At 42.2% G+C, this 129,225-nt stretch overlaps 9 protein-coding genes and 2 pseudogenes across 11 annotated transcripts in view; 7 read left to right on the top strand and 4 right to left on the bottom strand.

The window, feature by feature from the left end:
- Window positions 1-5,492, top strand: part of LOC120480998 (uncharacterized) — a 12,784-nt gene extending 7,292 nt beyond the window's left edge. For 2 of the 3 annotated variants that reach the window (XM_039674429.2, XM_039674421.2), the window contains exons 2-3: window positions 3,739-3,973; window positions 4,218-5,492. In XM_039674429.2, coding sequence (XP_039530363.1) covers window positions 3,889-3,973; window positions 4,218-5,410 — 1,278 coding nt within the window. In that variant the 5' untranslated portion in view covers window positions 3,739-3,888 and the 3' untranslated portion in view covers window positions 5,411-5,492. Of the gene's footprint in view, window positions 1-3,535; window positions 3,974-4,217 lie in introns of all 3 variants that reach the window. The other variant, XM_039674415.1, reaches the window with a different exon arrangement.
- Window positions 5,493-13,238: 7,746 nt separating this feature from the next.
- LOC148973457 (uncharacterized) lies at window positions 13,239-27,148 on the top strand. The gene is made up of 5 exons (XM_089120281.1): window positions 13,239-13,259; window positions 13,600-14,198; window positions 17,142-17,302; window positions 22,405-22,501; window positions 26,899-27,148. The coding sequence occupies exons 1-5, from the start codon at window positions 13,239-13,241 to the stop codon at window positions 27,146-27,148; spliced, it is 1,128 nt and encodes a 375-aa protein (XP_088976407.1).
- Window positions 22,202-35,045, top strand: LOC120486927 (uncharacterized). Its single transcript, XM_039683087.2, is given in 4 exon segments — window positions 22,202-22,367; window positions 32,987-33,221; window positions 33,480-34,234; window positions 34,236-35,045. Coding segments are annotated over 3 exon segments (1,218 nt in total). The 5' UTR covers window positions 22,202-22,367; window positions 32,987-33,136; the 3' UTR covers window positions 34,614-35,045.
- On the bottom strand, window positions 27,157-29,057 carry LOC120486928 (uncharacterized). Its single transcript, XM_039683088.2, has 4 exons — window positions 28,985-29,057; window positions 28,657-28,889; window positions 28,461-28,565; window positions 27,157-28,293 (listed from the first exon to the last, which is right to left on the bottom strand). Exons 1-4 carry the CDS (start codon window positions 29,055-29,057, stop codon window positions 27,232-27,234), a joined length of 1,473 nt encoding a protein of 490 aa, XP_039539022.2. The 3' UTR covers window positions 27,157-27,231.
- An 8,234-nt stretch (window positions 35,046-43,279) lies between the features above and the next one.
- LOC148973456 (uncharacterized) lies at window positions 43,280-44,467 on the bottom strand. The gene is made up of 2 exons (XM_089120046.1): window positions 43,879-44,467; window positions 43,280-43,786 (listed from the first exon to the last, which is right to left on the bottom strand). The coding sequence occupies exons 1-2, from the start codon at window positions 44,108-44,110 to the stop codon at window positions 43,281-43,283; spliced, it is 738 nt and encodes a 245-aa protein (XP_088976172.1). The 5' UTR covers window positions 44,111-44,467; the 3' UTR covers window position 43,280.
- LOC148973455 (uncharacterized) lies at window positions 44,350-46,882 on the top strand (the record flags this gene model as incomplete). Its single annotated transcript, XM_089120280.1, has 1 exon — window positions 44,350-46,882. A coding segment is annotated over one exon (681 nt), but the record flags the coding sequence as incomplete, so codon positions are not given.
- A 1,599-nt stretch (window positions 46,883-48,481) lies between these two features.
- Window positions 48,482-55,453, top strand: LOC148973454 (uncharacterized; annotated as a pseudogene).
- Window positions 55,454-60,567: 5,114 nt separating this feature from the next.
- LOC120486922 (uncharacterized) lies at window positions 60,568-64,952 on the top strand. Its single transcript, XM_089120047.1, has 5 exons — window positions 60,568-63,284; window positions 63,391-63,622; window positions 63,767-63,892; window positions 63,973-64,028; window positions 64,130-64,952. Exons 1-5 carry the CDS (start codon window positions 63,190-63,192, stop codon window positions 64,140-64,142), a joined length of 522 nt encoding a protein of 173 aa, XP_088976173.1. The 5' UTR covers window positions 60,568-63,189; the 3' UTR covers window positions 64,143-64,952.
- A 1,636-nt stretch (window positions 64,953-66,588) lies between these two features.
- LOC148973453 (uncharacterized) lies at window positions 66,589-76,935 on the bottom strand (annotated as a pseudogene).
- A 3,631-nt stretch (window positions 76,936-80,566) lies between these two features.
- On the top strand, window positions 80,567-91,172 carry LOC120486932 (uncharacterized). The gene is made up of 3 exons (XM_089120045.1): window positions 80,567-80,764; window positions 88,590-88,824; window positions 89,083-91,172. Exons 2-3 carry the CDS (start codon window positions 88,740-88,742, stop codon window positions 90,213-90,215), a joined length of 1,218 nt encoding a protein of 405 aa, XP_088976171.1. The 5' UTR covers window positions 80,567-80,764; window positions 88,590-88,739; the 3' UTR covers window positions 90,216-91,172.
- A 31,264-nt stretch (window positions 91,173-122,436) lies between these two features.
- On the bottom strand, window positions 122,437-124,271 carry LOC148973452 (E3 SUMO-protein ligase ZBED1-like). The gene is made up of 2 exons (XM_089120275.1): window positions 123,174-124,271; window positions 122,437-122,937 (listed from the first exon to the last, which is right to left on the bottom strand). Exons 1-2 carry the CDS (start codon window positions 124,269-124,271, stop codon window positions 122,437-122,439), a joined length of 1,599 nt encoding a protein of 532 aa, XP_088976401.1.
- Window positions 124,272-129,225: the final 4,954 nt, after the last annotated feature.

Below are 129,225 nucleotides of genomic sequence, written 5' to 3'. Positions count from 1 at the left end.
GTAGTGAAGTTTTAGAGATGATTATGCAGTCTGACCCCTCCAGCGAGCTGCAGGAGGTATTGTCTTCTCACTCTGACCGCAGACTCAGGACAGTCAGATCCTGGTTTGGATGTGGCACCCTCATCATCATCTCAAGCTTCCACTGAAGGCGAGGAGGATTCAGATGATCCTGGATCTGGATGGACTGGGAGAATCTTGAGAGGGACATGGTGGCTCTGAAAATCGCATGACCACTGCGATCATCCCACAGGCAACGTGTGGACTCCCCTCTGGATCTGTAGACGCTGGCCAAAATCAGTAGCCCCATGTAGGCACAGAGATCTGTGGAGTCCACCCCAGTCCAGTTTCTCATTGTGCGGTGCCCATGGAGGTTGGTCATGCTGACAATGAGGTCAGTCGTCTCCTCCGTAAAAAACAGATTGAACACAGAATCCATGTTCTGAACCATTGCGATAGCATTGCGTGTCGGCCCTCGACTCACGCCTCTTGCAGGCTGAAGAAAGGGAATTGTCTCCGCATTGGTGGAAAACCATACTTCACCATTTCTCCCAATCCCCCCAGATCCAGGATCCACAGAATCCTCCTGCTTTCAGTGGAAGCTAGAGCTCCACTGAAGGCGAGGAGGATTCAGAGGATCCTGGATCTGTGGACTCCACAGATCTCTCTGCATGGGGCTACTGATTTTGGCCAGCGTCTACAGATCCAGAGGGGAGTCCACACGTTGCCTGTGGGATGATCGCAGTGGTCATGCAATTTTCAGAGCCACCATGTCCCTCTGAAGATTCTCCCAGTCCATCCAGATCCAGGATCATCTGAATCCTCCTCGCCTTCAGTGGAAGCTTGAGATGATGATGAGGGTGCCACATCCAAACCAGGATCTGACTGTCCTGAGTCTGCGGTCAGAGTGAGAAGACAATACCTCCTGCAGCTCGCTGGAGGGGTCAGACTGCATAATCATCTCTAAAACTTCACTACAAGTCAAGCCCTCTCTCATGTTGCTTGCTGCTCTTCTCACCATCAAATGACAAGCGTTTATATCCACTTGCTTTGTTTTTGTTTAGTCTGCATTTCTCACCATCAAAAGGCAGCAGATGCATAAATACACTTACTTTGTTTTTGTTTACTCCATGTAGTTTTGAGAGCTGAAGTGTATATTTTTATTTTCTCAGACGCATCAAGGTGAGTTCTCACACTCTCTCACACACTCACGCACACCCACACACACATATACACACTGTAATATGCTATTATACTCCATATAACTGCATGTAAAAGCCAGAAACTAAGCTTTTTTTTGCACAGGCCTGTCTAAAGGGTTAAATGGTTCCACCTGGTTATCAACAGTAAAAATTACAAATTTTACCTCTTCCCAACAGGGAAAACCATCAACAATCAAAAATGCATGATTTTATGGTGTCATGGCTTTGCAATCAAAAAATGTGGTTATAATGGAAGTCAATGGGGCAAAAACAGCCACGAACAGTAAATGAGGGAGAAAAAGTTAAAATCTGATGCTACACAAAAACTAACAATGCATCAAAACCAATGTTGTTTCTAATCTTTGACATGTCCAAGACTGTGATAAAAGGTAAAAAAAAATCCAGTCCACAATCATATTTTATATTGAAAATAAGTCATTTTGTGTTTTTTTTCCCCCCAAATCAGTGACATCATTTATGAATTTGGCAATTAAAGAGTTAAAATCCTGAATTTTTTTAAAAAATTTACTAGTTTTGATCAGGACTGAGGTCGGTTAATAGATTTATGCAAAAAAATTTGAAAAAAATATTTATCTGATACATTTTTACAGCAGTTTAAAGTAGTGGCTTTTTTCAGCCACGAACATAACGAAAGGGTAGTGAATTTGAACAATGCACAAGGGTTAACGGTTAATGAAAAACTTGAAAACGTGCAGCCCTATTTATTAGACTACTGCCCCTTTAAGACCGAGTGCAGATCTAATAGATGACTGATGCACCTTCATTTTCTCCCAACTATTTACGTCCATTTAAGACATAAATTGTGTTTAAATGAATCTCAGAGCAGGTCATTTTATATTTTATGTATATTTGATAGTTTAGATGCGCACATGAAGACCAAAATGAAGTAGGCTATAGCCTACTTTTCTTGTCTCGTTGCAGTGCATTTCAGCGTCTCTTGCGCAGATTTTTGTGCTTTTAATAGCTCTTTTAATCATTAAATGCGTCCGCAATTTAGCAGCAATACAGAGTGCATTTTACAACAATCACCGATTGTGCTGATTCTGACGGTATGTTTGGGTTTTAAGCCCAAGAACACACCAAGCCGACGCCAACAAACTAGCGCTGATTAAAGCCGACTGTGTTGTCGTCTCTCGTCGAGGTAAAAAGCTGCCCTTGAACAGACCGAGAGAACTGCAGCCGACTGTCAGCTAGAATGTGCGTTCTGCGCCTGCGTTTAATGAGCCAACTGTCTATTTCTGCAGATATTTTAGTCTATATTCGTCTCGATAAAAAATAGTCTCGATAATCGAGCCCCGAACGCCGTTCAGAAGTTCGCTGAACTTCATACAGTTCAGATCACTCAGCACGACGTTCGTGGTTTGACTTATCGAGACTATTTTTTAAGATGGCTCCTGTCTGTATACACGAAGTGAACTGTCTTCATAAAGTATCTTCTTATTAAACGGTCTGTACACTTACAAAGTTCACAATGCTTCGTTTTGCATGTATGGAGCCTCATAATGTTACTGCGTTAGTGTGGGGCTATTTTGAGCCTTGTTAGTGGTATAAAATAGCGATTTCTTTTTACTTAGTCAATGTCCCCATTACTAGCATTATACGCTAAACAGTTTTTAGAGATAAAACTCTTTACATTCGATTATCATGAAAACAAATCTCAGAGAACGGTTGACTATGTACCGATGTTTTATTAGACCAAAGGTTCATTGTTCGCCGGAGTTCTCCTTTAACATCACTGCAAAAAGACATCGAATATAAAATCTATATTTACTCATCTAGTAGGCTATAATAATAAGTATAGAGTACGTTTTCTGATGAAAATCAGGTCTGCTTTCCTGCAACAGAGCAATAGCCAGGTGTTCACCCTCGGCGCGAATGTTTTGGAATGTTCAAGCTCTGAACGTCGCAAATTCGCGTCGCGGCTGATGTGAATGGTTTTTTGACGCGAACTTTTCTAAGGCGAACTATTCGCTTTTTCGTTTCGCTTTTCCGTTACGCGTCTGGTGTGAAAGGGCCTTTAGGAAGAAATGACAGCGCAACGCTGTAAAGGGAAGGAAGTTGCGCTAGACGGAATCCGTCTGTAATGGTTTCATCTCGAATATCTCTTTTTTTTAATAATCTTTGAAAGCGGAAATCTAAAATAAAATTAGAATAATATCCAGTATCTAAAGTGTAACAACGTTTGAATGTTTAGTTCTGTCCTTATTGTCACTCATTAAGCAAGGGCTGTCGTGCAGGTGAGAGATTAATCAAGCATTTAAGCAAGCATTTTTTGACTACTTTGTTTTTTTTTTTGTTTTTTTGTTTTTTTAAAGGGTGTGCGCCCATGAGCACCCACGGAGGAAAACATAAATCGGCACCTATGCTCGAGGATATATCATTTCAAAAACTAAAGCAGATGGCAGCGATCAGCCCACCGTCTGTATAATGAATGATCTAAAAACAGGGAACTTTTGGAGACAAAGAGGTTTTTCAGCTGCTCAGTTTAACATGATGATCCTGTACTTTGTAAATGCAGATTGGATAAAAACACAGTGATCACAGTTCACACCTGCAGTGAAGCCCCTCCCACAACAATTCACCAATAAATACTGGGATTATTCCCATCATCCTACAAGAGAAGGACAAACTCCAGGAGTAGCAGCTGAAATCTGTGTGACTGTTAAAGATGGAGTTTATTAAAGAGGAGATTGAAGACATGAGTGATCCAGAACCATCCAGAATAAAACATGAAGATACTGAGGAACAAATAGGTTGGTGTCCATTCTTGATTCTTCATTGTTGATAGTTTGGTAGATGTGAATTAATAAGCAGTATATGAATGATAAATGTTAGAGAAATACATCTAAATGATCATAACCTTGTAGCAGTTTGCAAACATATTTTTACTATATTAACAATGAATGACAGGAAAAAAAGTGAAAGATATTTGTTGTTTTCTGCTATTAAATAAGGGTTCACTTGAACTGATTCGAACTGTATTTCTGTGTATTTTAGACCAGGTGAGAGTGAAAGAGCAAAGACAAGAACTGAATGAAGTGAAGGAGGAACATCGTAACTTTACAATTCAAAGAACAAAAGCCAAAAAGATGCACACCTGCACTCAGTGTGGAAAGAGTTTCACATGGGAAGGACAACTTAACAGACACATGAGAATTCACACTGGAGAGAAACCGTTTACATGCACTCAGTGTGGAAAGAGTTTTTCTTATTCATCAACTCTCAGTGTTCATCTGCTCATTCACTCTGAAGAAAAAACATTTAACTGTGATCAGTGTGGTAAAGATTTTATTTCATCAGCAAATCTAAAATCACATCTGAAAGTTCATTCAGATGAGAATGTGCCTTATGTGTGTTCTCTCTGTGGAAAGAGTTTTTCACGTCTGAACTGTTTGAAACTGCACCAGAAAACACACAATGAAGTGAGAGATTATATTTGCTGTCACTGTGGGAAGAGCTTTACTTCATCTCATGGTCTGAAACTGCATCAAAGAATTCATACTGGAGAAAAACCTTACAAGTGCTCATATTGTGACAAGAGTTTCACTCGGTCTGGAAACCTGAAATCACATGAGCGAGTTCATACTGGAGAGAAGCCATACGACTGTACTCAGTGTGGAAAGAGTTTCTCATGGAAACAAGCCCTTAACACACACATGACAATTCACACTGGAGAGAAACCGTATACATGCACTCAGTGTGGAAAGAGTTTTTCTCGAGCATCACATCTCAGTGGTCATCTGCTCATTCACTCTGGAGAAAAAACATTTAACTGTGATCAGTGTGGTAAAAATTTTATTTCATCATCAAATCTAAAATCACACCTAAAAGTTCATTCAGATGAGAAGCCTTATGTGTGTTCTCTCTGTGGAAAGAGTTTTTCAAGGATGAACAATTTTAAACTGCACCAGAAAACACACAATGAAGTGAGAGATTATATTTGCTGTGACTGTGGGAAGAGCTTTACTACATCTCGTGATCTGAAACGGCATCAAAGAATTCATACTGGAGAAAAACCTTACAAGTGCTCATATTGCGACAAGAGTTTCACTCGGTCTGGACACCTGAAATCACACGAGCGAGTTCATACTGGAGAGAAGCCGTACGACTGTACTCAGTGTGGAAAGAGTTTCACCCAATCAAGTAATCTAGTGACTCATATTAGAAAGCATTGTTCTGCGTCACAGTGAGCAACTGTTTTGTTAGATTCACATAAAGTAAATGTGTAGTTAGTTAACTAATAAACTAGTGTTGCTGTGAAATGCCTCAAGATTTGTGTTTTATATGTTGGAGAACAAGAAAATGATTTAATTAATTTTAATTGAACACTTACTCAAAGAAAATAAAAAATACCAAAATGAAAAGAGACTGGAAAGAAATGTTCATCAGGTATATGTTCATAAATTTAAAAAAAAAAAAATGAATTTGATTTCTGAATTCATTTTTAAATTATAACATTTGCAAATTTGTTAACTATCATTAAACCTGAAAATTATTGGCTGAAATTTCTCTTTCTATTTTTTTTTAGTGTAAAGAAAAAAGGCAGAAAAATGACACCCCACAATGTGTATCGTATGTAATTACAATTAATTATAGTTATTTTTATAATTAATTAAAAAAAAAAAACAACCTTTTTAAGCTTTTTCAGTTAATTGGACTCTTTAAAGGGACAATTCACCAATTTGCATTAAAGGTGCCATCTACCATAAAAAATCAAATCATAATCCATTTTCCATACCAGATGGGGGCAGTATACCTCCAGAAAGTGAGTCGTGCTTCAAACAACATGAGCGAGCGCTGTTTTGCTCTCTCTCCCTAGTGCATATAAATCAAATCATTTGACACGATAGTAAAATGTTGGAAGACTGCAGTTTCACGTAGCATTTGGAGATTTTTAGAGATCAGAGACTAAAAGAACAACATCTCAACTCTAAATTATAAAGGCCGTCTCATAGACGCCTGTATAAAATATAAGCCGGTGCATTTCGACGATATGGGAAAATAAAAGCCCAGGCTATTATTTGTAGTTTTACGGTATTTGTTTTGTTCATATTACATTTTTATTGTTAGTATTAATTAATTTGACAGAGAGCATTCGCTGATGTTGACCAGGCTAGCGCCATTCAGAGCTGCATTCGCAGCCTGACTCATATGAGTATTCAATGTGCGGCGGCTTGCTGACAGCAACGGCTGGCTGATTTGATTGGGACGACCCGGTTACTGTGAACGGGGGGCGCTTTATGAACATTCTGTGACGCGAGAGCAGCGCCGGGGACAGTGTGTCTGTTAAAGGGTTAGTTCACCCAAAAATGAAAATTCTGTCAGTATTTACTCACCCTCATGTTGTTCCAATCCCGTAAGACCTTCGTTCATCTTCGGAACACAAATTAAGATATTTAAGATATTAAGATCGCTCCTGCATACTAGACCATAGGCTTCTTGAGGGAATGACTCTTACTGGCATCGAAAAGTCATCAAAGACATCGTTAAAATTGTCCAAGTGACTTAAGTTTATCAAACGACGAGAATACTTTTTGTGCGCAAAAACAAACAAAAATAACGAATTTATTTCAAATTTTTACTTCCTTCTCTATGGGCCTGCAGTCAGTTAACGTAGTGTGATAGCGTAAAGCTACGTCACACGTAGGCTCACTTTTGGCCGACGCTGGTCATGTGTGTGATGCGTGTGACGTACAATAACAGAAGCTTACGCTATTAAACTAGTAACCTGACTCGCGCAGAGGGAGAAATAAACGAATAGTTGAAATAAAGTCGTTATTTTTGTTGTTTTTTTTGCGCACAAAAGTGTTCTCGTCGTTTGATAAACTTAAGATTGAGCCCCTGTAGTCACTTGGACTATTTTAACGATGTCTTTAATTACTTTTAGAGGACAGCAAGTCATTCCCTCAAGAAGCCTATGGACTGTATGCAGGAGTGATCTTAATATCTTAAATATCTTAATTTGTGTTCTGAAGATGAACGAAGGTTTTACGGGGTTGGAACAACATGAGGGTGAGTAAATACTGACAGAATTTTCATTTTTGGGTGAACTATCCCTTTAAGAGTGAGCGCTCGTGAGTGGGAGACACACATAACCTGATTTATACGAGGTTGAACTGGCCGTGTGACGAAGTGGGCATAAGATGGACACGAGCGCGAGTTCGCGGGCGAATTTAATAACGCGGAGCGTTGTTAACTAATTGATCCATATATAAAGCGCTCCGGATTATAAGGCGCATTGTCGTTTTTTGAGAAGATTAAAGGCTTTTAAGTGCGCCTTATAGTGCGGAAAATACGGGGTAGTTATGATATATAAAAAATCTTAGCTCTCAGATTCTGTCAACTTTATTACGCAATTCAAACAATACATACACTATTGGTGCTTGTAAATGTTACACGACATATCCTTAGCGCACGTGAACCGAACACGAACACTGTTGAAAGATACAGTATGTTACAACTTACCAGAATGTATTCCTCATGCATAATGTCGACCAATCATTTTTTGAACTCTTCCCTGAACTGAAATGTAGTAGTGGGCTGTACTTTCCATACGATTGTCATCAGGTTCAAGGACACCCACAAGCCGTGTGTTACTCGTGTATTTCAGTTCGGGTGGTGGTATATGTTACCTGCTCGATACCGCCTCCCATGGCCCAAACTGGTATTATGACAACTGCCGGGCCGGGGCTAGTAATTTAGCATGCTAATTCAGGTTAATATATCGGCAGCACTATAACTTGTCATTGTTTTAATGACATCATCGACCTTATTTCTTCTCATTCTTTTGATGTGTGTAGTTCATTTTTTGGATATTTTATCTTCAATTATTACAGATGGCACCTTTAAGCTTTGTATCTTTAGAAACTCAGTCATATTTTTGAATGGTCATGGTTTATTCACTTATTTTCCCCTGAGATGGGAGAAATAAGGATTTAAGTGTTTTACTTCCTGCTTATTATGACGTAAAAATCGTCACTTTGCACCATAATAAGCAGGAAGTAACATTTCATTAAAAAGTGTAGAGACTAAAAACTTTAGCTCATTATTATTCAAGGGTGTGGGACCCACTCACCTTACACTCGCCCTCATCGTGCTGCTCGCCACAGCCAACTAACTAGAAATTGTGTGTGAAATGAATTTCAAACTCTGGTGACGGCTAACGTTAGCCTTGTAGACGGAAAAGAGTGATTTTACTCTAATGTGTACACAGTTCCAGATTAGTGGGTGTGGCTTGCGGAGCTGTGCAATGTGGTGCATTATGGGAGTGGTTGTCTTAAGCCCGGAACACACCAAGCCGACGGTCGGCCGTCTGGCAGATTTTGTGCATCGGCCTACTAAGTTTCCTCGGTGTGATATGCACGGTTCTGTGCCGTTGGCTGAAAATAGTCCTCGTCGGCTTTGTTTCGCCCGATTCGACGTTGAATCGACGCCGGGCAGTTGGGGAAAGAGAGAACTCTGATTGGCTGTTCAGCTTAGTGAAAGAGTCAGCGCACGAGAATAACAGCAAAACAGCGAGCAAAGAAGTTAAAACGGTAAAGATAGAAGGCTGTTCTTATGTTACGTCTTCTTACCTGCGTGTTCCTTAGCGAATATTCAATATTAACATGAGCGGAGTGGAATAAAGAAAGTGTTTAGCAGGACTGATATTCAAAACGGTAAGCACACGCTGCTTTGTTTACGGTATGTGTATCTCCAGCCGGCAGCGTCGGTTTTCCTTTTTGAATGACGAATATAGACTAATATATCTGCAGAAATAGACAGTTGGCTCATTAAACGCAGGCGCAGAACGCATTATAGCTGACGGTCGGCTGCAGTTCTCTCGGTCTGTTCAAGTGCAGCTTTTTACCTCGACGAGAGCGGACGAGAGACGACAACACAGTCGGCTTTAATCAGCGCTAGTTTGGTGGCGTCGGCTTGGTGTGGGCTTAACATACAAATGCACCCCTCGGGTATTTTCTGTCTGCATGATAATACATTTTTAACTAGCAGAATAATAATGCATCACGATACACATAGTTGACTGTTTGTATGTTGTGAGAAATGTGTGTGATCTGTGTTATGTACTTGTACACATGCTCTAATTGCACCTTGTGAGATTAATAAAGTTGATAAAAAAGTAAAGTAAATAGTCTCACTTTTAGTTACATCTTAACTATTTTAATATTTCGGAGGGCAAAAACATGAACTTTAACCATTGGCTTTACTTTTTCAATCAGTTGTCACTTTAGCCCAAGGGCAGTAGCATAGCATTAGCACCTCAGCTCCACCCACGTTCCGCCTCTTTGTCCATTTTAATTGATCCGGTAGTGACGAGAGGTGACGCACTGCCAGGATGGCGACGGCCGGCCCCGCCCACTTTAGGCTTCAAAAATGCTCTCCAGAAACCTACGGGTGACGTCATGGATACTACGTCCATATTTATTTGCAGTCTATGGTGCGAATATGCTTACTTTTCTACAATAGACCTTTTTACTGTTTGTACACAATGATGAAGTAGCAACGTATGCGCTCACATTTTGGCAACGGAAGTATGGCGAGAATTAGCAGTATGTCAACACAGAGAAAATTACTTTAAAAAGTTGACTTTGTCAAATGGTATCCGGCTACCAAATCCGTGTTCTATAGTGGAGTGGATAGAAGACGTTAGTAGATGGCCAGATATATATACGTATTTAGTTGAGAAACCGAGCGTGTACACCCGAGAGAAATTACGAGCATATAAATCACTGGATGCTTATGAATACGTTGTCTGCGTTGTCATGTACAGAACGTCAAATACCATGACATAGACTCAGAGTTTTGTGTGTTAAAATCTGAAATTCTCCTAGTCAAAGATAAGGACACAAGACAACGATGTATGAGGCTTGGGTTATAATCAACCAACGAGAGAACTACGTCCTCACGAACTGCACCTGCATGGCGGGGTAAGTAGGCTATAATTTGTTTTGCGCTTGTAGTTGACATACAAGATGAATTATGCTTCAGTGTTACTGTCATTTGAGGTTTAACTTAGGCCTACCCTACTCTCCTTTACATATTCTCATATGTTCTCATAACCAGGGTTTGAAACTACAATTTTGTCAGCAACAGCCAGCCAATATCATTCAGTTACATTCAAAACCTGTTAGGCTTATGTCGTATACATGCATAGTAAGTCAGATGTTTACTTAATTCATAGTCCGAAACGAAATTTGGCTGAATCAAATGTTACTTTCAAGCCCTGTTCATAACATTATTGATCAGCCAGTAAGTTTATGTTGTTTTTGTGAAATTTCAGGCTTGAGTCATGCTGCAGTCATGCAGTTGCAATATTATTCAAAGTTGAGCTCAATGTTAGGATGGGAAGGACTGAGAAAGCAGCAGTTACATCTGGAGTGTGCATGTGGAAAGACATCAGCAGGAAAGAAGTCAGACCAGCTCTATTGAGGGAAATCAGCTTCCACAAACCAAAGAGGCTAGACAGGCAGCTTCAAGCACCTTTAATATCTGTTATCACACCCAGAGGCATGTAATAGTTGACAGCCTAGATTAGCTTCCTATTACCATAGTGTTTTGACACCATAATGTAGCATGAGAAAGGTGTAACTTGGTGTTCCAGAGATGAAAATGCCTTCAGATAGTTTAATGTTTATCACTATAACTTATGTTAGTTTGTGTTAGAATAGGTCTGCGGTTACTTGCTTTTTAGTAATTACATTTGTTTGTTCTATATTGTACACCTGTGTGTTTAAAGCTATAATGTGAACATTATGCAGCACAGTAACTGTCATTTTGTTGCTATTATCAGTGTTGAAAGATGATGACATCCGGGAACTGCGGGTTGTGGACCCTTGTGCTGACAAGCCTGGAAAATAGTGACACAGACACTGCATCATCCGACACTGATTCTGAGGAGCATCCTGACTTACCTGAGCCATTGACTGCTTTATTTGATGTAACACTCAGGCCCCGTCCACACTACTGCGTTTTCGTTTAAAAACTGAGAACTTTTGCTACGTTTGCACCTCCCGTCCACACTAAAACGGGAAAAACGAAGACCTAAAACGGAGAAGTTTAGAAACACTGCAGCTCCGTTTTGCGTTTTGAATCTCCGGAGGGCGTTTTAGTAAGGACGGGACGAAACGGAGGAGTTTAGAAACGATGACGCAGAGACTCCCACTCAGCTCTATGATTGGGTGTCATCACTCATGACGTGTCCTTCCCTGATTCATCTGTCACCCATCACGTGTCCCGTCCCCGGAAGGAAACAAACAAAAACATCCTGGACTACGTAGCTAATGTTAGTGACTGCAACATGGATAACGAATTTCAAGCGTTACTGACTTTAATGTCTTTGTTAGCAGCTGTTGTGCAAGCAAATTCTGCATTTTACAATGCTATAACTGCCTACATGCGCTGGAGGCAAACTATTATTCGAGCGATCTACGACAATTCCCGTGTGCAGAGGCGGTATCAACCGTACATGGAGCGTCGGTTTTGGGTTAAGCCGGGAAGAACCAGCGCATGGTGGGATAATTTTAAAAATCAAGTTGTGGTCCCTAAGGAATGGTGCGAAAACTTTCGAATGTCCAGAGCGGCACTTATCAACCTCAGTGAAAGACTACGTCCGCACGTGGAAGGAGCAACAACAAAAATGAGGATACCCATGGATGTATTAACAAAAGTAGCGTGCATATTGTATTATCTGAGTGACGAGGGGACACTTCGGAAAATCGCAAATGCATTTGGACAATCCCGACAAGTTGTGTCAGTAATCATCCGACAGGTATGTAAGGCCATCGTCATTTTCATGGGTCCAGACTACATTAAAACACCGAGCACCGAGGCCGAGGTGAAGGATCTTGTTGTGAACTTCTATCGGACACACGGGATGGCACAATGCCTGTGGGCAATTGACTGTACACATCGAAATCAAACAACCCTTAGCCAACTCAACAGACTACATAAACAGAAAAGGAAAACATTCTTTGAATGTACAAGCTTTGTGTGACCACCAGTATCGTTTTATAATGGCCGTTGTATCGTTGTAAAATGGCCGGGGAGTGTGCACGACGCGCGCATATTTGCTAACTCGAAACTCTGTGCTGACCTAAAAGATGGGACAATACCCTCCTGCCCTAGAGAGTTAGTGGAAGGTGAAGATGCTGTCCCCGTGTTCCTTCTGGGGGATCCAGCTTATGCCGTACCTCATGAAGGAGTACCCCAATGGCGGAGTTACTCCACAGGAGCAGTATTTCGGCCTATCTCTTTGCAAGGCTCGCATGGTTATCGAATGTTCATTCGAACGTTTGAAGGCACGGTTTGCGGCTTTGAGAAGGCCGATGGACATAAACATGGAGGACCTTCCTTATGTGATATATGGAACAGAATTCGTTGTCTGTTGCCTCAAGTCTGTTAAGGAGCTGTCTCTTTATGTCCAGGTCTTCCTGTGCAACGGAATTTGCGGAGAGTTTTCTCTTCAATCGTTCTCTCCTGTGGCCACACAGGGTAGCGGTGAGTCTCTGGCGTCGATTCACCGTCATCTCGGGAGACAGCACTCTCTTGAAACTGGGCCGCAGATGACCCAGAACCAGCTGGGCTGGAGAACTCCGTGGCCTCCGCCGCCACGTTGCCGGTCTCGATACCCCCCTGAATCGTATGCGTTGCAGGAGAGCCTCCCCAAATTGACTCGCAGAGCTCAAAATAGAGCAAAACTACTCGCCCATGGCCACTTCGACGACCAGCATCTACCGCTCGCCTGTAGCTGATTCGTACAGCCTTGAGTTTTGTTGTCAATTGCCCTGTGAACAAGAAACAGTTTAACGTTAGCTGCTAATATAACTAGCATCGTTATACGTTATAACTTAGTTAAAGTTTAGCCAACTATACATACCTTTAGTGATTTCGTCCTTATTGTTGAGGTACACCTTTCCCATTGTTGTGGCTTCCTCTGGCGATGGATAATGCTCCCGGTACTTTTCCAATATGTCGCAGTATTTGGTTTGCGACGACTCCCAGTCTGTGTTTTCTGCCTCCATGGCTGTTTTATATTCCATTGTAACTTTAAGTAAAAGTTCCACCTCGTCGTCGGTCCATGTAAAGAAATCTCTAGTCTTCATCGACATTTTCTAATCTTTGCAGAGGTAGCTAACGTTACTTGCTGCTTCATCAATCTGAGGAATAGTCCATCCGTTTCCTGTTTACACCGGCACGCGCATGCCCAGTGTTGGTGAATGGTCACATGATCCGCGTTTTCAGTCGTTTTAGTGTGGACGGAGATAAATTCTAATACGCAGGTAAAACGCTAGTGTGGACGGAGATCGTTTTCGTTTTAATTCTCCGTTTTTAAACGAAAACGCAGTAGTGTGGACGAGGCCTCAGGGACCTCTTACCACAGGACGTGCAGGTGAAATGTGAGGATACATTTCACAGACATAAAACTACACTACAACCTCATCAATGTGAGAAACTGGAATTTGTGACATGGCAACAGTCAAAGTCAAAGGACTGGTACACCTACAGGGCTGGTCGAATCACAAGCACTAAATTACACCAATCGACCACGACTGACAAGATCAGCAAAACACATCCAAATGATATAATGCAGTATAAAAGAACAGAATTAAATGTCCCATCTGTGCTCTGGGGTGAGAACATGGAGGAAACGGCAAGACAAGCTTACACTGCATGTATGTCCCAAAGCCATCCAGATTTCAGCGTCAGCTCATGTGGCTTAGTAGTGAAACCTTCTGAGCCACACCTTGGATCATCACCTGATGGGTTAGCAAGATGTACCTGCTGTGGCAAAGGGGTGGTAGAGATCAAGTGTCCCTACAAATACAGCGTTAGCCTTCAAGGATGTACAAAAGATGAGCAGTTTTGTCTGGATAAGTCATTCGCATTGAAGAATTCACACACATACTACTATCAATGTCAACTTCACGTCTTTGTGTGTGATGTTAAATATTGTGACTTTGTGCTGTGGTCCAAGAAGGAGTTCATTGTTTCGCCTGTGACAGTTGCCTGTGACAGTTTTAGACTGGGTGTCTATGGGCTAGGGGTTTCACAACTACTGATTTTTGCTAGTCGACTAGTTTTGCATAACAGTCGACGACTAGTCGTTGAATGGTTTATTCTAGAGGTGTGCGATATCACGAATAGTAAATGTCTCCACGATCTGCTTTTGAAGAAATATGGTAGTATCGTGTTACAGTGCATTCTATCAGTTCTGGTGCCTCTGTCTCAACTGTACAACGCGACGTAGCCTACACATCACATGTTAAGGAATAGGTACGGGACACTGCAATTCACAAAAGTTCATTATTTGCATAAGCCTTGCGAGTTAAACATTTAATTCACGCGCTGTTCTAACGTGCGTTTTCCTGAGCGCGTGGCATACCGCCGACACTCACAGGTACTAGAAGCTTGTCAAACAGCGCCTGAATACTGGACTAAGTTATCTTTCGAGTCTTATTATGCTAATACTGTTAAATAAACAGAATTGGCTATGTCTAAAGTGAAAGCAAACATTTGAGAGAAAATCTGGTGTAATATGCGTCTATATTAAACACGTCAGGTGCTGGTCTAAAAGCAAAAGTAGTACTAGTATTATCCGCACTATAAAGCGCACTTAAAAGCCTTTAATTTTCTCAACGCGGCTTTTCTCAAGCCTTATAATCCGGAGCGCATTATATATGGATCAATTGCTCATGCTCGTGTCCATCTTATGCCCGCTTTGTCACACGGGCAGTTCAACCTCGTATAGACGGTTTCAACGGCAACAACATAAACAAACGTTACTGCGCGTGCGCACTTTTGTGGCCCAAACTTAAAGGGTTAGTTCACCCAAAAATGAAAATTAAGTCATTAATTACTCACCCCCATGCTGTACCAACCCCGTAAGACCTTCGTTCATCTTCGGAACACAAATAAAGATATTTTTGATTGAATCTGAGAGCTAGATCAGTCCTAGATAGAATGCCTAAGGGACTGGCTCTTGACGGCCCATAAAGTCATTAAAGAAAAGGTTTAAATATTCCATGTGCCTACAGCGGCTCAATTATAAGTTTATCAAGCGACCAGACTACTTTTTGTGCGAAAAAAACATAAATAACGACTCTATTCGACTATTCTATTACTTCCTTATGGGCGCATGCGCGAGAACTGAGACGAGGACGTTCTCCTTCTACTACTTTTTTTTTACCGGCTGCTCCGCTTAGGAGTATTACTGCCCCCTACCGTATAAGATGATGATATAGCTGGAAGCGCAAAACTTTCTGTTTACAAGCAGAGGAAGATGCGCGCTGTACATACGCTTTTCAATTTGCGTATTTTCCGCACTATAAGGTGCACTTAAAAGCCTTTAATCTTCTCAATAAACGACAGTGTTCCTTATAATCCGGAGCGCCTTATATATGGATCATCATTTTATACGGTAGGGGGCGGTAAAACTCCTAAGCGGAGCAGCCCGTAACAAAAAGTAGTAGAAGGAGAACGTCCTCGTCTCAGTTCTCGCGCATGCGCCCATAAGGAAGTAATAGATTAGTAGAATAAAGTCGTTATTTATGTTTTTTTCGCACAAAAAGTAGTCTCGTCGCTTGATAAACTTATAATTGAGCCGCTGTAGGCACATGGAATATTTAAACCTTTTCTTTAATGACTTTATAGGCCGTCAAGAGCCAGTCCCTTAGGCATTCTATCTAGGACTGATCTAGCTCTCAGATTCAATCAAAAATATCTTTATTTGTGTTCCGAAGATGAACGAAGGTCTTACGGGGTTGGTACAGCATGGGGGTGAGTAATTAATGACTTAATTTTCATTTTTGGGTGAACTAACCCTTTAACTTCCGGTAGAATCAATAACAACAGTTCATATGAAGAAACAAGCAAATTATGTCTAGCCAGTATTATTTAGGACTACCAATAGAAGAAAAGAGCCGTTACTTGGCCAAACTTAAATGTGACAACGTTACACTACCAGACCCGTTCAACAAAGTTTTGAGGGAAACATTTTTTTTCTACAGACCTGTCTGATTTACCGGAGGTCAGTCAGGTAAATATCTTTGAATACTTAGTCGAGAAGGAGTGTGTGTCATTCTGTGTCATTAGAAGTCATTCTAATATGCTGATTTTATGCTCAAAAAACATAAATTATTATTTTCAATGTTGAAAACAGTCGTGTACCATTTTTCCCCCCAAAATTTTATGAAGAATAGAAAGTTAAAAAGAACAGCATTTATTTAAAATATAATCTTTTCTAACATTATAAATGTCTTTACTGTAACTTTTGATCAATTTAACTCATCTTTGATGAATAAAAGTATTTTCTAATTTCTTTCCTCCAAAAATAAAAAATAAATTCTTACTGACCCCAAACTTTTGAATGGTAGTGATTAATGTTACAAAAGCTTTCCATTTCAGATCAATTCTTTTCTTTGGAACTTTCTATTCATCAAAGAATCCTGAAATAAAAATGTAAAAAACTAAAAAACTGTTTTCAACATGGATAATGATCATACATGTTTCTTGAACATCATATTATGATAATTTCTGTAGGATCATGTGACACTGAAAACTGGAGTAATGATGCTGTAAATTCAGCTTTGATCACAGGAATAAATTACACTTCACTATATATTCACATTGAAAACCGCTGTTTTAAAGTGTAATAATATTTCACAATATTACTTTTTTTGTTGTTGTATTTTTATCAAATAATTGCAGCCTTGGTGAGCAGAAGAGACTTCTTTTAAAAACATAAAAAATCTTACCGATCTATAACTTTTGACCGGTAGTGTATCTCTAACAAATCAACTAGTCTAATGTAAAAGATTACTATTTATATACACATATATATATGGCAGTGTAGGTAAGGTCTTTTCACCATTTATTTTAGGAAGTTGTGCCAGACTGTGCTCTCTTTTCTGTCATGTGTGACAGCAGTGAGACAGACACAGCCTCTGAGTCAGGTAGTCAGGATTTCACCAGCAGTCAGGGAGACCAGGATGCTCAGGGAGAGGAACTCAGCATCTTCAGCAGCTTAACCGGGTCGTCTCATTCAAAACAGCTAGCTGTTGCTGTCAGCGAGTCAGGCTGTGAATGTAAGTTACGTGCCCGCCCCAGCGCGCTCACACTTACTAAATAAACGCCTCACCTCCGACGCCGCGCACTCCCTGCATTCCCTTTAGCACATCTAGTGGATGCATAACGCAAACCCAGTCAAACGTTTGAAAAATTTTCTAAAATAGGTAATTGAAGGTGCGCCTTATAGTGCTTATAGTATATAGTACTGCCACTTGTAATTAAAGGGATAGTTCACAAAAAAATGGGCTGTTTTCGACTAAGGATTTTCATAGTCAAATCTGATTCGTTAGATTTTGCCGTAGTCGACTGATAGTCAAACCTTTTTTTTTTTTACATAGGACTAGCAGATAAATTTTTTTCATTTCAAACAAAAGAGATGGATGTATGCGCATTAGGCTATTCGTTCTATGTTTTTTTTTCTAAACAGTTGGGCTATGTTTAGGTAGTATTTTTCATGTTTTTATCACGCAATAATGTTTTTGATGCGGTGGTGAGTGAGCTCCAGTGGCACCCCGCATAACGCACGCTCCATCATAAGTTTGAGCTATTAATTTTGTCTTGTCTTTGAGTGGGATCAATTCACTCATCCTTTCCAAAAGTGATTGAGCGATGTTTTCAGCATTCGCGTTTTCAATCTGAATGAACTCTAAAAAGCTCTCTTGAATGACATTGTAGCGGTCGATGTAGCGAAGTACAAGGGCAAGTTGGTATTGGACAGACAGGTCAGATGTTTCATCGGCTTAAATGGCAACATAATCAGCTGCAGTCACCTAGTCGTGAATGTACTCCTTAACAACAGTCAGCATACAGTCCAGCAGCTCATTCTTAATCATTTTAGACGTACCTCTGAACACAGTAGCTCCCTCCAAGTTCTCCTTCAGAGCAGCGTCCAACGACGAGGCGAAATTTACAAGGCCCCTATAAATGCCAGGGTTCTCAGCGGCTTCAGTCTCGTCGTGGCTACGCAGAGCTAATTCAAAGGCACCACAAACTTTTACACAGTCAATCAGTTTAGAAAGAATATATCGATTCTTGTCCACTTCCTCATTGTGCCTGCTTATACAAAGTCGATGGCCATCATCCAACTGAGTAGCAATGTTCGCCTTCCCCAGCAACGCAAATCTCAGGCAGTTGTCCATATGCATCTTTGTGTGTTCGTGTTTTTTTATTTTTTCCAAAAAATGTTTCATATCCTGAACCCCGTTTTCACACCAGGCTCGATCGTTCGCTGCAGTTTTAAAAAGCAAACAAGGGAAGCAAAACAGTTAGCTATTCCACAGCCGGTTAGCCACGGCTTCCTATTGTACCACGTCCGAGAAAAGCCTATACTATACGACGCTTCTTTGTCTTTCACCTGTTGTCTGATTTTAATGTGTGGCTGGTCCGGTCCCATTTCTTTTATTTTTTAGTTTTTCAGCCAGTGGTTTTCTTTCAAACAGATTTTAAAGAAGAGATATCACAGTCTCTTTCTCGCGAACAGCCAGCGCCGCCATTGTCAACTTGTCAAGAAAGACGTGCTTCGCCCGCCGAATCTAATTACGTGACCACACCCAAGTACCTAAAAACTCCATGTTATTTTAGAATTATTATTGCGCGTCACTGATTGGTTGAATTGATCACATTTAGGCCCCGTCCACACTACTGCGTTTTCGTTGAAAAACGGAGAATTAAAACGAATACGATCTCCGTCCACACTAGCGTTTTACCTGCGTATTAGAAACGATCTCCGTCCACATTAAAACGACTGAAAACGCAGATTACGTGACCATTCACCAACACTGGGCATGCGCGTGCCGGTGTAAACAGTGAATGACGAATCAGAGAAGGATGCGTCATGACTGATAACACCCAATCATAGAGCCAAGCGTCAGCCTCTGCGTCAGCGTTTCTAAAGTTCTCCGTTTTGTATGGTTTTGTCTCGTCCACACTAAAACGCACTCCGGAGATTCAAAACGCAAAACGCAGCTGCAGCGTTTCTAAACCTCTCCGTTTTAGGTCTTCGTTTTTCCCGTGTGGACGAGAGGTGCAAACGTAGCAAAAGGTCTCCGTTTTTAAACGAAAACGCAGTAGTGTGGACGGGGCCTTAGTGATGTTTTAATAGCATATCAGAGCTCCATTGGTTAGATAGTGAGGCCCCTCTTCCGCAGCATAAAACGACAGATTAATGTTATTGATATGTGGGACACAATGAAGCTGGCAGACAAAAAGACCCCCCTCCCCCTTCCTTCTAGCGTGTTAACCACATACACCAAAACAGAAGAACTTTATTTTTTAAAATTCTTAAAACTTTATTTAAAATAAATAAATAAATAAATTGGTAGGAGGGGTGGCGCCCCAGCGCCCATAATAGACCAGCCGCCTCTGCTTTCCATTAAACTCAAGGTTACATAGATAAACTTACCTGATATGAAGTGAGCACTGCAGACGCAAGCATTTTTTATTATGTCCTAGCTCCAGTCAACACGTTTAATCGCTTTCAGCCACAGGCGCCGCCGGTTCTTCTTAAGTGGTCGTGATCCTGTCGGAATCGTATAAAACTTAAGTCCTTTGGTGGAATATCGATTGGTGCAACCGTAAACGCAACAACCAGATATTTTGATGCTGGGAAACCCATTTAGATAAACATTCAGAGTTGCTAATAAGTTAGAGCCAGTGGGAAACACCACCACTTCCGTTGCCAAAATGCGCGCACAACTATTTGATCACGTGGGCTGTAAAAGGGTCTATATACCAGAGCCCATCTAACGGAGAGCCTTGGCACTTCCTATTAGCCCCATTGTGTATCATCTTGGTTGCAGTTCCATTAGAATTCCACTGGAGGTGATCGCGGGCGAGTGCAGAATGAATAGGAGTCTATGGAGCTAAATGGCTAAATGTGTCTCTTTCTCCTGCTTGTCGTTGAATCAACATAGATTTTATTGTTGATTCTGCAAGTTCAATATAGATTATAGGCCAAAAGTTGAATGAACGAGTACTTATGTCCTTTCGATTTCTTACAGGTTAGGCCGTTGTTGGCCGGAACACGCTAGCATTCTGCTATTATGTGACGTCATCACATTTTTGAACTGATTTTTAGAACAGATAAGTGAACTTGAAAATGCAATTTTCAGCTGAGTGTATTATCTTAGCCCTCCCTTTTGAATGCAACTTTCAAATTACTTGACAAAAAATGACATCCTGAGAAAAGTGGATTTCTGGGGGTGAAACCCCATAGACTCCCATTCATTTTTTTTCTAGCTTTGAGATTTGAGTTTTTCCGCGAGAAATATCATTGCTTGCAAATGAGCGAAGCATGTTGCTTAGTGTTCGGATGTACAAATGAACACAAAAGTATTTTTTAGTTCCTTCATCCACACCTCTGAAGAAACAATGGGTTCCTTTTATTTTCTCTGGAAATGCGCCGACTCAACTCCCAAAGTTTTGTATGGGTAGGAGACAGGTAAGTTAATCTTTCTCTCAAAATCATTCGATACCGTTTATGCATCAGTAAGTCAAGCCAGAATATTGTCAACTTCACATCGTTTCTTTGAGTAGGATGAAAATAATCTTATTTAAAGAAAGTGTTTAGCAGGATTTATTGATATTCGTAAGCACGCGCTGCTTTGTTTAACGTTATGTTATCTGCAGCCGGCAGCGTCGGTTTTCCTTTTTGAATGACGAATATAGACTAATATATCTGCAGAAATAGGCTCATTAAATGCAGGCGCAGAACGCAGATTCTAGCTGTCAGTCGGCAGTTCTCTCGGTGAGTTCAAGTGCAGCTTTTTACCTCGACGAGAGCGGACGAGTTTCGGGCTTTAGAGAGAACAAACTGCGTTACACTGCACAACGAAGCTCTTGCTGTACATCGTGTCTGCATTGGTGAAAGCAGAGAGTGCAGAAACTGCATGATTATTCAATAAGATCTTCATTCTCGCGATCGACAGACTGTCATCTGCTGCTCAATACTCATCATCACAGCAATATTTTATGTGATGAGAATCTAATACTTCTCGATATCTGTAATAGATTACTGAATTTGTCCTTTATTTATTTCTAAAGAAACACGACAATGTATAAAATGCTCCATTACCTTGTAGCTTATGTTATGTTTGTAGCTGAGTAAGTACTTATTGAAATGAAGTACCTACTCATTGAGTATGCGGTTTGGAACGCAGCCACTCTCTCTATGGGCTGTGCACAAGCGTAGTTTCGAACTTCCGCTTTTGTCAGAAGTCGGCGTGTCAGTTTCCGGTCTACGACTGGTCATCCGCATCCACTAATAAACAAACAAGATGAGTGCTGCTGTTGTACGAAAAAAAGTTCTTAAACACATCTAAGTTTCTAAGAACTGTGGTGGATCTAACGTCCGTTTCACACCCGTTTTCAGTGTGTGTTGCGGTGCAGGAGCGTGTTCACATATTATGATGCGTTTGCAGTGAATAACTGATCCGCCACGGCTGTTCAACAAACACATACTTAATATTTTTATTATTTTTTGTGCGTCTCCCAAATGTCTGTTTTGTGCAGCCACTGCGCACGAAGGTTGGTGTTTATCAGGAAGCAATAGAAGCTCAAATGGCTGTTAGCAACTTGAAGCTGAGCAAAGTGCCACACAGCAGTCTCCTACGCACCATGTAAACAGGTTAGAGCTTTCACTTTTCACTGGTGTGGTAACTGTTACGTATAACAGCAGAACAGCGATCGTTTCCACACCGAATCTATTTCTGCTGTGCTGCAAACGCAGGTGGTCAAAATGATAAAGATTGACCTGAAAATTGACCTTCCTTTGTTAGATTTCTTTATTGTTTATTGTAATAAGAAAAAGTTCAATTAAAAAAAAATAATAATAAAATAAAGTCCCTATTTACTTCATATACTCCTGTCCAGTTGGTGGCGGTAAATGCACCTTTTAGCTGGTTTGCCAACCCCCACAAAACTCCGATGAAGAAGAAGATCCTCATTCATATGGGAAGTTTTTGTGCTGCTCTGGTGAACGAACATCGCTGAGCGTTTCTTCCTGTGGTTTTGTCTTCTCATGGATTACTCTTCGTGATTCTTTGCTGCATGTCCTGGATTGGTTTATACCGTGGACTGTTTTATGTAAGTTTGCTGCCTGACTTTATGCCTGTATTTTCAGATTACGAGTTGCTTTGTTTACTGTTGTGTTTGCTGGTGATCGACCCTGATATTACGACCAAGATTAATAATGAATCCTCCCTGAAGCCTCAATACAAGTGAAGTTTTGACTTATAATTACCATGGAAGTGCTATAAAACCTAAATAAGGTTATGTGTGAGTTTTTCTGCCAACAGTTTGATGTATTTTTGTGACTTGTATCACCACGTGTTAAAAAAAAAATCTCCACACATATCATTTTGGTGAGTTGAGTTTGTGGGTTTAGGTTTTATTTTGATGTTAATGTATGTTTTTAGCCATATAGTTATGTGGCAAAAAAAAAAATCAATACTAGAAAATTAATATATAATCATTACCATATGATAGATAATAAGAATACCTTAAAATGGTTTTTAAATGATTAAAATCTGATAATATTTAAGAAAGTTATGGAATTTTTAAATTTCGAAATTAGGGGTCATTTTTTTTACCTAATTAAAACAATGAAAAACTGACCTCTTCCGCTTGAACAAACACTTCAAAATATCATAACGTCCTCATTTCTTGGTCTATTTGTATAATTCAAACACCACAGTGTAGGTAATTAAAAGCCCAACAAGATTAAGATTACCTATTTTTAAAAGGAATAGATACACATTTATTATTTCTATTAACCACTTCCTCTGATGAAACCGAGAGCATCAATCCACACATATCTTTCCATATGAAATCAAAATCCTCGCAAATAAAATCTGTATTCACATATTTATTGTATTAAACAGGCGATTGGCATTGACACATGAATTTCATTGTTTCATTAGTAGGCCATTTCTTGACTTAATGCTGGCAAGCAATTTAAATGGTAAAATATTATTAATTCAGTTTAATCTACAAATACAAAGCAATTTTACTTCTGCTTAAATATGTTAGAGATTATTTTACATCACTAGAGCTAAAAAGACAGGGTTTTCATCAAAAAATTGTGAAGTTTTGGAAGCCAATATGATCGAATGGCTGATTCTGCTTTTGACTACAACGTCACTTCGTAAAAAAATCGTAAAAAAAACACATGCGAATGTTAATCGCAAACTTCGCCTAATTCAAGTTAAATTGATAATCTTTCAAAAGTATTGGGTTTGAAACAAAAAAATTCTCCCCTACATAGAGGATTTTGATGCCAAACACAAGAGATGTTGCTTTGCTTATAACTTTCTTCTTACTACAGCCATCTTGGAAATTTGAACGTCAGAATCAACGTGATGACGTAATTTACGTCACTATTATATGGGCTTTAGAGGTATTCACAAAGCAAAAATACAACAGATTTCCTTAGTCACCAACGCGTATTGCGCTGACTACCTGCTGGGAACATAGCCGTGGGAACCAAGCGCTTGCGCGTATATAGGTCAGTTTGTCACATACCTAAGCCATATCTGTGACGTGTATTAGATTGCAGTGAATGTTAGGGAGGACGGTAGTTAATGTGTCTTTTCTCATGCATCCTTCAGCAGAAAGACCATTAATCTGAATACTGTTCTCGCTGAGGTGTATAAATGTGGTAAAAACCACATTCTGGTTGATTACCTACTGTATGATTTGGAGCATTCTGTCCCAAAACTGGCTGTCAGCCAATGTCATACTAGACGGTGGGCCGAACGTGTTTTCCATGTTGTTGATCGATCTCCATCGGTAGAGTATACTCTTCTTTTATGTATGATATAAAGTCATTATATGTAGTCAAATAATTTTTTTTGGCAATTCTGGTTTGGTCATATATTTTTTCACAAACATGTTTTATTTGTCAATAGTCTTACTACTACTAATAGTCTTTAGTAGCTGAACCAATCGGTTTGTAGTTTTTAACTGATTAAAAATACTAACCAATCGCAGACGGCCAGACTAGGACCCCGAAATGGGCGTGAGTGACATAGCGGTAATGTTATTTTAGGCCTATATATCTAACATAAATAAGACACTTTATCTTCAATGGAGTGTTGTGTGTTACTAACTGTACATCAACAAACATACCCTTTTCCTTAACAAGTTGGATCAAATTTGTTGAATGTTTTTTAGAGTGGGTGAATTTAAATACAAAAGAAAGCCAAATCGCCCAAAAAGCTGTGGGAAAATATGTTTAGTTTTTGATGTATTTTGATGTTGTGCCCACCTCTGTAAAGAGTTTAGTAAAATTATTGCTACATGGTCTAATAAATGAGGATTAACATTTATGAAGCACTTAAAAAAAAGAAGTCTAACTAGATGAGCCCAGATTAAAATGCATAGAGTCAACATGGCATCATGACTTTTGCGTAAGCATAAACGCCACTTTCATCAAGTCAAGTGGCGTTTTATCTTTACACATTTTGAACTATTCATGTGTATCCTCGGCCGCGTACATCTACGCCGTTATATGTCCGCGTGTATGTACACGCCATTAAATGTCAGAGTGAAACGAAGCAAAATGTAGACATCTGGGAGTGATATTTTTCTTGCTAGGATGGTAGGGGAAGATAGCGCGTCATACACCATTTCATGAGATCAGTCTGATGCAGTAATCCCACTTTGTGTGATTAAAAACATACCATTAGAGTTTAGCAGTAACTTGAGGTGGTTATCCTACTTGCTATTAGCTTGTAGTAGATGAAACTGAAAATAAGGTTGACATTACATTTGTTGTTGTTAGATGATAAAATGTATAACATTTAAGGATACATATAATGTTATTTAATATATGGTATTAGGGCTGGGCGATATGGGAAAAAAATGTTATCACGATATTTTTTTCCATATTGATCGATCTCGATTCTTATCACGATATGTAGTTTTTGCAGATGTTGCCAGTGTAAGGGATATCCTGAAGCTTGAAGAAATAAGAGATTCACTGAAACTTTCGAATAAAGTTTAATAACATGAAAATTTAAACAATATACCTTCCAAAAATGAGCACAAAATATTTTTGTCAAGGTCTTCATGCAGACAAAGGATTCACATTACACTCCCACATTGTATGAAGAGAGCAGCAGGGCCCACAACTGGCAAAATAAAATTCAGAGCAGCGCTCGTTCGCTCATACAGAGTTTTATATGCTTTCAAACAAGTGCAAACAAGTAAGTGACTGGTCAGTGGTCACTTTTCAATATATTTTACATTTTTTGATTTTGTAAAGGGAGCTCGTACATGGGGTCTAACACTTGGATCAGTTTTCTGAAGCCATCTTTTTCAACTGTACTCAGGGGCATCATATCTTTAGCGAGGCAATAAGTAATAGCGCTCGTTATATTTTTGCTCGTCTGTTTTTTTTTCATACGGGGCAATGGCTGCAAAGCACGACTGAATTGGATTGTTGTCTCCCGCTAGCAATGCTAACAGGCGACGTAATGGTTCTGCTTGGCTGTGTGTGAGGTGTCATGCCAGCAAGAGCACGCAGATTAACACTCTCAGAGTAATTATTGTGGTGGTGCCGTCTCAAGTGATGGAAAAGATTGGTTGTATTCCCCGTCCTGGCTGGTACCAACCACCGGCACATTTTGCAGACTGGCTTCGCCTGTTCCTGGTCGTTTTATCCAAACTACGTCCACCCAATTGACGTCGTGTTACCTTTTTTTTTTCAACAATGTCTTCGGTCTCGAATGATGTAGTGATGTCGCCTTTACATTCGGCATTATTTTCGCTGTCTTCAACCTCAGTTTCGCTAATTTTTTTCTCCTTTTTCCAAACTTTTCTCCCTCTCTCTCAAGTCTCCTTCTACTGCTCGCTGAGAAGTGGGTGTATCCTAATGGCATACGGCAGACTCTGATACTGTTGTGCTTACTTTTTCACGTGATATTGAATAATATGTCCCAAGCTTATTATCGAAATCGTTCAAAATTTTATAGCGATCCTGTATCGAGATCGAATTATCGCCCAGCCCTATGTGGTATCTCTTCCATGACTAAGCTATTAGGATATCTGCTGTTGATGTAAACTTAGTTAATACTTGTTATCTCTTCCATACCTAGCTAGTAACGTTAGAATGTGTAGTTGACGTAATCGTATGTAGCTAGCTAATAACGTTACATGTTATCTCTTCCATGACTAGATGTAAACTAATAAGATAAATGTTATCTTTTCCACTTTAATCTCTGTCTAGTAATCCTCTTTTACATCCTAATTTACAGTGCTACAGCCTAATAGAATAACTAATAGAATAACAATAGGTTACTGTCGTAACCCCGGTTCTCTGAAACATCGAGTGGAGAGATCCACCTATGGGAAGGGCATCCGTACCTGACCTCTGCAGAAGCATCCAATTGCACCAAGTCTGGCTAGACAGACATAAACGCGCGGCCAGTGCCCGATGAGGCCACAACCCTCACCCACGGGCATATAACATCTGGGCGCGCTGCTATTCCTCAGTAAGTATATTCGCTTCTCGTGCGGCAAGCGGGGCAAAGCTGGTGGATCTCTCCACTCGATGTTTCAGAGAACCGGGGTTACGAAGTAACCTATTGTTCTCTTTCATCATCTCGTGTTCGAGATCCACCTATGGGAGAGACATGGACAGCTCCCCGATTGCCCAATACACTCACAGTGAGGTTCTGAAGCCAGAGAAGGACGGTCACCTCAGGGAGGCGGTGCCTGACACGTCCCTTAATCATGAGCCTGCGATGGTGAAACCACACCTATCTAATGTGGACAAGCAGGACATGAAATACGCATGGGACACATGCGAGATAGTAACCCCAACCCACCAAGACATAATCTATACCCGAAAGGGGAAAAAATGATAGGTGACAGGAATGAACATGGCCAGTCAGCCCATTCACTCTTAATGGTATATATATCCCAACAGGGTTACAGCAGGGAGGGGCTAAGACGACCCGACCCCTAGAACCGAATGTGCTACCGAGGTACTGGTGACATCCAGCCGGTAGTAGCGCACGAAGGTATGAGGAGAAGCCCAACTGGCAGCGGAGCAGATGTCCTGCAGTGACACTCCCCTAAACAGAGCCCAAGAGGTGGCTAAACCTCTTGTGGAATGAGCTCTGATGCCCCTAGGGGGCTGCACTCCCTTTGCTTTGTAAGCCATGGTAATAGCATCCACAACCCAATGTGAGAGGCGTTGCTTCAAAATTGGACTCCCTAAGTGAGGGGGAGCCCATGAAACAAAGAGCTGGTCGCTCTTCCGGAAAGCATTCGTCCTGGTCATATATGCCTGTAAGGCACGGACTGGACACAGAGCGTTCAGCCTCTGATCCTCTAGAAAGGTAAAAGGTGGAGGGTGAAAAGCGGACAGCTCCAACACCTCCGAAGTGAACGCAGGGAAGCACTTCGGCATGAAGGCCGGGTTAGGCTTAAGGAAGACCTTATCTCCACTAAGAGAGAACTTAGAGCACGAGGGATGAACCGAGAGTGCATGTAGTTCACTGACACGTTTAGCAGATGCCAAGGCCAAAAGCAAAGCTGTCTTGAGAGACAGCAGCTTAAGGGATATACTATCCAAAGGCTCAAAAGGGTGTTGAGACAGAGCTTCCAGCACCATGGAGAGGTCACACTCCGGGACAGTTCTCCTGACGACTGGCAAAGAGCGGCGTGCACCCTTCATAAATCTGCGGATTAGAGGGTGCTGACCGACGGTCGAGCCCTCAAAACCCACATGACAGGCTGAAATAGCAGCCAAGTGGACCTTAATGGTGGAAAAGGACCTGCCTTTATCCATGAGGTCTTGAAGGAAACACAAAATATCAGGAACTGAACACTGATAAGATGTGATACCGCGCCCATCACACCACCCCTTGAACACTTGCCACTTACAGCCATATAAGGGCCGTGTAGAGACGGCCCTGGCATTCTGAATAGTGATAACCACACGTGGCGAAAGCCCAAGTGCGTTCAGGTTCGTCCTCTCACGGGCCAGGCCCAGAGAGCCAACCTGTCCGGGTGGGGGTGGTAAATCTCACCGTTGGCTTGGGATAATAGATCCGTGCGAACGGGAAGGCACAATGGCTCGGCGTATAACAAAGGGATTATCTCCGCCAGCCACGGTGCTTTGGGCCATCTGGGTGCTATCAGAATGAGAGACGGGACCTGCTCTCTCACCCTGGCCAATGTGGGAATATCAGGCACAGGGGAGGAAAAGCATACAGGAGCACTCTCGGCCATGGGTGGGCCAGTGCGTCTACCCCGAGGGGCGCGTCCATGTCCCTTAGAGAGAAGAACATAGGACAATGGCAGTTTCCGCGCGAGGCGAATAGATCTACGCTCGCCCGTCCGAATCTCATCCATAGCATTTCACTATCTGCGGATGAAGACGCCAATCCCGTAGATTGGGTTTCCCCTTGACAGCAGATATGCGCCGACGTTCAAAATGCCTGGGACGTGAGTCGCGCGTAGCGACAAGAAAACCCGTCTGCTCCACACCAAGAGCTTGTGAGCTAGGAGGTGAAGTTTTGACGAGCGCAAGCTGTCCTGACGGTTGATATATGCCACAGCCGTGGTATTGTCGCACCGTACCAGCACATGATGTCCCTGCAGGCGAGGCGGAAAATGATTCAGAGCTTTCCAATTGGTAAAAAGCTCTAAATAATTTATATGTGCTGAACGTAGTCTGTTTGGCCACAGACCGTTCACCGTTTTGCCCTCCTGGGTGGCACCCCAGCCTGTTAAGGATGCATCTGTCGTCACCACTTTCCGCATCGTAACCGCCCCGAGAGGGGTTCCCCGTGCGTTCTTCCAATGGCGCAGGGCTGCAGTGCACGCGCGCGCGTCACTGTAACCGAGCGGCAAAGGTCGCGAATCGGGCTGAAATGTAGTGACAAAACCCATTTCATGAACGCCCTCATCTTAAGGAGTCCTAATGGCACAACTTGGGTGGATGAAGCCATGAGACCCTGCATCCTGAGACATGTGCGATATTGCACTTTCGCCCCTTCTCTGAACTGTGACAGACAGCTCATAGAGAGCGAACGCGCTCTAGAGAGAGAGACGCGCTCGCATGGCAACCGAGTTCAACTCCAAACCCAGGAAATTGACATTCTGACTGGGCGTGAGATTGCTCTTGCCCACGTTCACTTGGAACCCGAGCGATGTGATGTGCGCGAGCACACGGCCGGTGTCCTGCAACACCTTCTCCTACGATTCGGCTATGATGAGCCAATCGTCTATGTAAGTCAGGATTCTCAGACCTGTTATTCTCAGAGGCGTTAAGCCCGCCTCCAAGCACAGACAGAAAGACCGGGGACTCAAACTGAGTCCAAACGGAAGAACTGTGAATTCGCAACATATGCCCTGGTAGGCAAAACGAAGAAAATTCCTGTGCGGAGGATAAATGCTTATGTGAAAGAAAGCATCTTTCAGATCGACTGATGTGAACCAGTCGTTCTGTTTTATGGCACGGGCGAGTGCGCCCTGTGTCAGCATTCTGAAGGTGTATTTCCTCAAATGTTTGTTCAACACTCGAAGGTCCAAGATAGGGCGGAGAGAGCCGCCTTTCTTTGGAACCAGAAAATACCGGGAATAAAAACCCTGGTTCATCAGATTGGGGGGTACCACCTGAATCGCTCCCTTGTTTAAGAGAGATGAATTTTCCTCTTCCAGAATGTGAGAAGCTTTCTCTTCCGTGTGAGAAAAGAGAATGCCGTTGAAATGAGGGGGTTTTACTGCGAATTGCAATCTGTAACCCTGCATTATTGTACGCATAACCCACTCGGGAGCCGAAACGGTTCGCCAAGCCGCTTCGTGACTCGCGAGTGTCCCCGCTCGGGACAGAGCAGAGCTGTGTCTTGAGACCAACAGAATTATTTGTGATGCAATGGCGCCATCTCGTGGGCACACTAGAGGCGACATGCGGGGGTTCGGAGGGGTTTCCTCTCTCTGCAGTGAGAAAGGTTCTCTCTGCGGAAAGAGGTTTTCCCTCCGAAACGAATTTGTTAGATTCGTTATTATTTGTGTTTTGTGTGTTTTGTGTTGGGCAAACACTGCGTGAACTGGGCAAACATAGTGTGGTGTACACTGTGCTAAACTTTCACCCACAAGGAGCCCCCTGAAACTGGGGGGAAAACACACATCTCCTGAACACATGAACTGGGCAGTCTCAAGTGCAGGCAGAAAATACTATCCATTTTTAAGGATATATAAGAATAGTTTGTTTAAACGTGTATTTAGTTATGTGTTGGGAAACACAATGACCAAAGCCTTCCACACACACAACGTGCACTAGAAACACATGGCTTGCAGCCGCAACTGAGCTGTGCGAGCCCAGCTGGTTGATTTGTGAGGCAATGGCGCCATCTTGAGGGTGGACTCGGGGCGACATGCAAGGGATCAGAGAGATTTGCTCTCTATGTTGACGCAGATATAAAAATCTGCACGAATTCATTTGATTCGTTTAATAATAGTTTGTGTTTTGTGTTGGGAAACACTGGGGCAAGCCTTTAATAACTGGGTGAGGGAACCAAGTGTGTGCGGTGTGGTAACACTGCTTATGTACTTTCCCTCAAAACAGCCCCCCTGTGGCTTGGTAGCCACGAGACGGGATTACCCGACCGTCCGACGGAGACCCCGTGTCTTTCGGACAAGGGTTCCGGGACCGGGAGAATACGGAGGGCTCGTGGCCCGTGAACGCGGGCTGGAGGCTCCCATGGTGGAACTCCCAGGCGGGCTGCTAGCGTTCAGGGCCGCCTTCCTACTCATCAAGGCCCGTGAGACAGTGTTAACAGTCTAGCGGGAGGCTCTAGGCGCGCTTGAGAGCTTCGCGAACACTGGAAAAAACGTTGAAGAGTTGTTTCCTCAGGCTGGGCGGTGGTACCCGCGTTTACCCGTCGTAAATATTCCTATCCTGGTCGGTGGCGCTCTATGGAGCTGGCCACACAATGTTGAGACGAACGGCCGCTCGCTCACAAACTTCCAGGAGGATCGACTGAGGCAAAACCGCGTGAGCGCTAGCTTAGGGTAACGTTAGAAAGACCGCGTCATCCTCGTCGCCGGAACCGACCGGTTCGTCAACGAGAGTGAGGTTTTCCCGCGAAGATGTCCTCTTCAGGGAATGCGGATTGGGCTGAATACCGCTCAAATATTTTATCTGTGGCGCTCCGGGAGTCCCCCGGTAGCGCGTCATCATCATCGCGTCCCCCATCCGAGTAAGAAATGCCAAGCACGGTGCGCTGGATAGTGCAACTAAAGCCGGCTTTGTAAAAAGCTACATGGGCAGCAATTACAATGACCGCAATTCTCCGGGTTCTCCAAAGCTTCTTGAGCGTGCTAAGCCCAAGCGGACCGCGCAGAACGAGAGGGTCCTTAGCGGCGATGAGAGCACCACACGCGGCCGGGCAGGCTCGTCGTGATGGACTGTTCCCCAGGGGAAGCGGCTGTTTAGACGGTCACATAGCCATGGGTGGGCCAGCGGTGAAGAACTCGGAAAATCCGTGGCGGGCAGCCATGTAAGGAGGAGCAGGTGAAGGACAGTGAGAGCTCGGCGGCTCCGGATGCAAAATACACAGCGGATAGGCTGAAGAAAAACGACTGTCACTCACGTCTGGCGGAGGCTGATCTGGCGATATGTCCTCCTGTAGACTCGAAAGTGGACAGCGTAACGTTAATCCAACCGAACTGTGTCAGTGCAGAGGTCGCGAGAAGCGAATGTCAACTGAGGAATAGCAGCGCGCCCAGATGTTATATGCCCGTGGGTGAGGGGTGTGGCCTCATCGGGCACTGGCCGCACGCTTCTGTCTGTCTAGCCAGACTTGGTGCAATTGGATGCTTCTGCAGAGGTCAGGTACGGATGCCCTTCCCATAGGTGGATCTCGAACACGAGATGATGAAAGAGAACTGTTTACGTTAACATGCACTGTTAAAATTACATCTAGCTAACGTTTACATGCTAACACATTATCTCGTCAAAACAAATGTTTTCTTCTCTGTGACTGTATGTCATTTCTAACAAGAGTAACTTTAACTATACAAACATAAAACAGAATAATGTTATATGTTAACGGTTTAGAGTTCATGCACAAAGCTAACATTATTAGCTAACGTTATAGGACGGGTATAAACAGCAGCACTTATCAGAGCCATAATTTACGTTACACCTGGAATCATGGATGCCACTGTTAATGTTTCTCGACTTCGGATAGGATTCCTGCTGGAAAATGTTTGATTGTGTAGATTTCGTCAGAGAAGATTTTATGTCATGAACTCATGGTTATTGCTGTGGCTGGCTAGCTAGAGAACACATGTGCTAAGTTACAGTCGTGGTAATATATTTTTAACGAAAACTATTGGCACACATTAGTCACGTGACAATAGAATTCGTTGTTTGATTGGTTAGAGGTATAGTACTCCATCGAGTTTGCCGAATCCGTTTATTAAACGTAAATTAAGTTTTCAAAAAAATATGATCGACTTGATACTGCCAACAAACGGATACGTGTTCCTGAAAAAATTTTATAGTATGTGAAAAAAGCAGCTATTCTATCCTCAAGGATCTATCATTTCAAAAACTAAAGCAGATAGCAGCGATCGGCCCACCGTCTACATAATGAATGATCTGAAAACAGGGAACTTTTGGAGACAAAGAGGTTTTTCAGCTGCTCAGTTTAACATGATGATCCTGTACTTTTTAAATGCAGATTGGATAAAAACACACTGATCACAGTTCAGACCTGCAGTGAAGCCCCTCCCACAACAATTCACCAATAAATACTGGGATTATTCCCATCATCCTACAAGAGAAGGACAAACTCCAGGAGTAGCAGCTGAAATCTGTGTGACTGTTAAAGATGGAGTTTATTAAAGAGGAGATTGAAGACATGAGTGATCCAGAACCATCCAGGATAAAACATGAAGATACTGAGGAACAAATAGGTTGGTGTCCATTCCTGATTCTTCATTGTTGATACTTTGGTAGATGTGAATTAATAAGCAGTATATGGATGATAAATGTTAGAGAAATACATCTAAATGATCATAACCTTTTATAGCAGTTGTCAAACTAATTTTAACTATGACTAATTTTAACTAACAAGTGAATGACAGAATAACAAAGGAAAGATCTTTGTTGTTTTCTGCTATTAAATAAGGGTTCACTTGAACTGATTCTAACTGTATTTCTGTGTATTTCAGACCAGGCGAGAGTGAAAGAGCAAAGACAAGAACTGAATGAAGTGAAGGAGGAACATCGTCACTTTACAATTGAAAGAACAAAAGCCAAGAAGACGCACACCTGCACTCAGTGTGGAAAGAGTTTCACATGGGAAGGACAACTTGACAGACACATGAGAATTCACACTGGAGAGAAACCGTTTACATGCACTCAGTGTGGAAAGAGTTTTTCTCAAGCATCAACTCTCAGTTATCATCTGCTCATTCACTCTGGAGAAAAGCCATTTAACTGTGATCAGTGTGGTAAAGATTTTATTTCATCATCAAATCTAAAATCACATCTGAAAGTTCATTCAGATGAGAAGCCTTATGTGTGTTCTCTCTGTGGAAAGAGTTTTTCATGGCTGGAAAATTTTAAACGGCACCAGAAAACACACAATGAAGTGAGAGAGTATATGTGCTTTGACTGTGGGAAGAGCTTTACTACATCTCATGATCTGAAATTGCACCAAAGAATTCATACTGGAGAAAAACCTTACAAGTGCTCATATTGTGACAAGAGTTTCCATCGGTCTGGAAACCTGAAATCACACGAGCGAGTTCATACTGGAGAGAAGCCGTACGACTGTACTCAGTGTGAAAAGAGTTTCACAAAGAAAGGAACCCTTGACACACACATGAGAATTCACACTGGAGAGAAACCGTATATATGCTCTCAGTGTGGAAAGAGTTTTTCTCAATCATCAACTCTCAGTTATCATCTGCTCATTCACTCTAGAGAAAAAAACGTTTAACTGTGATCAGTGTGGTAAAGATTTTATTTCATCAGCAAATCTAAAAAAACACCTGTCAGTCCATTCAGATGAGAAGCCTTATGTGTGTTCTCTCTGTGGAAAGAGTTTTTCACGTCTGAACTGTTTTTATCTGCACCAGAAAACACACAATGAAGTGAGAGATTATATGTGCTGTGACTGTGGGAAGAGCTTTACTACATCTTGTGATCTGAAACTGCATCAAAGAATTCATACTGGAGAAAAACCTTACAAGTGCTCATATTGTGACAAGAGTTTCACTCGGTCTGGAAACCTGAAAAAACATGAGCGAGTTCATACTGGAGAGAAGCCGTACGACTGTACTCAGTGTGGAAAGAGTTAGTATGTTTTTTAGATCAAAAATAGTCAAAAATCACTACTGCCAAAAATAAAATGCATTTTTCCTAGCCTGATTTTAGCCTCTGCTTTGAACACTCTGTTTGAAGGGGCGTGTCTGCTGTGTGTAACCGGCCTCTGCTGTGATTTCTAAAAACAACCTTTTAAGCTTTTTCAGTTAATTGGACTCTTTTTAAAGGGACACTTTACCCACTTGCATTAAGCTTTGTATCTTTAGAAACTCAGTCATATTTTTGAATGGTCATGGTTTATTCCCTTATTTTCCTATGAGATGGGAGAAATAAGGATTTAAAGGTGCCCTATACTGGTTTTATAAATTATTTTATAATGTTTCCTGGGTTGCCCTTATAATGTTAGTATGTTTTTTAGATCAAAAATAGTCATAATTTAGAAATAAAAGGCATTTTTCCTAGCCTGATTTTAGCCTCTGCTTTGAACACTCTGTTTGACGGGGCGTGTCTGCTGTATGTAACCGGCCTCTGCTGTGATTGGCTGACATGCTTGCATATGAAATAGCTATGTATGACATGTGAAACTCTCTCGAATAATTTTACTACAGCTATTATAGGTAGGGATGCACCGATATGAACATTTTGGCCGATACCGATAACCGATAATTCTCTATATTTGAAAGCCGATAACCGATATATCGGCCGATAAATCTAAATCCAATTTTTATATAATTTTTGAAAGCCTGATTGCAAAAACAAAAGTCTCACAATTAAAATCTGTCCCCTAACACAATTATAATGTTCTCATTATAATTTCATGTAGCCGATATGACGGGACATTTTGCACTTAACTATATTTTCCTTTTTGATTCCAATCATAGTTCAAGCAATTAAGATCAATAATATTGAACAGTGTGCATCTTAAGTGTCTCAGGTGTCAAGTGTTGAAGGAAATAATTCATTATTTATCAGCTTTAATATATCAGCCAAATTTTATTATCGGGCCGATAACGATAACATAACAATGAGCAAATATCGGCCGATACCGATATGAATATGGCCGATATATCGTGCACCCCTAAGAATAATAATAGTAATAATAACAACATTTAAAATAAAACGAATACCATCATTTAAAATAACACCGGATACTACGGATAGCTGAGTACTCAAGTACTTGGAAGTGACAGCAAACATGAAAAGGTGACGCTTTTGAAATTGCGTCTACATCCGACGCACATGGCACCCTTTACCGTCAATATGAAACGCAGATACATACGGCCAGAAGGTGCCTCCTAGTGGTCTAACCCTAACACTACCCCAGACCTAAACCTACCATAACCGAAGCGTGTTGTATTGACGCTAAAGAGTGCCACGTGCGTCGGATTAGGCGCAATATATGACACCCTGGGATGAGTTTGCGTTGAAAACAGCTATGTGGTCCGACTCACCAGCCATTGTGTGTCTCAACACACACTTTGACTTCAGGGGAGGAACAACTCAACTCTATCTGGAGTGGATTAGAGGACGACACATCGGACGTGTTCCTCCTTATAGAGACTACATAGTGTGTGTGTGTTGGGTTTTTTTTTTTACCCACCTCACACAAACCATGTGCAACAAGCACAAGACACCCATCTTAAATAATGGTGCAAATGGACCCACTGCCCCCGAAGTAAAGTTAATTTATCGGTTGAGTACTTACTCAAGTAGATAAGATGACTAAAATATCCATCACTAGAAAATAGGTTTTTACTATTACAGCTATCGAGATTAACGAATCGTGAGATGTTTTTGAAGTATTTAGATCTATTCCCATCACATAAAGTGTTGCTGTGATTGAGCAAGCAAAGGACAGTGAGTGTGTCGATCTCGAGAATGAAGATCTTATCATTGCAATGCAGTCTCTCTAACGTTACTCTCTAATGCAGCAGACACGATGATGTAAATACAGTTAACGTTAGAGCTTAGTTGTGCAGTGTAACGTGCGTCATTGAATTCATAACGAGTTTGGCAAGTGTGTTCTTTGATCGCTTTCTTTCTGTATATAATTCACAATTTAAATAAGATTTTTTTTTCATCCTACTTAAATAAACGATGTGAAGTTGATTTTTAATCACTGGCCTGACTTACTGATACGATTTTAAAGTGAAAGATTACCTGTCTTAACCTGAACAACAACAACACATCAGCTCGATCCGAGGCCAGCTCTTGGCAAGCTGAGGAAACAAGTCGTTGGTGAAATGGTTGAAAATTTCCAGAGAAAATAACGAAGGAACTAAAATATCCTTTTGTATTCGTGTGTAGATCCGAAAAACACTGATCAACTGCCATGCTTCGACTGCGCAGCTCCGTCTCGTCTGTCACTGAACATGGGCTGGCATTATGCAAATATTTTGGGTCATACATATTAATGATCCCGACTTTTACGTCAGAGTCGGTATTATGTGGAGATTCGCCCGTTTTTCAGGGGTGTTTTTCAAAAACGAGATTTAAGTAAGAAGGAGAAAACAATGATGTTTGAGACTCACTGTATGTCATGTCCATGTACTGAACTCTTGTTATTTAACTATGCCAACATAAATTCAATTTCACATTATAGGGCAGCTTTAAGTGTTTTACTCCCTACTTATTATGACGTAAAAATCGTCATTTTGCATCATAATAAGCAGGAAGTAACATTTCATTAAAAAGTGTAGAGACTACAAACATTAGCTCATTATTATTCAAGGGTGTGGGACCCACTCACCTTGCACTCGCCCTCATCGTGCTGCTCGCCACAGCCAACTAACAAGGAACATTGATTTCTCTGCGCTCTTCCAGATTGCGGAGCTGTGAAATGTGGTGCATTGTGGGAGTGGTTGTCTTATATACAAAATGCACCCCTTCTGTCTTTTCTTGGTCAAGAGGCCACCAAATTCAAAAATTCTTTTAAATTTCGATTACAAAAATTGATCCACTTTCAATAAAGATTAACGTTGAAATGGGTGAAATGCTCCTTTGGATGAGTTGGGATGGGTCCAGGCACAGGTCCACCATAGAGGGTCCTCTGGATGAACAGAGACACTAATATTAGCGTAGACGGCATCATTCTTACGATATACCAAGTACATCAGGATGTACGGGACATGTTCCTGGTTTCAAGAGGATGGACTCTCTACCACCCTGGAGTTGCCCATGCGGCGGCGGGCTGGTGTGGGTTTGATTATAGCCTCCATGAGATCAGCCGGCATGTGTTGGAGTTTACCCCGGTGAATGAGAGGGTCTCTTCCCTGCGCCTTTGGATTGGGGATAGGTCTCTAACATGATTCCATGTTCTTCCTATCAAGAGTGGAAAATCTATATGTGCGCAAGATATTTTGGATGAAATAAATCAATTAATTTTAGATTAACTCTATCAAAACTGTACGTCCAGTTTACCTGGGTTCCAGCGCATGTGGGTATTGAGGGACATTAGCAAAAGAAGCCCTGAAGGCAGAGAATATAAACTTAGCAAATTAGAATTCATGAATTCAAGTTATTATTAAAAGATATTATAAATAAAATGTGGCAGGATACATGGATGGATCAGGAAGAGAAATGAAGACATTTATAAAGCATCCAGAAAGAAGTGATGGTTAAAAAGAACAGTATAAGAAGACAGGAGGACACTATGCTAGGTTGAGAATAGGGCACACAAGATTAATAATAAACTGCCTGAAGTTTATAGGAAAACACCGGATTAGCTGACTGCAAAAGCGAGTCAAATCTGTATCTCCCCCAAGTTAAAAGGCCTAACTTCACAGCAGAAAAAAAACATGTTTACAGCATTGTGGCAAATAGTTGTTTTGGTCTATGTCGCTAATTTTGCGCTTCATGACGACTGTGAGTTGGGTGAATTTTTTTACAAGTCATCTGTTTAAATTATATTTAAGCCTTAAAGTTCTGCATAATTAAGGGTGTGGTCACTTGAGTGACAGGTAAATTGCTGCTGCTTTCACTGCTAGTCATTTGTCAAACTGTGTCTGTGCTTTTTCCAGGATTATTTCATACAATTTAATACACGTATTATACAAGGGGGTAATCCATCGACCGGAAGTTGAAGCCTCGCGGGAGCTGACATCTTATAGCAGAACTTCACTTGCGTTAGCATTCCCATTGACTCCCATTCATTTTGGCGTCACTTTGACAGTGAATAACTTTACATCTGAGGCGTTTGAAGACCCCATTTGTCCTTTATTTATTTCTAAAGAAACACGACAATGTATAAAATGCTCCATTACCTTGTAGCTTATGTTATGGCCCCGTAGAAGCAGTTTTAGTGAAAGTAGGCTAACGATTGCGTCATACCCACGCGACTCTCTGTTGCACAGTAGAGAGTTGAGATTACTGTATGGACAGGAGGAGAAACTCGCGCGCAATCGGGGAAACTTGGAGGTAAAATGACAAAATAATTAATCAGAACACCTAGCAAAATTGTCTCCTCCTAGCTCATGGACAGCTCCTACTCACACTCTCCGCCTCTGCATGTTTCGGAAGGGAATGATTCGGGTTTCTCATGCCACATCACTAGAAGACAGACGGGTTGCTCTCATCACATCTACGTTATCAAGGTCTGTTTGAGTCTGCGCGTCAGGGACGGAAGTGCTAAAAAAATCGCCAAAACGGGCTTCAATCGTCTCAATGGAGTTCCAATGAGATAGCTCTGTCCATTTCTTTTACGGTCTATGGTATTACACCTTCGCCCGTGAACACCGTTGGATTCCGTCGTTGTGGAGTATGGAGAAAACGACCAGTGCTGTATTTCCAGTTGTCTCCCTCACATGGATGTCTGATGATTTCATTGCTTTCTATCCATCCATGCAATAGATGCACACCCTTGAATGAGCGCGGATTTCTAGTTCATTTACTTGAACTTCTGAATTAATATCTTTGGTTTGACCCATCTGAGAAACTGAGAGGCGGCCAAAATCAGATTGTAAAATGGACTGAATTAAAGCTCTTTATGAACTTGACGTGAGATGGCGACTGACTGACATATGTGCTTGAATTACTGTCACATGCACAAGCTTAGAGAAATATTGTAAGTTACTGTCTGCATGATAATACATTTTTAACTAGCAGAATAATAATGCATCACGATACACATAGTTGACTGTTTGTATGTTGTGAGAAATGTGTGTGATCTGTGTTATGTACTTGTACACATGCTCTAATTGCCCCTTGTGAGATTAATAAAGTTGATAAAAAAGTAAAGTAAATAGTCTCACTTTTAGTTACGTCTTAACTATTTTAATATTTCGAAGGGCAAAAACATGAACCTTAACCATTGGCTTTACTTTTTCAATCAGTTGTCACTTTAGCCCGAGGGCAGTAGCATAGCATTAGCACCTCAGCTCCACCCACGTTCCGCCTCTTTGTCCATTTTAATTGATTCGGTAGTGACGAGAGGTGACGCACTGCCAAGATTGCGACAGCCGGCCCCGCCCACTTTAGGCTTCAAAAATGCTCTTCAGAAACCTACGGGTGACGTCATGGATACTACGTCCATATTTATTTGCAGTCTATGGTTCGAATATGCTTACTTTTCTACAATAGACCTTTTTACTGTTTGTACACAATGATGAAGTAGCAACGTATGCGCGCATTTTGGCAACGGAAGTATGGCGAGAATTAGCAGTATGTCAACACAGACAGAGAAAATTACTTTAAAAAGTTGACTTTGTCAAATGGTATCCGGCTACCAAATCCGTGTTCTATAGTGGAGTGGATAGAAGACGTCAGTAGATGGCCAGATATATATATACGTATTTAGTTGAGAAACCGAGCGTGTACACCCGAGAGAAATTACGAGCATATAAATCACTGGATGCTTATGAATATGTTGTCTGCGTTGTCATGTACAGAACGTCAAATACCATGACATAGACTCAGAGTTTTGTGTGTTAAAATCAGAAATTCTCCTCGTCAAAGATAAGGACACAAGACAACGATGTATGAGGCTTGGGTTATAATCAACCAACGAGAGAACTACGTCCTCACGGCGAACTGCACCTGCATGGCGGGGTAAGTAGGCTATAATTTGTTTTGGGCTTGTAGTTGACATACAAGATGAAATATGCTTCAGTGTTACTGTCATTTCAGGTTTAACTTAGGCCTACCCTACTCTCCTTTACATATTCTCATATGTTCTCATAACCAGGGTTTGAAACTACAATTTTGTCAGCAACAGCCAGCCAATATCGTTCAGTTACATTCAAAACCTGTTAGGCTTATGTCGTATACATGCATAGTAAGTCAGATGTTTACTTAATTCATAGTCCGAAACGAAATTTGGCTGAATCAAATGTTACTTTCAAGCCCTCCAGACAGCAAACTGACATTGAATCAACGTGGAAACGACGTCTCTCATGACATTGAAACAACGTTGATTTTGCTCATCGAATTAACGTTGAACCAACGTCAGATGCGGCATTCTTCAAAGCTAAATGAAAATCGAAAATTGGTTTGCTTTCATAACGTTGAAACAACGCGTTGATTTCAAGTTGATTTTCCGTTAGTTTTGAAAGAATGACGCGTCTGACGTTGGTTCAACGTTAATTCGATGAGCAAAACAATGTCGTTGTTTCGATGTCATATTTCCACGTTGATTCAATGTCAGTTTGCTATCTGGGCCTGTTCATAACATTATTGATCAGCCAGTAAGTTTATGTTGTTTTTGTGAAATTTCAGGCTTGAGTCATGCTGCAGTCATGCAGTTGCAATATTATTCAAAGTTGAGCTCAATGTTAGGATGGGAAGGACTGAGAAAGCAGCAGTTACATCTGGAGTGTGCATGTGGAAAGACATCAGCAGGAAAGAAGTCAGACCAGCTCTATTGAGGGAAATCAGCTTCCACAAACCAAAGAGGCTAGACAGGCAGCTTCAAGCACCATTAACATCTGTTATCACACCCAGAGGCATGTAATAGTTGACAGTCTAGATAAGCTTCCTATTACCATAGTGTTTTGACACCATAATGTAGCATGAGAAAGGTGTAACTTGGTGTTCCAGAGATGAAAATGCCTTCAGATAGTTTAATGTTTATCACTATAACTTATGTTAGTTTGTGTTAGAGTAGGTCTGCGGTTACTTACTTTTTAGAAATTACATTTGTTTGTTGTATATTGTACACCTGTGTGTTTAAAGCTATAATGTGAACATTATGCAGCACAGTAACTGTCATTTTGTTGCTATTATCAGTGTTGAAAGATGATGACATCCGGGAACTGCGGGTTGTGGACCCTTGTGCTGACAAGCCTGGAAAATAGTGACACAGACACTGCATCATCCGACACTGATTCTGAGGAGCATCCTGACTTACCTGAGCCATTGACTGCTTTATTTGATGTAACACTCAGGCCCCGTCCACACTACTGCGTTTTCGTTTAAAAACTGAGAACTTTTGCTACGTTTGCACCTCCCGTCCATACTAAAACGGGAAAAACGAAGACCTAAAACGGAGAAGTTTAGAAACGCTGCAGCTCCGTTTTGCGTTTTGAATCTCCGGAGGGCGTTTTAGTAAGGACGGGACGAAACGGAGGAGTTTAGAAACGATGACGCAGAGACTCCCGCTCAGCTCTATGATTGGGTGTCATCACTCATGACGTGTCCTTCCCTGATTCATCTGTCACCCATCACGTGTCCCGTCCCCGGAAGGAAACAAACAAAAACATCCTGGACTACGTAGCTAATGTTAGTGACTGCAACATGGATAACGAATTACAAGCGTTACTGACTTTAATGTCTTTGTTAGCAGCTGTTGTGCAAGCAAATTCTGCATTTTACAATGCTATAACTGCCTACATGCGCTGGAGGCAAACTATTATTCGAGCGATCTACGACAATTCCCGTGTGCAGAGGCGGTATCAACCGTACATGGAGCGTCGGTTTTGGGTTAAGCCGGGAAGAACCAGCGCATGGTGGGATAATTTTAAAAATCAAGTTGTGGTCCCTAAGGAATGGTGCGAAAACTTTCGAATGTCCAGAGCGGCACTTATCAACCTCAGTGAAAGACTACGTCCGCACGTGGAAGGAGCAACAACAAAAATGAGGATACCCATGGATGTATTAATAAAAGTAGCGTGCATATTGTATTATCTGAGTGACGAGGGGACACTTCGGAAAATCGCAAATGCATTTGGACAATCCCGACAAGTTGTGTCAGTAATCATCCGACAGGTATGTAAGGCCATCGTCATTTTCATGGCTCCAGACTACATTAAAACACCGAGCACCGAGGCCGAGGTGAAGGATCTTGTTGTGAACTTCTATCGGACACGGGATGCCACAATGCCTGGGGGCAATTGACTGTACACACATCGAAATCAAACAACCCTTAGCCAACTCAACAGACTACATAAACAGAAAAGGAAAACATTCTTTGAATGTACAAGCTTTGTGTGACCACCAGTATCGTTTCATGGATGTTGTTGTAAAATGGCCGGGGAGTGTGCACGATGCGCGCATATTTGCTAACTCGAAACTCTGTGCTGACCTAAAAGATGGGACAATACCCTCCTGCCCTAGAGAGTTAGTGGAAGGTGAAGATGCTGTCCCCGTGTTCCTTCTGGGGGATCCAGCTTATGCCGTACCTCATAAAGGAGTACCCCAATGGCGGAGTTACTCCACAGGAGCAGTATTTCGGCCTATCTCTTTGCAAGGCTCGCATGGTTATCGAATGTTCATTCGAACGTTTGAAGGCACGGTTTGCGGCTTTGAGAAGGCCGATGGACATAAACATGGAGGACCTTCCTTATGTGATATATGGAACAGAATTCGTTGTCTGTTGCCTCAAGTCTGTTAAGGAGCTGTCTCTTTATGTCCAGGTCTTCCTGTGCAACGGAATTTGCGGAGAGTTTTCTCTTCAATCGTTCTCTCCTGTGGCCACACAGGGTAGCGGTGAGTCTCTGGCGTCGATTCACCGTCATCTCTGGAGACACAGCACTCTCTTGAAACTGGGCCGCAGATGACCCAGAACCAGCTGGGCTGGAGAACTCCGTGGCCTCCGCCGCCACGTTGCCGGTCTCGATACCCCTCTGAATCGCATGCGTTGCAGGAGAGCCTCCCCAAATTGACTCGCAGAGCTCAAAATAGAGCAAAACTACTCGCCCATGGCCACTTCGACGACCAGCATCTACCGCTCGCCTGTAGCTGATTCGTACAGCCTTGAGTTTTGTTGTCAATTGCCCTGTGAACAAGAAACAGTTTAACGTTAGCTGCTAATATAACTAGCATCGTTATACGTTATAACTTAGTTAAAGTTTAGCCAACTATACATACCTTTAGTGATTTCGTCCTTATTGTTGGGGTACACCTTTCCCATTGTTGTGGCTTCCTCTGGCGATGGATAATGCTCCCGGTACTTTTCCAATATGTCGCCGTATTTGGTTTGCGACAACTCCCAGTCTGTGTTTTCTGCCGCCATGGCTGTTATATATTCCATTGTAACTTTAAGTAAAAGTTCCACCTCATCGTCGGTCCATGAAAAGAAATCTCTAGTCTTTGTCGACATTTTCTAATCTTTGCAGAGGTAGCTAACGTTACTTGCTGCTTCATCAATCTGAGGAATAGTCCATCCGTTTCCTGTTTACACCGGCACGCGCATGCCTAGTGTTGGTGAATGGTCACGTGATCCGCGTTTTCAGTCGTTTTAGTGTGGACGGAGATAAATTTTAATACGCAGGTAAAACGCTAGTGTGGACGGAGATCGTTTTCGTTTTAATTCTCCGTTTTTAAACGAAAACGCAGTAGTGTGGACAAGACCTCAGGGACCTCTCACCACAGGACGTGCAGGTGAAATGTGAGGATATATTTCACAGACATAAAACTACACTACAACCTCATCAATGTGAGAAACTGGAATTTGTGATATGGCAACAGTCAAAGTCAAAGGACTGGTACACCTACAGGGCTGGTCGAATCACAAGCACTAAATTACACCAATCGACCACGACTGACAAGATCAGCAAAACACATCCAAATGATATAATGCAGTATAAAAGAACAGAATTAAATGTCCCATCTGTGCTCTGGGGTGAGAACATGGAGGAAACGGCAAGACAAGCTTACACTGCATGTATGTCCCAAAGCCATCCAGATTTCAGCGTCAGCTCATGTGGCTTAGTAGTGAAACCTTCTGAGCCACACCTTGGATCATCACCTGATGGGTTAGCAAGATGTACCTGTTGTGGCAAAGGGGTGGTAGAGATCAAGTGTCCCTACAAATACAGCGTTAGCCTTCAAGGATGTACAAAAGATGAGCAGTTTTGTCTGGATAAGTCATTCGCATTGAAGCATTCACACACATACTACTATCAATGTCAACTTCACGTCTTTGTGTGTGATATTAAATATTGTGACTTTGTGCTGTGGTCCAAGAAGGAGTTCATTGTTTCGCCTGTGACAGTTTTAGACTGGGTGTCTATGGGCTAGGGGTTTTACAACTACTGATTTTAACTAGTCGACTAGTTTTGCATAACAGTCGACGACTAGTCGTTGAATGGTTTATTCTAGAGGTGTGCGATATCACTAATAGTAAATGTCTCCACGATCTGCTTTTGAAGAAATATGGTAGTATCGTGTTACAGTGCATTCTATCAGTTCTGGTGCCTCTGTCTCAACTGTACAACGCGACGTAGCCTACACATCACACGTTAAGGAATAGGTACGGGACACTGCAATTCACAAAAGTTCATTATTTGCATAAGCCTTTCCTGTTAAACATTTAATTCACACGCTGTTCTAACGTGCGTTCTCTTTCATCATCTCGTGTTCGAGATCCACCTATGGGAAGGGCATCCGTACCTGACCTCTGCAGAAGCATCCAATTGCACCAAGTCTGGCTAGACAGACAGAAGCGCGCGGCCAGTGCCCGATGAGGCCACACCCCTCACCCACGGGCATATAACATCTGGGCGCGCTGCTATTCCTCAGTTGACATTCGCTTCTCGCGACCTCTGCACTGACACAGTTCGGTTGGATTAACGTTACGCTGTCCACTTTCGAGTCTACAGGAGGACATATCGCCAGATCAGCCTCCGCCAGACGTGAGTGACAGTCGTTTTTCTTCAGCCTATCCGCTGTGTATTTTGCATCCGGAGCCGCCGAGCTCTCACTGTCCTTCACCTGCTCCTCCTTACATGGCTGCCCGCCACGTATTTTCCGAGTTCTTCACCGCTGGCCCACCCATGGCTATGTGACCGTCTAAACAGCCGCTTCCCCCGGGGAACAGTCCATCACGACGAGCCTGCCCGGCCGCGTGTGGTGCTCTCATCGCCGCTAAGGACCCTCTCGTTCTGCGCGGTCCGCTTGGGCTTAGCACGCTCAAGAAGCTTTGGAGAACCCAGAGAATTGCGGTCATTGTAATTGCTGCCCATGTAGCTTTTTACAAAGCCGGCTTTAGTTGCACTATCCAGCGCACCGTGCTTGGCATTTCTTACTCGGATGGGGGACGCGGTGATGATGACGCGCTACCGGGGGACTCCCGGAGCGCCACAGATAAAATATTTGAGCGGTATTCAGCCCAATCCGCATTCCCTGAAGAGGACATCTTCGCGGGAAAACCTCACTCTCGTTGACGAACCGGTACGGTTCCGGCGACGAGGATGACGCGTCTTTCTAACGTTACCCTAAGCTAGCGCTCACGCGGTTTTGCCTCAGTCGATCCTCCTGGAAGTTTGTGAGCGAGCGGCCGTTCGTCTCAACATTGTGTGGCCAGCTCCATAGAGCGCCACCGACCAGGATAGGAATATTTACGACGGGTAACGCGGGTACCACCGCCCAGCCTGAGGAAACAACTCTTCAACGTTTTTTCCAGTGTTCGCGAAGCTCTCAAGCACGCCTAGAGCCTCCCGCTAGACTGTTAACACTGTCTCACGGGCCTTGATGAGTAGGAAGGCGGCCCTGAACGCTAGCAGCCCGCCTGCTGTTCCACCATGGGAGCCTCCAGCCCGCGTTCACGGGCCACGAGCCCTCCGTATTCTCCCGGTCCCGGAACCCTTGTCCGAAAGACACGGGGTCTCCCTCGGACGGTCGGGTAATCCCGTCTCGTGGCTACCAAGCCACAGGGGGGCTGTTGTGAGGGAAAGTACATAAGCAGTGTTACCACACCGCACACACTTGGTTCCCTCACCCAGTTATTAAAGGCTTGCCCCAGTGTTTCCCAACACAAAACACAAACTATTATTAAACGAATCAAATGAATTCGTGCAGATTTTTATATCTGTGTCAACATAGAGAGCAAATCTCTCTGATCCCTTGCATGTCGCCCCGAGTCTACCCTCAAGATGGCGCCATTGCCTCACAAATCAACCAGCTGGGCTCGCACAGCTCAGTTGCGGCTGCAAGCCATGTGTTTCTAGTGCACGTTGTGTGTGTGGAAGGCTTGGTCATTGTGTTTCCCAACACATAACTAAATACACGTTTAAACAAACTATTCTTATATATCCTTAAAAATGGATAGTATTTTCTGCTTGCACTTGAGACTGCCCAGTTCATGTGTTCAGGAGATGTGTGTTTTTCCCCCCAATTTCAAGGGGCTCCTTGTGGGTAAAGTTTAGCACAGTGTACACCACACTATGTTTGCCCAGTTCACGCAGTGTTTGCCCAACACAAAACACACAAACACAAATAATAACGAATCTAACAAATTCGTTTCGGAGGGAAAACCTCTTTCCGCAGAGAGAACCTTCTCACTGCAGAGAGAGGAAACCCCTCCGAACCCCCGCATGTCGCCTCTAGTGTGCCCACGAGATGGCGCCATTGCATCACAAATAATTCTGTTGGTCTCAAGACACAGCTCTGCTCTGTCCCGAGCTGGGACACTCGCGAGTCACGAAGCGGCTTGGCGAACCGTTTCGGCTCCCGAGTGGGTTATGCGTACAATAATGCAGGGTTACAGATTGCAATTCGCAGTAAAACCCTCTCATTTCAACGGCATTCTCTTTTCTCACACGGAAGAGAAAGCTTCTCACATTCTGGAAGAGGAAAATTCATCTCTCTTAAACAAGGGAGCGATTCAGGTGGTACCCCCCAATCTGATGAACCAGGGTTTTTATTCCCGGTATTTTCTGGTTCCAAAGAAAGGCGGCTCTCTCCGCCCTATCTTGGACCTTCGAGTGTTGAACAAACATTTGAGGAAATACACCTTCAGAATGCTGACACAGGGCGCTCTCGCCCGTGCCATAAAACAGAACGACTGGTTCACATCAGTCGATCTGAAAGATGCTTTCTTTCACATAAGCATTTATCCTCCGCACAGGAATTTTCTTCGTTTTGCCTACCAGGGCATATGTTGCGAATTCACAGTTCTTCCGTTTGGACTCAGTTTGAGTCCCCGGACTTTCTGTCTGTGCGCGGAGGCGGGCTTAACGCCTCTGAGAATAACAGGTCTGAGAATCCTGACTTACATAGACGATTGGCTCATCATAGCCGAATCGAAGGAGAAGGTGTTGCAGACACCGGCCGTGTGCTCGCGCACATCACATCGCTCGGGTTCCAAGTGAACGTGGGCAAGAGCAATCTCACGCCCAGTCAGAATGTCAATTTCCTGGGTTGGAGTTGAACTCGGTTGCCATGCGAGCGCGTCTCTCTCTAGAGCGCGTTCGCTCTCTATTAGCTGTCTGTCACAGTTCAGAGAAGGGGCGAAAGTGCAATATCGCACATGTCTCAGGATGCAGGGTCTCATGGCTTCATCCACCCAAGTTGTGCCATTAGGACTCCTTAAGATGAGGGCGTTCATGAAATGGGTTTTGTCGCTACATTTCAGCCCGATTCGCGACCTTTGCCGTTCGGTTACAGTGACGCGCGCGCGTGCACTGCAGCCCTGCGCCATTGGAAGAACGCAGACTTTTACGCACGGGGAACCCCTCTCGGGGCGGTTACGATGCGGAAAGTGGTGACGACAGATGCATCCTTAACAGGCTGGGGTGCCACCCAGGAGGGCAAAACGGTGAACGGTCTGTGGCCAAACAGACTACGTTCAGCACATATAAATTATTTAGAGCTTTTTTACCAATTGTAAAGCTCTGAATCATTTTCTGCCTCGCCTGCAGGGACATCATGTGCTGGTACGGTGCTACAATACCACGGCTGTGGCATATATCAACCGTCAGGACAGCTTGCGCTCGTCGAAACTTCACCTCCTAGCTCACAAGCTCTTGGTGTGGAGCAGACGGGTTTTCTTGACGGGCATTCTGAACGTCGGCGCATATCTGCTGTCAAGGGGAAACCCAATCTACGGGATTGGCGTCTTCATCCGCAGATGAAGGAAATGCTATGGATGAGATTCGGACGGGCGAGCGTAGATCTATTCGCCTCGCGCGAAAACTGCCATTGTCCTATGTTCTTCTCTCTAAGGGACGTGGACGCGCCCCTCGGGGTAGACGCACTGGCCCACCCATGGCCGAGAGTGCTCCTGTATGCTTTTCCTTCCCTGTGCCTGATATTCCCACATTGGCCAGGGTGAGAGAGCAGGGCCTGTCTCTCATTCTGATAGCACCCAGATGGCCCAAAGCACCGTGGCTGGCGGAGATAATCCCTCTGTTATACGCCGAGCCATTGTGCCTTCCCGTTCGCACGGATCTATTATCCCAAGCCAACGGTGAGATTTACCACCCCCACCCGGACAGGTTGGCTCTCTGGGCCTGGCCCGTGAGAGTACGAACCTGAACGCACCTGGGCTTTCGCCGCGTGTGGTCACCACTATTCAGAATGCCAGGGCCGTCTCTACACGGCCCTTATATGGCTGTAAGTGGCAAGTGTTCGAGGGGTGGTGCGATGGGCGCGGTTTCACATCTTATCAGTGTTCAGTTCCTGATATTTTGTGTTTCCTTCAAGACCTCATGGATAAAGGCAGGTCCTTTTCCACCATTAAGGTCCACTTGGCTGCTATTTCAGCCTGTCATGTGGGTTTTGAGGGCTCAACCGTCGGTCAGCACCCTCTAATCCGCAGATTTATGAAGGGTGCACGCCGCTCTTTGCCAGTCGTCAGGAGAACTGTCCCGGAGTGGGACCTCTCCATGGTGCTGGAAGCTCTGTCTCAACACCCTTTTAAGCCTTTGGATAGTATATCCCTTAAGCTGCTGTCTCTCAAGACAGCTTTGCTTTTGGCCTTGGCATCTGCTAAACGTGTCAGTTAGCTACATGCACTCTCGGTTCATCCCTCGTGCTCTAGTTCTCTCTTAGTGGAGATAAGGTCTTCCTTAAGCCTAACCCGGCCTTCATGCCGAAGTGCTTCCTTGCGTTCACTTCGGAGGTGTTGGAGCTGTCCGCTTTTCACCCTCCACCTTTTACCTCTCTAGAGGATCAGAGGCTGAACGCTCTGTGTCCAGTCCGTGCCTTACAGGCATATATGACCAGGACGAATGCTTTTCGGAAGAGCGACCAGCTCTTTGTTTCATGGGCTCCCCCTCACTTAGGGAGTCCAATTTCGAAGCAACGCCTCTCACATTGGGTTGTGGATGCTATTACCATGGCTTACAAAGCAAAGCGAGTGCAGCCCCCTAGGGGCATCAGAGCTCATTCCACAAGAGGTTTAGCCACCTCTTGGGCTCTGTTTAGGGGAGTGTCACTGCAGGACTTCTGCTCCGCTGCCAGTTGGGCTTCTCCTCATACCTTCGTGCGCTACTACCGGCTGGATGTCACCAGTACCTCGGTAGCACATTCGGTTCTAGGGGTCGGGTCGTCTTAGCCCCTCCCTGCTGTAACCCTGTTGGGATATATATACCATTAAGAGTGAATGGGCTGACTGGCCATGTTCATTCCTGTCACCTATCATTTCTTCCCCTTTCGGGTATAGATTATGTCTTGGTGGGTTGGGGTTACTATCTCGCATGTGTCCCATGCGTATTTCATGTCCTGCTTGTCCACATTAGTTAGGTGTGGTTTTCACCATCGCAGGCTCATGATTAAGGGACGTGTCAGGCACCGCCTCCCTGAGGTGACCGTCCTTCTCTGGCTTCAGAACCTCACTGTGAGTGTATTGGGCAATCGGGGAGCTGTCCATGTCTCTCCCATAGGTGGATCTCGAACACGAGATGATGAAAGAGAACAATAGGTTACTGTCGTAACCCCGGTTCTCTGAAACATCGAGTGGAGAGATCCACCAGCTTTGCCCCGCTTGCCGCACGAGAAGCGAATATACTTACTGAGGAATAGCAGCGCGCCCAGATGTTATATGCCCGTGGGTGAGGGGTGTGGCCTCATCGGGCACTGGCCGCGCGCTTCTGTCTGTCTAGCCAGACTTGGTGCAATTGGATGCTTCTGCAGAGGTCAGGTACGGATGCCCTTCCCATAGGTGGATCTCTCCACTCGATGTTTCAGAGAACCGGGGTTACGACAGTAACCTATTGTTTTCCTGAGCGCGCGGCATACCCCCGACACTCACAGGTACTAGAAGCTTGTCAAACAGCGCCTAAATACTGGACTAAGTTATCTTTCGAGTCTTATTATGCTAATACTGTTAAATAAACAGAATTGGCTATGTCTAAAGTGAAAGCAAACATTTGAGAGAAAATCTGGTGTAATATGCGTCTATATTAAACACGTCAGGTGCTGGTCTAAAAGCGAGAGTAGTACTCGTATTATCCGCACTATAAAGCGCACTTAAAAGCCTTTAATTTTCTCAATGCGGCTTTTCTCAAGCCTTATAATTCGGAGCGCATTATATATGGATCAATTGCTCATGCTCGTGTCCATCTTATGCCCGCTTTGTCACACGGGCAGTTCAACCTCGTATAGACGGTTTCAACGGCAACAACATAAACAAACGTTACTGCGCGTGCGCACTTTTGTGGCCCAAACTTAACTTCCGGTAGAATCAATAACAACAGTTCATATGAAGAAACAAGCAAATTATGTCTAGCCAGTATTATTTAGGACTACCAATAGAAGAAAAGAGCCGTTACTTGGCCAAACTTAAATGTGGCAACGTTACACTACCAGACCCGTTCAACAAAGTTTTGAGGCAAACATTTTTTTCTACAGACCTGTCTGATTTACCGGAGGTCAGTCAGGTAAATATCTTTGAATACTTAGTCGAGAAGGAGTGTGTGTCATTCTGTGTCATTAGAAGTCATTCTAATATGCTGATTTTATGCTCAAAAAACATAAATTATTATTTTCAATGTTGAAAACAGTCGTGTACCATTTCCCCCCCCAAAATGTTATGAAAAATAGAAAGTTAAAAAGAACAGCATTTATTTAAAATATAATCTTTTCTAACATTATAAATGTCTTTACTGTAACTTTTGATCAATTTAACTCACCCTTGATGAATAAAAGTATTTTCTAATTTCTTTCCCCCAAAAATAAAAAATAAATTCTTACTGACCCCAAACTTTTGAATGGTAGTGATTAATGTTACAAAAGCTTTCCATTTCAGATCAATTCTGTTCTTTGGAACTTTCTATTCATCAAAGAATCCTGAAATAAAAATGTAAAAAACAAAAAAACTGTTTTCAACATGGATAATGATCATACATGTTTCTTGAGCATCATATTATGATAATTTCTGTAGGATCATGTGACACTGAAAACTGGAGTAATGATGCTGTAAATTCAGCTTTGATCACAGGAATAAATTACACTTCACTATATATTCACATTGAAAACCGCTGTTTTAAAAGTGTATGACCTCACGCCGCAGAACAGAGGAAGGAGGGGGGACGAACTGGGGGCTGAGGGCGTGGCCAGGGCGGAGCAGGCTGAGGGCGTGGCCAGGGCGGAGCAGGCTGAGGGCGAGGCCAGGGCGGAGCAGGCTGAGGGCGTGGCCAGGGCAGAGCAGGCTGAGGGCGTGGCCAGGGCGGAGCAGGCTGAGGGCTAGGCCAGGGCGAAGCAGGCTGAGGGCGTGGCCAGGGCGGAGCAGGCTGAGGGCGTGGCCAGGGCGGAGCAGGCTGAGGGCGAGACCAGGGCGGAGCAGATGGAGGGAGGACCCCTGGTGGAGCCGATGGAACTGGGGCTGACGACACCAGGGGGCCGACTGACAGGGGCGGAGCAGATGGGAGAGGAGACCAGGGTGAAGCTGAGGGACAGACGACATTGGGTGCTGAGGAGGGACCGAGGGACCATGGGGACACCGCAGGCTCTGGTGACTGAAGTGATGACAGGGGTACAGAGGGACATGGTGAGGTCAGAGGGAGTGAGGGCTGACGGATGACTGGAGGGAGTGAGGAGTCCAACTGAACCGGAGGGGTGACATAACGGGGCGGAGCCAGAGGAAGGAAGTCCATAGGTGAGGGGAGGATGACGAGGGAGTGAAGGGAATCCGGAGGACAGAAGGAGCCTGGCCGAGCCGGTGGACTGAGGGGCCATGGAGGAGCTGAGGGAGGTAGAAGCCACGGGGGAGCCGATGGGACCGGGGGCCGAGGAAGTGTCTCTGTGGAGGAGGTGGGAGGCGAAAACCGGGCATACACAGACCAGGCTGGTTTCGGGGAGCTGAAGGGCAGGAGAGCAGAGGGAGGACAGATGAGAGGTGGGTGGGATCCTGGTCTCTGGGGCAGGCTGGACGATCTCTGGCGCAGGCTGGACGGTCTCTGGCGCAGGCTGGACGGTCTCGGGCGCTGGCTGGACGGTCTCGGGCGCTGGCTGGACGGTCTCGGGCGCTGGCTGGACGGAACCAGCGGAGAAGAGAGCTCGGGCTCGGAAAGGCTGAACGGAACCAGCGGGGAGGAGAGCTCGAGCTCGGCGGGGCTGGACGGAACCAGCGGAGAGGGGAGCTCGAGCTTTGCAGGGCTGACGGTGAGCGTAGGCTTTGCAGGGCTGACGGTGAGCGCAGGCTCGGCAGGGCTGGACTCGGGCTGGACTGGTGTGACCGTAAGGGACGAACCACAGACCCAAAGAGCCCTGTCCAAAAACTCGGAAAACGGCAGATGGAGGTCATCGAGCAGTAGAATTTGGGCTAATGGGTCGTCCAAACCTCTCCAGAACCGTAGTTTCAGGAAATCTTCCTCCCAGTATATGTCCTGGTGTAGGTGAAGATAAACCTCTACGAATTCCTCCAAAGAGGCCCCATTCTGCTCAAAGAGGAAAGCCTCCATCTGGTCGTCCATCTTTGTTGGTTTGAGGTCGGTCAATCTGTCACGGGGTGTGGAGCAGGCAGAAGGAACTGGAGGACTCCAGAGTCACAATGAAGATATATAATTTAATTCAAAGATACAGGCAGGAAGACGGGGTACACCGGGTAACATTCAACATTGACCGACAAGGACAGAATGAAACAGAGGGAACTAAATACATGGAAGAATCAAACATAATGAGGTGAAGACAGGTGAAACAGATGAACAGGACGCTGAACGGGAGGCTGATGAGGGAGTGAGTTCAGGTGTGCAGACAAGAGGATCATGGGAAGTGTAGTGCTGGAGACCCAGACAGGATGGTGCAGACGAAGGACTGTGACAGTGTAATAATATTTCACAATATTACTTTTTTTGTTGTTGTATTTTTATCAAATAATTGCAGCCTTGGTGAGCAGAAGAGACTTCTTTTAAAAACATAAAAAATCTTACCGATCTATAACTTTTGACCGGTAGTGTATCTCTAACAAATCAACTAGTCTAATGTAAAAGATTACTATTTATATACACATGTTACGTTCCCCAGCCCGCTGTGTATTTTTACACGTGTTTGAGAGTCTGAGTTTTTCCGTGCTCTTAATTGCAGATGATCTACACCTGTGCTGCAGCCGCATCCTCGCGCTACAAAAGCTTTCTGGAACCACACCTGTGGGCGCACACAGAGCCTGAGAGAGCAGTTGACTGCCGTGCTGTTTGGAGTTTGCTGTCCACCCGGGAATCCGAAGCGTTCCGTCTTAGAAAATAACCTGCCTGTGTTTGTAGAGCTATCCGGCATCTGTTGACCAGCCTACTAAATAAAACACCCCTATTTTTGACACGAGCTAACCTGTGTGCGTCTCCCCTCTATGTTAAGGGTGGTGTCCGTCCGCCCGTAACATATTGGAGGCTCGTCCGAGATAAATACTTTTAAATCGGACTTTAGTGTATAAGTTAGTGTTACTTGCGGAACTTTTGAAAGCTACAACGTTTTGGTGAGTGTTCTGGTATGCAATTATGATTGTCTGTTTATTTGATTAGTCGGCTGTTTTTTTTTTTTTTTTGGTGGATATCTCAGGAGGGGGCTCGGTGGGAAGCCTCGAGCTGAGTACGCCACTGAAGATTCGTAGATATTTAGGATTTTTTTTGTTGTTTTGTATGTAGTTAGTTAGAGTAGCTGGACAACATTTTTGCTTATCAGAATACTCTTTAGTTAAGTTGTATAGCTTGTGTTACCTATTGGCATATCGCCTATTTGAGTGAGCGCTGTGTAGCCTATTAAGGTTGTACTAGCGTATTGATTAGTAAATTTAGGGGTGGACATTACAATTTGTGGTCGTTTGTAGCCTGTATTGTGCTTTTTGTTTGACCACTTTAGACAACTACTACACTGTAGTTTAGTCGCAGTTTAACCTGCTTTGGTGAGTTATTTATTTATTTATTGCTACATTTTGTTTTGATTTAAGTGCCTTTTCGTGTTTAGAATGGCAACAGAGGAAGCATTTGTTAAGGAACCCTCTACGGAGTTACTTCTAAAATTTTCTAAAGAGCAGTTGCTAAATTTGGCTGCAACTTATGAGGTTGAGCTCACGTCTGCTGAGAAACGTAACAAAGAGACCGTTAGAACCGCTTTACAAACTGCTTTGCAAAGTAAGGGCATTTTTCCTACAGAGAAACCATCTCTCGTGGTGGTGGAAACGTTACAGCTGCAGCTTCGTTTGAGGGAGTTGGATATTAAGGAGAAAGAAATTGAGTACGAGCGTGAGCGCATGCAAGCACAAGTCCGTGAGCATGAACTTGAAAATCGATTAGCATTAAGGAAGTTAGAACTTGAGGCCCAGAGGGAAGGTGTCGCTCCATCTGACCCTAATTCTTTTGATATTGCTCGCCACATCCGTCTTGTGCCACCTTTTGTGGAAAGAGATGTGGAAAAATATTTTCCGCACTTTGAGCGTGTCGCGACCAACTTAAACTGGCCTAGAACTGCGTGGGCATTCCTCCTGCAATGCGTTTTCGTGGGAAAGGCGCAGGAAGCATACTCGTCGTTAACAGTAGAACAAAGCAGTGACTACGATGTAGTGAAAGCGTCAGTTCTGAGGTGCTATCAGCTGATCCCTGAAGCATACCGACAAAAGTTCAGGAACTTAAAAAAAACTGAGCGTCAAACTTTTGTTGAATTTGGTCGAGATAAAGAGGCCCTCTTTGATCGTTGGTGCTCATCGCAACAGGCTGATAGTCGGGAGAAGTTACGGGAATTAATTCTTTTGGAAGAATTTAAGAACTGCCTGCCAACCGCAGTCGCCACTTATCTAACTGAGCAGAAGGCGGAGTCGATATCTGAAGCTGCTATCCTTGCGGATGAATACGTTTTGACGCATAACGTTGGCAGAGAACGTTTTCGCTTAAAAGTTAATTCCCCTGTGACCTCCTCTGAAATAGACATGAAAAAGAGTGCAATAAAACAAGAGGATAGACACTGTTTTTATTGTAAAAAACCTGGGCATATCATCGCAGACTGTTTAGTATTAAAGAAAAAACAAGCCACAAAGCCAATGGGTCTTGTTAACTCCTCTCCGAAGGTGTCATCTGTCCTCCATGAGTTAAAATCAGAGAAAGCCCAGTCCATGTACGACCCCTTTCTGACGAATGGAACCGTATCTGTGCCTGGCGAGGGAGCTGTCGCTGTACGCATCTTGCGGGATACGGGCGCTGCGCAGTCGCTCCTCCTCCGTGGTTTGTTGCCGTTATCTGAGAAGACTGCAACAGGTAGTAGTGTCCTGGTTCGAGGGATCGAGATGGGTTTTCTCGATGTTCCTTTGCATCACGTACATCTTGATTCCGATTTGGTGTCCGGTGATGTGGTTGTTGGCGTTCAAGACTTTTTGCCAATCCCCGGTGTCACGTTTCGCCTTGGCAACATTTCGCAATGTTCCTCCTGAGGTTGTGTCTGTGCCGCTCAGTCAAGAGTGTCCCGATGAGTGCGCACAAAAATTTCCTAAGGTTTTTTCCGCCAGTGTTGTCACTAGGTCGCAGACTCGAGGGATGAGGGATGCGGTACCTCCTCTTGACGTCGACATAAGTGACAGTTTCGTTGCTCACCCAGGGGAGTGTGAGAGGCTCTTGGAACTCACGTCCAGCCCGTCGTGCAGTAGTCCTGTACATGTGAGGAAGAATAAGGGAAAATTAGTGGAACCAGAGATATCGTTGTCTTTAGAGAAACTTATTAGTGCTCAACAAAAAGACCCTACTCTTGTTTCATGTTATAATGCAATTAAATCTGTTTCAGACCGTGCCGGAGAGAGTGCAGTGTTTTTTGTTCGAGACGGCTTGCTTATGCGGAGGTGGGTGCCTCACAAAGGTAATGAATGGAATAACACTGAGCAAATCGTTATGCCGACTGAAAATAGACGGGAAATTTTGAGTATCGCGCATGATGGTGTTTCTGGTCATTTAGGTGTGACTAAAACATTCAACCGCATTCTTCGTCATTTCTTTTGGCCGGGGCTAAAGCGTGATGTGCGGCAGTATTGCAAAACGTGCCATGTCTGCCAGGTTACTGGTAAACCAAATCAGATAATTCCACCTGCACCGTTGTACCCAATACCTGCCGTGGGTGAGCCTTTTGAGAGAATAATCATTGACTGTGTTGGTCCTCTTCCACGGTCGAAAAGTGGATATCAGTATCTATTAACAATAATGTGTACTGCTACTCGCTTCCCAGAGGCGGTGCCTCTGAGGAAAATCACTGCTAGAATTGTGTCCAGGGCTCTATTAAAATTCTTTGCATTCGTGGGGTTACCAAAAATCGTTCAAACGGACCAAGGAACAAATTTTACTTCGCGTGTCTTCTCCCGGGTCCTAAAGTCTCTCCAGGTTAAGCACAGTATTTCTAGCGCGTACCATCCGGAGAGTCAGGGGGCTTTCGAGCGCTACCATCAAACACTTAAATCAATGCTGCGTGCATATTGTTTGGAGGTGGGTACTAACTGGGAAGATGCGATTCCTTGGATGCTAATGGCCTCCAGAGAAGTCGTGCAAGAGTCGCTTGGTTTCAGCCCTGCAGAACTAGTGTTTGCTCATGATGTTCGTACGCCTTTAAGCGTCCTTAAAGATCAATGGATGAGCAAGCCTTCCTCTCGTAGCGCAGTACAATTTATCAGTGACGTTCGCTCCCGTCTACACAGAGCGCGTGAACTGGCTCGAGAGAATTTAGGGAAAAATCAATCTAGCATGAAAACGTGGTATGATCGTAAGGCCAGAGCCCGGTCGTTTAAACCTGGAGACCGAGTGTTGGTTCTCTTACCCGTGCCCGGTTCTGTGTTTCAGGCGCGATTCAATGGACCATATACTGTTGAAAAAAAATTATCAGATCTGAACTATGTAATTGCAACCCCAGACAGGCGAAGTCTGTCTCGCGTCTGTCATGTAAATATGCTTACACCGTATTTTACACGTCAGGGGGTTAAAACTAGCTTGTGTGACCTTAACGTACCTGGTCCAGTCGAGGTCCCCGTATTGCCGTCTTCACTGGTAGACGATGATGATGAGGTGATTCCTCCGTCGCGATGCGTGGTTGAAGGTCGATTGAAAAACTCCACTATGTTGGCCGCTATTGTAAATCATTTGCCACATTTAACACCCTCTCAAGCAGCTGATGTATCGTGTGTGATGGGTGATTTTCCTGAATTATTTGGAGATGTTCCTACTGTGACCACCGTTCTCGAACACGACATAGACGTGGGTGCCAAGGGCCCGATTAAACAGCACCCGTATAGAGTAAATCCAGAAAAGCGAGCTATCCTGAAACGTGAAGTTGAGTACATGATAAAGAGTAACATTGCTGAACCTAGCTCTAGTCCGTGGAGTTCCCCGTGCCTTTTAGTTGGAAAACCCGATGGCACTTATAGGTTTTGCACGGACTACCGGCGTGTTAATGCCATCACTGTACCAGACTGCTATCCATTACCGCGGATGGATGACTGTGTGGACCGTGTTGGCTCGGCTACATTTGTCACTAAAATCGACCTCCTAAAAGGTTACTGGCAGGTACCCCTCACACCAAGAGCAAAACAGATCTCAGCCTTTGTGACTCCCGATGCGTTTATGGACTATAAGGTTATGGCTTTCGGAATGCGGAATGCACCTGCCACATTCCAGCGTTTGGTAAATATTGTTTTAGCTGGAATGTCGAATTGCGAGGCGTACCTGGACGACATAGTCCTATATAGTACACATTGGTCCGAACACATGACACAACTTCGAGAGCTTTTCCGTAGACTGTCCAATGCGAAGCTCACAATTAACTTAGCCAAATGTGAATTCGGAAAAGCCACTGTCACTTACTTAGGGCGTGTAGTTGGTAGAGGACATGTTTTGCCAGTAATGGCTAAGGTAGCCGCTATCCAGGAGCAGTGGTGGAATGTAACGAAGTACAAATACTTTGTTACTTTACTTAAGTACATTTTTCACGTATCTTTACTTTACTTAAGTAGAATAAATAGTGCATACTTTTTACTTTTACTTCGTTACATTTTGCAGCAATTATTTTACTTTCTACTCCACTACATTTGTACAACTTCTGTTACATTTTCATTACATTTTCTGATCAGTTTTTCCCCTGCCAAAACGTAATCTGACCATCCGTTCGTTGCACGTTTGTCTCACCAGTGACGTTTGGTTGCCATAGATACATCAACCCGGTCACACTAAATAAAATGCGTCTCGCACGCAGTGTGTTTATCGTACAATTTATACCCGAAAATTTGTTTTTACGTGCATAGGAAACGCACCGTGTGTAATATACGTTTGGTTAGGATTATGGCAAGCCAAGAGGTTCAGAATTACACCATAAATTAATCGCGTTTAATGCCAAAAAATAGTTATTAACATATAGTAAGGATAAGCATGATGTGTATATTGCCTAATTGCAAGCTTGTTTGAGAAATGATGACAACAATTTTTTTCCATAATTATTGAACATCATTATAGGAGTGTTAGGATGAATGAGTTAGAATTAAATGTTTTATTAATCATTAGAAAATAGACATTAAGAGAATAAATTGTTATGCAAGTACTTTTACTTTTAATACTTAAAGTACATTTAAAATTAGGTACTTTTTACTTTTTACTTGCGTATGGTTGTCATTGTGTTACTTCTACTTTTACTAAAGTAAATATTTATCTGGTTATTTGTACTTTTACTTAAGTACTGAGATTCAGTACTTCCTCCACCACTGTCCAGGAGTTCCCGGTGCCCTGCGACCGGCGTGCGCTACGGCGATTTTTAGGGATGGTAGGCTACTATCGCAGTTTTTGTAAGAACTTTTCGACTGTGGTTTGTCCTCTCACTAACCTATTGAGCCCCAAAACTAGGTTTGAATGGACGGAGTCCTGTAACCGAGCGTTCGAAAACGTCAAAACTCTCTTACTGACTACTCCCGTGCTCGCTGCGCCAGATTTTAATAGACCGTTTCAGCTTGCTGTGGACGCTAGCAGCGTAGGCGCCGGTGCCGTACTGTTGCAGACAGGTGCAGACCATGTAAACCATCCCGTGAGTTTCTTCTCTAAGAAATTTAATCCTGCCCAGCGAAGGTACTCCACTATCGAACAGGAGACCTTGGCCTTAGTATTAGCTATTCAACACTTCGAAGTGTACTTGAGTTCTACCGTACATCCAGTTAAGGTCTATACTGACCATGATCCACTCAAGTTCCTCAGTCGCATGTACAATTCCAACCGTCGGTTAATGCGCTGGAGTCTGTTGCTTCAACCGTTTAACCTCCAAATTGTGCATATCCGTGGAGTAGACAATATTATCGCAGATGCGTTGTCTAGGGTGAATACTTAAGAGTGATAATAAAAATAAAAGAAAAATGTAAATATATATATATATATATATTCGTATATATAAAACCGTTGTTTTCAGATTTAATTTAATTTATTGAGTTTGCTAATCTAACATAAATGAAACGTATAAAGTTTTTTTTTTTTTGTCCTCTCTTACACATAATTGTGTATTGCTTATGAGTTGACCATACACACCAAAGTACATTCCTGTGTAATCTTTGTTCTCTTCTTTTATAGGCCTATACAGATACCTGGAAGCTGAACATAGAAGGCTCGAGTAGAAATAAATAGTTCTCATGTTTAGAGTATGGCGACAAGTCACCATTTCGGGGTGGGGGTGTTACGTTCCCCAGCCCGCTGTGTATTTTTACACGTGTTTGAGAGTCTGAGTTTTTCCGTGCTCTTAATTGCAGATGATCTACACCTGTGCTGCAGCCGCATCCTCGCGCTACAAAAGCTTTCTGGAACCACACCTGTGGGCGCACACAGAGCCTGAGAGAGCAGTTGACTGCCGTGCTGTTTGGAGTTTGCTGTCCACCCGGGAATCCGAAGCGTTCCGTCTTAGAAACTAACCTGCCTGTGTTTGTAGAGCTATCCGGCATCTGTTGACCAGCCTACTAAATAAAACACCCCTATTTTTGACACGAGCTAACCTGTGTGCGTCTCCCCTCTATGTTAAGGGTGGTGTCCATCCGCCCGTAACAACACATATATATATGGCAGTGTAGGTAAGGTCTTTTCACCATTTATTTTAGGAAGTTGTGCCAGACTGTGCTCTCTTTTCTGTCATGTGTGACAACAGTGAGACAGACACAGCCTCTGAGTCAGGTAGTCAGGATTTCACCAGCAGTCAGGGAGACCAGGATGCTCAGGGAGAAGAACTCAGCATCTTCAGCAGCTTAGCTCAGCCCCACAGTGAGCATGGTTGTATTCTGAGCTGTCCAAAGTGCACAACATTTTATGATGCCTTCATTAAACTGAACCCAGATCAAGTGGTGGAACTAGAGAGAAACACTAGAAAAACAGAGCATAGAACCACTCTGGCATGATGCGCGCAAGCTACGCATAACTGCAAGCACAGCCAGCAAGGTGCCTCAGCATGAGACAACTGACCCGGCTAAGTTTCTCACTGAACACCTCTACCGAAAAGTTTCAAGGGAATTTGGCCACAAGGTATGGGAAGGAAAGCGAGGGACTTGTTAAGGAGCAGATTAGGGAGAGGGGCTGCAAAGTGATGGACAAAGGGTTGGTGGTGTGTAGGGATGGGAATCGAAAACCGGTTCTTCTTCAGAACCGGTGCCCAATTCCTTGGAACCGTTAGTATGCCTGCTTAATGATTCCGCTTATCGGTTCCGCTCGTTGTAAACGCGTCATGACGTCACACAAACGCTGCGTTGTTTTGATTCAGCACGCGGAAAAATGGCATCAAGGCAGAAGCGCTCTATGCGAAGGGACGACAATACTGTCACTTGCAACACCTGTAAGTTTCAATTTCTTCAAAGGGGGGAAATACCTCAAACATGCAGAAACATTTGGCCACACAGCATGGAATTCATTTGCAGGACTGTCGCGTTTTTGATACACTACTTAGCGACACAACAAGTGAGTCAAGCAGATGCAGCAGCGGAGCAATTGGGACGCCATCTGTTATTAATGCCGAAGGTAACTCTCCAGGCAGGACAGGCCCTGTCTACTTAGTTAATGGAAGCGCCATTTCATTGTGTACTTTTACTATCCGGATTATTTCCATTGTCAGATGATGTTGATGACGGCCAGAGTCTGGCTGGCTCAGAGGCTGCAGCAAGTATCTCTCGTGCACGTCTAGCAACTCCGTTTACTGAGGCAGGGAAGAATAAAATGACAGAGGCGAGGATTAACGAATGTCACCGAGCAGTGGTAAAGTTTGTGGTAAAGGGTTTGCACCCGTTTGCCACAGTGGATGCCTCTGCATTTCGGTAGGTTAATTTGCTGTATTTTGTCCAGCATGTCTTTTCACATGAAAGTAACAAATGCATGTCCAAAATTTGCATGTTTTTATTTATTTCAGTAAAGTTCTGTTTTATTAATTCCTAGTCCTACCATATCTTTTCTGTAGCGAGATGATAAAGACTCTCAACCCAAAATACAATGCCCCAAACAGAGACAGTTTAACAAATCATCTGATTCCTGCTTGGTGTGGGGTTGAAAAGAGCAATCTGATCACAGAACTGAAACATGTCAAACATGCAGCCATCACAGCAGATGGTTGGACTAGTTTCAGTCAAGACCACTACCTCACTGTAACATTGCACTATGTCAGGGAAGGTCAGAGTAAAGATAAAGTCCTCCAAACCAGAGCAGTGTACAAAGCTCAAACAGGGATAGCTGTGGCCGAGGAGATTGAGGGGATCCTGGAGGAGTTTGGAGTGAAAGAGAAGGTGGTGGCAGCAACTATGGATAACGCAGCAAATATAAATGTAGCTGTGAAAACGCTAAATATCATCAAGTTTCCATGTTTTGCACACACACTTAACCTTGGAGCTCAAAAGCTGTACAACTGCAATACAGTTTCCAACTGGGCAGCAAGGATTCGTTCTGTGATCGTATGGATGAAGAGAAAAGCAACCACTCCTCAGTAAGTAGTAATATGCCTACTGTTTAAATACTGTACTTTAATTGCAAGCTAACAACTTACAAATTGTTAAAAATTAAGTATGAGATGGAACTCTCTGTTTTGAGATTTTGTGAACAGTTTGCTGCTATTCAAGCTGCAGCTATAGACCAATGGCTTAGAAATCCCATGGAGAAGGATAAGTAATGTTTGAAAAAAAAAATTACTTATATAAAAATTGGTTGACTATAGCCATTAAAAGGGTTTTGTTTGGCAAATATATATTTGTTTATTTTGTTTATGTTGCAGACTGGCCAGAATGGGCAATGAGGACCTGAGGAAAGCAGAGGAGTTTGTGCTGCTGATGAGGATGCATTACACATCCACACTTGCTGTCTCCAGCGAAAAAAGTCCAACCTGTGGCCAGATATTGCCCATACTTCAGAAACTGCGCAAACATTACACAGTGCAGGCAGATGACTCTGCATTCGTCAGGAGCGTCAAGGAGAACATCTGGAATGATCTTTCCAAACGTTACCAGGTACAGTCACTGACATGTAATGATTAATTAATTACTATATGATAATTAATCATATACACTAATGGTTATTTATTGTCATTCACATTTTCTTGTAAATTTGTGTGGTTTGTCCTCTATTTTTAACTTAATAATGATGATATCCAGGCATTCCTGGAGGAAGCCACTGTGTTAGATCCCAGATTTAAATCTAAAATGGACAGGGATGAAATCTGGGAGAGGGTCAGGGCATCAGCAGTGGCACTGGCATCAAACACAGAGGCAGTTGAGAAGGTATTTGAATTTGACAATGCCTTTAGCATATACATTTTCTTCTTGCTCTGTTGTTCTTACACTGTACATTTCTTCTCAAGCTGTCAGAGCCAAGAGAGACAAAGAAGAAGAGAATGGAGAAAAAGAGGAGGACTACGTAAGTTTATTGTAGCTAATTGTGATGAATGTTGATAGATTGCAGGGATTATTACACTATTTCATTTAAAACTAAAGCTTGTGGTTATGTGATTATATCAGACGCCACCTGTAAAGCAGAAAAAGGACAGCCCTAGAGGAACTTTTCGAAGAAGAGGACAGCAAGCTGCTTTCCACGCAGCAGCAGCCCCCTGTCTCCACAGCCCAGAGAGTGGATCAAGAAATCCAGCTTTATAGAAGCCTTCCTCCCATTCCAACCAAAGACAGTGCCAGTTTCTGGTGGTGGAAGAAGAGTGACACATTGCCAATGTTGTCAACTCTAGCTGAGAAGTATCTCTGTGTCCAAGCGTCCTCCACCCCTTCTGAAAGGGTGTTCTCCACTGCTGGAGACACCCTTAGTCCAGAAAGATCTCGTATCCTTCCTGAGAGGGCAAACATGATCATTTTTCTGCACAAAAATTGTTAATTTGCCAATTTTTAATTTGTTAATTGTTAATTTATTTTAGTAAAGTTGATAGTTGTGGTCTTTACAGAAGACTTTGTATTTTGGATGTCAGTTGAATTTTGTTTCAGATTGAATCCAAATGAGCACTGTTAATATTCCAAAAGGCACAAGCTCATCCTTGACTGTTTTCAGTCTGTGTTTTTAGTTTTTATGGCACATAAATGGCCAGTTTTATTTATTTTTTTGTCTGGACCAATGAATGTGAAAATGAGCAATTTCCTAATCCTAAGGCAATCTTCTTGAAAATATTTCAAAGCACACACTAGAATGCCATGACACACTGGTTGAGAAACACTGTAGGCTGTGGTTCCCTGAATTTTACTTTAAGAAGTAGCTCACCTACTTTAAGGTTTGTTCTGAGGTTGCTACACATAATTTGTGTATACTACTCTGTGCTTCTGATCAGATATTAAAGCGAGTTCAAACAAACAAATTTGTGCTTATTCCTTCACCCAAAGAGAATCGATAAGGAATCGGATCGATAAGCAATATCGATAATGGAATCGGAATCGTTAAATTCTTATCAATTCCCATCCCTAGTGGTGTGTGCAGAAGACCCATGGCTGGCAGCAAGCCCTGATGGTATCATTGATGACAAGCTGCTAGAAGTAAAATGCCCTATTACACTCAGTGCTTGCACATCCCTTAATGATGCACTCACTGCCACAAACCAAGACATCAGAGTGGAGGGCGGACAGTATATTGTGAACCCAAAAGGCCCCAGAGGTTACTACAGGCAGATACAGTTAGGGATGCACAGTCTTGGGCTGAAAACATCCTGCCTTGTTATTTGGACCCCAGTACAGCACCTGGAACTTGATGTGCCTTATGACAGTGGTTTTGTCTCCACATATATCCAAAGGCTACGTAGCTTTTACTTTAACCACATGCTGCCAAAAGTTGTAGATGCATTTGTCGAGGGAAGACTGCAGTTGAGTGACAGCTACATGAAAATTGTCTCAAAAGCAGCTTAATAGCTAAGTAGTAAAAATGGTTGTTTTTTCTTAAGTCATGGGTTGTTCCTGGCTTTTTGAGCACAAAGCTTTTTCACTTTTTACATCAAATACATAATTAAAAACGGAAATCGTAGTCTACAGTACTTTATTCATCAGTCAATAAATCAGTTAATCAATAGTTGTTGGTGTTCATTACTGAATAAATCATTTCATTTTATAATTACAATCAATGTGAAACATTGTGATACAAGTGCAACACTACAAACATCATAATACATGTGTTTGGTATTTTAATATATTTAATTTAAAAAAAAAGTAATCCTGTAGGTAAAAGTATCAAATTAAGATGATAGATGTTCCGAAGATGAACAAAGGTCTTGCATGTTTGGAACGACATGGGTTTTTTTTTTTTTTTTTTTTTGGTGAACTATCATTGTAAGTTGTGGTTGAGTCCTGCTTTATTTTGGTACAAGTGGTTTCCCCAGATTTGAAAGTGCTGCACAAACAATTACAATTTTATATATTGTGCAAAGACTGTTATCATTTCTCCGTTTGACCATACTGACTGGCAGGGTATTCCGCAGAATTCTGAATGACTTCAGTTTTCCTATGGCTCTTTCCACGTGGATTCTCACTCGGGACATTTTTCTAGAGTGAGTCACCTCTAATCCTGTCAATTGTTTTCTTCCCTTTGTAGATGCTGGTACATGAAGACGAACACATTTGGTGGCAAAATATTCAGGAAGATTGAAGCCTCGATCAGCCATTACATGGTCTCCTTGTTCAAGAAGTTCAATTAACCCTGAATTTTTTGTTATTACCTTGTCACTAGCACGACCACCCCAGACTTTTGATAAAAATGTAATAGCTCCTGTTGGACTAATACCAACAAGGAACTTTGCAGTATTATGTGATTTATAGTGGGAGTATGTGACTGCCCGTGTTTGCAAACTAGTTGGCCTCTCAATGAACACTTCAGTACAGTCTATTATACATCCAACTTGTTGGAAAGCTGTAGTCTTGAAGAGGGTGGGGAGATTTCTTTCCTGGATGGCCACCGGACAAGGCATTGCAACTCTTTAGCCATTACATCGAGCCATTCATGAAAGATGTTTGAGACAGTTCCACAACTCACTCTGAAGAGAAAAGCGAGGTCTTGATGAGTTAAGCCTAGACGAAGCTTCATCAGGACCACAAGAAACTGCTCGGGAAGGGTAAGTAAGGTTGATGATGCATTCCATATTTTTGTCAAGTAAGTGAAGAGGGTGAAAAACACAGAAGCAGATGGTAGACCAGTGTTTTTCTTGAGATTCCAGTTTCATCTCCAGTGAAGCCATTTTTCTTTTTAATTCAATGTTTTCATTTTGTAGCTGGTCAATCTCTGCCATTGACAGATCTGTACCCACAGCAGTGCATCCTGACCTCTAAGGAAGAATTTATAGACTCAACCACTGATGGTCTCCTCTGGTATCGCTCCAACTTCTGTGAACCATCAATGGTCTTTTTATGAGCGAAAATTGATGGAACATAATCTGGATGGCATGGGTCCACTGAGGGCGCACCTAAAATAAAGACAGAAACAGTTTGTGTTGACAGTATTGCACCTTGCTGAGAATAATACATACATGCTTTGCATAATAAATAACTGTCCTGGTTTCATGTGCATTTCTATGACATTGATTAAAACTTATATATAAAAAAAAAAAAAAAAAAAAAACATTAGTAGCCTAAGTACTAATACAATGAAATTGTCACGGGTCAGGAAAAAGAAGGCAGACGAAGATCGAAGTAGAAAAATACTTTCTTTAATGTAGCGAAACTCAGGAACAGGAAGACAGATGCGACAGCGTGTTAAACACAAACAATACCGGACAAGGGAGTGAAGACAGGCAACATATGGAAAAAATGAACCATGAACTAGTTTATTTTTGAAATATGAACTGAACTAGTTCATTTTAAAATTTGTGAACTGAACTTTGAACTAGTTCATGTAATGAACTTGGTCCAACAGGTTGATAAGAAGGTTTGATTTGATATGTGCAAAGTCAGTAATTTGCCTGAGATTGCCTGTATTTCAAAAGCAGTAATTGTTTTTCTAAGTATAATAAAAGGAAATGTGCCTTTCGAAAAAAAAAAAAAAACATTCAATAATATTGAATGTTTTTTTTGTTTTTTTTTCGAAAGGCACATTTCCGAAAGGCACATTTGAATCAATATAATAGTGTTGTATAAAGAAAATAAAAAGCAAATCGCATATCGTTACAGCCCCAATGTTAAGTTCTACTTCTGTATTATTTTGGTGAAAGTAACTCAAAAGTAATACATGAGTAATGTAACGCATTACAATTCTGAGACAGTAATATTGTAAGGTAATGAATTACTTTTAAATAAGAGTAACAAGTAATACCTAATGTATTACAGTTGGGAAGTAACTTGCACAACACTGGTGAGCTCCAGTGGCACCCCGCATAACGCTCGCTCCATCATAAGTTTGAGCTATTAATTTTGTCTTGTCTTTGAGTGGGATCAATTCACTCATCCTTTCCAAAAGTGATTGAGCGATGTTTTCAGCATTCACGTTTTCAATCTGAATGAACTCTAAAAAGCTCTCTTGAATGACATTGTAGCGGTCGATGTAGCAAAGTACAAGGGCAAGTTGGCATTGGACAGACACGTCAGATGTTTCATCGGCTTAAATGTCAAGTCAAGTCAAGTCACATTTATTTATATAGCGCTTTTCACAATACAGATTGTATCAAAGCAGCTTCACAGTGATAACATGAAAGTAGCACAACACAGATCAACAACATTGCTAAACACTAAATAACCCCAACTGAGCAAGCTCAAAGCAAGCCAAAAGCAAGGCGACAGTGGCAAGGAACCAAACTCCATCAGATTGGATGGAGAAAAAACCTTGGGAGAACCCAGGCTCAGTCGGGGGCCAGTTCTCCTCTGGCTTACATTCATATTGTTTAAATATAAATATTGTTTATGAATCAAACGGCGCCATAACATATCACAGGCGTTGAGTCGTCTCTTCACAGGCGTTGATGGCAACATAATCAGCTGCAGTCACCTAGTCGTGAATGTACTCCTTAACAACAGTCAGCATACAGTCCAGCAGCTCATTCTGAATCATTTTAGACGTACCTCTGAACACAGTAGCTCCCTCCAAGTTCTCCTTCAGAGCAGCGTCCAACGGTGAGGCGAAATTTACAAGGCCCCTATAAATGCCAGGGTTCTCAGAGGCTTCAGTCTCGTCGTGGCCACCCAGAGCTAATTCAAAGGCACCACAAAATTTTACACAGTCAATCAGTTTAGAAAGAATATATCGATTCTTGTCCACTTCCTCATTGTGCCTGCTTATACAAAGTCGATGGCCATCATCCAACTGAGTAGCAATGTTCGCCTTCCCCAGCAACGCAAATTTCAGGCAGTTGTCCATGTGCATCTTTGTGTGTTCGTGTTTTTTTTATTTTTTCCAAAAAATGTTTCATATCATGAACCCCGTTTTCACACCAGGCTCGATTGTTCGCTACAGTTTTAAAAAGCAAACAAGGGAAGCAAAACAGTTAGCTATTCCACAGCCGGTTAGCCACGGCTTCCTATTGTACCACGTCCGAGAAAAGCCTATACTATACGACGCTTCTTTGTCTTTCACCTGTTGTCTGATTTTAATGTGTGGCTGGTCCGGTCCCATTTCTTTTATTTTTAGTTTTTCAGCCAGTGGTTTTCTTTCAAACGGATTTTGAAGAAGAGATATCACAGTTTCTTTCTCGCGAACAGCCAGCGCCGCCATTGTCAACTTGTCAAGAAAGACGTGCTTCGCCCGCCGAATCTAATTACGTGACCACACCCAAGTACCTCAAAACTCCATGTTATTTTAGAATTGTTATTGCGCGTCACTGATTGGTTGAATTGATCACATTTAGTGATGTTTTAATAGCATATCAGAGCTCCATTGGTTAGATAGTGAGGGCCCTATTCCTCAGCATAAAACGACAGATTAATGTTATTGATATGTGGGACACAATGAAGCTGGCAGACAAAAAGACCCCCCTCCCCCTCCTTCTAGTGTGTAAACCACATACACCAAAACAGAAGAACTTTATTTTTAAAATTCTTAAAACTTTATTTAAAATAAATAAATAAATAAATTGGTAGGAGGGGTGGCGCCCCAGCGCCCATAATAGACCAGCCGCCTCTGCTTTCCATTAAACTCAAGGTTACATAGATAAACTTACCTGATATGAAGTGAGCACTGCAGACGCAAGCATTTTTTATTATGTCCTAGCTCCAGTCAACACGTTTAATCGCTTGCAGCCACAGGCGCCGCCGGTTCTTCTTAAATGGTCGTGATCCTGTCGGAATCGTATAAAACTTAAGTCCTTTGGTGGAATATCGATTGGTGCAACCGTAAACGCAACAACCAGATATTTTGATGCTGGGAAACCCATTTAGATAAACATTCAGTGTTGCTAATAAGTTAGAGCCAGTGGGAAACACCACCACGTCCGTTGCCAAAATGCGCGCACAACTATTTGATCACTTGGGCTGTAAAAGGGTCTATATACCAGAGCCCGTCTAACGGAGAGCCTTGGCACTTCCTATTAGCCCCATTGTGTATCATCTTGGTTGCAGTTCCATTAGAATTCCACTGGAGGTGATCGCGGGCGAGTGCAGAATGAATAGGAGTCTATGGAGCTAAATGGCTAAATGTGTCTCTTACTCCTGCTTGTCGTTGAATCAACATAGATTTTATTGTTGATTCTGCAAGTTCATTATAGATTATAGGCCAAAAGTCGAATGAACGAGTACTTATGTCCTTTTGATTTCTTACAGGTTAGGCCATTGTTGGCCGGAACACGCTAGCATTCTAGTCATCACATTTTTGAACGGATTTTTAGAACAGATAAGTGAACTTGAAAATGCAATTTTCAGCTGAGTGTATTATCTTAGCCCTCCCTTTTGAATGCAACTTTCAAATTATTTGACAAAAAATTACATCCTGAGAAAAGTGGATTTCTGGGGGTGAAACCCCATAGACTCCCATTCATTTTATTTTCTAGCTTTGAGTTTTTCCGCGAGAAATATCATTGCTTGCAAACGAGCGAAGCATGGCAGTTGCTTAGTGTTCGGATGTACAAATGAACACAAAAGTATTTTTTAGTTCCTTCATCCGCACCTCTGAAGAAACAATGGGTTCATTTTATTTTCTCTGGAAATGCGCCGACTCAACTCCCAAAGTTTTGTATGGCTAGGAGACAGGTAAGTTAATCTTTCTCTCAAAATCATTCGATACCGTTTATGCATCAGTAAGTCAAGCCAGAATATTGTCAACTTCACATCGTATCTTTGAGTAGGATGAAAATAATCTTATTTAAAGAAAGTGTTTAGCAGGATTTATTGATTCGTAAGCACGCGCTGCTTTGTTTAACGTTATGTTATCTGCAGCCGGCAGCGTCGGTTTTCCTTTTTGAATGACGAATATAGACTAATATATCTGCAGAAATAGGCTCATTAAATGCAGGCGCAGAACGCAGATTCTAGCTGTCAGTCGGCAGTTCTCTCGGTGAGTTCAAGTGCAGCTTTTTACCTCGACGAGAGCGGACGAGTTTCGGGCTTTAGAGAGAACAAACTGCGTTACACTGCACAACGAAGCTCTTGCTGTACATCATCGTGTCTGCATTGGTGAAAGCAGAGAGTGCAGAAACTGCATGATTATTCAATAAGATCTTCATTCTCGCGATCGACAGACTGTCATCTGCTGCTCAATACTCATCATCACAGCAATATTTTATGTGATGAGAATCTAATACTTCTCGATATCTGTAATAGATTACTGAATTTGTCCTTTATTTATTTCTAAAGAAACACGACAAAATGCTCCATTACCTTGTAGCTTATGTTATGTTTGTAGCTGAGTAAGTACTTATTGAAATGAAGTACCTACTCATTGAGTACGCGGTTTGGAACGCAGCCACTCTCTCTATGGGCTGTGCACAAGCGTAGTTTCGAACTTCCGCTTTTGTCAGAAGTCGGCGGTCAGTCGGTTATCAGTTTCCGGTCTACGACTGGTCATCCGCATCCACTAATAAACAAACAAGTTGAGTGCTGCTGTTGTACGAAAAAAAAAGAGTTCTTAAACACATCTAAGTTTCTAAGAACTGTAGTGGATCGAACGTCCGTTTCACACCCGTTTGCAGTGTGTGTTGAACTTGAACTTGAAGCTGAGCAAAGTGCCGCACAGCAGTCTCCTACGCACCATGTAAACAGGTTAGGGCTTTCACTTTTCACTGGTGTGGTAACTGTTACGTATAACAGCAGAACAGCGATCGTTTCCACACCGAATCTATTTCTGCTGTGCTGCAAACGCAGGTGGTCAAAATGATAAAGATTGACCTGAAAATGTAGTAATTTCACCATAAATGAGCTTAATTAAATAAAACGTTGTATCTCACCATAAATGCACATTTAATCAAGGAAAACTACAATTTACTTCAACCAGGCGACAGAATGAACAACACTCGTCTCAATCGTGGAGGTGGAAAAATAAGTTTTGTGACATGCAAGACCCATTGTTTTAAAATTAAAATGCAAAAGAAAAGGCAAGTCGGCTGCTTTTGTCAATTTCAAGTTTTAATTTAAATTATTTGCAATTTTAATATAGTAAATATTTGACCAATTGCTTGAGCAACTTGTAATGCATGGAGTAATAGCCCTAACTTACATTGTTTAAATTGTGTTTAAATGTGCATACAAAGAATCTCAATGCTGACACAACTTTTTGTTTTTAAAAATAAGTTGCAGCATAACATCTGGACTTTAAATAAAAATATTAGGCTAAGTATGTGTTTGTTGTACAGCCGCGGATCAGTTATTCACTGCAAACGCATCATAATATGTGAACGCACTAACAGCACACTCCTGCACCGCAACACACACTGCAAACGGGTGTGAAACGGACGTTAGATCCACTGCAGTTCTTAGAAACTTACATGTGTTTAAGAACTCTTTTTTCTTACAACAGCAGCACTCATCTTGTTTGTTTATTAGTGGATGCGGATGACCAGTCGTAGACCGGAAACTGATATGCCGACTTCTGACAAAAGCGGAAGTTCGAAACTACGCTTGGGCACATAGCCTGCTAAGAAATTGTATAATCGTTCGGATGAGTTGAGTCCCTCTGTTTTTTTTTTTTGGTTTTTTTTTTCTTATTATTTTTTTTTTATTTTAGTGTTTTGAGCTCCTTCAGTCTATTTGTTCTCCCTTCTTATGCGGACAGTGCAGTGGATGTCTTTTTGTATAATGTGCGGGAGGTGTGAATCTTGGTTTGTAGTGCAATGAGATTTGTGTTGTGCATTTTGAGATTGTCATACGTTCTTCCTTTGTTAGATTTCTTTATTGTTTATTGTAATAAGAAAAAGTTCAATTTAAAAAAAATAATAATAATAATAAAATAAACTCCCTATTTACTTCATATACTCCTGTCCAGTTGGTGGCGGTAAATGCACCTTTTAGCTGGTTTGCCAACCCCCATAAAACTCCGATGAAGAAGAAGATTCTCATTTAAAAAGCTCTTAGAGTGTGTAGTGGGGCATTTCATACAACTCCAGTACCTGCATTATTAATAGAAACAGGGGAGATGCCATTAGAAATAAGAAGACGTAAACTTGGTTTGAAATATTTAATGAAACTAAAAGGACAGACTGGAAAATTACCAACAAAAAACCTGTTGAATCAGCATTGGGAGTTTGGGGGAACAACAAGAGTGGTTAAAACAAACTTTATAGAAACAATCAAATCCGTGGCAGGTGAAATTGGTATTTTGAATTTGAATGTATGTCCACCGGTATGTCGGTCAGAAGTACCTTTGTGGTTGATTCCAGATCCCAATGTTGATTTATATTTTTTGAAAACAAGTAAAAGAAAGATGTCAGAGGTTGTAGTGGAGGAGATCCCGGCAATGTCAAATATGGGGAGACCACCTACAAATTTACACTGATGGGTCAAAGGATCCTGAGAGTGGGAAAGTGGCCTTTGGTATAAGTATACCCAAATTAGGTTATAAAAAAGGATATAGGATCCCTGATTATTTGTCAGTGTTTACTGCAGAGTTGATGGCAGTTCTATGGGCAGTAAGGTGGGTAGAAGATAACAAAAGGGAGTATTCTGTCATATGTAGTGATTCTGCTGCAACCCTAAATACAATTAAAAATATGAAAACTAAGGCTAGACCTGACTTACTTGTGGAAATTTTGCAGGTGTTGTATAGAATTCATAAAGCAGGGAATGAGGTGGGGTTTTTGTGGGTTCCGGCACACATGGGTGTGGAGGGTAATGAGGAGGCAGATGAGGTGGCGAAGAAAGCAGGGCAAGAGGAAAGAGTTCAACTTGATTTGCAGCATGGGTTACCAGATTACACAGAAATAATAAATAGGTCAGTAAAAGAAATGTGGCAAAGGTCGTGGGATTGTGAAAGGAATGGGAGAGCGTATTATTCAGTACAAAAAATGGTAGAGAAAGACGGATGTAATTATAGATGTCAGAGAAGAGATGCAGTAGTGTTATCTAGATTGAGGTTTGGGCATTGTGGGCTGAGAGGTGGGCTGGCTCTGATTGGTAAACATCCTGATGGACAGTGTGAATGTGGAGAAAAGGAAACAGTGGTGCATGTATTAATGCAGTGCAGGAGGTACTCTCAGCAAAGGAAGAAATTGTTCAGGGAACTGGGAGCAACAGGAGAAACTGTTTTTAATTTATGCTCTTTATTGAATTTGGACAGTTGGGAAAAATTAAAGAAATTGATGGAGTATTTGCGAAATATTGGAGTATATAAAAAGATTTTTTTTTTTTTTTTGAAGCAGTTTTAAGATTGTAAATAGCGATTAGAAAACAGAGGAGGGCAGCAATACGCCATAGCTGCGTCTAGCCTGCCGGAAGTACAAGAAGAAGAAGATTCTCATTTAGGAAGGTGTGTTAATTAAAATTCGAAGGCTTGGAATAGATGGGAAAATGTATTTTTGGATTAAGGACTTTTTAAGCAATAGACAAATTCAGGTGAAGATAAACAGTAGCTTCTCTGATTGCGTATTTGTGGAAAATGGGGTACCCCAAGGAAGTGTTATTTCACCAATTCTGTTCTCTATTATGATAAATGATATATATGATACACTTGATTATAGTATAGGCAAATCATTGTTTGCAGATGACGGCGCTCTCTGGAAAAGAGGTAAAAATGTTAAATTCATTGTTAAACATTTGCAAAAAGCTATTGACTTGGTTGAAGAATGGGCTGGAAAATGGGGACTCAGGTTTTCTGTTGAGAAAACTAAGGTAGTATTTTTCTCTTTTAAAAAAATTGAAGAAAGGTTTAAATTTCGAATGTATGATAGAGAGTTAGAAAGAGTAAATTGTATGAGATTTTTAGGTATGTATTTTGATTCTAAACTTACCTGGCATAATCATATTGAAAAGGTTGTTGACAAATGTAAGAAAGTCATTAATGTAATTAGATGCTTGTGCAGGACTGGGGAGCAGATATGACTTCAATGAAAAGGTTATATGTTGGATTAATTAGGTCTATTGTTGACTTCGGGTGCATAGCTTATGGGTCTGCGGCAAAATCTGAATTAAAGAAGCTTGATGTTGTTCAGGGGTTGTAGTCCAGGCAAAATAGCCCATTTTGGAGCAAAAAATAGAACTAATTGTAAAAGAATTTTTTTCAGCATAGATCATTTCTATGAGGTGTCCAGAACAACATACTAAAAGTCCTAAGAAATCCTAGTTGAGGAAATATGTTTAATTCGCATCAATCCGAGATGTGTGCCAGTAAGGCCAGACAACAATACACTCCAATGGGGCTATTTTTTTCCTCTGCTCCTATCAAAATAAAACTTTATACAATGAAAGTACCCATGAAAAGTAACAAATTTTGTATTACAATACATATAAAACTCACAATTAAACTTCACAGAACAATGACAGTGAAAGTATACATGAAAAGTAACCTTTTTGTTTTACAAGTTATCTTGTAAAACAAAAATGTATGTAGTTAGCAGAGCCGGACAGTATCAGAGTACATTTACTTTAGTACAGTACTTAAGTACAATTTTGAGGGATCTGTACTTTACTCGAGGATCATTTTTTGGGGAGTACTCTTGACTTTACTCAAGTACAATTGAGAGGGAAATATTGTACTATTTACTCCACTACATTTCTACCCATAACCGTGAGCACCCATTACTACTTCTAAAAAAAAATGAAAATAAGAAAAATCTCGGAAACCCTCAATTTGTTGTTTCCCTCTCAAACGTGATTGGATTGTGCAAGCGCCTAGGCTGGGTTTCCCCATGCTGTCTTGCCACAGCGCGATTTTATTCACGCTGCTAGGCAGCCTGGACACCATGAACAAAATTTCCGCCTGAGCTACGGAACCAATCACAGAACGGGGAGGGAGCGGCAAGACGATGACGATGTCTATGCAACACCGCAGCAGTTTGTGTATCTCTATGGATCCATCTTGGCAGTGGACGCGAAGTTACCTTTTGATACAGTCTTTGTGTATACATACATACTGTAAAACTTAAAATAATAGCCTGGGCTCTTATTTTCCCAAATCATCGAACTGCACCGGCTTGTATTTGAGACAGGCATCTATATGGAACCGGCCTTTATAATTTAGTGTTGAGATGTTGTTCAATGAGTCTATAATCTCTAAAAATCTCCAAATGCTCCACCTGAAACTGCGATCTTCCAACCTTTTAGTATCGTGTCAATTGATTTGATTATGCGCGAAGGAGAGAGAGCAAGACAGCGCTCGTGTTGTTTGAAGACGTGAGAGTGCGCGCGTGTGTCCGGTGAGCTCTCTCTGCTCCTTATGTGTCCTATCAAGTGCAGCAGTTTCTATTCTACATTACTCACCGATCATGGCGGGACAAAAATTTGCTTTGGCAGACGCCCGAAACTAAAAAACAGACCTGGCCTCTATTTGAGACCGGCTTTTATTTACCCAAACCTGCAGCCACACTAGGCGTGTAAAAGAGACAGACTATTTGGGACTCGCTATTATTTGAAATTTACTTTAAATCTCCTAAATCTCTGACCCATCGTCTTTTTCCTCGTCTAATTTTCTGCCGTTCTACATACGTCATCTGGTATCATTGAACCGATTGGCTATGAGCTACGTACAGACGCATTTGATAGACATTCGTAGCACCCAATAATATGGCTCCGGGCATTCATAAACCACCCCTCAAACACGAGAAAATGAACATGTGGTTTCTAGACAATGTTTCATTCTCAATGAGACGTGGTCTGATATCAGCAATTACCTTCAGCTTTCCGCCAAAGTCAACTCCATGGTCAGATTTAGATAAGAGACCAAACCATGGACGAAACAATGGATGGAGACGCAGCCGGCCCATCCCGGGAATGTGCCGACCCATGGCCCCACCTAGATTCTGAATAGTGACTGAAAAGTCACCCCGAACTCATCTCCAGAGCAACCTCAAACTCTCCCTCCAACGTCAACATCTGCAAAGTTCCAGTCTTCGGGTCTTTAAACAAATGATGGTGTGGAAAGGGGGAAGTGAACGTACGGACCCAAAAGACGGGGGGTGGCATGTTTTGGATGGGGGAGTTTTGCCAATAATGACCGATCAGCCTGCGGCACCAACAGAAATACTAGATGTAGTCCACTGTAGTTGCAAGAAAGACTGTGGCACAAAGAGAAGAACATGCAAAAAACATGGACTCCCTTGCACTGCCATTTGCAGGGAATGTCGTGGTACTAGCTGCACAAACTCACAGTTGCCTGATTTATCTGATGAATATGACCCAGAGGGGAAGAACTAAGCAAAGAACAAACCGGGAACTGATTTGGGTATGCCAGAACCAAGAGCCACAGAGAAGGGGTCGAGGATAAAATAAAATGAGAGAAAACAAAAATTAAAAAACACCCAACCCTCCCCTGAGGCTTGTGTCCCTCTGTGACCCTGAAGACTATACCGGCGGGGGTTATACACTTGGCAGGTACTACCAAGCCAGGCAGTTTTCAGGTTAGAGGCCAGTCTAAAAACAGCATTGCCATCACCCATTGGCAGTAGGATGATTGGATGAAGATTGGGCCGATTTGTCATACATATGAAGGGTGTTTCTGCCTATATGCAAATTATGACATATTCAATAAGTGTAGAGCTCATGTGCATATTCAAATTAATTTCAAAAGAAACTTGTAATACAAAATAAGTTACTTTTCCTGTATACTTTTACTTTGTAAAGTTTTATTGTGGTAGGAATAAAGCAAAAAAATTAAGCCCATTAGGGTGTATTTTGGGCATATTCGATTAGTGTATTGCTCATTTGCATAATAAAATTCATTTTCAAAGAAACTTTTAATACAAAATGTTTTACTTTTCTTGTAGACTTTCTTTGTGTAAAGTTTTATTGTGGTAGGAGTAAGGAAAAAAATTAAGCCTATTTGGGTGTATTTTGGGCATATTCGATTAGTGTATAGCTCATTTGCATAATAAAATTCATTTTCAAAGAAACTTGTAATACAAAATTTGTTACTTTTCATGGGTACTTTCATTGTATAAAGTTTTATTTTGATAGGAGCAGAGGAAAAAAATAGCCCCATTGGGGTGTATTGTTGTCTGGCCTTACTGGCACACATCTCGGATTGATGCGAATTAAACATATTTCCTCAACTAGGATTTCTTAGGACTTTTAGTATGTTGTTCTGGACACCTCATAGAAATGATCTATGCTGAAAAAAATTCTTTTACAATTAGTCTGTCGTAAAACGCTACTTTGCCTGGACTATTGGCCCAGTGTTGTAGTCGAGACCACCTCACTCGAGTCCGAGTCGACACCGAGACCAGAGAGAGTCGAGTCCGAGTCAAGACCGAGTCCATAGAGAGTCGAGTCCAAGACCAGAGACGGTCGAGTCCGAGTCGAGACCGAGACCAGTGTGGGTTGATTACCTAATTTACTTTTAATTACTTACTAAAAAAGAAATCCTTTTTTTTTTTTTTTTTTTTTTACTGAATTTACTTGAAGTTTAAAAAATATGATCAGTTTAGGGTAAAAAGGCCACATAGTAGGTGGTGTTAAAAGTAATTTTATTACAATTTGTCATGTGCAGTTGTGCACTAGAAAATCACCAATCACTGGGCATGTCAATCAATTTAAAGAAATATTTTATTAATATACATTAATAATCATGAAAAATATTTTTAATTGAACTCGAGTGGACTCTGGAATAATTCCGAGTCCTAAAAAAAAAAAATGTTCGAGTACGAGTCAATTCCGAGTCCAAATGGACACGAGTCCATGACAAGACCAAGACCATTAAAATATGGTCTCGAGACCGAGTCCGACTCTCGAGTACAACACTGGGTTGGCCCTTAGGCTGTGTTTAGGAGCAATGAGAACTTCCCCTATTTCAGCGCTTCAGGTTGAAGTAGGTGAAGTGCCTTTTGAGTTGAGACGACTACAAATGTCATTATCATATTATGTTAATTTAAAGGGGCATATGGAAGATCATCCAACTAGAAGTGTCCTTATTTCAACATGGGAGCAGGAAAAAAGTAAGAGAGAGTCATTTAGTGTAGTCTATCCACCGCACCCACTGTGGATGATAATGCTTCCAGATGTTGATATAACTTTACATGAAAATATTAAAAATTATAGGGGGGATAGTGGTCAAATGGCTATGAGATATGTGGATAATTATTATGGATATGTGCAGATCTTTACTGATGGGTCAAAACAACCAGAAATAGGAAAAGTGGCAATTGCATATGTGATACCAGAGTTTGATATTCATTTTCATGCAAGAGTTTCAGATCATTTGTCAGTGTACTCAGCAGAACTAATAGCAATTGTGATGGCGTTGCAGTGGGTAGAACAAATTAAACCACTGAGAGTAGTTGTGTGTTCAGATTCGTTGTCAGCTTTAGAAAATTTTAAATTAGGTAATTCGAGTGAGAGGCATGATATTGTGTGTGAGATATTGACTTTGCTTCATAGTATTCAAAATGGGGGGACACATATAAAGTTTGTTTGGGTTCCGGCCCATGTAGGTATGGTTGGTTAATGAGATGGCAGACAAGTTTGCTAAACAAGCTTTGAAAGCGACAAATGTGTCTATTATATGTAAATTATCAAGGTCAGAAGCTAAGTCAATAATTAAAAAACATGTTAAAAAGCTTTGGCAAGATAAATGGGATAGGGGAGATAAAGGGAGGGGGTTTTACATGATAAATCCTGAGGTTGGTCAAGGTCGTCTGGTTGTAAGATGTCGAAGAGAAGAACAAATTTTTACAAGAATGAGAATGGGCTATATGCACGCATAAGTTCCGCATTTGACGTAAGGATGCTCGTCCATTTCCGGTTGTGTAGATTAAAGCGGAGGAAAACCGGAGAAAACGGGATTATGGCAGAGTCTTCAATATTTACTGTCCTCCCGTCTTTGAAACGAAACGTACATACGTTTAGATGTAATTTTATATATAGTTATGTTTATTTAATATAATTTTAAAAAGAAGCATAAACACAACGAGGGGTGTCTGTTTTATCTGTTTTTGTGACTAACGTTTCATTAGTATAACCATGGAGTATAAAATTCAATATAAATTCTCGGTATTGCATTGGACTCTATGATCGGCGGAAGTTATCGAGCATCCTTAATCCTTCACCGGAAATAACGCCGTGCATAGAGCCCATAGGGCACACTGGACTAAACAAAACATTACAGCTAATAGGAAAACATGAGTCAGGAAATTGTGAGATATGTAATATGCCAGAAACAGTGGAACATGTTTTTATGATGTATAAGAAATTTAAGAGAGAAAGGATTTTAATGAAAAGGAAAATAGAGAGGTTTATCTTTAGAGATATTTTGTCTTAAGCTTCCGACCATAGAATAATAAAATATGTGTTTGAATTTTTAGGATCATTGAGCGAGTGTAGGGTTTTTTTTTTTTTTGCGCTATAGTGATCATCAAGCACAACATATGGAGGGTGGCGGTAGTGCGCTAAGTAAGTCCGCATCCGCCGTTAAGCAGTCAAAGAAGAAGAAGAAGAAGAAGAAGAAGAAGAAGAAGAAGAAGAAGAAGAAGAAGAATTCTCATTCATATGGGAAGTTTTTGTGCTGCTCTGGTGAACGAACATCGCTGAGCGTTTCTTCCTGTGGTTTTGTCTTCCCATGGATTACTCTTCGTGATTCTTTGCTGCATGTCCTGGACTGGTTTATACTGTGGACTGATTTATGTAAGTTTGCTGCCTGACTTTATGCCTTTATTTTCAGATTACGAGTTGCTTTGTTTACTGTTGTGTTTGCTGGTGATCGACCCTGATATTACGACCAAGATTAATAATGAATCCTCCCTGAAGCCTCAATACAAGTGAAGTTTTGACTTATAAATATACCATGGAAGTGCTATAAAAGCGGAATAATGTTATGTATGAGTTTTTCTGCCAACAGTTTGATGTATTTTTGTGACTTGTATCACCACGTGTTAAAAAAAAATCTCCACACATATCATTTTGGTGAGTTGAGTTTGTGGGTTTAGCTTTTATTTTGATGTTAATGTATGTTTTTAGCCATATAGTAATGTGGCAAAAAAAAAAAAAATCAATACTAGAAAATTCATATATAATCATTACCATATGATAGATAATAAGAATACAAATGGTTTTTAAATGATTAAAATCTGATAATATTTAAGAAAGTTATGGAATTTTTAAATTTGGAAATTAGGGGTAATTTTTTTACCTAATTGAAACAATGAAAAACTGACCTCTTCCGCTTGAACAAACACTTCAAAATATCATAACTTCCTAATTTCTTGGTCAATTTGTATAATTCAAACACCACAGTGTAGGTAATTAAAAGCCCAACAAGATTAAGATTACCTATTTTTAAAAGAATAGATACACATTTATTATTTCTATTAACCACTTCCTCTGATGAAACCGAGAGCATCAATCCACACATATCTTTCCATATGAAATCAAAATCCTCGCAAATAAAATCTGTATTCACATTTATTGTATTAAACAGGCGATTGGCATTGACACATGAATTTCATTGTTTCATTAGTAGGCCATTTCTTGACTTAATGCTGGCAAGCAATTTAAATGGTAAAATATTATTAATTCATTTTAATCTACAACTACAAAGCAATTTTACTTCTGCTTACATATGTTAGATAGAGATTAATTTACATCACTAGAGCTAAAAAGACAGGGTTTTCATCAAAAAATGCAAACTTTTATTTTAATTCTAGCTAAAAATCAGACAATTCTGCCAGCAAAATGATTACTAAAATAGTTGACTATTATTTTAAAAACTGGGGAGAAGTTTTGGAAGCCAATAGGATCGAATGGCTGATTCTGCTTTTGACTACAACATCACTTCGTAAAAAAATCGTAAAAAAACACATGCGAATGTTAATCGCAAACTTCACCTAAATTCAAGTTAAATTGATAATCTTTCAAAAGTATTGGGTTTGAAACAAAAAAATTCTCCCCTACAAAATATCTCCCCTTCCATGCCATCTTGGAAATTTGAACGTCAGAATCAACGTGATGACGTAATTTACGTCACTAGTATATGGGCTTTAGAGGTATTCACAAAGCAAAGATGCAACAGATTTCCTTAGTCACCAACGCGTATTGCGCTGACTACCTGCTGGGAACATAGCCGCGGGAACCAAGCGCTCGCGTGTATATAGGTCAGTTTGTCACATACCTAAGCCATATCTGTGACGTGTATTAGATTGCAGTGAATGTTAGGGAGGACGGTAATTAATGTGTCTTTTCTCATGCATCCTTCAGCAGAAAGACCATTAATCTGAATGTTCTCGCTGAGGTGTATAAATGTGGTAAAAACCACATTCTGGTTGATTACCTACTGTATGATTTGGAGCATTCTGTCCCAAAACTGGCTGTCAGCCAATGTCATACTAGACGGTGGGCCGAACGTGTTTTCCGATCTCCATCGGTAGAGTATACTCTTCTTTTATGTATGATATAAAGTCATGTGTAATATGTAGTCAAATAAAAAATTTTGGCAATTCTGGTTTGGTCGTATATTTTCACAAACATGAAATGATATGATAAAGTTTATTATATAAGTATAAAATTTATTATATAAATACACTTTATTATATAAATACACTTTATTATATAAGGATTCACATTACACTCCCACATTGTATGAAGAGAGCAGCAGGGCCCACAACTGGCAAAATAACATTCAGAGCAGCGCTCGTTCGCTCATACAGAGTTTTATATGCTTTCAAACAAGTGCAAACAAGTGGTCAGTGGTCACTTTTCAATGTATTTTACATTTTTTGATTTTGTAAAGGGAGCTCGTACATGGGGTCTAACACTTTGATCAGTTTTCTGAAGCCGTCTTTTTCAACTGTACTCAGGGGCATCATATCTTTAGCGAGGCAATAAGTAATAGCGCTCGTTATATTTTTGCTCCTCTGTTTTTTTTATCATACGGGGCAATGGCTGCAAAGCACGACTGGATTGGATTGTTGTCTCCCGCTAGCAATGCTAACAGGCGACGTAATGGTTCTGCTTGGCTGTGTGTGAGGTGTCATGCCAGCTTGAGCACGCAGATTAACACTTTCAGAGTAATTATTGTGGTGGTGCCGTCTCAAGTGATGGAAAAGATTGGTTGTATTCCCCGTCCTGGCTGGTACCAACCACCGGCACATTTTGCAGACTGGCTTCGCCTGTTCCTGGTCGTTTTTGCCATATCCAAACTACGTCCACACAATTGACGTCATGTTACCTTTTTTTTTTCCAACAATGTCTTCGGTCTCGAATGATGTAGTGATGTCGCCTTCACATTCGGCATATATTTTCATATATTTTCACAAACATGTTTTATTTGTTAATAGACGTACTACTGCTAATAGTCTTTAGTAGCTGAACCAATCGGATTGTAGTTTTTAACTGATTAAAAATTAGGGATGTCCCGATACCACTTTTTCACTTCCGATACCGATACCGATGCCGCACCTTTGGCTTTTGCCGATACCGATATTAGTCCGATATTTTTTTTTTCGTGGTCCGACGTGCCGTATACGGCCCACAGGGTGGTTTATAGGTTTAACTTTGTGAAAGACAAAACAAAACAAACACAAAAGTAAACATAATACATATCTTTGGAAAGCTGAGAAACTCGTGATTCGAACGACGTAAACCATTTTAAGATACAATCAACACAGCGGGCACAATCTGTCTCTTTGTCAGACCACCAACAGCCAAAACAAACCAACACAAACTGGAAGAAACTCACCAATTAGCCATCTGTTAGTCCACATTCCAACAAAAATGGTTTGGTTTCACTGTAAAGCGTCCATACAATCCAATTTGAAGAAGTTTTTAGTCCAAAACAATTGTATATATGAATAAACATCCATGGAATGTAAATAGTAGCATTTCGCGTTTTGCCGACAGCGCTATCACAACTTCGACGCACTAATGCTACGTTCACACCGGACGCGAATAGGGCGTCAGGCGCGAATGATTTCAATGTTAAGTCAATGCAAGAAAAATTCCTGCGGCGCGAATGAGGCGTGGAGCGCGGCGCGGAAGATGCGAATACGCCTCATTCGCGCGTCAAGTTGGCGCGAATGGCGCGAATTGAGCGTTGTGCATTCACGCGTTTGACGCGAATTCGCGTCTGCCGCCCGAGTTGAAAAATCTGAACTTTGGCGTGAATTCGCGCCGCGTTAACCAATCAGGAGCCTAGCTGCTTGCTCACGTGGTGAAGTGTCTGGATGCTTCAATAAATTATTTTGTTAATATGACTAAATGCATGGTGGGATTATGCACAACAAAGCAAATGTTTCATCACTTAAAACATTATTTCTATATGGAGACATGTTCATTTTGTATTGAATGTTATTCATTCCATATCTAGAAATAGTATTATGTTGTAAAGACAGACATCCCAAGTCTCCCGGAAGTTCCGGGAGTCTCCCGCATATTGATAGCGTCTCCCTGATGCCCGCAAATTAGTTCAAATCTCCCGGAATCTAGAGCGAGACATACTGCGCGCATAACATACATAGCGCGCTATATATATATATCAACATATGTGCATGCATACATTCGTGTCTGGACGTGAGAGAGAGAAAAAAAATCACAGGACAGGTTAATAACTTTTGAAGGCTGGCTCTATTTATTATCAAAACAAAAATAAATGACAGCTAGATTAGATGGATGAGGAGCCGGGCGAGGGTGATCCTCGCTCAGATGCGGGACAACAGGTCATCAAACTGGGCGCGTGACAGGCGGAAGTACCGCTGACAGCGGCCGTCATCCAGCGCAGCTCCTGGAGCGAGCAAATGGTGAAACTCGCCAAACGGTTCGGCTCCGAAGGGTCCGGTGGACACAAATATACGGCGACGATGATCCCCACGCCGCTGTTCTGCTATCCAGAGTAAATACAGAGCGGTAACTCTCTTGATGAATGCTCGGTCGACATAAAAACAATGACCGCCAACGGATTTTGATTCTGACGCGCGTCACGCGCGTAAATTTCGCTTCAAACTTTACGCGCGCCAGTTTCGCTCTCTCTTTGAGTGACAGTTTATCTATCCAGTTGCAATAGAGAATGAAATGACGCTATTTTCTGATAGCCAATGAATTTCTGAAAAGACTGAAATGCAGCTTTTGTGGAATCATCCGATTACATTAGAATCCGTGCGCAAAAGCGAGAGTGATTCTCTGCGCGCGTGTGCTTAAACACAACAATCATCACGTGACAGGCTGCGCCGCTAAACTGGATATCGCTCATATTTTTTTCTCCCCTCCGATCTCCGATCTAGCGTTCTGGGCCGGTATCGGCGCGATACCGATGCCGTGGATCGGATCGGGACATCCCTATTAAAAATACTAACCAATTGCAGACGGTCAGACTAGGACCCCGAAATGGGCGTGAGTGACATAGCGGTAATGTTATTTTAGGCCTATATATCTAACATTAATAAGACACTTTATCTTCAATGTGTTACTAACTGTACATCAACAAACATCATACCCTTTTCATTAACAAGTTGGATCAAATTTGTTGAATGTTTTTTAGAGTGGGTGAATTTAAATACAAAAGAAAGCCAAATCGCCCAAAAAGCTGTGGGAAAATATGTTTAGTTTTTGATGTATTTTGATGTTGTGCCCACCTCTGTAAAGAGTTTAGTAAAATTATTGCTACATGGTCTAATAAATGAGGATTAACATTTATGAAGCACTTAAAAAAAAAGAAGTCTAACTAGATGAGCCCAGATTAAAATGCATACAGTCAACGTGGCATCATGACTTTTGGGTAGCATAAACGCCACTTTCAACAAGTCAAGTGGCGTTTTATCTTTACACATTTTGAACTATTCATGTGTATCCTCGGCCGCGTACATCTACGCCGTTATATGTCCGCGTGTATGTACACGCCATTAAATGTCAGAGTGAAACGAAGCAAAATGTAGACATCTGGGAGTGATATTTTTCTTGCTAGGATGGTAGGGGAAGATAGCGCGCCAAAAATGTAAATACTCATTGGCGTTTCATACATGCACCATTTCATGAGATCAGTCTGATGCAGTAATCCCACTTTGTGTGATAAAAACATACAATTAGGGTTTAGCAGTAACTTGAGGTGGTTATCCTACTTGCTATTAGCTTGTAGTAGATGAAACTGAAAATAAGGTTGACATTACATTTGTTGTTGTTAGATGATAAAATGTATAACATTTAAGGATACATATAATGTTATTTAATATATGGTATTAGGGCTGGGCGATATGGAAAAAAAATGTCATCACGATATGTTTTTCCATATTGATCGATCTCGATTCTTATCACGATATGTAGTTTTTGCAGATGTTGCCAGTGTAAGGGATATCCTGAAGCTTGAAGAAATAAGAGATTCACTGAAACTTTCGAATAAAGTTTAATAACATGAAAATTTAAACAATATACCTTCCAAAAATGAGCTCAAAATATTTTTGTCAAGGTCTTCATGCAGACAAAGGATTCACATTACACTCCCACATTGTATGAAGAGAGCAGCAGGGCCCACAACTGGCAAAATAACATTCAGAGCAGCGCTCGTTCGCTCATACAGAGTTTTATATGCTTTCAAACAAGTGCAAACAAGTGGTCAGTGGTCACTTTTCAATGTATTTTACATTTTTTGATTTTGTAAAGGGAGCTCGTACATGGGGTCTAACACTTTGATCAGTTTTCTGAAGCCGTCTTTTTCAACTGTACTCAGGGGCATCATATCTTTAGCGAGGCAATAAGTAATAGCGCTCGTTATATTTTTGCTCCTCTGTTTTTTTTATCATACGGGGCAATGGCTGCAAAGCACGACTGGATTGGATTGTTGTCTCCCGCTAGCAATGCTAACAGGCGACGTAATGGTTCTGCTTGGCTGTGTGTGAGGTGTCATGCCAGCTTGAGCACGCAGATTAACACTTTCAGAGTAATTATTGTGGTGGTGCCGTCTCAAGTGATGGAAAAGATTGGTTGTATTCCCCGTCCTGGCTGGTACCAACCACCGGCACATTTTGCAGACTGGCTTCGCCTGTTCCTGGTCGTTTTTGCCATATCCAAACTACGTCCACACATTTGACGTCATGTTACCTTTTTTTTTCCCAACAATGTCTTCGGTCTCGAATGATGTAGTGATGTCGCCTTCACATTCGGCATTATTTTCGCTGTCTTCAACTTCAGTTTCGCTAATTTTTTTTCTCCTTTTTCCAAACTTTTCTCCCTCTCTCAAATCTCCTTCTGTTTACTGTAGCCACGGCTGCTCACTGAGAAGTGGGCGTATCCTAATGGCATACGGCAGACTCTGATACTGTTGTGCTTACTTTTTCACGTGATATTGAATAATATGTCCCAAGCTTATTATCGAAATCGTTCAAAATTTTATAGCGATCCTGTATCGAGATCGAATTATCGCCCAGCCCTATGTGGTATCTCTTCCATGACTAAGCTATTAGGATATCTGCTGTTGATGTAAACTTAGTTAATACTTGTTATCTCTTCCATACCTAGCTAGTAACGTTAGAATGTGTAGTTGACGTAATCGTATGTAGCTAGCTAATAACGTTACATGTTATCTCTTCCATGACTAGCTATTAGTTGATGTGGTAAGTAGATGTAAACTAATATGATAAATGTTATCTTTTCCACTTTAATCTCTGTCTAGTAATTGTCTTTTACATCCTAATTTACAGCGCTACAGCCTAATAGAATAACTAATAGAATAACTGTTTACGTTAACATGCACTGCTAAAATTACATCTAGCTAACGTTTACATGCTAACACGTTATCTCGTCAAAACAAATGTTTTCTTCTCTGTGACTGTATGTAATTTCTAACAAGAGTAACTTTAACTATACAAACATAAAACGGAATAATGTTATATGTTAACGGTTTAGAGTTCATGCACAAAGCTAACATTATTAGCTAACGTTATAGGACGGGTATAAACAGCAGCACTTATCAGAGCCATTTACGTTACACCTGGAATCATGGATGCCACTGTTAATGTTTCTCGACTTCGGATAGGATTCCTGCTGGAAAATGTTTGATTGTGTAGATTTTGTCAGAGAACATTTTATGTCATGAACTCATGGCTATTGCTGTGGCTGGCTAGCTAGAGAACACATGTGCTAAGTTACAGTCGTGGTAATATATTTTTAACGAATACTATTGGCACACATTAGTCACGTGACAATAGAATTCGTTGTTTGATTGGTTAGAGGTATAGTACTCCATCGAGTTTGCCGAATCCGTTTATTAAACGTAAATTAAGTTTTCAAAAAAATATGATCGACTTGATACTGCCAACAAACGGATACGTGTTCCTGAAAAAATTTAATAGTATGTGAAAAAAGCAGCTATTCTATCCTCGAGGATCTATCATTTCAAAAACTAAAGTAGATGGCAGCGATCGGCCCACCGTCTACATAATGAATGATCTGAAAACAGGGAACTTTTGGAGACAAAGAGGTTTTTCGGCTGCTCAGTTTAACATGATGATCCTGTACTTTTTAAATACAGATTGGATAAAAACACACTGATCACAGTTCACACCTGCAGTGAAGCCCCTCCCACAACAATTCACCAATAAATACTGGGAATATTCCCATCATACTACAAGAGAAGGACAAACTCCAGGGGTAGCAGCTGAAATCTGTGTGACTGTTAAAGATGGAGTTTATTAAAGAGGAGATTGAAGACATGAGCGATCCAGAACCATCCAGAATAAAACATGAAGATACTGAGGAACAAATAGGTTGGTGTCCATTCTTGATTCTTCATTGTTGATACTTTGGTAGATGTGAATTAATAAGCAGTATATGGATGATAAATGTTAGAGAAATACATCTAAATGATCATAACCTTTTATAGCAGTTGTCAAACTAATTTTAACTATGACTAATTTTAACTAACAAGTGAATGACAGAATAACAAAGGAAAGATCTTTGTTGTTTTCTGCTATTAAATAAGGGTTCACTTGAACTGATTCTAACTGTATTTCTGTGTATTTTAGACCAGGTGAGAGTGATAGAGCAAAGACAAGAACCGAATGAAGTGAAGGAGGAACATCATAACTTTACAATTGAAAGAACAAAAGCTAAGAAGACGCACACCTGCACTCAGTGTGGAAAGAGTTTCACATGGGAAGGACAACTTAACAGACACCTGAGAATTCACACTGGAGAGAAACCGTTTACATGCACTCAGTGTGGAAAGAGTTTTTCTCAAGCATCACATCTCGGTGTTCATCTGCTCATTCACTCTGGAGAAAAAACATTTAACTGTGATCAGTGTGGTAAAGATTTTATTTCATCATCAAATCTAAAATCACATCTGAAAGTTCATTCAGATGAGAAGCCTTATGTGTGTTCTCTCTGTGGAAAGAGTTTTTCATGGCTGGAAAATTTTAAACGGCACCAGAAAACACACAATGAAGTGAGAGATTATATGTGCTTTGACTGTGGGAAGAGCTTTACTACATCTCATGATCTGAAACGGCATCAAAGAATTCATACTGGAGAAAAACCTTACAAGTGCTCATATTGTGACAAGAGTTTCACTCGGTCTGGAAACCTGAAATCACACGAGCGAGTTCATACTGGAGAGAAGCCGTACGACTGTACTCAGTGTGGGAAGAGTTTCACAAAGAAAGGAACCCTTGACACACACATGAGAATTCACACTGGAGAGAAACCGTATACATGCACTCAGTGTGGAAAGAGTTTTTCTCAATCATCAACTCTCAGTTATCATCTGCTCATTCACTCTAGAGAAAAAACATTTAACTGTGATCAGTGTGGTAAAGATTTTATTTCATCAGCAAATCTAAAATCACACCTGAAAGTCCATTCAGATGAGAAGCCTTATGTGTGTTCTCTCTGTGGAAAGAGTTTTTCACGCCTGAACTGTTTTTATCGGCACCAGAAAACACACAATGAAGTGAGAGATTATATGTGCTGTGACTGTGGGAAGAGCTTTACTACATCTTGTGATCTGAAACGGCATCAAAGAATTCATACTGGAGAAAAACCTTACAAGTGCTCATATTGTGACAAGAGTTTCACTCGGTCTGGAAACCTGAAAAAACATGAGCGAGTTCATACTGGAGAGAAGCCGTACGACTGTACTCAGTGTGGAAAGAGTTAGTATGTTTTTTAGATCAAAAATTGTCATAATTTAGAAATAAAGGGCATTTTTCCTAGCCTGATTTTAGCCTCTGCTTTGAACACTCTGTTTGAAGGGGCGTGTCTGCTGTGTGTAACCGGCCTCTGCTGTGATTTCTAAAAACAACCTTTTAAGCTTTTTCAGTTAATTGGACTCTTTTTAAAGGGACACTTTACCCACTTGCATTAAGCTTTGTATCTTTAGAAACTCAGTCATATTTTTGAATGGTCATGGTTTATTCCCTTATTTTCCCATGAGATAGGAGAAATAAGGATTTAAAGGTGCCCTATACTGATTTTTTAAATTATTTTATAATGTTTCCTGGGTTGCCCTTATAATGTTAGTATGTTTTTTAGATCAAAAATAGTCATAATTTAGAAATAAAAGGCATTTTTCCTAGCCTGATTTTAGCCTCTGCTTTGAACACTCTGTTTGAAGGGGCGTGTCTGCTGTATGTAACCGGCCTCTGCTGTGATTGGCTGACATGCTTGCATATGAAATAGCCATGTATGACATGTGAAACTCTCTCGAATAATTTTACTACAGCTATTATAGGTTTTTACTATTACAGCTATCGAGATCAACGAATCGTGATATGTTTTTGAAGTATTTAGATCTATTCCCATCACATAAAGTGTTGCTGTGATTGAGCAAGCAAAGGACAGTGAGTGTGTCGATCTCGAGAATGAAGATCTTATCGTTGCAATGCAGTCTCTCTAACGTTACTCTCTAATGCAGCAGACACGATGATGTAAATACAGTTAACGTTAGAGCTTAGTTGTGCAGTGTAACGTGCGTCATTGAATTCATAACGAGTTTGGCAAGTGTCCAGATAAACTCACGCTGTGATTGTTCTTTGATCGCTTTCTTTCTGTATATAATTCACAATTTAAATACGATTTTTTTTTCATCCTACTAAAATAAACGATGTGAAGTTGATTTTTAATCACTGGCCTGACTTACTGATACGATTTTAAAGTGAAAGATTACCTGTCTGAACTTGAACAACAACACATCAGCTCGATCCGAGGCCAGCTCTTGGCAAGTTGAGGAAACAAGTCGTCGGTGAAATGGTTGAAAATTTCCAGAGAAAATAACGAAGGAACTAAAATATCCTTTTGTATTCGTGTGTAGATTCGAACACTGATCAACTGCCATGCTTCGACTGCGCAGCTCCGTCTCGTCTGTCACTGAACATGGGCTGGCATTATGCAAATATTTTGGGTCATACATATTAATGATCCCGACTTTTACGTCAGAGTCGGTATTATGTGGAGATTCGCACGTTTTTCAGGGGTGTTTTTCAAAAACGAGATTTAAGTAAGAAGGAGAAAACAATGATGTTTGAGACTCACTGTATGTCATGTCCATGTACTGAACTCTTGTTATTTAACTATGCCAACATAAATTCAATTTCACATTATAGGGCACCTTTAAGTGTTTTACTCCCTGCTTATTATGACGTAAAAATCATTTTGCATCATAATAAGCAGGAAGTAACATTTCATTAAAGTGTAGAGACTACAAACATTAGCTCATTATTATTCAAGGGTGTGGGACCCACTCACCTTGCACTCGCCCTCATCGTGCTGCTCGCCACAGCCAACTAACAAGGAACATTGATTTCTCTGTTTGCGCTCTTCCAGATTAGTGGGTGTGGCTTGCGGAGCTGTGAAATGTGGTGCATTGTGGGAGTGGTTGTCTTACATACAAAATGCACCCCTTCTGTCTTTTCTTGGTCAAGAGGCCACCAAATTCAAAAATTCTTTTACATTTCGATTACAAAAATTGATCCACTTTCAATAAAGATTAACGTTGAAATGGGTGAAATGCTCCTTTGAATGAGTTGGGATGGGTCCAGGCACAGGTCCACCATAGAGGGTCCTCTGGATGAACAGAGACACTAATATTAGCGTAGACGGCATCCTTCTTACGATATACCAAGTACATCAGGATGTACGGGACATGTTCCTGGTTCTAAGAGGATGGACTCTCTACCACTCTGGAGTTGCCCATGCGGCGGCGGGCTGGTGTGGGTTTGATTATAGCCCCCCATGAGATTTACCCCAGTGAATGAGAGGGTCTCTTCCCTGCGCCTTTGGATCGGGGATAGGTCTCTAACATGATTCCATGTCCTTCCTATCAAGAGTGGAAAATCTATATGTGCGCAAGATATTTTGGATGAAACAAATCAATTAATTTTAGATTAACTCTACCAAAACTGTACGTCCAGTTTACCTGGGTTCCAGCGCATGTGGGTATTGAGGGAAATGAAAAGGTGGACACATTAGCAAAAGAAGCCCTGAAGGCAGAGAATATAAACTTAGCAAATTAGAATTCATGAATTCAAGTTATTATTAAAAGATATTATAAATAAAATGTGGCAGGATACATGGATGGATCAGGAAGAGAAATGAAGACATTTATAAAGCATCCAGAAAGAAGTGATGGTTAAAAAGAACAGTATAAGAAGACAGGAGGAAACTATGCTTATGTGGCTGAGAATAGGGCACACAAGATAAGTAAACTTCCTGATGTTAATAGGAAAACACCGGACTGGATTATGCATTCATTGTGGAGACATGTAAAACATAATATGCTCTTGATGAGTAGAAAGTACCGTGAAAAAGAAAAATAACTAGAGAGGGAAAATGTATTGAGTTTAAAAAATGTATTGAGTTTTCCTGGCACGCAATCTATAATTAAAGATGTTGAACTTTATGAAAGAAACTAAGAATTTATGTTTTATTATTTTATTTATTTATTGTTTAGTAACATATATAAAATGACATCCCAAATGAGTTCACACCTCAATCCATAAGATGGCGGAAATGCACTTTGTTTGCAAACTACCAATAAAAACCACTGATGAAGAAGAAGATCCTCATACAGAGGATGCTTCTCAATATCCCTCCCAAGGGGGTAATCCATCGACCGAAGTTGAAGCCTCGCTGGAGCTGCCATCTTGTAGCAGAACTTCACTTGCGTTAGCATTTCCATTGACTCCCATTCATTTTGGCGTCACTTTGACAGTGAATAACTTTACATCTGAGGCGTTTGAAGACCCCATTTGTCCTTTATTTATTTCTAAAGAAACACAACAATGTATAAAATGCTCCATTACCTTGTAGCTTATGTTATGGCCCCGTAGTGTTGTGGCAGATTTCCAGTCCCAATTCAAATCATCAAAGTCTGGTTCAGGTCTTGAAGAAATTGTGCAGAGTCGAGGTTTCGGGTCTCAGAAGAATAACTTTATTGAGCAATTCAACAAAGTGAGATGTCAGCCAGTCATCTGATCTTACAATGGTCTGCACACATTCTTATACCTTGTGGTACCCAATTAGCGATCAAATTGTTATCTTTCTCTCTTTGCTCCTCCTTATTACTCCTCCCAAATTAAAACACCTGCATCATCATTTTATTGGGACAGCCTTCTATGCGCATGCGTATCCTTTCTTTAAAAAAATGGACATCTGTATTAGTGTCTTTTTACACAATGGGCTCCTTGTTTCAGTATGTTTTTTTTCAGTGGCACATTGTTACATTGTATACAATTTGTATCTCTCCCAGTGCCTTCCAATACCTGCATCTGTGCTACAAGTGTTTTTGGGTACTTTTCCACTCTCTTGTCCCTGTCCTCATGTGCCCTAAGACCCTAGTTTTTTCTGCTTGGCATTACATCACATGCACGCTTCTTTCACATGTACAGCACTCTTTTGTCACATGTACATAGGACAAGCAGAATTCTCCAACATAGCCCTCCTTTGGGACTTTCTCTAGTCCCACACTCAATAATTGTGCCCAGGATGCATCTTTATGAGTCAGTCTTCTTTCCTTCTTCCAATATGGTCAATATAGACCATTCACCTTTTACCAATCTAACCCACATCACATAGGTGCACCCTGGAGGAGAAGCAGGACCAAACATCTCCACCCTCCATTGACTAGAGTGGAGTAAACAATCCTACCCTCCTTTTTACATCATCAGCTTAAGGGGCATGTTTCTTTGTGTTTCCCTGCATTTTTGAATCTTTATCTTGTCCCACGGTGCCAGAGGAACTTCGCAGGCGCTTCCGGTGGCCTGGAGTGCTATCTGGGTTGCTCCATCGCTGCCAGAGGTGCTCAAGTTGCCTTGGAGCGCTATCTGGTGTTGGAGCAGACAGCGGGTTTTTAAACTACCAGTTGAGTCTGCCCTTGCCTTCTTTGACAATCGGTGACCGCGCTTCACGTATAGTCCCTCTGTCTACTACACACATGTACATGTTCCATCCATGTAAAATATCACCATTCTCTTTATTTTTCTCTCTTTTTTTAAATGCACTTCTACATACTACTTTCAGGAGTATAAATTGTATATATGTAAAAAAAAAAACAATGACAATGAAAACATTTTCATCTCAATCCCTCGTACTGTATCATTTCTTTAAAGTAAGAACTTACTTTTAACCTCTTCTTACATTCCTTCTAATCCTTTTCCTTCATTCTTTTAGTTTCATAACATATTATATATGAATATACTCAAAAGGTGGTATATACTGTGACATAAAGTGAGTAGTAATAATAAAACATTCTTGACTTTTCATTTTTTCTGGTTGCATTATCTCGTACCACGGACAATGACCTGTTCCCTTTCGAAGGGAACTCAACAATACGTCGAATGACGCAATGGGGAACGCCTCAGGCGTGACAGGTGTCTGAAATCAAATATCAACTCACAGTAATCAGGTTGACCGGCGACAGCCCGTGCCTCATCAGCTTGAATGATGAGCGCATCAATCTGGATGTATAAGAAGGGCGCCTTGAAACCGTGACAACATCTTTTCGTCTTCAGGGACTGTTTGTCTGTGTGATAGTATCAACGATTAAGCGCGCAGAGATGTGGAGAAACACTTTGCGCGAGTGTGCCGACTTGTGTCCAGATATTGATATCAGTGTAATGAATCTTGGCCAGGCGACGTTCTGAAACACATACACACGCACACACAAACCTTTCACTTCCCCCACACATCGGAATGTGTGGAATGTTTTTGAACAAAGAGAAGGACTTTTGGTGTTTAAAAACATTCAACAAAATGTTTTCAATGGTTTTTATGTATATGTGTCTTCCCCATGTCAGAGTGAAATAACTTTGTTTGGTCACAGTTTAAATAGGAATTAAAATTACCTTCGCCATGCATTCGAAACATAAGTGTATATTCCTTTGATATAACATAATGTTCCTTGATATCTCTAGAATGCTTATTGAATGAAACACTCGAATATGCATAGAGATGTAAAGTAAAGTGTATTTTTAATTCGTTGTACTGCCAATGAAGATCAAATTGCTATTGCAAAACCCTCATTTAACACACCCCCTTCCACGAGAAGCGCGCGCTGAGCAACAAAAGAAAGCTTCCCGCGTGCAACATCCACTCTCCGATTGGCTCAAGCCAACAGGAAGGGGATGGATTTCTCCAAGGTGATAAATGTGAGAACGCAGGTCCGCCCTCCTCCCTTCTGAACTTTCCAGCGCTCAACATGTAAACCTCACGGGACTCTGATCCAACCATGGGTCTTTCCTTTTGTTCGTCTAAAAGTTTCATCTTTTCCTCAAGTGGACTACCAAGTTCGTCTTCCAGGAAAGGAAGTGGACTTTGCCGAACTATCTCCTCGGGTAACGTCACCTCAAAGACTCTCAGCCTTTCAAACACTGGCGCTAAATGCCGACGAACGCCACGTGACTCCCCACGGAACAAAGCAGCCATGAACGAGCCGGGACGGGCCGCGCCAACATGCCGCGGCCGCGCTTCACGTGACGCACGCGCGCCGAACCGGCGCACCTCTAGCCGACACGTGGCCCGAACGGGTCGAGCAACGAGCCCACGACTCACACAGACCACATGTGCCTTGCAAGTATACCTTCTTTTAGAGCTTCTAAGAAGCATTAAGAAGATGTTTTTGGGGTGTCAAGAAAGGTTAACTGACTGTTTTGATGAACGTAACTCTCTCTCTCTCTTACAACTCACTCTCTCTCTCAAACTCACTTAACTTGCGCGTATCCATTGTCTAAACGCTCTGCGTCGTCTTAGTTTGTGTTTTAATGTTTGTAAATACATGTATCATTGTAACGTAGTGAATGCTTAAGTAGGAACTTTATTAAATACAAAATATGCTTACCTTGACTGATTGTCTTGCTCATGATACGGGTCAATGAAATGTCGATTTAAAGCTACACGCTTTACAGAACTATAAATACCTAAGAGGGTATTTGGTTATATAGCAGGGAAGGCAGATTCTAGTGGCCACAGAATTTGTTTTCACAAGCTATATAACTTAATTGAGCTAATTGATTTTACCTGTCTTGTAAAACGTGGTCCTTGCAATCAATAACAATTAATTTGTGGTGGATTGCGGGGATGCACATGTATGCATATGGGTAAAATTAATAAATTAACATGTAAGACCGGTCTGATCCAAATCTGTATGAATAATTATTAATTATCAATTATTAATTATGATATGCAAATTCCCCCCTGATCAGAACCGACCCAGAGTCTTTACATGAATGGTGGAGAATGCTGAGCATTTCAAACTTGTTTATGAGCAATCAATTTCAAGCTAATGTGTATATTGTTATTTAATATGGTTTATGTAATATTTAATATTACACGCGCGCATCGGAGTGAACGCTTTGCGAACTCACGATATGACTGATCTGGGCACGAAAGCCGCCTCAGTCAAGCACATTTAACAAGCTGCTAAATGTTCAAACATTTCAGTCACTGTTAATTGTTAAAAATAAACTGCAGTTTCCATAGTATTAAATTTGTTCTGGCACAGATGGAAGAGAAACCTCTGTGCATAAACGACACTTTTAATAATTTTAACTCCACTGTCCGGACGAAATTCTCCGAATAGTGTCGAAGACAAGATACGGTAAAACGATGCTCTTTTACTGTTCTTAAAAGGCCTTATTATAATCGTTAGAGTAACGATAAGCTCCTGGTTGAAAAAAACATTGACTTAGCTACTCAATGTATAAAACCGTCAAGCATATTATCATAAGTGCTATTTGATATATGCCTGTTGGAGCAGGAAACAGACGAGTAATTCCTGTTTTCCTTTGCACAATGCAGCGAAGAAAACCTGCGAACGTGTTTTAAACAAATATAGCACCAAAAAAATCCAAAACTGAAAACATTCCAATCATTAATACTAGTTTTGATAAATGTTATTTGGAGTTAGGAAACAGACGAGTAATTCCTGTTTTCCTTTGCACAATGCAGCGAAGAAAACCTGCGAACGTGTTTTAAACAAATATAGCACCAAAAAAAAAAAAATCCAAAACTGAAAACATTCCAATCATTAATACTAGTTTTGATAAATGTTATTTGGAGTTTTGAAACAGACGAGTAATTCCTGTTTTCTTTTGCACAACGCAGCGAAAAGAAAAAAATCCTGCCAACGTGCTTGTAAAATATAGTACCGGAAAGAAATCCGTCGAGATTTAAAATTCCGTAATATTTGTGATTATACAGCAGGGAGGGTGGTAACGCTCCACTCCCTTTGAGAAAATCACAGGGGCAGCAGGTGGTTGTAATACTACTGCCAGACACTAGGGTGCGCCCTTGAGTGCTTTGCAGTATCAAATTTCCACTGGTGTCCTGACTTTACCCCGTGTGAGCGCAGTGGCGCCATCGTGTGGACACTAACAGCTAGGTCATCTTTTCCTCAAAATTCTCTGTTAGAAAATTCCTATTTTCTTACTGAAATTTTGAACTAGTTTCTCTAACTTTCAATGCATGTGCAATCTACAGCCTCGTTGTAATAACATGATTTTCTTTACCTTGACTGTGTGCACTTGTTTTGAATTTGGTTCAAATGACATTTGAATTTAAAATTCAGAATTAAGTCTTAGCAGCTTCTGATGACCACTTAGGGGAAAGCGCCCCCTTGTGGCCGTCCCTTTGGTAAGTCATCAGCTAACCTCACTCTGTTCTGCATGGCTCTCTCTGTTGGTTGTATTCTGGTTATCACTGATCCCTCACCGTAATCGTGATTATCATCAAATATGACACCAACCTTTAATTTCCTAAACTTATTCAAATTTGGTTTGAAACAGACAAATTTCGAAGTTAATTTGAATTAATTCTCTCATTTCCCGTTGGGAATGGTTTATGGCTTTATTCCTATATTTCCTCCTCAAATTATTTTTAATAATTTTGATCTGGTCTCGGTACAACTGTATCCTTACTAATCTAATGGTTACTTAACCCCTATGCATTTGCTCAATTTGAATTGTGTTTAATCAGTTTGAATGCAATTTAAATCAAGCTCCCTGTCAGCCCGGCGAAACACTAGCAGGAAGTGGCCCAAAACCCTTAGTGGCCAAAACCCGCCACTACAGCTCGCTTCCTCCTGTGTTCTTCATTGCGGCACTCTATCCCTTTCCTGAATGGAGGCTAGGTTATTCTGATAAGTAACATTGTCATAATTTCCTTTTTGTTTATACCATAATTTTAGTAAAGCTGTTGCCTTTGATTTTTCTACAAAAGACACTCAATTTGATTTAGATAAAGGAGCTTTAATTCACATTGAAGTACACTTGTTCTTCATCCTGTTTTGTGTTTGCAAGTAGAAATCTCTCTCGTGCTGTGATGATTTGACAGTCATCTCTGCCTGGGGTCCAGCGAGCTGGTTCGTCTGATCTGCATCACCATCACTGACTGAGCGCGAGTCTCTGACTTTTCTGTACCTTCTGTTGGTGCGGCCCGCAACACGATATCACCAATCTGGCACTGCCGGTTGTGTTCAAGGTCAAGTTGCTTGAGAGGGCGCACCTCGGTACAGATGCACCGAAAGGCCCGGGACACTGCTGTCATGTGTGGGGCGACAGAAGGACCAACCACGATGCTGACTCCGGCCAGAGTGACCTCATTTCACCCCAGGCAAACTAGAAAAGGTATTAAAACCCATCCACTTACTATTTGCCACAGAACCTAGAGATTCCCCTGGTAATTTGAAGTGGTTGGCTTCCTCCTCTCCGAGCCACAAACCGGCTCCAAACAGGCTTAGGCCTTCTCTTCTTCCCCTTTCTAACACTGCTGGGGTACTACTACTAATGCCATTTCAGTACAGACCTCCCCATCTCTGATGGTTGCATGTTACTTCAAACTTTGCTAGATTGCCATTGCTCTGTTCTGTTGCGCTCTGTTCCTTTCAGTTCACCTAGAGACAGAACCTCTCTGACACACCAAGGAAAGCTGAAGAATAGTTTGACAACCAAGTCGTTAGCACCAACAGGTGACCCCTAAGCTAGCGCCCTGTCAAAAACCTTCATTCAGACCCATGATGACCTACCCAAATTGTCCCACCAAACGGTTTAACTGTCTGCATCAGTTAACCAAAATTCTCATACACGGCTTAGCCTGTATTATAGCTCGTTAAAAGTAGTCGAACTGGCATTGGTCTGTCTGTGTGTGTTGTGTTCCTCTCGTCCACAGTGAAGGCAGTATGTTCCAGTCCTACAGTCCCACAACCCGCTGGGACGACCTGGGACAACCTGGAGACATGGCTAAAATTCATGACATCTCCATCCCTGCCCAAAGCCACCAGCGACTCAGAGCCCCGAGCCAAGAGCAGCTGACAAAGACTGGGCCAGACACGTCACAACCTCGCTCACCAGCTCAACGCACACGCACGCCTCCGCGAAAGGAGCCGCATCGCCCTGGAGCACAAGGTTGTAACGCCGAGGATGACAACTACCCCGAGCTACCGAAGGAAGTGGAAAGACTTCAAACTGCCCTGGCTAATTTTCTACATAGACTGAAGAAAAATAGTCAGAGAAAAGAACTAAAAAGAATTCAACGAGAAACTCCGACAAAGTGAAGTCTCTTGCAAAGAGCAGAGACTGAACTGAAAGAGACTCAAAAGCCACGGCCTGCGCAAGAGGCCCGTGCGACCACCCACAAGCTCGTTCAGCAGAGACAAGATCTCGAACACGAACTTGACCCACAGAGTTGCAACACTCTGATAGACTGCAGCATGACTGGAAAGGGGAGGACACACACCACAAGCTTCCCCTGACCAGTCTGCACATTTCAGCCAAAACACAAGAGCTGAAAAAGGGGGGTGGAAAAGCCCGCCTTCCACAACATCTCTGACAATCTACAAGACATTGACTTTTCACCTGCTGTCTCCAACCGGTGCACACCCGACACCGACACCCAGCAGGACAGACCCAGGAGGGCCTGTGCTACCACCACCGGCTCCGAACGAGTTTTCTGTGGAACTTACAACGAACCTGTAACTGAGGAGGACGCCAGTTTCAAGAAACTTTCCCTCCAAAAACCCGTCAGTCACCATAGTTCTCTCGGCCCCACACCATGCCCACTCAACGAGGCGTGAAGGCCCCCAGTAAAAATTCCTCAAACCCCAAATTATTCTGAACTGCAGAACCAGAAGACACACAGCACGAACACCGTGCAAGACTCTGCGTTTGTAGAAGAAGAATTTTACTAAGTTAGAGGAATCTTAGATAGACATGTAAGCCTCAACGGCCGACGGACTATGCACGACTCTTTTGAAACAGACAGTTTCTAGATGCTGTTTAAATCAGCACCGTTAAACATTAGGTTTTGTGACAGTGAAGAGTTACAGAAAACACCAACTCCAAACAGGGCCTACAGTACGTTACCCTGACGACAGAGTGTAGTAAAACCACCCGAGTTTTAAACTATTGTTAACCTACAGGCGTGCACTCGATCATCGCGATCCCACTAGAACGCAACGTGCAACACGCATTTTGATCGCTGACTTGTCTAAATGCAGATAAAACAAATAGCTGAACTTGACATCTCTACTTTAATAAAAAAGGAAAAACAGCCTTAGAGTCCCAACTGATATCAAGAACTTCAGCATTAAAGCGTAAGTCTGTGTAACAAAGGTATCACCTCAGCAGCTTGTAATCTGTACCGATATCTATTCTGTTTTGGTTAAAAAGAAATCCAAATCGCGGTATGACTAAACCTGTTCCTGACGAAGGAAGCTCAGGACAGAGTTATATGTAGGTAGACCTGGGTGACGCTCCCGTTTCTACCGAATAAAGGCCTTAGTTTTATTGTTAGATTGATGTAATTCACCTAAATTTTAGCTGCATCGACAAGCAGAAAGCCACTAAACGATCAAAACAATTCATGCATGAGAGAGACGTACCTATATATGCTTAGACGAGCTTTGACTCAGCAGAAAATCTATTTCCTTACTCTGTAAACAAATAGAACAAGACAAGCTTTGACTCAGCAGCAAATCTATTTCCTTACTCTGTAAACAAATAGAACAAGACAAGCTTTGACTCAGCAGCAAATCTATTTCCTTACTCTGTAAACAAATAGAAGACGTGTAAAGTAAAGAACAGAGTTCCATGAGAAAATCAGCAAATGCCAAACACATTTGCGTTTTACTGAATGCAACCAAAGTTCTTGAAAATCATGAAGTATAGGCGCCTCCTGTTAACCCATTAAAACGTGCATGATTCATGTAAAATATACAGACATTCTTCAGGTACTGTTGAATTGCTCTGACACGCTCTGGTTCCCATGACAACAACTTGTCACAGGAAGTGTTACCTTGTAATGTTACTTTTGTAAACAAACCAGCCTGGGTAGCTAAGCTAACCTAGCCAGCATCAAGCTAACTTAGGCTAAGCTCAACTAACCCAGCACTAAGCTAACTTAGGTTAAGCTAACCTAGCTTAGCATCAAGCTAACTTAGGCTAAGCTGAATAACCTCCACAGTTAACAGTTAGCATCATTTACGTGAACCCTTACTCACCGCTCGTGTTCCACAGTGCAAAGTATTCTAGAATACTTCCTCAACACCAGTTAGGGTTTCAAATTACTCACTTTCCATGTTTACCATTCTTATTAGCTAAAGTTTACCTTCACTGGGTTAGGAATACTCCGTGCTAACTGTTAAGGACGAACTTCGCAGATGCCTTGTTAATTAAACTTAAGTTTAACTACATGAAAACTGTGTAACTAACTACAGAATAACTCGTGTAACCGTAGGAATTTTCATTGGCATGTTGACTAAAGCTTTGGAGAGACACACACAATGTGGTTTTGAACACCCAACCGCTACAACCCACTATAGTGTTGATCAAAGCAAATCCAAAGTTTAGTCACTAATGCCACTGAACACTCTTGACCTCAGATCATTCCCGTGTTTTGATCACTTTATTTCCTTTTGCTTTAATTTTAATTTTATTTTGCCTCATTGATTATTTCATTCCTTCGACCTTGATGATAATAGCAAGCAGCTATTCCCTTAGGTCATCTATATGATTTAATTTCATTTCCTCTCTTGTCCAAGTGTGGTTCTATTCCCATAGGGCCCAGAAAGGAAACAGAGACCCCCTTATTTGTTATTTTGGCTTAGTTTCAACCAATACACTCGTTTGTGACCCTGCAACGCAAGTAATTTCAACAATTTACTAGGGCACTACTAGAGTCCTGAGAGTCAATAACAAGCAGAATTTAAATAAGAAAGCGGTCCTTTTTCCTATTATTGTTCACTTCGTCGAGCCATAGTGGACCACCAGCTAAGTCCAGAGAAATAATTTAGTCATAAGGACCACCTTACGTTATTTATTTCATCTCGGATATGTCCTTTCCAGGAAATACGCTCGGAACCACACAAGACTTAGCCCTAACATCCACAGCTAAGATAAGGACACAAGAGACACATAGCTTTATGCTAAACACTTAACTAACTTATTAAGCAGTAGTTCTGAACTTTTAGGGCCATGCATTAGTCACTCACAACAAGCGTGCCAGAATGCCACAGAGCCCCTGCTTAACCCGACCTCAACCTTCCAAGGAACCACTGCCCCAAACCACGGCATGGCTCCAAAAAGGATGCAACAAAGCTAACCAGAAGGGTCCCGACATTCACTCAGAACCCTGCATCAACCCACGACATGCAGACAAGACTTTCACTTGCAAACTGTCTAACCAACCTGACTGCATGAAACAGATTCTGCTTGATATGGATTACGTCCAGTCGTGAGGTGCACAGCTTCCTAGATCGTCAAACAGAGACTGTCAAAATGGACTACCAGCTGTTGCAATAAGCTTTGATCGCTTAACTCCCTGATCCAGAATCAGACCAAGGGTTATCACCACCGTGGACATCAAGTAAGACCAACTTGAAACTCCACCGACTTCGGCAAGCCTACTTCGAGAAGCAAACCATCAGGTATGAAAAGGATACCAGTTTCAGAACTTTGTTACCTTAAAACCTGCATCCCACAGTGAGTTAGTCGATAAGCACCCTGGCCTGTGCTTGTAGCCTGTCTACCTCAGCTACGAGACTGGGCCCGCAAAGCTCACATTAAGCAAAGACTTTGTCCGAAAAGACTGTGTAAAAACCCTCAGACTAACCTGTCTCTGAGCACGACTCAGAGCTGCCCCTAGAAGGCACCCCATACATCACAAACACCTTCACTGAGAGTTAAACCGTTCCAGGCCAGCAGAGGGCAACACAACAGTCATGGTGCTCATCTAACGCCCCAGAGCAAGAGCTCTGAAACATTTCTGGAAGCCAGCCGGCGACCCAGAATGGACCGCCCAGCACCAAGAGACTCAAGCCCAACCAGCCCAGAGCGGTACCCTCTCAACACGCCACTGGTAAGCACAAGTCTGAGCACACATCAGATAACAACAGTGCAGCCACATCACAGACGGCAGAAATCCTGAAGGTGCTGAAAGCGTCTCTGCACGAGACATCACAAGGAGACAAGTCAGACATCCTATGTCTCAGCGCAAGACCCAAGCCAGACACCCCGAACACTGCTCGTCAGCATCAGACCACAGAGCTCACTGTCGCATCACAAAGCGACAACACCAAGCAGCCACCACAACTGACGGCTGCACAACCTGAGCATGACAGCCCGGTGTCCCACACAAGACCGGCCCTAACCGCTCATCGATCACAACACCAGCCCAGATGCCTAAACTTCTGGGAACCCTAAACAAAAGGGGGGTGGCACAAAAGACTCTACATAACCACCACCAGAGACAATCATTTGAGCCTTGAAGGCCTGTCAGACACTAGCTCAAACATCACGCTAATGTCAGCCCAACTCTTCGAAAGACTCACTGCTAAAGCTAAGAGTCAAGAACGCACTCTCAAAGCCCAAACATGTGAGCTGAATGAAAACCCTACAGCCAAAACAACTTCTGGCTCAAAACAGGTAGCTCCCATTCATCCATTTGGTCCTATGAGCCTGATTCACCCAGGGTACCAATCAAGAACGATCACGTACCCACTTCTGATTGCCCAAGATCTGTTAGATCGCTTTGAGCCTTTAATAGACTTTAATCAACTGAATGCCTGAGCTCAAGTTCAAGAACCCCTCCCCCTCCAGTCATACAGGTCAAGAGAACCTAACTGGCAGGTCACAGAGGTCACAAGAACTCCCGCAGCCAGCCATGAAGGCACAGCCTCAGCACCAAATGGAGAGGTGAACTTGCTACTCTGCACCTTTCAGCTCACTAAAGACTTTGACTAACCAAATGAACTCTGAAACTACCACCTCTTTACCCCTCCAACCTCCCAAGCCTGCCGTCGGACACATCAGGCAGCACACCAAGAACATGCTGCTCAACGGCCCTACAACTCAGTTTCATGCACCTCGTGACATCACTACGCCACGGCTTGTGCTGCCACGGTGCAGAAAGGGGGATATGCCAGTGTATGCCCAGTCACGCACCATGTGGGCTGCACACCGCAGCACCAGGACATCTCGGCATCCTCAAAGGCATCAGACTGTCCCAGCCGACAGCCGCTGAATTCTTTCCTCCCTTTCTCTCTCTCTCCCCTGTCTCTGTTACAGGATGCTGCTGTGGTCGTCTTCCTGTGCCTCCAGCCAACCAGAGGACAGCTACTGTCGACCGCCTCACCGCCGGGGCCGACATCAGACAGCATATGGTCGACTGCCACGCAAGCAGAGCTAAATGGACTCCCACGCCGCTGCTGTCAGTACGCAGTCAAACACCGGCCTGTCCAGCAACCAAACGAACTGAAATTCCACAGCCAAAAGGTAACTCACAACACAGAGTGCCTCCTCACAGACCATCAAGAAATTGAAAGGAACTGTGATAAATCCGAAACGCACACAGCATTCTACTGAACCAGACAAGTGAGCTCCAGCGAGACAACTGTTCACTGTCTGCCAGAATGACTTTGCTAAAATTCACCAAGCAGCCTTGGCTCCAAGACCCGAGCTACCCTGCTGCAACCGAGCCTGAGTCAAGTCCCAGCCAGGACGAAACCCACGATTTCACCCTGATTCCAGAACTGGAATTATGAACGATGATAGGAGGGGTCCAGCCAAACTGGACTTGTTCCCAGTGACCGCTGTGTCTCAACTGCACACCTGTTGCACTGCACAACTGCCTCACCGGTAGTCCAATCCTGGACTGCAGCTGATTCTGCACTGGGTACCTCTACGGTAATCAACCACACCCTGACACTTGACATTCACGCTGCACAAGAGGCAAGGAAATGCAAACCTCCACAGCCACCACGGGACCCTCGGGAAGAGGGTACCACGCTGGAGACTGCGTCAAACCTCAGCAAGCTGAGTCCCCACCTCAGCCTAGCCGCCGCCTGCCACCTGACCCTCATGATTCACCTGCCATCCGTCCATTGCGATGGTGTCGTTCGATGAAGTCACACAAGGACTTCACCTAACGAAAAGGGGGAGATGTAATGAATCTTGGCCAGGCGACGTTCTGAAACACATACACACGCACACACAAACCTTTCACTTCCCCCACACATCGGAATGTGTGGAATGTTTTTGAACAAAGAGAAGGACTTTTGGTGTTTAAAAACATTCAACAAAATGTTTTCAATGGTTTTTATGTATATGTGTCTTCCCCATGTCACAGTGAAATAACTTTGTTTGGTCACAGTTTAAATAGGAATTAAAATTACCTTCGCCATGCATTCGAAACATAAGTGTATATTCCTTTGATATAACATAATGTTCCTTGATATCTCTAGAATGCTTATTGAATGAAACACTCGAATATGCATAGAGATGTAAAGTAAAGTGTATTTTTAATTCGTTGTACTGCCAATGAAGATCAAATTGCTATTGCAAAACCCTCATTTAACACACCCCCTTCCACGAGAAGCGCGCGCTGAGCAACAAAAGAAAGCTTCCCGCGTGCAACATCCACTCTCCGATTGGCTCAAGCCAACAGGAAGGGGATGGATTTCTCCAAGGTGATAAATGTGAGAACGCAGGTCCGCCCTCCTCCCTTCTGAACTTTCCAGCGCTCAACATGTAAACCTCACGGGACTCTGATCCAACCATGGGTCTTTCCTTTTGTTCGTCTAAAAGTTTCATCTTTTCCTCAAGTGGACTACCAAGTTCGTCTTCCAGGAAAGGAAGTGGACTTTGCCGAACTATCTCCTCGGGTAACGTCACCTCAAAGACTCTCAGCCTTTCAAACACTGGCGCTAAATGCCGACGAACGCCACGTGACTCCCCACGGAACAAAGCAGCCATGAACGAGCCGGGACGGGCCGCGCCAACATGCCGCGGCCGCGCTTCACGTGACGCACGCGCGCCGAACCGGCGCACCTCTAGCCGACACGTGGCCCGAACGGGTCGAGCAACGAGCCCACGACTCACACAGACCACATGTGCCTTGCAAGTATACCTTCTTTTAGAGCTTCTAAGAAGCATTAAGAAGATGTTTTTGGGGTGTCAAGAAAGGTTAACTGACTGTTTTGATGAACGTAACTCTCTCTCTCTCTTACAACTCACTCTCTCTCTCAAACTCACTTAACTTGCGCGTATCCATTGTCTAAACGCTCTGCGTCGTCTTAGTTTGTGTTTTAATGTTTGTAAATACATGTATCATTGTAACGTAGTGAATGCTTAAGTAGGAACTTTATTAAATACAAAATATGCTTACCTTGACTGATTGTCTTGCTCATGATACGGGTCAATGAAATGTCGATTTAAAGCTACACGCTTTACAGAACTATAAATACCTAAGAGGGTATTTGGTTATATAGCAGGGAAGGCAGATTCTAGTGGCCACAGAATTTGTTTTCACAAGCTATATAACTTAATTGAGCTAATTGATTTTACCTGTCTTGTAAAACGTGGTCCTTGCAATCAATAACAATTAATTTGTGGTGGATTGCGGGGATGCACATGTATGCATATGGGTAAAATTAATAAATTAACATGTAAGACCGGTCTGATCCAAATCTGTATGAATAATTATTAATTATCAATTATTAATTATGATATGCAAATTCCCCCCTGATCAGAACCGACCCAGAGTCTTTACATCAGTTGCAGTGGAGGCGTGTCTGGGAGGAACCCGCTCATGGTATTTTGGATGGCTGGTTCCTCCCCACCCATAAGCCACCAGCCCGGATGAGCCTTCCATTCCTTTCTGATCTCCACGCTGGGATCGAGAGCATATGGAAGAATCCGTTCTCCTCACGTCTCTATCTGCATCAGCGGGCTAGTTTCGCTGCTGTGGAGGGAGCCGTGGAGCACGGATATGTGTCGATGCCGCCAGTGGACGAGACGTTGCTAACTATCTCGTCTCTGGTTGGTCCTCTTCACTAAGAGCTCTGACCCTGTCATCCAAGCTGCTCAAGACATCTTCATGCTTGAATGACAGAGCGTACACGGCAGCAGGTCAGGCAGGTGCGGTTCTGCACGCCCTTGTGGTCCTCAGGCCTACCAGACTGATCTGCTGCGGGACTCCGGGCCACCAAGCAATCTGCTGTTCCGTCGGTGCTATGGTGGCCACGGAGAGACATCTGTGGGAGCTCCCACATACTGTGGTTGCCGGGTTACAGGCCTCACCAGGCCTTCCTGGTTATGAGCTCCCACTGATTGTGGTCGCCAGGTTACAGGCCTCACCAGGCCTTCCTGGTTATGAGCTCCCATATGCTGTGGTCGCTGGGTTACAGGCCTCACCAGGCCTTCCTGGTTATGAGCTCCCATATACTGTGGTTGCCAGGTTACAGGCCTCACCAGGCCTCCCTGGTTATGAGCTCCCACATACTGTGGTCGCCAGGTTACAGGCCTCACCAGGCCTTCCTGGTTATGAGCTCCCACATACTGTGGTCGCTGGGTTACAGGCTTCACCAGGCCTTCCTGGTTTTGAGCTCCCACATACTGTGGTCACCAGGATACGAGCTCTCACATACTGTGGTCGCCAGGTTAAAGGCCTCACCAGGCCTTCCTGGTTATGAGCTCCCACACATTGTGGTCGCTAGGTTACAGGCCTCACCAGGCCTTCCTGGTTATGAGCTCCCACACATTGTGGTCGCTAGGTTACAGGCCTCACCAGGCCTTCCTGGTTATGAGCTCCCACATACTGTGGTCGCCAGGTTACAGGCCTCACCAGGCCTTCCTACTACAGGCCTCACCAGGCCCTCACCAGGCCTTCAAGTTCGGCCTTCCTGAATTCAGAGTGAAGTACACGAACCCATACTTCACCTATTATTGTGGTAAATCACATGACGGGATGTCTTGTGTACTTTCTAAAATCCATTTCGTATGGTAAGGGTCACGCGCGGTATGCTTCGGTCCCTTCTTATGTGGCTCAGACCCCGGTCTTCCCTTGGGTCCCACTTTAAGAGGCGTCCTGTCACTTAAGTAGGCTACAGGGACGCCCTTCTCTGGCTAACTTCTGGAAGAAGTAGCTTCCACTTGGTGGAGTAAGCTCCCACAGGTTGTGGTCACCAGGCTGGGTCTCACTGACCTTCCTGAGTACGAGCTCCCACCCAATGTGGTCGCCAGGTTACAGGCCTTACCCGGCCTTCCTGGTCATGAGCTCCCACACACTGTGGTCACCAGGTTACAGGCCTCAAGAGGCCTTCCTGGTTATGAGCTCCCACATATTGTGGTTGCTGGGTTACAGGCCTCACCAGGCCTTCCTGAATTCAGAGTGAAGTACACAAACCCATACTTCACTTATTATTGTGGCAAGTCACCCGACGAGATGTCTTGTGCACTTTTTAAAATCCATTTCTTATGGTGAGGGTCACGCGCGGTATGCTTCAGTCCCTTCTTATGTGGCTCAGACCCCGGTCTTCCTCGGGTCCCACTTTAAGAGTTCTTAAGAGCTAACTTCTGGAAGTAGCTCCCACTTGGTGTGGTTTTTCAGGTACACCAGGCTAGGTCTCACTGACCTTCCTGAGTACGAGCTCCCACCGGATGTGGTCGCCAGGTTACAGGCCTTACCAGGCCTTCCTGATCACGAGCTCCCACACACTGTGGTCGCCAGGTTATGAGCTCCCACATACTGTGGTCGCCAGGTTACAGGCCTTACCAGGCCTTCCTGGTCACGAGCTCCCACACACTGTGGTCGCCAGGTTACAGGCCTCACTAGGCCTTCCTGATTATGAGCTCCCACATACTGTGGTCGCCAGGTTATGAGCTCCCACACACTGTGGTCGCCAGGTTACAGGCCTTACCAGGCCTTCCTGGCCATGAGCTCCCACACACTGTGGTCGCCAGGTTACAGGCCTCAACAGGCCTTCCTGAATTCAGAGTGAAGTACACAAACCCATACTTCACCTATTATTGTGGTAAGTCACCCGACGAGATGTCTTGTGCACTTTTTAAAATCCATTTCTTATGGTGAGGGTCACGCGCAGTATGCTTCGGTCCCTTCTTATGTGGCTCAGACCCCGGTTTTTCCTCGGGTCCCACTTTAAGAGTTCTTAAGAGCTAACTTCTGGAAGTAGCTCCCACTTGGTGTGGTTTTTCAGGTACACCAGGCTGGGTCTCACTGACCTTCCTGAGTACGAGCTCCCACCGGATGTGGTCGCCAGGTTACAGGCCTCACTAGGCCTTCCTGGTTATGAGCTCCCACATACTGTGGTCGCCAGGTTAGGAGCTCCCGCATACTGTGGTCGCCAGGTTACAGGCCTTACCAGGCCTTCCTGGCCATGAGCTCCCACACACTGTGGACGCCAGGTTACAGGCCTTAACAGGCCTTCCTGAATTCAGAGTGAAGTACACAAACCCATACTTCACCTATTATTGTGGTAAGTCACCCGACGAGATGTCTTGTGCAGTTTTTAAAATCCATTTCATATGGTGAGGGTCACGCGCGGTATGCTTCGGTCCCTTCTTATGTGGTTCAGACTCCGGTTCTTCACTTTGGGTCCCACTGTAGATGTGTCTTTGTCGCAATACATTACGACAGGCACTTCCCTTGTTCAAGCTATCTCCCACAACTGTGGTTTTAGGTCTGATTAGACCTTTTTCGAGGTAGCCCCACATTGTGGGTCTGTCAGGTTTCTAGCCTCTGGCTTTCCTGAAGGATGAGCTTCCACATGCTGTGGTCGTTTCCTGACATGAGCCCTCATGTTTCAGAGCTCCCTACACAGAGGGTCATGAGGTCTTAGGTCTCATTGACCCTCCTGATTTTGATCCCTCTCTTACTTCCTCAGTGCTCAAAAGCAAGCACTGGGTGGAAACTCGTGGATTGAGTGTACGATTCCCCGTTGTTTTGAGGTTGAGTCACACTCTCCGGAGGATCCCGTCTCTGTGATCCGAAACTCGATGGTTTCTGCCAGCTTCGCGGGCCTTCAGTTTTTGGATGCCTTTCCAAGGCAATTTCCAGAGGCTCTGTCTTGGACGGACAGGCTATGGCCAGACTGTGTGTCTTAGTACAGATCACCAGGCCAGCCTGGGGGCATTTCAGGAGGAGTGTTCTCCTGAATAGTGACTGGCTGGGAGTCCCTTTGGCCCCCTAGCCACACTCCCTAGAAGGGACCCCTTCTATTTTGAAGTTGTGGTCCTAAAGCCTTTGAGCTGGCCCCGATTTACCCACGTTATTACGTTCTGTTTTTTCTTGGTTCATTAGCTTGGGCTATGACCGGTAGGGAGTGCTGTCACTGACAGCCCGATGTAACATAGGGTGAGTGGTTTCAGTGTTCCTTGGAATTACTGGTTCTGACAGTTGTCACTGCCTTTTCGGCATGCACTCCCCTCAGCATGGCGGAGTGGGTATTTCGTTCCCCATTGCGTCATTCGACGTATTGTTGAGTTCCCTTCGAAAGGGAACGTCTCAGGTTACGACTGTAACCTATGTTCCCTGAGAACAGGGAACGAGACAATACGTCTCGTTGCCATGCCTCGGGGCCTGCCTGCAACAGTCCCTTCAGACGATAGGATGTTGTCACGGTTTCAAGGCGCCCTTCTTATACATCCAGATTGACGCGCTCATCATTCAAGCTGATGAGGCACGGGCTGTCGCCGGTCAACCTGATTACTGTGAGTTGATATTTGATTTCAGACACCTGTCACGCCTGAGGCGTTCCCCATTCCGTCATTCGACGTATTGTCTCGTTCCCTGTTCTCAGGGAACATAGGTTACAGTCGTAACCTGAGACGTTTCAGACCTTCTAACATCCCCTTACATTCACATATTTATAGTTGTGACAGTTGGTGTGATTATAGTAAAATATTTCTTGTGGATTACATAAGCATGCTATATAAAACAGATTATATGAGTGTAAATATTTCTGGAAAGACAGCCCTTATACAAAATCAAAGGAATGTAGAAAAACCCCTCTAACTAACTGCCTACTCTACCCATGCACTAAATGTTTTAACTAGTTTTATCCCCAAAATCAAAATACACAGTGGGGCTATCTCCCTCTCTAACCATCAACAGAGTAAAAATCAAAAAGTAATAAGGTACCATCTTTCCATATGGTCTCATTTCGTTACTTTACAGAAACTTGTCCAGCTCATCCAGGTCTGGGGCACTTGTGTGAATCTCGTTGGCACATCCAATGTCAACTCCTGATGGTCTCACTGATACATTGATCATTTGTTTGTCAGCTGCACTGGCCAGCATTGATCTAAGGAAAGGCACAACACAACAAAACAACAGAAAGAAGACACCAACTGATATTGCTAATATTATTCCCACCTGAATGAGCCAGTCTTTCCAGGATGTAAATATTGAGTCAAGCCAATACCCAAAGCTCCCGTCTCTCCCACGCGTTTGTAGCAACTTCCGGTCGTAATTCTTTTATCTTCTACTAGGCCCTAGTAAATGATCCATCCGGGGCTGTACCCGCTTAGGAATAAAGGTACAACAGTCAGTTTCAAACATTACGCACACACCCCCTGTGTCTGCCAGGAGCCAATTCAGAGCTTGTCTATTCTGCCTGGTCATTTTGCTCGTGGCTTTTAGTTGTTCTTCCAGAGCTTGGAGTGCTTCATCCATGTAATTATTAAATCTCTGCTGATTGTAATATATGTAATTAATCCATTCCATATCCTTATTTGGCGTTATCTATACAAATATTAATTCTAGTCCTGCTGCTGCCTCGTCTCTAACAAATGGTCTCCATCTTGGCTGTAACAATCCATCACTAGATGCTTGAAAAGTCCTTCTGGAATAGAGCCTATTGGGGTTGCTGTTCCTTTTCTGACATTATTTCACATTCATTTGAAAATTCATCTACCCTTGTCTGTAAGTATGGGGACCAAAATCCCTGTCTTTTTATCTTTCTCAACATTTCCCCCCTTGCACAGTGATCAAAACTGTGCGCATCAGGAATCAAGATGTTTAGTAATGGTAGAGGAGCTATCATAAGACCTTCATGTGATCTCCATATGTTGTTTGCATCTCTAGTTGCCCCCCTTTGTTGTCATAAGTGTATCTCAGGGGGTGTTGCCCTTGATGGCATTTGAGCAATACTATCTTGATATGTGAAGGCAAAAAGGTGTCTCCTCTCTTCTGCTAACGGAACACTGAAAAATGCAGAGCAAAGGTCAATCACAGTGAAATAGTTCGCAGCAGGTGGAACATTTGTCAACAATGTATGCGGACTTCTGCTGGTCAATCTTCTACTACATCATTAACTGCCCTAAATCATGCACTAGTCTCCATTTTGCTTTGTTCGCTTTTTTAACTGGCAAAATAGGGGTTTTGCAAAAACTCTTGGTTTCAATCAGCACTCCTGAACTCTAATAGGATTTGCTGATTTTACAGCCCTACGTCAGTGTCATGTGTTGACCATAAATTTGATGGTACCTATTTTTCCATTTCTAGCATCAATTCTTTTGTTATAGACATAAGGTTGTCTTCTTCTGTTTCTTCAATTATCAATTGTGGAATTCCTACCATTTCTGTTGTACACAGGATTTTTAGATACAGCATGTCATCTGTTTGAAAGATGTAGGGGTTCTCAGTGGCTCTCCACTGTTTTTCTGCAGCCTCTTTTATCATGGGGCCTAAGTCTTGTGCCTGACTACCTTCATTTACATACAAGGTGATATGAGGAACTGAGTTTTCTACCTTAAACCATGTTTTTGTGAAGTCATTGCTCTCAACATGTAAGGCTGCTCCTGCTGGGCCTAAAATAATTGATTTTGATGTTAATTTCACCTTTTGTTCCCTTGTTCTTTCTAACCATTCTTGTTCTGTTCTGTTATCTCTTGAAGGGTCATATCTCATTGTGCAGTGAAATTCAATTTCGGGGGCAGCTGATTTGTCAAACTGTTCTCTGATATATCTGCCCCATTTTCCCAATGTAAGTTCCACTCCCTCCTATATGTTTCCTACCCAATATATGTTTGTCTTCAGCTTTTCTGTTTTGGCCTCTCCTACCATTACCATTTGCTTAAGCCCTGCCTTTTCTATGTATATTCCCTCAGGTGAGCACCATATTTGCAACTTCAATCCACATATAGCATCCCTATAGATTGACTGGTGTTTGGTCTGATATCAGTATTGGGATCTTGATCTCAGAGTCTTTGACTTTGATGCAGACAGGGGCTGTCATTGGTACCATTTGCGTTAGTCCCGAGAATCCTACTGTCTTGACGTATTTTCCAGACTTGGGGAGGTGTGATGCATAGTTTGGACTTAAACATGTGTAAGTTGCCCCTGGGTCCAGCATAGTTGGTACCATTCTGTTCTCTATTTCAATCTTCATCATTGGTTCTTGGTCAGCATTCGTTGATATCATAGGCAGCTGACTCCTCCCCGTAGGATTTTCTGGGCACCCCTAGTATCCTTGGTCTGGGCCACGCCATGGATTGACTGGTCCAGATACTGGTCCTTGAGCTTGGTACTGCTGGCTCATTGGTCTCTGTGACCAAGGCTGTCGCATCTGTAGTTCGTCTTGGGGCCATGGGTTAACTGGACAGTTTCTTTTGATGTGTCCAGACTGATTGCATCCCCAGCATATGTCAGACTGATTCGTTTTTCTCTGCTGGTTGCTGTAGGCTCGCCCTCTCCCTCTTCCTCTTCCTGGTGCACGCATTGCTTGTTTTCCATTGCCTTGCTGCTCAGGTACATAGATCACTATGGGCGCATTAGATTGCTGTGGATGGCTGACATTATGTAGGGTATTCTGACCCATGTGGACTGGTGCTTGCTGTATGAACTGTGGCGTCTGCTGCACTGCTTGTGGCTGCGGTGTCTGGCTTGGTATGTTTACTGCAGCCATTTCTGCAGATGGGTCTTCAGACTCCTTCATGGCAGCTTGAACTTTCTTCTTCTTAGTTATCAGTTCGTCCAGCTGTAGTTGGGTCAGTCTTCTCTGAAGCTCTTGTTCCTGATTTTTCAACTTCTGCTTATTTTTCCGGTATTGTTCCACAGCATGAGCCACATGGTCACTAAATTCCCTTGATGTTTTTGAGCTTAGTCCAACCACATCTTCCAGTTTGGTTTTTACTGCAGGAGGCATAACATCTACTATGGCAGATCTGAAAAGTGCTTTTATGACTTCGTCTCTTTCTGGGTCTCTATCCAGTTCCTGCTTCCACCTCCGTGCCTGCTTCTGGACATAGGAGATAGGATTTTCTTCATCTCCTATAGGCTCCCCTTTTAGCATCCTTGGGTCTAGTTGGTTTGGATAGCGCTGTCGAAGGGCATGCCACATATTGGTCCTGTAGGTGTTCAGGGGTATATGATCCATGTTTACTGAATCAACTGCACCACCAATTCCTGTAGCTTTCAGTATTTCATTCATCTTGGTGCTTCCAATACATTTGGCCAGCAGAGCCTTGATATCTCCGATTGCTAGGATCTTCCCCATTGTTTCTTCTTCCAGTATCTTGATCCATTTCCCTGCTCCCTCATTTAAGTCTGGTAGGCGGGAGATCAGCCCCTCCAGGTCTTGACCTGCCCATGGAATGTACTGTCCTTGTTGTCCTTTAATCAAGATGGGGCACTGTCTTGATTTCTCGATGAAGTCCCCTTCCTCATAGTCTAAGTTGAATCTTGAGACAGGTCTTTCTCTCAGGTCACGCCCTCGAATCCAACGAGGTTCACTGTGAGGCATATCTTCCAGCCGGAGGGTTCCTGACACACGTTTGAATTCTCCACCAGGGCTGACAGAGCGGGGCCTTGAGCAGTGCTCTTGTGATCTTCTGTAGATTTCTTGTCTCTCCTTCTGTTTCAGCTGTTGTATTTCATGGTCAATCTCAGCTTCTGCTTTGCTAAGTCGCTGCCCCAATTCCGCGAGACTGGGGCTGGTGGGCTGAATACCCTTTTCCTTGATATCTTTTCCATTTCTTGGGAGTAGCAGCTTTCCGGCTCTAGCATCCGTCCTCCCGTCTTTCCGAATTCCTCCAATACTCTGGACAGATCAGGATATCTAATTGTCTCTGTGGGATTCCTCTGTTGGTTGGTGGGCAGCCCCCAGCTGTCTACCCACTCCAAGTTTTGTTCACACCTGTAGCTCCTTTCTCTCCATATGGCTCCTGTCTGTCTGCAACTACTGCTTTCTCAAAAGTGTTCTGCAGGCCTGCAACCTCTGCCCTTTCTGATTCAGATTTGACTTCTTCTTCTGTGTCACTCTTTCTTTCGTCATCATCAAACTCAACATGGCCCTGTATTTGCACCGTTCCACTCATCATGGGCAACTGCTTGCCAGTCACATCAAAGGGCGGTGCATACGGGGGTGGGGTATCTAGTTCACCTTTTTTACTTCCTACTTTATCTCTCAGTTCTTTTGCCAGTCGTATGCCCACATCTCTAAATAAGTTTAATATCTCCTGTTCGTGTTCACGCTTTGCCTGTCTTTTCTTGCTTTTATCTTGGGGTTTGTGGTTTTTTATAAGGGCTCCCATTTCTCTACACATTGCCAAATCAAATGTTCCCTCTGCTGGCCATTTAGTATTCAGTTTTTTAGTTCTCTTCTCCCACTTTTTTGATAAGTCTTTAATGACATCTTTGCATATTGGATACTGCGTTGCCAATTGCTCTACAGGAGGTTCCGCTTGAGGTGACCCTGAAGCCATTACCACAGCACTTGTCTCTATACTTTTAATTGCTCAAAGTCACTGAGGTTATTACCAATAACTGTCTGTTTTGTTTTTTCAAAATATTTCAAAAGGACTTGTATTAGTACCTTAGATAATGGCCCTGATGTCACCTCTCCCTTTCCTATTCTGCTACTGCCCTGCCAAATGATGTCTTCCCCCAGGCAAATCAACTCGAAGTCCCAGGCTCATTTGTCTCCAAACCAGCGACCCCGTACAGCTATTTCTCCTACCCTGTGATGATAAGTGAGAGATGGAGAGAGTTTCACCTGCCAGCATGGTTATATTTATGTTTAATTCCTCTTTATACAAAGTGGCAGTCTTAATGGTTTAAATCAATTATTAAATTTCGTTCTCTTTTGGTTAATATCTTCCTTCCCCGGTACACCCTTCTGTTTAGCTTATCTGACCTGTGTAGCATTTCAAACTATAATTGGCACCTCTTCCAAATCTTCCCTTACCGTGGTATATTTCTATTAACAAATGGTGGATTTGATCAGGATTATTTCTCAGTACTACCATCACCGCTATCTTGTCCAGAGTCCAATTGTCCACCAATGCTGGTTTAACTTCTCCTGATCTTTCTATTTGGAAATTTGTGTTGCTTTCCCACTTTACCGGTCTTGCACATGAGCCTATTGCCATGTAAAGGTTCCAAATGTGGCCCAAGTTTCTTTTCAGATAAGGAACACACACTGGATCCAATCTTATCTCTGAGGTGACTGGCAATGCTTCTCGAAGAAGGGATCTGGGCAGCTCAAATTTGTCCAGGTGCAGCCGCAAGGCCTCAAAAGTTATGTGACGTTTAATTATTTTAAACCAATTCATATAAGGCCATTCTCTTTCAAGCTGATCAAGGTTTGTTATTTGTGTCAAATTTCACAAAAATGCATCTCTCATTTGTTCTGTCAACTCTTCTCTTTGTCCCTCTGCATTAATAAACTCTTTTCAACCAAAAAGATTTTTTATTCCCTTGGTTAACTCTGCTGTTCGTCTCAAATCATCATCTTCCCTTTGGCTCCACATCCACCTTCTATGCTTCTCTTTCTCACTTTCAACATATGCATTCCACATCTGACCTGCCTCCAATCTTCCTCCTCACTGGGATGTTATCACCTCTCCCTTCGCTCTCTCACACCGAGTCTTCTCTCACACACACACACACACTGTCTCACTATCTTTTTGCAGCCCCTCGTCTCTCTGTCAGAGGCAGCCCCTCCTTTCTGCCTCTCTTTCTCAGATCACAGTCACCGTTTACTTGTGCTATATGAGAGGGAAACAAGTGTTCTTTCATAATTTTAGTTTCTCTTTATGAATGAATATCATAAATGAATATCATTCTTTTTTAAACAGTCCTAATCTGTGCATTTGACGTGCACACACATACTTTTACTCTTTATTTTTCTTGTAACAATGAATAGACAAAGCCGAATTATTGTTCAGAATAAGCTGTTTTTCTCAGTCTATTTTTCCCTTCTATTTGTCCATCATTACAATTTTTTTTTTGAATTTCTACCCACTAGTATGATTGGGGTTGCTTCTCAAAACTAGTCAAATTATCCACTAGTACTGGTCTGATTTCTCCTCCCTGTCCGTCTTTAACGATTGTGTCATTTTCCCGCTGTACTGGCCCCGGAATCACTATACTTGTTCCTCAAAATCGTGGCTCCTCCCAAACCCAGAGACCAAATGTATCACGCATTTCTTTTCAGGTATGTTATATATAATGGATTTAGTTATATAAAATGATCTTTATTTCTAATGTAGTGAACTGTGAATCCAAAAGGGTGTTTTTTGGAAGGTTAATTTTGTTCAGGTGTGGTCTGAGTATTCTGTTTTATTTTTATTATATATATATTTTTTAATCACATCACGCCAATCCATTCTTGCTCAAGATGATTCAAATTTGTGATCTTTGTCAATTTTTTAAAGTGCTATTTTTCCTTGGTCTGTTAACTCCTGTCTCTGCCCTTCGTCATCTATAAACTAATTTTCAAACCAGAGGTGATCCTTAATGCCTTTGGTTAGCTTTAATGCCTGTTTAAAATCATCCTCGTCCTTTCTTTCTCTCTGTATTCTCTTCTCCTCTGCCTCATAATGATCTCTCTCTCACTCTCCTCCTTTTTTCTTTATCTCAACTCAGATACACTTAGTTTGTTAGTATATTCATTCACACAACCGGGACTTCATTCACACACACATACACATACATTCACTTGCTATTTGATATCTTATACTAAATGCAGAAACAATGCTTCATTACTCAGTTCTTGTCCAGCAAAAACTGTGTTTCTCTGTCTGGAATGTTTCTTGTTCTCTGATTACATATTTTTAAGCCCTGAATTTTGACAAGTGATTTACTGATTGGCTATACGCCCGGACTTGTTTTGCAGTATATCTCAAAGGCACCTCTTCTCTGTGTCTTCCCCTGAAGCATATTATTCTTGTACTTTTAATCAGTTTATATTTTTTCATCTCAGTTATTTTATTCTGATTCCTCAATCTATTAATAATCCTTTTATTAAGTTAATGCACATCTTGCATATATATACTTATATTTAATTAGCCTCTCTCTACACTGCCCTCCTCACCACTCAGTCTTGCATGGTAAAAATAACTGAACACTCAGTGCACTTACTACATTTAAGACAAACAAAACATCCCGAAAAAAAACATACAAATAATAGATTAACAGCCCCCCAGTGCACTTCTTGCACTTTTGGCGCACGTCTGCGCTTAAACGCACTTCTTACGTTTAATGTAATGCACTTCTTACATTTACAGCGTGCTTCTCACGCTTTTTCAACAAACAAACATGTAATGTAAATGCACTTCTTACATTTACAGCGTGCTTCTCACGCTTTTAAACAAACAAATATATAATGTAAATGCACTTCTTACATTTATAGCGTGCTTCTCACTCTTTAAAAACAAACATATAATGTAAATGCACTTCTTACATTTACAGCGTGCTTCTCACGCTTTTAAGACAAACAAACATAAAAATGCAGCACTTCTTTGCATTAAAAGCGTACTTCTTTACGCCAAACGCGTTTTCTTGTGCTGGAATAGTTACACACCCTACAGCGCTCTCACACACACACACACACACACATGCTTTTCACATTGCAACACTCACACGCACACATGCTTCTCACGTTACACCACACACACAACACATACACAAGCGTTTCTACAGGACCACAAAGCCCGACTCTCTTTCCCTTGATGAAAACTTACCCCAAGTCGTTCCCCACATCATCTTCATACTCTTAGCAGGCATGCATGACAAACACAGATACGAAAAACAGTAACAAAGCGTCACCTTAAATGAAAATGAGAGACTTCAGTTCCTAACTTATTGTCACGAACTGCTCTGAGGCTTGTAGATGAAGATCCAAATGCAGCTTTATTTGAGGGCAATCCAGAGGCGTAATCCAATGTACAGGCAAGGGTCATACACAGATAGGCAGTCCAAGACAGATACACAGAGAAACAAACATAACAGGCAGGGACCAGAGGCAAGAGAGTAATCCAGGGAACAGGGCAAGATATCCAAAAACCAAGAGACAAGAAAACCGTAGAATGCTCAGAATTGCAGTGTAACACTAAAACAAGACTTCGCAAACACTGAACGTGAACACATATAGACACACTAACAGGATGAGACACAGGTGAATGCAATCAGTGAATGAGGTACAGGTGAATGTGATCAGTGATGATGAGTCCGGGCAGTGAGTTCTGGGAAATGTAGTTTGTGTGAAACATAGTCTTATCTGGAGTGCCCTCTGGTGGCTCAAGAGGGCACTCCAGCTGGTAACCGTTACACTTATACACCAAACTAACTAAACCTACCTAATCTTCAAAGGTGTACCGGGCTTGAGGCGGAGTTTAAACGCTGAACTCACGGACAGTTGGTACATTTAAACCAAAAGCCTGAAGCGTACCCCTGACAGAGATTTAAAACCTCCGCCCAGAATAACCTTCAAAAATAAGAAAGGCAAAACAACAAACTAAAATAAAAAACAGTGCCCCGATGGAAGGATTGTAAACCCAGCTGAGGACACTCTAAATACCTGAAGTCTGCTCATTTACACAGGTGAACACATACTCACTTATATATGTAGCTATCCCGGACGAGCCCCCACTTTTATGTTACGACCAAGCTCGTTTAAAGTCGCAACATAAAAGAGGGATCAACTCAAATGTTCAATAAATGAAAAAGGTTTTATTCTCTTTAACAAACATAACAATGAACACTCAAAACAAACATAAGTCGAGGGAAAAATAAAGAAATAAACAAAATAACTACAACAAAAATATTAAAGCTACATGATATAAGTATAAGAAAGAAAAGCAATGAGATGTAAAGAGCAGCTCCTGTGAGAAACTATACCACAGAGAGTGCTAACCAAATGAAAACTCAAAGCACTTAAATACTACATTTCCTAATTAACAATTAACATGGAGGGGAGTGACCCAAAACTCCCACAGACTGCCACCATCAGGTAGAGAGTACACTCAGGGTCGTCACACGGTATACATCCCTAAATATGATATAGGCATTAGCAAAAGAACATCTGACAACCTAAATGTTTATGCTGTTGAATTATGTGCTATAGGTATCGCATTAGAATGGATTGAGCAATCCAGGGATAATAACATCTTAATATGTAGTGACTCAGCATCAGCTCTTATGAGTATGAAGACTGGAAAAGCTAGTAGTCATCAAGAAATATTATATGAAATCTTGTTTATAAATTCAAGGGTATGTAGGCAGGGGAAAAATATTATATATATGTGGATACCAGCACATGTGGGCATTGAGGGAAATGAAAAAGTTGATAAACTGGGAAAAAACGCATAAAAAAAAGAGCATATTGACATAGAAATTAAAGTAATATCAAAATCAGAAGGTAAGAATCTAGTGTGGAAAAGGTAATGGAAATGGGATCAGGAAAGTAAAGGAAGACATCTATATAGGATTCAAAATAAAGTAGGTATTGTAAGAGAGATGTCAAATAGAAGGAAAGAACAAATTGTGTTAACAAGACTTAGAATTGGACATAGTAAATTAAATGGAACTATTTGTATTTTAGGAAAACATCCCACAGGACTATGTGATGAATGTCAAGAGGAGGAAACAGTCAGTCACATTTTTATGTCATGCAGGAAATTTACCCAAGAAAGGCAAGAGAAATATAATTGGCAAGAAATTGGTATAGGACAATATAATGTTAAAAATATATTAGAATATGGGAAGAGTGAGCAAGGAAAGAAATATTTATTTTATTTTCTAAAGAGGACTGGACTAGAAGGACGAATTTGAGTATGAAATGACAAGATAACAACCAGAAGATGGCAGTAATGCAACTATTTGGATGCCAACTGCCGTAAAACACCAAGGAAGAAGAAGAAGAACCGCCTAGTACGCACACACGGCAGAGAGGGAAAGCGAGCGAGAGACCTTGCGAGTGCACGTGTCATCCAAACCACCCAGTTTTACAGGGTTTTTTCTTTAACTGACAGATTCCAGTAAAAAAAAAAACACAATATGGGAGTAGGAGAGAATAGGAGTCATTCTTCCAGGATTGGGACTGGACAGGATTTTTTTGTGGGAGTGGGACGGGAGTAGGGATGGGACGATACACTTAAACTCACGATACGATGCACCTCGATATGTCAGGGTCACGATACGATACGTCACGATACGATATCAAAAAAGGAAAACAAGAGAAAAAAATATTACTGTATAACAACTTTTTTATTTTTGTTTCAGCTGCAAACAGGGAAACACAAGGCCTAACTGGCCAAACACAAACAAGAACACTCCCTTAGTGCTGCTCTAATCCTACAGTAGGTTAAGTTATGTTAGGACTGGTTCTTCTTCAAAAAAACTAACATATCAACATGTTCTGGTGTAATCAGTGATCTTTGAGCGGACACAATGTCTCCTGCTGTGGAAAAGACGCGCTCACTGGGCACTGATGTAGCAGGAATGCAAAGGTAGGCTTTTGCAAGGGGGGCAAGTATGGGGTAAGCATATGCATTAACTTTCCACCACTCAAGTGGACTACTGTTGAGCGGGATAGGAATCCCATTTCTGTAGGAGAGTATCTCCATTTCAATCCCTCTGCTGGACTGCACTGTCTCAACAACAGTAGTGTAGGAGCTCCCAAGGAGATCTTCTAACGCTGTCTTTTTTGGTGGGGGTGGCTGTGTCACGTCCTGCATCTGCCTTTCTCCTTCCACTGGCTCTTCCTGGCTCTGCTCTGCTCCCTGTGCTTCCTCAACCATGACCCTGGCCTGCTCTGCTGCTGCCCCTGATGTTGAAGCACTGGCCCTAGTGGTTCTTTCATCTATATCACTGGTCTGAAAAAATAAAATAAAACTAGCTCAAACATTTCTGTCTTTCAATCCTTTACTCCCTCCCTCTCTCACAGACACACACACACACAGTCTCTCTCTCTCTAATCGACTAATAAAAAAAACAAAACAAAACAAAAAAAAAATATGGAGAAATAAGTTTTCGGGCTCTGGCCCACAGAGTTACACACGCGCGCAGGGCACCTCATTTTTTTTTTTTTTTCCAATAAAAGTTAGCCTACCTGGTTGCGCTGCTCATGAAGTGCTGAAGCTTTTTCACGTATTCGGGCATAGACGGACTTGCGTTGTTCATCATTCAGATGGGACAGGCTTCGGAAACGTGGGTCAAGCGCAGTGCACTCCTGCAGCATGTCATTACAGTCCCCAGAGTACCGGTCCGAGATGTCGAGTAGAATAGCGCTTTTCATGTTGGCGATGGTCTGTGTGTCATTTTCGTCTGGTGACATGCTTTGCTCGATCATGAACTTCAGTGGCATTATTAGTGAAACAGTAGGCTCTTTTTCATCACAGACAACTGTTGTGGCTGTCTTTAGTGGCTTAAGCAGTTTCACTATGTCCTCGACGTCTGATATATCAGCGTTATCCAGAGTGTCAATTTCTCTCGCATTTCTTCGGATTCCTGGGCAGCTCAGCGCTGCTGAGACAGCTGCTTGTTGCTCCAGGTAGCGCGCCAGCATATCGTATGTGCTATTCCACCTGGTCTGGACATCGGTAATGAGTTTATGCCGAGGCAGCTCTAACTGGGTTTGCTTGTTGGTCAGGACGGCGGTGGCCGTGGTGCTCTTGTGAAAGAACGTAACTATTCTTCGCACACGACCAAGAAGGCGCGCGACGCGGGATACAGCCAAGCCTCGCTTACTGGCCAGATTCACAACATGCGCTAAGCACTTGATGTGAGGGTGGAGACCGCTCTCTCTCACAGCAATGTCCATATTGCTTGCGTTGTCTGTAACACAAGCAATGGTTGTTTGTGGCCTTGTTAGCTCCCACTCACTCAGTGCATTTCTCAACACGTGAGCTATGTTAACACCAGTGTGACTTTCACTCAGCTCACGAGTTTGCAACACAAAGCTTTTTTTCTCCCATTTCTCGTTGATGACTTCTGCCGTGATGGTAACATAACTCTGCGTTGCACGCGAGGTCCAGCTGTCGGTGGTCAGGGCGACACAGTCGGCATTTTTTAGACACTCTTTCACGCTTTGTTTGGTTTCATTGTAAATTTCCGGGATTACCTTCTCTGAAAAATGTCCTCGACATGGCATCTTAAACTTAGGCTCCAGCACTTTGAACATTTGGATGAATTTTCTGTTCTCTACCATGTTAAATGGAGCCATATAGTCCGCTATGAATTCGCCAATGAGCCTGGTTATCTGTTTTGCACGCGGACTTGACGGAGGTAGAGTTGGTGTCAGCGCTTGTTTCATGGTCAGCTGTCCCTTCGGTAGGTTCGTTTTCTCCGGGGCCGTCTTCACATTTTTATGGTGACGTTAAAGGTGGTGGTTCATGTTTGAAGTGTTGGATGTGGTGTACGGAATGACAGCATTGCATAGCTTACACACAGTCTTAGTCTTGTCAGTTACTCTATTGCCGTCTTTGTCTATTTTAATGAGAAAGCCAAAATACTGCCAGACATATGACTTGTATCCAGGCGGAGCGTCCTCAATTTCGACCTCATTTGACTCCATGGTCGGCTGTTTGGGCCTTTGGGGGCAAGGCAGTTGGTGCTAATGCTGATATTTGTTAGCTCGCTGTAGACTGCAGTGACAGTGTTGTTGTTGCAACATGCGTTGTCTCGACGTGATGACGTGCCGCAGTTCCGGATATAATTTTTTTTTTTCATTTAGTTTTATCCTGCTTCCTGCCACCATAGACTGTATCTCTACCCCATATACATACACACACACATATAATACACTAAATTATTTATATACTACGCAAATCATGCATCTATCTTTATTTCGCGATACATTTTTTTTTTTACCTCGATGCGTTTCGTCACGTTTTGTATCGCGATATTTCGTCAAACGATATTTCGTCCCATCCCTAGACAGGAGAGGTTTGAAAATCCACTCCCGTGTCACTTTACCGTGTCAGGTGCGAGTGATTTCAATGTTAAGTCAATGTGAAGATGCGTTACTCGCGTAAAAAATTCCAGCAGTGCGAATTGAGCATCTGGCACGTTAAGCGTGAATGATTTAGTTAGTGCTATTTGTGCATTCATGCGTTTGACCCGAATTCGCGCCGCCCAAGTTGAGAAATCTGAACTTTGGCGTCAATTTGCGCCGCGTTAACCAATCAGGAGCCTAGGTGCTTGCTCACGTGGTGAAGTAGCCTATCTGGATGCTTCAATAAATTATTTTGTAATTTTCTCCAGAGCAAATACAGAGCGGTGACTCTCTCGATGAATGCTCGATCAACTTAAAAAAAGATGAAACCAACGGGTTTCGATTCTGACGCACGTAAATTTCCCTTCAAACTTTTGTTTTTACACGTGTCAATTTCGCTCTTGACTGAGAGAAACAGGCCTGATTTTATGATGTGTTTTGTTTCTGTTGTGTGTAACGTTACAGCAGTCGTCAATGAGGGGCTGCTGGCTCATACTTTTGTTTTGTATTTGTTCATTTTAATATTAAAATGTTTAACCTTATGGACTTCTTCGTCCAAAAATGACCGAAAACATTTACGTTTTGGATTGTTTAATTTTATTTATTTATTTTTTTGGATGGGGCTGAAACTTGGTGACTTTTGTTGTATTAGGCTACGTCCACATTAATCCGGATACATTTGAAAACGGGGTTTTCGTTTAAAAACGGTCTCCATCCACACTAGCGTTTTCAGGCGTTTTCTGACGTTTCAGTGTGGATGAGAAACTTCTAAATTCACTTTACTGCACATGCGTGAAACTTCACAAAAGCTCACTGAGATGATACAGATGGGAAAATAAATAATAACGTTATCGCTAGTGTTGCCACAGTTACTTTGAAAAAGTAACTAAGTTATTTTACAAGTTACTTGATTTTTAAAGAAACTAAGTTACTTTACAAGTTACTTGATTTTAAAAGTAACTTAGTTACAAGTTACTTTTATTAGTTACATTCAGCAGTTGCCGACAACACACCCTCAACATAACGACCTCAACATAAAAAAACACACGACCTCAACATAAAAATGATAACCGGTTTTGCCAACATTCACTTTATTGGAAGTGTATTTTTAACAGTAACATCAACAATCTATCTCCTGTTATTTAAAGTTTAACTTAGAAACTATTTCCTGAAAAAAACATGTTTTACAAAAAAAAAAAACAGTCTTTCTTGACTTAACTTAAGTCTTTCTTCACCTCACTTAACATAAATACTTGTTTTATTAAAAATAAAATAAAGACAGCCTTTCTTGTCTTCACTTAACATAAATACTTGTCTTTATAAAAATTTAAAATATAGACTATAAAATTTCTTGACCTGACATATTTAACAGTTAACACTGTGACAAAACTTACCATTTATAATCTACATTTTTTTATTTTTTTATCTTTATTTGTTATCTTATGTTTAATCCCATGTTATGAGTTAAGGAGAGAGGCGAGTAAAACCAGTGGTTGTACATCATTAACAGAAGCTTCTCAAACCTCTCGGGTTGAAACGAAGGTGAATCAACCGTGTTTAATCGCAGCATTTCCTCCACAACAAACTGCCCGACCAACTTCTTCAACTCCCCCCACTTACTGGTTTTGCAACGAAGTCCAGCTTTTGCTTTTGTGGTGGGGAACCTGCTCTCTGCTTCGCATCACCTGGCGTGACTCGCTCTGTAAGTTTGATTGTGCGGTGCTGCGAATCCAAATGTTTTTTTGTTTGTTTTTTTAAATTTGACGAAGTGTTTCTGTAGGTAAATAACACTTTGTCACCGCCAGCAGTTTACAACGGACCTTAATGTTGCCATCTTTAGCTGAGACAAACTCAAAATAGTGACTGTATTTCCAGCTAGAAAAAGCGCATCTCTCTCCTCCCTCCAACGTTGTTTACATTTGTGTCGCTGCGTGCGTGGTACACGTGACGTGAACCTCATGCTGAAAACGTGACTTGTCGTGCACACTCCCCGCGATGCAAGAAGAAATAAATATATATATAAGGAAAATTACAAAAATAGTAACGCACAGTGACCTGGATAAATAACTTTAATCTGATTACTGGTTTCGAAATAGTAACGCGTTATATTACTCGTTACTGAAAAAAGGGGTTAAATTAGAATAACGCGTTACGCGTTACCGGAATCACTGGTTATCGCACAATAACAGGATAATTTTATATAGCAAAATATCAAAATATTCAAATTTATCCACTTTGGAGAGCGTTTTCCAAACGATACGTTTTTGTTTACTTAAAACGGCGTCTCAGTGTGGACGGAAGACCAAAACGGAGAGAAAAATATACGTTTTCAAACGAAAACGTATTAGTGTGGACATGGCCTCAGGCTATTAGCTATATGAACACACAAAAAAAATCAAGCAGATGATTCTGATTTGTTAAAGGGTTGTAAAAAAAACCTCACACTTAGGCCCCGTCCACACAGCTGCTTTTTCGTTTAAAAACAGAGAATTAAAACGAATACTATCTCCGTCCACACCAGCGTTTTATCTGCGTATTAGAAATGATCTCCGTCCATGTTAAAACGACTGAAAACGTGGATCACGTGACCATTCACCTACACTGGGCATGCCCCTGCCGGTGTAAACAGTGGTTGACGAATCAGGGAAGGATGTGTCATGACTGATGACACCCATTCATAGAGCCGAGCGTCAGCCTCTCCTTCAGCGTTTCTGAAGTCTTCTACTTGAAATTTTTTTTTAATTTAAGCTAGCACCCTATTGTGATTTGAAATGTTGCATTTAGGGCTGGGCGATAAAACGATAACGATAATTATCGCGATATAATTCTACTCAATAAAACGATATTAAGAGGTCGATAAATGTTCGATAATGTTTATGCGCCAAAAGCGGAATGAAACTCATTTGAACTGCACACGCCACATGGAGCTTTTATCCGCTCGCCTCAAAGTCCAAACGGCAGCACAGAGAGCGCAGTGCGAGCTCATGCAGACACGTCTGATTGTCTTGCTCATGAGATCCATTGAGAAGCGAAGAGTTCAGCAAAGAACACAAATGTCAAGTTTAAACCAGTTTAAAGGCAGATGAAACACCGCTGACAAAAAGGAGAAACACTGCGTGCAACGATGCAGTCAGAATCTGAATATATGGATACTGAATCCAATTAGCCTACAATGGATTTACTTTAAGGTTAGCCTAGTAATATTAACTGCACCATGAAATGTGGGATATATATATATATATATATATATATATTGAATTGTATAATACTATTAATGTAGACAATGTATTAAATGACTAGTGGAATAAAAGTACAGTATTTAATAATGTATTTAACTGTTAGGCTACTGTTTTTCATAGAAATAGCACAGAAACCATAAAGTTATGTCATGATAGTGAGGTGCTAAGTTATAGGCTATGCCTGGTTTTATCTGTGGTTATCATAATCTAAATGCATGAGACTGGATGACCAATGGTTAATTTTAATACAACTCAAACAGTCAGAATATTACTTTCTACCAAATAAAAATGTGGTCGTTAAATTTAAAAAAGAAAAGAAAACAGATGTTACTGTTTTTGTTAATGAACATACATTTAAAGAGTAGTTTAAAAACACAATTATCACTCTGGTTTATACAACTTTCACTTAGAAGAAAAAAAAGTATGCCTTTAAACTTGAAAGAAAGAAAGATTTGACATATATCGTGATAATTATCGATATCGACTGATATAAAAAAAATTAACGTGATAATTTTTTTTTGGCCATATTGCCCAGCCCTAGTTGCATTTATAATATATATATATATATATATATATATATATATATATATATATATATTATAAAAAATAAAAAAAATATATGAATTCTAATGGAAAAACTAGCTAATAAAAATTATATAATTAATGCAAAGTATCATAAAAAAACACTGAAAGTTCTAAATAATAATCAGAAAATATTATAGAACAAAAATATATTTGAATGGTTGTCCTAGGAAAAAGTAAAGTTAAATTTTAAGGCTTCATCCGTTTTTGACTGGGAGGAAGCTAAGTGTAACCCATTTAAGAAACCCAGAGGTTAAATGTTCGCCGGTTCCCGCCTCCTTCTTCCCACAACAACAAACCCCGTTAACGTTACATTGGCAAACTCATTAGTGAATTACTCCTCGTTT

Source organism: Pimephales promelas, chromosome 15 (assembly GCF_988280905.1).
Source record: "Pimephales promelas chromosome 15, fPimPro1.hap1.1, whole genome shotgun sequence".
Taxonomy (NCBI): Eukaryota; Metazoa; Chordata; class Actinopteri; order Cypriniformes; family Leuciscidae; genus Pimephales; species Pimephales promelas.
The sequence above is the reverse complement of the archived record's forward strand: the minus strand, read 5'-3'. Positions and strand labels throughout refer to the sequence as shown.

Coding starts and splice junctions, on each gene's coding strand:
- LOC120486928 (XM_039683088.2), bottom strand. CDS start 29,057: ATGCGGAAAGTGGTGACGACAGATGCATCCTTAACAGGCTGGGGTGCC. Junction 28,566..28,656: donor GGCGTCTTCATCCGCAGATA/GTGAAATGCTAT, acceptor CTTCTCTCTAAG/GGACATGGACGCGCCCCTCG. Junction 28,294..28,460: donor ATATTCCCACATTGGCCAGG/GTGAGAGAGCAG, acceptor CCACCCGGACAG/GTTGGCTCTCTGGGCCTGGC.
- LOC148973457 (XM_089120281.1), top strand. CDS start 13,239: ATGGCTGTTTTATATTCCATT. Junction 14,199..17,141: donor GTGCTGTGGTCCAAGAAGGA/GTTCATTGTTTC, acceptor CATGTGTGACAG/CAGTGAGACAGACACAGCCT. Junction 17,303..22,404: donor CAGCGAGTCAGGCTGTGAAT/GTAAGTTACGTG, acceptor CTGTATTTTCAG/ATTACGAGTTGCTTTGTTTA.
- LOC148973452 (XM_089120275.1), bottom strand. CDS start 124,271: ATGGTAGAGAACAGAAAATTCATCCAAATGTTCAAAGTGCTGGAGCCT. Junction 122,938..123,173: donor TTCATGAGCAGCGCAACCAG/GTAGGCTAACTT, acceptor TTATTTTTTCAG/ACCAGTGATATAGATGAAAG.
- LOC120486932 (XM_089120045.1), top strand. CDS start 88,740: ATGGAGTTTATTAAAGAGGAGATTGAAGACATGAGCGATCCAGAACCA. Junction 88,825..89,082: donor AGATACTGAGGAACAAATAG/GTTGGTGTCCAT, acceptor TGTGTATTTTAG/ACCAGGTGAGAGTGATAGAG.
- LOC120486922 (XM_089120047.1), top strand. CDS start 63,190: ATGGAACTCTCTGTTTTGAGATTTTGTGAACAGTTTGCTGCTATTCAA. Junction 63,623..63,766: donor ATCTTTCCAAACGTTACCAG/GTACAGTCACTG, acceptor GATGATATCCAG/GCATTCCTGGAGGAAGCCAC. Junction 63,893..63,972: donor ACACAGAGGCAGTTGAGAAG/GTATTTGAATTT, acceptor TTTCTTCTCAAG/CTGTCAGAGCCAAGAGAGAC.
- LOC148973456 (XM_089120046.1), bottom strand. CDS start 44,110: ATGTCGACAAAGACTAGAGATTTCTTTTCATGGACCGACGATGAGGTG. Junction 43,787..43,878: donor TAAGGACGAAATCACTAAAG/GTATGTATAGTT, acceptor TCTTGTTCACAG/GGCAATTGACAACAAAACTC.